The sequence below is a fragment of the Phalacrocorax carbo genome, chromosome 5 (assembly GCF_963921805.1).
Source record: "Phalacrocorax carbo chromosome 5, bPhaCar2.1, whole genome shotgun sequence".
In the NCBI taxonomy this organism is placed as follows: Eukaryota; Metazoa; Chordata; class Aves; order Suliformes; family Phalacrocoracidae; genus Phalacrocorax; species Phalacrocorax carbo.
The window spans coordinates 58,124,733-58,232,077 of NC_087517.1; the positions used below are offsets into that span (position 1 = coordinate 58,124,733).

The following is a 107,345-nucleotide window of genomic DNA, read 5'->3' on the forward strand; positions in this document are numbered from 1 at the left end:
CTACCTACCAGTTCAGTGAGAAGAAGGCAAGCAAAGAGTTATTCTACACCCTGCTAACATATTCATATAAAATTCATCCAATTTTGTTAAGACCTTTTGTGGAGAATCAAAAGTTAGCGAAGATTGTATTGTAATTCCTCTTCCTGACCTGAAAGTCACACAGCTGGATTCAAGTAGGCCAGAAATGTGTGCTTTATAGAAACATCTTGTGGTTAGGTGGTTTTTTTGAAGCTGTGAAAGTTTGTACCACTGACCCTGCCCTCCGTACCAACAACTGAGTGTCTAGTAGGAACTCATGGCAGAAGACAATTTGTCGCAACTGTCAAATAGTCGGTGGAAGGAAAAATCCACCTTGTTTTATCAATGTCAGCCTCTACATTTTCCTTGTAATGGGGCAAAAGTTATGTCCTGCTCATTAGACCTGAAATATTCTAGTTTTGTGGGACACAATCAAAATTTAAATACCCTGGAGGAAAATAATTTGCTGCTTGATCCAACAGCACCTTTTGAAGTCAGTGTAAAAATGTTCATTAGCATCAATGAGATTCAGATTAGATCCATGTTTCATAGTCAGTGGTAATATAACATAATTGGCTGGTCAACATCATCTTTTGCAAGTCATAGGAATTCATAGAAAACCATGTCAACAGCAATCTCATTTATTGTAACAGCAGCAGCAGCATCCCAATGCTCTTTACAGCCTTATGAGCATGCATGTTATATCATTTGCATCCCTCCTAGATGGTGCTAAACTCTGTCCCATACTGCACAGGAACATGTCACAAACCACCTACCACAAATTTCACTGATGGGTGCTGGTAGAAGGGATTGTGGCATTTGTGATAATGAAGATAACTAAGATAGAGAAGGAAATGCAGGTATTGCATAATAACATTTTATCTATCAGTTACTTTTAATTCTCAGTGTTAACAACAATGATGAAGTAACTGGTAATGGTATTTTGCATTACCTACGTGGTAAAAGCATCAGGAAGTTGATGTGCGGGTTGTGGAGAATCTCCCCATTATGCCTTTCAATTTATTGCGTAGACTTTATGACAAAACACATAAATAAGGTGTTTAAATAATAACTTTTCAAATACAACGTTCCACATATTAAACTGTGCACTGGATGAGTAGGACAGGTCAACACTAAGAGATAATCAAAGAGGAGCTCAGGTCCTATGACTGATACCCGTCATGTTAGGAAAAAGAAAAATCATACTGGTTTCTGACTAAGCAGTGCTCCAACCAGCCTCGTGAAGTCCATCATATGACTCTGCACTGGTGGGTAAGAAAACAGCCAAGCAGGGCTTGAAAACTGCAAGTCAGTAGAGCCACCATGTTTTATATACACTCAGGATTTAATTCAGCACTTTTATGAAATGCTGCCATTTAATGCAAGCAATGCCACCACAGGTGTCACATGTTAATTCCGTACATGTGAACAACAATGAGCTAATACTGCAGCCTGTTTCAGTGCCATAGCTAAACAGGCCAGGTACGTGTGGAGTGTGAGGCATCAGGACTAGCAAAAAGAGCGCAGCAGGTTTCTGTCACACATGAGAAACAGCTGAGTATCGGGTAAAACATTTCTCATGCACATACTTGACAGCATGCAAGGCACAGACCATAAAACTCCAACCAGATCCTGTAGGAGCCCTTCCCCCAAAAATTATGGCACTGGAAGCAAACTAGAAGAATATGACTGATAGGGTGTTGGTAGTCATCCGTTATCACCAGGGTAATTTTCAGAAGTGAAGCCCTACACTTTTGAAGGCACGTGCACCTCCCACACAAGCTCAAGTGCAGCTTACTCTGGCGTGAGATTCAAATGCCAGTCTTCTCGTGCAAGAACTGCATGGACAGCCCAATTCCATGCAGCACATATATCCCTCTGCAGCGCCAGGTAGGACTAGTCACCAGAAGACAGGCAAATCAAAGAGCAAAATATTAATCAAGGTCACAGGTGACTTGGTATTTCTGGGGCAGTTACTTCCTTTGCATGTGTCTTTACTTAAGACATTCAACTTCTCTGTACCTTTTTTTTTTTGTCTGGTTAGGCTCCTCCAGTTGCTACCAGTACTTCAGCCATTCTATATGGTTAGAGCTTGGTTGAGGTCTCTGGGCACAACAGTATTGCTACTGCTGATAGATGATTCCCACAAATGAGAAAAGGAAGAATGACATGAGTATGTCTTTCTGTAGAAAGTGCCACTCTCAGACACTGCAAGAGGAGGAGACAGCCTCAAAGAGAGGCACTGCAGCTGCAACAGCATAGGGATGAAGGAAGAATCAAGGGCTTGACAAAAAGGGTAGAAACGATAGCTTATTATTTTCAATGGGCTGATAAGACATTCAAGTTTAAATAATCTTTGGATGTGCAGCTGGAGGGAGAGTTAATACGGAGTTCCCATTAAAAATCTCTCAGGAGATCTTGTAAGATTAAGTAAAATTAGCCCAAAGGCCCGAATTCTACCTGCAGATCAGGCATCATCCTCTGAAATTAAAAAGCCCCTGAAGAGCGCAAGATCAGACCAGCCGCGTGGTCTGGCAGTCACGCTGTGCTTGTCTTCCCCATGGAGCCTCCCCCCTCAACGCCTCCTGCCTGTCCTATCCACTCTGTTCAGCTCTGGTCCCAGCCACCGTGACAGCTGACGCTCAAGCTTGTGGTTCTGCTCACGTACGCAGTAATGCTTTGAAAAATGCACAGAGAAAAGGCAGTTAGCTGATCCCACGAAGACCAAGGCTTGCATTAGCATGGCATGAATGTGCCTTATATGACTGCTCTTGAAAACCTGAAAAGGCTGGGCACCTACCTTTCAGCTAGGTATGGCTGTGAGGGCTGGGATTGTAGGCTCACACATCAGTGGCAAATAACTGCAGTACGTACATCTTGTGTTTCCTAACTTCTTACGACTAAAAATTGATGTAGCTAGAGAAATCAGTGCTCTCAATTTTACAGTAAGTGATTAAAAAAAAAAAAAAAAGAAAGCAGAGAAAAACAAAAAAAAAGAAGAAAATAGAAAGAAAAAGAAAAGGGTAAAAACCCCAAAGGGTTATTAATGAGTATGAGCTGATGTTGCAGGTTTTCCTTACTTTCCCCAGTCACCCCCGTTACGTCCTTAGGCTGTGCAGCAGACCATTGCGTTGTGCAGCAGCCTGCTTCTCAGGGTGTTACAACTACAGCGATGAGGCGCTTCTCCTGATTGCAGACAGATAACTGATGGAACCGCTGCCGAACTGGGGGCAGGAGATCTGCGAGCCATGCCTCTGCGGCATGCCCAGTTTGTCTAACACACTGGCCAAACTCTTTATGCCAGTCATTACCGCCTGCATTTGGCAAGCCCCGGGCACTGCCAAGTACCTGCACCTGCGAGTAATTCCCTGGCATTTGCTGGCGTTGCTGGTGCGGCTTGGAGCTCAGCAGCCTCGCTGCTGGTCCATTAACTCCGAGGGATGTTTATTGTGAAGCTAAAATTTATTCAACCAAATCTCACAACAAATAGAAAGTGTAAGATAAATATTAGGGCTACACTTGGTGGAAACAGTACAGGATATGCTGTTTACCAGGGTAGGTATGAATGCTGTTTAATTTGTGACAGAAGTAGTTGCAGGGGGAGACCTCACTGCATTGCTGCAAAGCACAGCTTTAAGCTGACTTTTGCTCTTTGATTATTGAGCATATTTCAATGCAGAATTTACATTTTTTTTCCTTTTTTTTTTTGCTTAGAAGGACTAAAATTTAGTACCTTTTCCTTTTAGTAACAGATTAGTCCCCTGATTATCTATAGGGCAGATGAGCAGTTGAAAATACTCATGTACTTTCAGACAGTAACTTGAGCCAGTCCTTAAGTGCCGATCCTTAAAGTTAGATAATGTCCAACTCACGATAAAGAATTACACCAGTGGGAGTTGCTCACCTGTGCTGCAGTCATTGGAAATGCTATAACTAGTTAAAGGCGGGTGCCACAACGCCTTGAGGACCAAAGCCTTAAGGTCAAATTTGAAACGCCATTGATGTGCCTAGCTAATTTACAGAACACCCCAGGGCAGTCCCATGATGGCTTTTTAAGACCAGCTCGGTGGGGCCGTACCACTCGGGACATCAGCAGGACATGGACATTGCTCCACATCTCCCTGTTTCGGGAGTGTGTCCCCATGTTTTTGGCCACAGGCACTGGCAGTGACCAGATGTGCCAGCACTCACAAAGCTGCGGTGATCTAAGGATGAAGACGGGGCTCTTAAATCTTATTAAAAATGAATGGGATTTAGGGTAAGGAAAGTTGTGTATTTGAAGACATTCAGGTGCCTCTGTCTGGCTGAGCAGCTGGTTGGGGCTCGGGACAGAGTGCCTGTGCATGGATCCATCCTTCTGCACTGGCAGATAGTCTAGGACATGGTGTAGCTTCTCCAGGGGTGAATCTATACATATCCATCATCAGTAAGGGACAGTTTATAGATTGAAATAGAGGATAATGGGAGGACAGTAATTTAAATCAGAGTACTTAATTGGACGTAAGAATTTCTAACATCCTCTTACTTTCCTAATTGCTAATATACTTAACACTGATTTTATCAATAGTCTATAATACATAAAATTACTTCATATCAGCTCATTAGTTAATTAATTAGGAGGGGGAAGGGGGGAAAAACAACAAAGCCAAGAGTAGGTTTAGGACCCAACCGTCTCCTTGACTGAAAGGAGCAGCTCTTCCTCCACTGCAGTGGTGCTAATTCCCCCTGGGCTGCATGTTTTTCAAGTTATGCATTTACAGCAATGCAGCTTTGCAAAGTACAGGTAAGGAGAAGATGAGGCCACCATGTCAGGACGAGCCCTTCCTTTCAGCTTTTTGAGACTTTATCTTTAGGGGCAAAGAAGTTCCCAGGTGAACCGCAGCTCAGAACTGCAGCCAGCAGAACTGTGGCTGAATTAGAGAAACTACAGACTTAAAAATAATATATATACTTGGTTTTTAAAAACCCTCTAAATAGCTGAATGAGTATACTAAGAAATGAGATGTAAAGTTAGTTTTTCTATGGGAATTGATGTTTTGGCTAAACCAGAGGAGACAAATACTAGTTATAACCACGCAGACAAGCACTCTAAGCTGTGTTTAGTGAATGCCTTCTGTATGACTGTTGTTGGTGAGAATGAAATACTATCTATTTTTCCTACATTATGCAAGAATTGGATGAAGTGAATGTTTCTGATTACTGAACCCAACAACATAAAGGCATTTCAAGCCGCCACATTTTGCTTCTAAAATAAGCTTAGAAAGGGACACAAGGCTGTTAAATGCAACTCAACTGATGTGCAGTGACCATCTAAAGTGATGGTCACTTTACAACTTCACATACCTAGAGGTCATCTCATTTATTTACAAGTAAGGTTAGGTAGGATTGGTCCCTAGTTTGGTCTTTTTTTGTTTGGGTTTTTTATTGTTTGGGAGTTGTTTTGTTTTCCTTTTTTCCCCCCTTTTTTGCTGGTCAAATTGGAGAAGGAAATGGAAGAAAGCTCCTGCTCCAATCAAGTGTTTTCATCCCACACTGATCTTCCCTTCTACTCTTCACTGAGCCAAAATTTGATCTATTCTCTGTTACTAACATAATCTACGGAATGAAATGATTGCACTTTCTTCCCAACACTGGCAAATGGATGGTTTCATTTTCCTCAGCTAGGATGTCCCCATATGTGCCTTTTACTGGGATGGAGACCTCTCTTCCAGCCCATTCTTGGTCTTTTGTCCTTCAGCTTCTGTGTGTGACATATAGAAAAGGATCTCTACCATGAAAAAAAATTTAGATTTGCAGCCTTTCAATTTATTATCTGCAGAGAAACCCAGACTCCATTTTTTGCTGATTATCATTCTGGGGATATAAAAAAAGCATCAGTTTTGCTTTTACCCTCATTTCCCCATTGCATCTGTGCAGGCAGTCTATAGACACTGTAGCACTGTAGACACAGGACTCCTGCAGAAGACAGAAGTGAGTATTTTTTGCAGCCACAAACTGTTATGACTGCCACTGTTTGTCCCATTTCTCCCCCCAGCCTACACTTACCCCTCTGGTTTCATGTGACGATTTATTGCTAAGGAGCATATTTTCCATTAGAGATGAAGAAGGGGGGGAGTACCAAACAAACTCCAGTGGCTGTATTCAAAGTGTAATGCTTCTTATCACAAATAATTTAAAAAATGCAAGAACCCCAATTTGCAGCTAGGAGGCCCACTTGAGGGATCAGTTAAAATTTACTCCTTTATACGCATGCCAACTTTGACTTCAAAAAGACTTTATTCCCAAGGATAAACAACCCAATATTTGTGTAATATAATTAAGTGAAGGCATCTTTAAATGTCATACCAGCTTGTGCCATGCTTTAAATTGTTATGCATCAACAGAATTTAACGAGATGGCCAAGGATCCTGCTTCCTGCGTGAATGCGATAAGCCACAAATACTGTATAGCTCTTTAATAGATTGCCAAAATAAAGCATTTTGTATGCAAATTATTCATGGAGTGGCAAAGCTAATATAGTGCCAAAATTACGCCCACTGGTCCTCTGCAATTAGTAGTTAAGTTGAAGTATCTTCAAACTGCAGAATTTCTTTCAGTGTCTCCCAATACTTGAAACATCTTTTCATTTATGAAAATAGGAAATAGCAGCTTTTATTTTCCTTTTAAGGTTTAGGGTATGTGCGCACTATAGCAGAGAGGTGGTGAACGGGATCTAATCAGAGTAATTGCACATAGGCTACCCTGGAAATAAATATAAAAGTCCAGTGACTTGCAAGAAAGTTGGAGGAGAAAGAAAAAAAATTTATTTCCCCCTCCCCAACCCATGCCCCTAAAATAAAGTATGTAAGCCCTGTGAAGTTGGGCTGAAAAAGCTAACTGGAAAAACCACCGTGAAGACTGAAGGGAAAATACAGGCATCTGGCCTGGAAGGGCTGACAGTGTCCCACACGTACAGCACCTTCTCGTCTCCTCCAGAAATCTCCCTGTCTAAGAAACACCCACGTCCTCCTAAGAGCTTCTGGAGAACACTTCCTCAGGGTGCACCAGGCAGAGGAGCCACCACCACAAAAGGCCAGCACCTGCAAATCATTTAACCTATAGCTTCACTGGCAAGAAATCACCTGAAATATTCTTTTCCAGCAGATTCAGGGATAAACCATCCAGAATCAGAAGTCTCTAATTTCAGGTTAAGTAGACAACTAACCGACACCTGGGAAATACTTGCAAAATTCTGAAGTTTTTTTTTTTAAGTAGTTATATTTTCCCCTGAATATCAGCAACAGAGACCCTTTGTAAGAAAAGGAAATGGAGAAGGAAGGAAAGAAAGAAAGAAAAAGGATTTCCCAGTTTCCAAATTTCCAGTGAAAAACCCCTTTTCCTCTTCAGCCCTCCAAGATCATCTCCCAGACAAACCTAGGGCTGGCGAAGGAGCTGTGCAAAGGCGGGGAAATAATTGCTCCTTGATGGAGAAGTTTTTGGAGGAACTTTTAACAGCTGAATTAGGCAACTGCAAAGTATTCAGGCAACTTTTACCCTCTCTGGTGTCACTTGCAGTAGCTCATGGAGATGAAGCTCAGTGAAGAAGTGGCGGGGCAGGTAGGTCCTGTAGATCATGTCCCCATTCTGTAGAGTTAACGCCAACTGTATTTCTCATTTACAACATAGTCATCAGAAGAGTATGGTAGACATCAGAGACCTGGGACACTGATTTAAGGAGTCTGTGTCAAACCGCTTGGACCTAGATGGCCTCCCTAAGCTAACCTGGAGGATTTACTGCTAGCTAAACACCAAATTTAATTTTGGGCACAAACTGTTTTATGAAATGCTGTGGAATACCATAAACAATGGTATTCAGTCCAGTGAACTCCAAAAGCTGCAATCTGCAGCTTTCTCTTAATGTGGAGGGCAGTGGGGGAACACAAACCCAACAACCCCCTCTCCATACTTTGATATCAAGGGAAGAAACAGATAGCAGGTCTTGGAGCACAAAACAGCAGTCCCTTGGATAGACAAATAAAAGCAGCTACCACCATTGATAACATAGATCTTGCATTTTGTCCTTTCTATAGCGATGCCAGTTTAAATGTGTCCTTTTTATAGTGACGCGGGTTTAAATGTCTGCCCCACAGAGGCGAGCATTACTGCAGTGCCTCTGCCGGACAAGATCCAGCAGAAGGCACGGGGAGCACGGTGCCCCGGCACCTCCGCCTCTGCCCAGCCATGGCCAACGGCAGCCCTTGTGCCATGGGGAGGACTTGCCGGATGCTATTGGTCCGGGTCCCGCACTGACAACTTGTCATCAATTTTGTTAAAAAAAATAAAAAATGGCAGCCAATGAAAATCAATCTTCTGATGCTCTGCTGCTTTAAATACCAGTAGAGCAAACAAACAGCCCTAAACAATACAGCAGAACCCATATATCAATTACCCTAAATGCTCAAGCATTTTTACTTCACAGCCTGCAACATCCGACTGTGGTACCCGCACGCACTGCGCCGAGATGATAATGGTGCGGCATTGTTCCTGGGCGCCTGGCGGCCAGATAAGGGCTGCCTGCGCTTAGATGATAATGAAAGTGGGCAGACTTAACATTGTGATTGGAAAATTTCTTGGGTCTCAGAAAAAGGTTCTATTAAGCCCACTGACCCCAATTGAATATTAATTAGCTAATTAACAGATTTATTGTTCCACGCAATTTCTGGAGAGGCAATTTTTTTCAAGTGCCATTATTTTTTTAAATTATTTTTTGCATTGTGTATAATTGAATCTTTGCAGCTGCCAGCATCTTCTGCATGATTTGGCAAAAAAAAGAAAGAAAAAGCACTTATAGTTTTCCCTTTATTTTTTCAGACCCAAATGTTTCCAATCGCTTTAGCGAGTGCTTGAGGGTGGGGGGGGTAGGGAGGGGGAAAGAGGCAGCTGATTTATGTCACAATGTAGAGTTTTATTTATTCTTAAAAGCTTAACTTAAAAATGTCCACACTTTTTTTTTTTTTTTCTATTATGACTCACTGGTCTATCTTTTCGCCTGAGGTTACTATGTAGTGCACAATTATTCCCAGGAAAGACACTGAGGTCTGTGCCCTGCCTCTCTTTACATCCTTTTAAGCATTGCACATCTTTCCTCTCATCTTACCTGTTTGCTCCTGCTCTTTTCTGCCATGCAACTACTTTCTGCCCAGCTGGGGAGGGCGGGGGACTTGGGCGAGCCAGTTTCTGCCCTTCCTTCAGGAGGGTCCCATGCATGGAACAACAGAGCTCACATTTTTTTGCCAAGTATTTTTCTAAATACTACATTTTTGGTCGAGAGAGGCAAGATGATATTTTACCATATGGATGATTTCTGACCATTTCAAAGAAATTTATTTGGCACAGAGTGCTCTGTGAGCTTCACACTTAAATGAGCAAGGGCCTGCGGTGGTCTGTTGCATGATGCTATTCTCAGGGCAGGGGGTTCATTGCAGATTTCTTACAAATCATTTACTGCATCATATCTTTTCCTAAAGAAGCAGATTGCCTCTTAAATAAACCGTGGTATTTTTGCGAGTGCTGTCCAAAGACACTAATGTAAGCACTTTTTAAAGTTCCAGAATTAAAAATCAAGATAATCTTATAATGTTACAAGCTGTAGTGGAGAATGTCAACAGAGCACATCATTATCCCATTAAAACTAGAAAAGACAGAAATAATCTTGCATTAGAGAACAGAAAGCATGCAATTTATATGGTGCAAGAGAGTGCGCAGATCTCTTAAGTCCATACACCTGGGCTTAGGGATACTTCTTGTGTCCAGATCCAGGATTTGCATAATCTGCTGTAGCAAATGTGCCTCAAAACAGACCTGAATCTTTTAACAATGTCTTCTTTTAGGGCATATATCTTCCTTCTCTGACCACGGTGTAAATGCACCAAGACAACTATATATGAAAAGTATGGTTAAAAATTACAAAAAGAGACCTGCAGAGGCCTGTGAAAAATTCTTTGGCACCTACAGAAGTGAAACGGCATTTGCCTCATCCCCCATGGACAGAAGAGACTACAAGAGGGACAGAAGCCCCTGTACCTGCCACAGCTACATGTCAGTTCAAGGTCAGTAAATGCTCACAGATAGTGCCTCCTCCTCGGTTTTCTCCTCAGACTGATGATTTTTTTTGTTATTTTTCTTTTTTTTTTTTTTTAGTAAAACTGCCGGTGTTGAATGAAGTAATTAATTTGTAGCTTCTAAACAATTCCTATTTCTACAGCTTGCATTTGTGTTTGGAAATCTGTGAAACAGGTCCTCAATGACTCAAGACACTTTGTGGATCCACAGAAAGCCTGTGCTGCCAACTTAAATGAGTCAAATGCATCCATCAAGTATCTCTTCCAACTGTTACAGGAGACACTGGTTCAGATTATGGACTATACTGCATAGTGACATAAAAAAACCAGCTTGTAACTCCGAGGAGTAGACAGACACTTTCACTCAACGTTCAGAACTAAGTTGTATGACCCAGAAGAAGACAAGCCACCAGAGGCAGCTCTGGACCGTGGCTGAATTTAGATCCAACCAACAGTTTTACCAGTCATGGGGAGCAGAAGTGTTGGTATCTGGATGCTTTTAGCCATCACAGAGATATCACTGAACTGAAATATTAAAATCTGGATACAGGGCCCATGTTCACAATGTTTTGCCCAGGACCTACCTGAGGTCCCGTGTAATGTTATTCATGAGATTGGCCTAGGTGAATCAAGACATTTTAATGAACTGCTGTTGTCATAAACTTGCTTTTATTTAGATTTCTATATCTTTTCTACAGCTATATCCTACCCTGAAATACACCAGTCAGGGAGATAGTATTTAAACCACATGATCTTTTGCTTAAAAATATTAGATGAAATACTACTGGGGCTCCAAATGAGAACTAATAAAACCAGCAAGAAATGTGATTTCTATTTAAGTATAAAAACATAAGGAATAGGGAAGGAGAAATACAAAGCTTGCACTAGGATTATAGAGATATGTGAATTGTGTCAGTAAAGAGCCCGGACAAGTCTCATCAAAAGGTTGGTGGATATTATTTCATATTGACTTTGACCTTCTACTCTAATGTAATTACTAGGAACAATTTAAATAACTTCTTTTTTTTTTTTCAGAAAAAAAGAAAGCATTTTCCATTGCTTAAAACTGGAAAACAAAATGTTTGATTGAGGTCATCTTGACATCCATTAGTGTGATAAATGAAGTGGAATTCAAGGCTGCTCCATTATCAAGGTTCATTTTCGTTGTTCAGATCTGGTTCCCCCCTCTCTCCCTCTCCCTTCTTTTTTTTTTTAAAACAACATGGCCTCAGACTCAAGGCTGATTACAATAATTACATTTTCTACCCATAATAGTACAAATGATTCAAAGAGTTATTCAGAATGTTTCAATGTCAGCACTTAGATAAATGCTCCTTCTTTCCTAGGGATTGCATTTTTTATGCAGAAGGTTAGTTAGCAGCGGCAATAACGGTATAACTGTCAGAAAGCTGTGAATTTACATGCCCAGTAACTACATTCACAATTGTTTGGTACTCGGCGTGGCAACAAGACTGAATGGGATACCAGATAATTTATAACTGCTCCCCAATACAAGAAGAACAGTTATATTGTGTGCAGTATAAAATGGCTATTATTTAGCTCAATTTTTTAAAATTATTTGAAGAAAATGCCTATCCTTTGCAGGGCTATTTTCTTCTTGGGTCTAATTAGATACCCGAGGAATACAGGATGTATAAATTTTAGCCAGCAAATATATTTATGGAATTTTAATTTGCTTCATGTATACCTCTGCCATAAAACTTGTAAGCCTTCTTTGGGAGGTTTTTAATCTTAAAGAAAAAAAAAAAAGTGAAAGAAAGCAATAGTCATACAAAAGGTAGCTGCCATTTTTCTGATCAGCAGCAAGACCCTGGCTGTACGTCTCTCCTCTTGTACCATAAAATTACTGCTGCGTGCTTTATGAGAACAAGTTTGTTTCTGCAGACTTGACAGATTGCATTGCCTTGTAGGGAAGGGCAGGGCCGACGCTGGGCAGAGCTTCAGAGGGGTCTCGAGCAGGCCAGGGTCCATGGGACCCTCCAGTGCTTGGGCTGAAGACTCAATCCCCAGCCTCCATCCCCTGCCCCAAGCCTCCCCTTCTGAAATGAGCAGGTCACATTGCTGTGGAGGAAATCTTTCTATCAAAATCCTCCACGTAGGAACTGTAGCATCTTACAGAAAACAAACCTCAAGACAGTTCATGACCTTATGACTGACTGACTGCCTTTGGGGGTGACGGAGGCAGAGAAGCTTCGCAGCGCACACCACACCTGGCTGCAGCTTTGGTAGTGTGCAGTTCTGTGTGAAACAGGGAAATTTCAGTCTAGAACGCAAAATTTATTTCATTCCTCATTTTCTTCCAAAGTATTTCAGGGATCAACAGAGTGTATAACCAAGTATGAATCAGAGGAGAGTCAGCTTTCACCAGTTTCTGTATAATTGGCACCTAAACAGGAGTTCAGCTAGAGAAGGGACAGAGAGACAGACAGATGCAGACTTGTTAGTAGCTGGGCCCAGTTTAAGACATTGTCAAAACTTAAATTTTGCCAATTCTGAAAGGAAATTAGCCATGCTATTACCAGGACAGGCTTTCAATCAAAGTCTAAAATTAGGCTCTCTTCTCTTGAATGAGACCTTAAAATAGCTAACATATATTAATCTAATCCAGCTGTCTAGGAGTTGGTATCTCCCATCACCGTATAGCCAAGTCACAAAACATTGCATTAACCCTTGCCTTGGGAAAGAGGTCTTTTATGGGATTGCGTCTGCATCCATCTAACTAAAGCAACTCCAGTCACGTCTCTTCTAATGGAAAAAAAATTATCTAGGGTAGACAGGGGAGGCAGCAGGCAGGGGAACGGCTGCGGTGGTGTCCTGCCAGCATTTCAGCAAGGCTGTGCCGCAGCAGCTCCCACCTGCCCTTTCCTTCAGAGAGTCCAAGGGTACGATGCAGGAGAGAGCTGGGATGAGAGGCTGTGCTGAGTGCAATTAATTTATATCTCCATTTAAATAAAATCCTCTCATAGTCATAGCTTGGGAGGAGACAGCGCCACTTGGCAAACAAAATTGTATTAAGTGCACTCCACTAGAAATGTTTATACTTTGTCCCTGAGAAATGTTTATGCTGGAGTACAGTATTTAACTTATCAATTTGAAAATGAATGACGAGGAGAGGAGTACAGAGGTTTTCTTATTTCAGAAACATTTGTTAAGTGCCTTTCATTTGCGACAGCTCCAAAGTCAGGGTAAGTTGTCTTCATCTAGAGGAGTCTGCAGTGACCACAGCAATCCTGAGTGTGGTGGTAGGGACCCTCCAGCAAACGAATACCCCAAAAATGAATGAAAGTTTGGGGAAGTTTCTTCATTTCTGATTGAATTCCTTTCTTTTCACCCTCTCCTGGTGTTGACTTGGCCTCAGGAGCCTAAAATTACATTAGAGCAGCTGGACCAGGGCTCTGAAACGTATGAGACTCTATCTGTGAGCATGAATTTCCAAAAGAGTGTCTCAATTAATATCTCCAGGTTAAACTCCAAATTCCCAAAGGCCGATGCACCCCCTCGCATCCTTCCCCTGCATTTCTAGTACAGGGTGCAATCACACTCGGTCATCCATCTGCAGGTATGCAGGAACAACATATGCCTGTGTCCAGCACGTGCATTGCAGACATTTTTCTTGCCAAGGGTGGCTGGACTTCAGACCTGAAAAGCTGCTGTATGTGGACCCCAGCTGCGCCTCTCCCTGTACTGGCATGTGGGTGCTGGGGCTGCCCTGCAGCCGGGCTTCCAGAACAACCCATGGATGGCCATAACCACCAACAGCTCTACCAGCACTTTAATTCCCCCATCACACCACAACAAAGACATGAAGGACCCTGCTACCAGTGTCCCAGTTGCTTTTGCTTGGTAAAGTGAGGATGGGGAAAAGATCCACTGGAGGGGGGAAAACAAAATTAAAACCGAAGAAGGAACAAGAGCAGGAAGGGAAGAAGCATTGCTCATTCTAACCATCATCTGTAACATCATATTTGATCTTTACATGAGGCTCCCAGAGAGACAAAGAGAGATGGTGTAGGTATGAATCCAGGAATAACAATGTGCACTTAAGAGTTCTCATTGTGTGATGAAGTATGACACTGACATTTTACCAATGTATCTTCAAAGGGTGTTAACGAGGGAAAACCTGCCTGAAGCCTACAGCTCAGAACATACCAAATGAGAAATTATTGTTTTCATGAGGAGAAGAGACCCAAAGGAGGGAAAGAAGAGGCACAGAACAAAACCCCTTGTACAACTGTGTGATGTTTCAGCACCCAATGATGAAGAGTGAAGGAAGGGTAACCCAGTGCCAGAGGGCAGGCAACGGGAGGCATTCAGCAGCTCATAGGGGAGGGGCAGGAGGAGGAGAAAGAGAAGAGCTACACCTCCTCATGGCAGCCTCAGCACTGGGCATAGCATCAAGCAGGCTCTTCATTGTGTGTCTACTGTATCCATCCCTGATGATTTTTCTCTCCTCAAAAGCTTTGCTTTAAAATATACATGACCTGAGTGCATGAAGCAGCTCAGGAGCAGCAACATTGTGAGTGAAATAATAATAAAAAAAGCATGCATGCAGAGTGTGAGAAGTGTGCCCAACCTCTGAGAAATCCAGAAAACTCTGCACTCTTGTGTATGAGCATTAAATGAGGTTTAAAAGCTTGTCACCCTCTCCAGCATGCGTGTCAAGAGCAGAGGTGGTGTAAGATTGAAGGAGAATAATTTGCGAAGGAGGGGTGTAATTTATCAAATTCTGGGAAACTCATCGCTTCGTGTTGGACAGGAACTTGCAGCAAAAATAGCCAGTGGTGATGTGCGCACTTTAAAAGAGGCAGCTACTCAAACAGTGCCCTGTATTACGCAGAAATAGAAAATATTTTTAATTTAAAATAATTTTGCTTTCCCCATCATTCATTTGGTCTCAACCCGCTAAATGAACTAGACAAAAAAAAAAAAGCTCTTTGAGAAAAGCAACATGCCTTGGCCCACTATTTACATACAGAATCATATAAATTCATGTAATTGTAATACCAGGAGCTTCAGCCTTCAGTCTTATCCTCCACCTGTAGTTTCCATCACATCAAATCGTAATGCTGCAAACACCAAGTAACTGGGGAGAGAGAGGGACAGCGAACCACGCTCCTGCGCAGACACGAGTCTTTCCATAGTTAGCACTAACCTGAAGGGAAAGGCTGCATGCTTCATTGAGAAAAGAAGGATATTTAAAAAAATAATTTTTTAAAAGTTGTGCCAGATTTGAGATGGCTCACTTGAAGTAGTTTAGAAACGTTAAATAATTAGTTATTTCATAATGAAAACAGGACAGAAAAAAGGATTCATTAAGTAAAATGTGGGAAACTGCTGTTTTGACATCAGACAGCAACAAAATAGGAAGTAGTGATGCCAGACAGCATTAACCCTGTCTGAGCTGCCCCAGTTCATAGCAGCGTAAGCCAGCCTGTCCTTACGAAGTTTATAGCCAAGTGATAAATGCGTGAGCTCTCATTTGCGGGACAGGTGTGTGGGCTGCTGCACACCCATGTCACCCTACTGAGGCCAACACAGCTGCCACCTTTGGGAGAGCTTGATCCAAAGGTTGCATTTTTTTCTTGATTTATTTTAGGAAAATTATACACCATTGTTAAGAGTAACATTCCTCACTGATGCTTAAAAGCACAGTTGTTAGCCTTGAACTACAGGAAAAGTTGTGTTCTGCTAATGGCACAAGCTGCCAGGGATGAGACCTCATGATCATGGCCAATCTCAAAAGATCATGTGCCTCCTCTGGCAATTATTTCTGACTCTGACACACGGTGAACTATGGACCTGGCATAAAACCTATTTTTGACGTATCAGGGCGGGGGTTAACTGGCTGTCCTCACAGTTCTCCAAAGCAGTGAATCCCCCATGCACCTTAGGGGGCATCCGAGGGAGACCCCTGTTCCTAGCTGTGGCTGTTTGCTGCTGCTTGTGACATGATCTCACCTGGCCTAGTCCAGCCTAGTTATTTATTTCAGGCCATCTCCACCGAAAGAGCAAGACAGCGAGTGCCCAAAGCAGGCAGCGTGCTGCCGAGGCCAGGGCGCGTGGGGCTTACCCTGACTGGTTCCCAGCCACTTGGAAACTAGCCTTGCGTCAGCAACCACAGGGCTGAACAAAACCACCACCACCCATGCAAAAAGCCCCAATCCCCAAAGACAGACCATCCTCAAAGAGACCACCACACCTCCCAACGCACAGGGGCAAGATGCAGCTCGGCAGCAAGGACAGCTTCATGCCCATGGGGTCCCCAGGGAGCACCAGCACCGCTGCCTCCCCACACCGGCTGCTCTGCTGCAGGTGCAGAGAGGCATGGTCAAGAGAAATATAGGGCGCTCCCTGGCCTGCCCCCAAGCAGAAGAAACTCATCCTTTATAAACACCGCCTGCTCCCGAGCTTGGAAACCACACAGTCCCTCCCATTACCCAGAGCTGAGATTTATACAGCCGGAGGCAGGGGAGCATGAGCACATGGGCTTGAGCAACTGGATACCCTTGGATTTATACTCCATTTGGGATGATAATGAGGTGGTTAATATAGAAATACAAGACAGTAATAAACTACTGACTTTTATAGATCTCGGTGTGAATCTGAATCCTCATTTGGCGACCAGTAGATGGGTGATATACAGCAGCCTGTCCCGCTCCTGCTCCTCTTGCAGCTTCGTGGGAGAGCAGCAGCACAAGGGACCCTGTGAGCGCCAATGCCGATAAATCCTGCCCGGCTGCGTGGGGATGGTGTCCACAGGACAGGATTTGTTAACGGAATTTGGATCAAGTAATCTCAATTAAAAGCATGTTCTTTTTACATAGAGATCCCTTTTCCTTCATGCAAGCTGTGCTCATTTTTAAACCCCTTAATTATATTGGAAATCCACCCTGGTAGCTGAACGCAGATTTTGCTGCTAGCTTTAATAAAAGAACTAGAAAGGACATGCTTTCTGATGGGTGAGAAGGAACATTAACTACCATTACATGATCTACTTTCAGCTCACATAAAGTCAGCTAAACTTGCATTAATGTGCTTATAACTGAAAAAAATCACAAAACCATGGAATAAGTGTTGCAGATGCCTGAAAGTTCATATAAGTTAAAAACACAGGCAACTGGACAAATTCATGGCAGAAAAGGTCCCTCAAGGGCTACAATAAAGCTCTCCCTTACAGCTGCTCCTGAAGCACAGACACTGGAGCCTGGAAAAACATTGTGGGGAGCTGCACAGCCCTGGGTGCTTGTCTGGCATTGCTGCAGGGCTGCCACAGACCCGCTCCACCTCTCAAGTCCCACAGTCCTGCTTTGAGTGAGCCAAGAGTCTGTCGTGGTCAGGGACAACCAGCAAACTTCATGTAAATATCTTCCAAAGTGAAATAGCGACTTTAGGGTGTCCTGCTTTAACAGAAAGCCTGACTGCTGAGAGCAGGCACCGTCAGCAGCTGCCAGCAGCAGAGGTGCCTGCGAGCTGCTGCCAGCTGGGCTGCACCAGCAGCAAGGCAATAAAATCACAAGCAGCTTCCAGAAGTATTTCTCTTTGTGCCTGTGTGTATTTTTCTGTGCGAGAGACTTAGGAGCTGAAGTGATATTTCATTAAGGTAGCTGGAGCTAATCCTTCCCATCCCTATTCTTCTCGGAGGCGGTGCGGGCTGGGGCGGCAGGCTCCTGCTGCCTCCAGATCCCAAACCTGCCGGTTCCTCCGGGAGCGGAATATATGAGGATTTATATGATGGAAGAAAAAAGATAAAATGTTAGAGGAAGTGGTCCAGAAATGCTGAAATAGAAATGAAGGACTGAAATAATCTACCCATACTTTATGCAGTGGCATAGATCTTAAAAATACTCTTTTTTTTTTTTTTATTGAGAACCCTTTTTCTTCCCAAGAACAGTGTTTATGCAGAATCTCCTGAGAAGCTTCATTTTTTATTTATATATCCATATATATGAGTGGTGGCAATTTGAAGTCCTCCAAACAATCACCTGTAAATTACAGTCTTTCTAAGCAGCAATATATATCCACAAATCAGTCCCAGGACACTGAAGCTATGTGTGAAAAGGTCTATTTATGTCACTCGAGGCAGAGAAAAAAAATTTGCTGGGTTTTATATAAAAGAAAATTTCTTATTAACATGTATAGTTAATTGGATAATAAAAAAAAAGAAGAGCCCTTGAAAAGACCTGGGATGACTAGAAAGTTAATCTGCTGAACTCCTGGGCAGCAATACCCATGCTGCTCCCTGCTCTGCAGGTACAGATTTATCTGCTGCGCAGCGCTGAGCACAACCCCCGGGCACTGCTCCTGCGCCGCACACACGCGTTGGGAGAGCTGCCGCGGCTCTGGGGAGTGAGCAGCCGCGCTGCTGAGTGCCGGGCTACAACAGAGAAGTCACCAGAAGCGACTCTGCAAAAAAGCCCTGCAAAACTCAGGGCAGAGGTGACATGAGGGGAGGCAGGCTTGGAGCAGGACGCTGAGGGGACGAGACCCCTAATCACAAATCCCCTGCTCTCAGCAGCTGCAGCAGGCGGGCGGCCCTGGGCACGTTGCTGTGCCAGCCCACCACCAGCCACGGCAAAGATGGGTTGGTTTAAGCAATTGCTGATGAGGATAAAATCTCAGCTTATTTTACTTGCCTGGTGTAGTCAGCCATCACAGAAGTAGGTGTTGCCCATCACACCTTCCTCCTGAATAAGCATCTGCCCAAGTTACCTCCCTGGGACCCTATGTGGGACGGGGTGGGTGTTGATGGGCAGAACTAACTTTGGCCAGATGAGCACTGTCAGTGATGTGTATGCGAGCAAAGGCAACAGCAGCTCAAAGCACAGCAGTTTTGTACCTGCAGCTTTCTCATAGCATTCATCTTACCCATAGCCCATATTGCCTGCTGTAAATGCAACATTTTGGGGGTGTGACAGAGGCAGGTTTCAGGAGGACTGCTAGATCACGTTACCAGCAACAAGGCAGGTGAGTTTCCAGGACCCTGAGACTCATCACTTGTCATACATACGCATTTTTTAAAATATGCTTTTCCTCGGAGCAAGCTTTTGGAAGAAGCTGCTCACAAAACCAGCAGATGACATCAACCAAAAGTGCCATTTAACAAGTGGGCGCTTAAGTGGCAAGAGTACTTTATAGAGGACAAAACGTCTGATTGCTGCAGCTTCTTCTTCCATAGATTATATTCTTGGCTTCCCTCTTCTCCTCCTCCCACCTGGTTGAGTGCCACTGAAGTTGTTAAAGAAAACTACCAGTTTTAGTGGGTCAAATGCATGGAGTTAAAAATTTCTGGGCAAATTTACCCAGGGAATTCTCTCAAGCACTCAGGTGAGTTTAAACATGAGCTTGCAGCAGCCCTGCTCCTATGGCTTTTGTCTTTGTCTTCCATCAACGATCAAGGTTTGCCTGCCCTGTCTTTTGTGTGAATTCAGGTGAATATTAAGCCTCTCCACGCAAGTCCTTGCATTTGCCACTTTTTTGGGGAAATCGAATGTTTCTAGGGCCTTTGCTATAGCTGGGCAGAGGGAGAGTGCCAGGGTACTCTGACAATATACCAGAGTGAACAACTGGTGTAAGCCATCACAGTTCTCCAGAGCAACCTGAGCACGGCCAGCATGCTCTCTGCCATCCCAAAGCAAAAGGAAAAAAAGCAAAATCCATTAATTCTGGGCACCAACAGATTCGGGAGAAGCACAGCCCCTTCACAGACATTCAGAAATAGGAGCTGTGTTTGTTGAAGAAATTATTCACTGTGAATTATTTGCTCTACTAATAAGCTCTTTGCCCTCCATGTCTTGCGCTCACCTTTTCTCCCATATATGTGGGTATCAAGGAGGCCTCGCTCCACTGAAATTACCAGAGTCACCCAAAATTTACAGCAGTGCTGGAGTAAGGAGGTATTACTGGCACACAGGGGCTGAGGGAAAGAGCCCCCAGACTTTAATGCAAGTGGAGAACCTCTGCTGCAGCCCCAGGCTTGGTGTCAGGGGGCTGTCACGGCTCAGGGATGTTCTCCTGGAGCAACGCCGGAGCCACCTGGTGCTGCAGTCTGTCTGCGGCGTTTAATAGCGGGAAAGCAAAGGGAGCATATGCCGGGGGACGTGAGGGGATGGGGAAGCGGGGCGCTGGTGCTCAGAGCAGATGGTGGTGCCCAGAAATAACCATAAAGCTGACTTTACAGCCAGTGCGCTTCTTCCCATGGAGTTCCCAAGCTAGGGGTTCCGATCGGATCGTGAATCATTCCCTGTGGCACCGCCACTGCCAGGCTGGGACTGCAGGGCAGCCCCTGCAAGGCGGAGCTGCCCCAGGAGCCCTGTTGTGCATTGCGAGTCAGTGCAGAGGTGGGTCGTGCACTCGCTATGCTATCTCCCCAAAACTGCCCAGTGAAAGTCTGCTTGAGCTTCAGCCTCGATTCTGCAATCCTTCTCCCACACGGCTGGCCAAAATCAGCATGGGGCCCAACATGTTCCAATCTTGGGGAAATTATGCCCAAACCAGGGCTCTCCCTGCCATACTGCAGGGAACAGTAAACTCCATTGGGGTTGAAAGGCTTCAATAATTCAAAGGGTTTTGATCTTGCAATAATCCCTTTGCACTGTGCAACTTAAAGCAGACTTTGATTAAGGGATATCTTCTTAACTGATATTTAGAAGATGGTTTTTTGTTGGTGGTTTTTCTGTTTGTTTTTTGTTGTTGTTGTGGTGGTGGTTTGGGTTTTTTTTAGTTTTTGCTTTTTTTAAGAAGGATTTGATGCTTGTGCTGTCCCCATACCCTCCTGAGCGCTGTGACACAACCGGGCATCGCAGCAGCCTGGCAATGTCAATGTCCTCCAGCTCTTCCCCCCCTTCCAGCTCCAGACATTGATGAATTTTAAGCTAAAAGGCCAGCCGAATTTATTGTCTTCCATTAGTCTAATACAACACAATTTATTTTTAAACAGCTACTTTCATGCAAAAGCCTCCCAAAATGATTCACAGCAGATGACAGACTCTGCATGCAAATCCGGGCAGTTTATACCCTCCTGTGCGATGCGGTGTGGATTGTCCCGCTGGCTGGACTGCACCCAGGCAAATTTAATTATCCACAAAAATGGCATCATTGTGCTTTGTCCTGGAGAATGTGCAATCAAAATGATGAAAATACAGGCAACAACAGATATAGGCAGAGTCAGGGAAGAGACCAACGTGGATTAAAACAAAATGAAGGTTGAGCAAATCACACTGCAAATAAAGATGCTGAAGAACTTGGGAGGAGAGGGAGAAATACAAGGAGCGAGCAAGGCGGTGGGTGGAGATCGGCAGCACAGAAAGCAGGAGCTCCTGTGGAGGAGCAGAGAGCCAACCCAGGACTCAGATGGTGAGAGTGATACAGCGACTTGACATGAGATGAGTCAATTTGTATCAGTTCAGGATCTATCCTGGTGTTTTTCCACAAGCAATTTCCCCAAAATCACTCATAAAAGTTTGTCAGCTGAGCCTATCAACTGAGTTGTGGTCAGGAGAGGCTTATTTAAGTAATGGGGAACATCCGCCCACTCCCCCACCAGCAAAAAAGCACAGCTGAGTGTGTGCCTCTCTCCTGCAGCCCATGCCCCTGTCGGGGGGCGGGGGGGATACGACACACATAACATTTTTGTGTGAGTCCTGGGACCAGATAGGGGTGTTGCTCTTTCCTGCAGGGCTGCACAGTGCAGGGCAGGTGAGGAGGGCTCACCCCAGCTCGCAGGAGCCACGGGGAGCGGGGAGGCTTGGCACGGCAGCGAGCATGGCCGAGAGGGTCCGGCACCAGTGTCTTCCGCTGACCACAATATAAAGTGATAAAAATGATAGACTGGCTAGCAATTCAGGGAAGGAGAGCTATAATATATCAAAGGACAAATCTTTGTTGAGGGGATTTGACTTAACCTGTGATTTGGCATTTCTTTCCTCACACACCATTGCAGCCTTTAGCAAGAAGTCGGAATTACATGGCACCTCCACATGCCCATCACCTCCCTCCCCATGAGGCTCACCCTACTCCCTGGACGCACTGCAGACACCTCTTGCACTTTCTTCAGCCTGGATAAAAGCCCAAAACATCCCCCTGCCATACCTGTTCCCAGCAGGTCCTCCCAGCATCACTCCTTAGGCCAGGTCTCCTGCTGCCTGCAGAAGCTGTAGCCCAGAGCATCTTGCTGCAAACAACCCGCAGCTGTTCCAGCACAACCCCTTGGGACAATTAAAGAGGCAGCATAACAACCTGTGGGAAACAGCATGTCAGAAACCTGCCTTACCCCTCTACAGTGAGGAAGATTTCTGTTTAATTTCCTTGGACTGCCTGCCCCTCTATAGGTAAGTGAATAAATACAGTTTAGGGATCATTGGGGTGAGCTGTGCCACTGATAACTCATGTTTATAAAACCTCATCAACAAGACCCACCAGGGACCAGGAGCACATGGGCTGTCACACCAGTAGAGCTGGTCACCTGCTGGAAGTAAAACCAAAGTGATGGTTGGGCCATGTGGCAAGTTGCACCACAGAGTGCTGCCCATGGCTGCGCTGGCCAGGAGACCATCCCTGCAGCATCTTGTCTTTGTGCTGTGGCATGTGGTCCCTGAGCGCACCCCAGCGAGGGTCAAGCACACACCCGCACGTGCTGGGAAGCTTTCCACCCTTACCAGTGTTTCGGTGAGGCATTTGGAGGGGTAGCCAGGGTTTTGGTCAAGCTTGAGGTAGATGCGAGCTGGAGGTACATGGGGTCAAGGAGCAACAAGGTTCCCCCAGAGCATCATTGCCTCTAGCCCTGTGCCTGGGACTCAGTGACTTGTTGGAGCCTTATTTACTGTGGAGGTTATAAAACATGCACCTGCACCAAACCTGAGCCCAGAGAGCAGGTGTGGTAGACACATTGGTTTGGACCAGTGTTGCTGCTCAGCGGCACATGATGGCCTGAGTTCACCTTCTGGGTTCATCATGTGAAAAATTCCACAAAACCCACCTCCTCCATGTTTTCCCTTCCATTTTGAGAAGTATAAGAACACCCAGACACAGCAAATACCCACCTCCCTGACCCCTGGGAATGAAAGTGCCTGTGGAGTGGGGCAAGGTTGTTCCCCCTATTCCCACTCACAAGTCCTAGAAGTTTTTCAGGATTTCATACTTCATAATTTTATCCAGCGATTTCATAATTGTGGTGCTTCCGCTGTTTCTGAAAAGGACAGTAGCTCTGCAAGAAGAGGACTTACTAGAAAGCTCATTCTTCATTGACAAGCCAGAATAAAGTTCTTCGTGGAGAAATCAATTCATGGAAGTAAAGAGCTATGACAGGACAAAAGTGTGGGGTTAAGCAGTATGTGGCTTGGAGCTTGGCTTTCCCGGCTCCTGGCTAAACTCACCAAAGCAGAGCCTCCAGAAAGCAAGGGCAGTGACGCAGGCAAGCGGCATCACCCAATACCAGTGTAAAGCATCTGTAAAAGCAAAAGAAATCATCGTTTGTGCATGAACACATACTATAGTAACAATACAGCAACTGGGGAGCCTGTATGACCCATCAGGTCGTGGTAAAGCAGCATTATACCACTACAAGCCAAAATAACACCCTACCCATGGTGGGTCTCCTTCCCTGTTGTGCCTTGCCTGGCCGCCAGCCCCGGCTGAGCGGGGGCAGAGCCTTCTGCCTGCCCGGCACACCAGTGCCACCAGCTCCACACCTGAGCCCTTTGCGAAACCGGGGCTGTTCTCAAGCCTGGCTGTAGGTTTGGAGGCACCACTTGGCACACGCTCATGGGTTTCACATGTTTTATCTGGAAAACGACCCCCTAGGAGTTATTTCAAGTCAGACGCCCCAAAAATCAAAGCATCCCACGTGATTTATTGCATCCCACATGATTAATCATGTCCAACATGATTAATAGCATGAAAGCTGTCTTGAATGCCTTGATTATTTCTTTCTTTCTCCAAAAAGAAACAGACAGCTCATGCCATGTGAGAAATAAATTTTTCTTTCTGAGTTTCTCCTTGTCTGTAGAACATTTAAAAAGTGGAAAAGCCAGCGGCAAAGTATGTCAGAATTGTCTTTTAAGGGGTTAACATTTGTAAGATGAATGCTGCAAGAACTCTTCTTTTTTTAATTAAAAAATATATTTCTGGAGCAAAAACACAAGCAATAAAGACTGTTTGTCTGTTGGGAGGCTTGTTTTGTAATGCGGTATGAATAACCAGCTGACAATCCGGTTTTTTGTTTTCTCGTCGTATGGGCAATGGCCACGAGCCAGCCAACTTTATTGTCCTTGAAATGTCATGATTTTGAGTATGCACAGAATTCTTAACTGCCCAAATTACTGCATAACATCCCTTTTTATTATATGGCAACAATGTGATCCTGGGCTCAAAGACTTACTAGTTAAGAAGATTATGTGTTTTCCTTTTTCTGTTTTGTTAAAGTGCCAAGTCTTGCATTTTTGGCATCTTCTAAAGAATAAAATGTCTTCTGAAATATTCTCTCTGAGCACAGAAGTTACCTCAGAGGAGCTTGGCGATGCAGGGCTTTTCAGTACTTTCTCGTGTGCTCAGAAGTTCAGACGCATTTCTTTTCCTCAAAAGCTTCCAATTTTTGCCTCTTTGTGTGTATTGACAGCAAAAAAAATTGTCCTTCATAAGTTTGTGTTGCTTTACTTTACTGATAATTTCTTTCTCTTTTTTTTCCCCCCCTTCCCAAGTGTTGAACATTTGAGCTAGTGAGCATGAGCCGGCAGACGGCGGGCAGGCAGCAGGCAGGCAGCGGGCAAGCGGTCCCACTTCGCCCTGCCTGCACCCTTGGCTGCATCCCTGCAACCACGCTGCAGCAACCCTGTCCTGCAAAGTGCTGCCGCCCCGTAGCCTGTGCTGGGGGTGCAAACCACCCCCAGCCCACTCCACTGGCATCCCCACACTCGGCCGCGTGGATAACACAAGCGTGCCAGGAGAACCGGCACAGTTCTGGCCAAATTTAGCCCTAGCACAAGTGCAAAGCCCTCCATCAGTGGGAGATGGTCCTGTTGACAGCAGGATGGTGCTGGCTCCCACAGGCCTGGTCCCCGGCAAGTGGGGGGGTGCGGGGTCTGTCACCCCAGCCCTGGGCTTCAGCGTGGCAAGAAACGGTGTGACTTTTCAGAGCTGCCTTTTCAGCCTGTCTCCTCTGGTGGCTTGTGCTTCCCCAGGAAGGCAGCCTTTTAAATGTGTTCTCACCAGCTGACATTTAAGTATGAATAAACAACTATTATGTATGCACTAAATACTCATGTTTTACAACATTGCCATTACACTGAGGAATTATTTATGAGGCTGCTGCTCCCCACTGGGGTGAGGGGACGCAGCGTGGCGTGGCCGGCAGCAGCCCCTCAGCTGCCGATGCGGCCACGGCTGAGCAGTAATGTTGATATTCCTTTCTTGCCAAAGGCTGGGGCTTCCCAGACCCTCTTCTGGGATGCAGAGGCAAGACGCCCTGCCCTGGAGGGTGTTGTGCCCTGACTGTTTGTGTTCCCGGTGGGACCTGACTTTGGGACACCTTTCCCCTTCCTCTGTGGCAGGCAGAAGAGACGGCATCGCCTCAGCCCCCCAGGGCCCCTGTTACTCCACCGTGTGTGCTACTGAGGCAAGATGCTTCATTGCATCTCTGGGATCTGTTTGGCAAGAGTTTAAGAAATAATAATTTTTAAAATTATGACAATATATGCTCTTTTCAGGAAACCAAACTGCAAACATAAATCCCCCCTTCTGAACCTAAGCATTGAACATTAGAGGGGTTACTTAGGTTAAAAAATAGACTTACTGAAAAGCCATTCTTAAAGACTGGTGGTAAAGGCGGCATGGTGTCTGTGACTGGCACTGTTTGCACGTGCGCCCAAATGCACCGCGGTGCTGCAGCACGGCCATACGCCTGTCCTTGGCCCCAGCAGCCTGCTGCGGGCAGGGTCAGTCCTCCCCTTCCTACAGCTGCTGCCAGAGGCTGGTGACAGGGGTGCCCCTGTTGGTGTTTTGGTCGCTCATTGCCCTTGAGCCACCCACTGGAGGCCACAGCTGGAGGAGTCACAGCAGCGATGGGACCCAAAGCCAGGGGGAGGAGAGTGTTGGGGTTGTGCTTCCCTGGGTCAGCTGTCACGGTGGATGCCCCCCACAGACTGTCCTGGGAGGGTGGCAGAACCTGTCTGAGCACCATTGATGACTGTCCTGTTACCACCAACACTACGTATCACTCCACTAGGATAGACATGGATGGCAAAGTGCATAGGGAAGCATTTTGAGGGTGAAAAAAAGCCAGGTGCGCTGCAGAGGGAGCAGCAGACTGGAGGGAATCGGCGCTTTCCCTGCTTCGGCGCTCCTGCCGCATGCGGGCATCCGCTGCTGGGATGCATACTGGGCTGCCGAATAATCCCCAGAGTTCAAAAACACTGTTTTTGAACAACAAGATTTTCATTAAATAAAACCACTATTTTCTGTAGTTTCTACAGGGATGTCAAGACCTTGAAGTAAATACCTCATAATATTTAATAATAGAGCTATTCCCAAGGTCATTTTCTTAGTAAAATCGCCCATAAAAGCTCGGGTTGCATTAGCAACATCTCTTTCCATGAGTATTACCAGTGAGGGCTAAAACAGCAGCAAGTCCCACCTGCCCGCCTGTAGGCAGCCGGTGGGCAGCGCCTGCCCCCCCAGCGCTGGTCTGGCTAGCCTGCATGGGGAGAATTGATTTGCCTGGCTGGTCTTGATTCAGCACAGCTTAGCAATAAGAAAAGGTGCAAACTACACGTATTTTGCAGTGGAAAGAAACAAAAGGAGAGACCCAACAACTTCTTGCTCTTCTCAGAATAAATTTCTTTTAGTTAGTGAAATGTTCATGCCAGGAAGCTCCTGGACTTCGGCTTCACGCGGCCAGTCAGTGGTGGAGCCTAAATGTGTATTTCTGCATTGCCACTGGGCAAGGTGACCATGGCCCTGCTGCAGCCCACGGGCGTGCTGCCGCACGGCGCCCGCCGGCTGGCATCCGGCACAGGCCGCACTGGGGGCCTGCCCGCGCGCCGCACCACGGCTCCGGCTGCCAGCCGCCGACCGGGGTGAAAGGCAACGTTTTTGGTGGGTCTCACACCTGGTGTCTCCAGGCAGGCTCTCCAGGGCCTGAGGGATGGTCAGTGCTGTCCTGGGCAGCAGGGACATCACCTAGCAGACGGCAGCAGAAGAGACGGGGTGATGGCAACACGTGCCCCAGTCTCGCTGCAGATGTGCAGGCAGCTCGCTGCCTGTGCGCAAGGTGGTTGTTCAGGGCCGGCATGCTGCGCTTCTGAGATGTTTCAGAGCGCTTTTGTGGTAAAATTGATCTCCGTTTTTGGCATTTGTCCTCCAGTTGCTCACAATAATCCACCAATACTGGGTACTTTCATTCACGGCTGATCTCCCACTTTGATCCACCTCTCTGGCTCCTGCTGCTTCTCCAGGACCAAAGCTTGCTCCCAGTGGCTGCTCCTCCTCCAGCCCTGCTTTCTCCCAGACCTTCACTAAAAACCTTCTTCAGCATCATGAAGCAGCCACCCCGCCAGGTGTCTCAGCCTGGCCAGAGCCGTCCTTGGCATCCTTCAGCCTTTTGCTATTAAAATCAGAGCAAGACGGAAAGACGGCGTAATTTTGTTCCTGTAAGCAGTGGTACCTAAATCGAGCTGTGCAAACTGAGGCTCCCCGCCGAGCAGGTGCCTCCGGCAGGAGCTCAGCCCTACCTCAGAAGGCATCGCAGGGGATACCTCACCCTGGGGGCTGGTTCTCACTGCCTACGGAGAGCACAGAGGGGGTGCGCCCCGACTTCCCCTCGCTGGGTCAATTCAAATGCAGCTCGACCAGTGAGATGAGTGCCAGCAGAGGAGAAGCTGGAACAACCTAACAACCTGAAGAGCTGGGGCACAGTGGGTCTGGCGGCTGGGGACCAGCCCCACATCTGAATGGCCTCCCTTAACAAAATGTTTGCAACCTCCCTCTCTGCTCAAAAGGCCATTTTTTTGCGAGAAGCTGATGCCTGGAATGTGGGGACACGGTGGGGCGGGGGGACAGGGTGAGTAGCATCACCCCACTGCTGTCCCTTCCCTTTTGGAAATAGTATTACAAACTCAGTGCAGGCAACACCACTGCTCGCTGGCGGGACAGCAGAAGGTGGCAATAGCTAGAGCAGGTAGAAAGCCAGCGCCCCATAACTCAGGACAGGGTTTAGCAATGTGGCACATAGTGACCTAATTAAGAATTAAGCCAGAAACTAACACTTGCAAAAGCCATTTCCATCTCCAGCAACACCACATCCCCTAAGCTAGGGGGGACCAGCCCCAGGCACCGTCACTGATGTCACCTACTGCCACTGCGGGGCACCCGCAGCCCTGTCTCGCCACCCCTCCCAGCCCCATAGCCAACAGGACTCTGTGCAGCCACTGGAGAAAAGCCTTCCCGTCTGAGAGCTGCCGAGGGCCAGGAGCTGGGGCATTAGGGGAACTGGCTTTTGAGCAACTGCTTAGAGGGCTTTGCTCGCTGTCCATCCCCCCCCCCGTGCCGCCACCCAGCAATTTAGGAGCGAGACACGGGGCTCCCCCCGTGCTGGCGGACAGACCTTGGCACGTCCCTGGTGTGCAGCAGAGGCTGGCACGGGAGCACCCCCTAAAAGCTTGAGGAACCTGTTGGTGTTGCGAACGTCTGCTGCTGTGCCCATATGTCTGCTGATTTCCATACTAAAGACATTTACTGTATATGTTTGCCACCAGGGAAAACTACTGTCTACGACTCAGCTATATTACTGGAAGAGCAGCAGCAGTATTTCTGCTATTCTGAATATTGCATTTCCAGGACCTGCTCTAGGGCTTTCAAAATCCTCCTCCCAACTCCCCATGTCCCCCCCCAGCCAATTAGTGAAAATGCCTGGTTGGGGTGATGGCCCCCTCCTCCGCGTCGCAGCGCCACTCCGAGAGACTCTTGCAAAACGGTGTGAGCCATCCCTTCTTGGCATTGGGAAGCACGGTTCACAAGCCAATGACAGAGGGATGAAATGCAAATATAGCATTTCTTGTAAAGTAAATTAAGCTAACAACGAGGTAACAAACCGCTGTTAGTATTAGATTAACTTGTTTGGCAAGATATGAAATTGGGCGAGCTGGATTGTTGATATCGGAGTCCTCAATAGCGCTAATGCTGCTCAGGGAAGTATAACATCCCTCTGAAAGACAGAGGCATGCACCAAAAAAAAAAAAAATTGAGACTGGAGGAAGAGCCAGAATCTGTGCAGCAATTACACCAGCATTAAAGATGAATGGAGAAGCAGCCTGAGATTTTGATTGCATTTAAATACTGGCTTGTTTTTAATCTCAAAATCAGGCAGTGCTGTGATCAGTCATTAGCCCCAACTACAAAAAGAAAAAAAAAAAGATAAAAGATCATAGATTTTAATGTTCATAGTATGACCTTAAAATACCCCTTTGATCTAAGATAAGGAGGCAAATGACAGATAATTCAGAAGTTAAAGCCAGTTGCGTGCGGTCGGCAGCGGCTGGGCCGACTTTGGGAACGGTGAAGACTTCGGCAGAGGGGGCACCAGCAGCCGTGTCCTCCTCAACGCGGGGACCAAGGCATAAGCTTAAGTGTCATACTGTATGCCAGTGGCCACTAAACTGATTAAACAGTGGTTATCTTTAGCAGTAAAAAGGCTATCTGCTAATACTAAATGATTAGAGTCTAAAATGCCATTTACTCTGCTCTGATTCCTTGAATGAATATGTATGCCAAGTGATGACTATAACACCATCAAAAGGTTTCTGTGCTCTGCTCCGTAGAGTGGAAGTGATTATTCAACAGCAGGTCTGCACTCCAGCACTTGTTTCTATTAAGCAAATTTGCAGCGTTCAGACAAAAATTCATGATTGCATTGTCCTCCTGGGATTTTTTTCTTTAAAGAAATCCCACTTCCAACGCTGTCCAGGGCATGGGCTGTGGCATGTAGGCCTTGTCCGCTGCGCTGACACAAAAAAGGGGCGGATGCAGATGCTGCACAATTTCTCACTTTTTTTTTTTAAATATAAGACAACTGGACATTTGCTGCACCCCATTCAACAGCAAGAAACTGTGCACTCTCCCAGACTTTTCTCCCATCCACCAGCCGGGGCTTTTGCAGGAAACGGCATCATAAAATTCCTTGTTAGGCACAAGAAACCAGATCTACAGCTGCAGTGACAAATCAAGAGGGCTACCCATCAGAAATGAAGCCCCTGCACCCCGGCAGGGGCGTGCTGCCTGCATTTCACAACAAGGGCAAGTGCAGGGAGGCAACAAGATGCCTGGAGTGCCATTGCATGCGCGTCATGGCCCAGGTGTAACTAACCCACCCCCCACCACCCCACCCCCCCCAGACAGAAGGGTGTTTTGACAAAGTGTGAGCGGGTCCAAGCTGCCGTAGCAGTAGTGATGGAGGGCTCCAGAGCAGCCCACGTCAGGGACCACTGAGCAAACTGAAGAGATGTTGGCATCCAAGCAGTACGCTGATGGACCTTGTATTTAGTGTGCATGACTGGAAGGGAAGTTGTGCCTTCACAGTGCTGGCCGGTACGGGCTCAGCCTCCCCCAGCTCTCCTGGTGCAGCAGCTGGGGTGTGCAGGGCTCAGTTCCTGCCTTGCCCTAGAGGCAGGGGTGCTCTCCATGGCGATTCACTCTCTCATAATGCACCACCCTGACGTTTACCCACCCAGGAAAATGATGTTGGTCTGGTAACATCCCCTGTGACCACTGGAGTGCTGTGCGCTCCCTGCTCCCACGTTGCTAACCAGGTTTCATCCTTCACTCCAGGCTTCCTCTACACCATATCTCCATGCTGCCAGTACCATACAGATGGCAGCCACTGAGACCAGACCTTACTGTTGCCGTTTCAACTTACCGGTTATTTGGTAACATTTATCAGCCCACAACCCATTTTTGGGGGGCTGTCTTCTGCTGGGTTTGCTGACTCAGCCTGTTGCACTGCCACATATCAAAAAACCCACACCAAACCACCCCATCCCCAGATGCATCCAGACATGCCCAGCTAATTCGCCTCCCCTGCAGAGCCAGTGTGGGGCTCGCGTATGCGGCAAGACTTGGCTCACACCAACCAAGTGCCATTCAAGTGCCATCTTTATCCATCCAACAGCAGAGTGGGATTTCCTGCACAAGCGACCGTCTCCTCCAGCATGCTCCTGCTCCTGGGTGGCATTTCTGTAGCTTTGCCAGCAGTGTATGAGAGCTCTGGTAGCTGCAGAGCCATTAGCTGGCATTAGCCAAGCAGCTCTGTAAAGTTATACTTTCTTCTGAAGCAAGGAGACCACCTAAGCCAAGGAAAAAAATGCTGTCTCGAAGGTTTAAGTACCACACTGAAGTATTTTTCTGGTGTTTAAACCGGTGCCAAAACTTGCCTTAAGCATCTGAACTAAATCTGATTAACCCCCCACCCCCAGCTTGTTTGGTGAGGGGTTTTGTTTTGGTTTTACTGCTCTCATCCTCATTATGGGACAACACCAACACACTGCCATCGTGTGTTGAACTACAGCAGACCCCACGGGCAGGTGGGTACCTGTCACTCTGGAGCACAGGCAGAGGCAGCGACTCTCTGGCAGCCCATTTCAAAGCAAGGAAACAAAATGTTTGGGCAACAAGCTGCTCCTTCAGTAGCCCCAGTGTGGCTGCCTGCAATAGCCTCTACAAAAAAAGCATCAACTCTACAGTTTCTCAAAATACAACTCCCCTCTCCCCAACCCCAAAAACCAGTAAAATGGAAAGCAATTATAACACCACAGGTGGCTATAGGTGGCTTTTAAATTGCTATTCCATTTGGATGGAAATAAAAGGGGATGGGGCCACACATTTTATAATAGGGCTCCCAACCCAAAACGTCTGTTTGTGAAGAAAAATCACTCAATCAGTCCATGTGTCTGAGGCAGCTTCAGATGACAGGCAATATTTTGAAGCATACTAAGTGTTTGGTAGTGTTTTGCTTCTGTTTAGCCATTATTCAACATAGAGGTACATAAAAGCATTTAATGCAATAGGCAGAGCAGTACCAAGCTGCACTGCATGTGGCATTTGCAATTCAGAGACTGCACATGCGATCCAGGACCAGTAACTGATTAAGTCACATCAGAAAAAAAAGTACTTGGTGTCTATTTATTAGAGGAAAGTGGGGTAAATCTAAGAAAGAGCAAGAAGACAAAATAAATAGAATTGCAGCCATCCTTTACAGCTACTGGTGCACTGCATTAAAGTGACACTCACCATACAAAGAAATATGTTTTGTACAGTCCAGTGGGTTACACATGAATTGCATAACCTTGAAAATCATTGCACAAAGCATTGCAGCGGGAACACAGTTCAGAGCTTTTCTATGAGAAATGCTTCAAATCTGATCTCTTTCGTTATGTGGGAGGTCAAAGCAGCTAGCACAGAGTAAGCAAAAAGGGCTGCAGAAAGGGCTGCTGCGTCAGCGCCCGGTCACGTTCGAACCCTGACATCACCTCAGACCTGGACAAGCAGTGCCCCACAGGAAAACCTCATTGCCTATCAAAGCCTTGAAATTAATATTCTGATCAATGCCTGAGCACCTCTTGGTAGGGCTGAAGGGAGCCTGTTCCTCGCAGCCCCGACACGAGACACCATATCAGCCGGTCAGCAAGCATGCCTGGGCAGAGAAACACTCTGTCTAAACTCGTAGATGAAAGCAAGGCGACTCTCAGCAGCAACTCAGCATTGCACGGCAGCCTTGGTGAGACCTGGCCAGTGGCACCGACAGTTCCCAGCCCTCACCCGCCCGCAGCTCATTCCCTCCCATTGTACAGCACAGCAGGTTTTTGGACACAAGTCTTTGGACACACGGTTCAAGTGGAGAGGTCTAACTCTGCAGCAGCATTTCTTCCCCCCAGTTGTGTGCGTGAAGTCCTGCCTCTGCTTTTATTCATGCAGTTTCCAGGGATCTCTCTATATATTTCTAGTAGCCTGCTCAACATCAAGCACAGGAAATACAGGCTTTCACCTCATGGGGAACAAACCACAGCTAAGATGACCAGGAAACATTCATAATTTTTAATTCACACCAGTAATAAAATTGCATTACATTTTTCATAAAATAAATGTTCCAGTTTATATACAGAAAACAGACTGTACAGAGCCCTCCCCCAGACCCCAAAAACTCACAAACATACAGGCAATGCAGTGCTCAGCTAAGCAGGCACAACTGTACATCTAAAATTGTAACTGCTTTGTGTTGGGGGGGAAAAGTACTACAATGTATATAGTCCTCTCTGGACCAAGAATTAAAAAAATATTGCAGGCAAGCTGACAGGCGCCCTCGCTGCTTGCGCGGCCAGGCGCCCATCCCACAGTGCTTCAGCGAAGCAGGGTTTGTTATTGAACCTGGGACTCGAAGCTTCCATTCAGCTGCCCTTCCTCATAGTCCATCTGACATAAGATCATGTTGTTCTTCAGAAAAAATTTGTCTCCCACGCAGAATCTGGAAGATTAAAAGAATTAATGGGTGTAAGTATGAACAGAGGTTAGAACAGGGGGAGTCTGAGGCAGTCTGGGTCTGAAGGCGACTCCAGGGAGCAGAATGTGATTTCCATCGCTCTGCCAGTGGTGTGGGAACCCGGGAAGCCCGCATGCTTTGCACCCCGCTCCCCTTCCCCACGCACGCCCTGGGGTCTTGCCATCCCTTTTCCAGGCACGGTGGTGCTCAGCTCCCAGGCCATAGTCGTAAGCAGCAGCTCGGGGAGCCGGTCCTGGTCTCTGCCAGGTCCCATGCTAGCGGCCACAGGAGGCCGGGAGCAGTTAAGGGGTTTGGCCCTGCAGACAAGTGGTGTCAGCTCTGCAGCCAGGAAATCAAACGAGCAATATTACACGGAGACTATTTGAAGTTTTTGCTGGTATCCACATTTCCACAGTTCCCTCGGGTGAGGCAGTATTTACACTAATTTCCAGGCAAGGACTGGCTATTAAGTCTTTCCTCACCCCCTTGTGTACAGTGTGGAACAATAAATAGAAATTTCCTGGTGGCTGGACTCCTAACCTTTATCTTCATTGAGCGAAGGGCACTGCTCTCTATATACCATGTAAATTGTTCTGTTTGTATTGAAGTTGACAGAGAGGCTTGTGATATTTAACAATTTTATTTGACCATTAAGGTCAAAAAAGTTCCACATACAAAATCTGAGAGGTGTGACTTGACAGCCAATAGCTTTTTTGCCCTGCCTGCTTGCTCAAGAATCGGAAGCTAATCTTTACTTCTCAAGATAACAAATAATGCTCTTTGCACCCAGTTCAGGGGCTGGGTTTTGTCCATCACACCAACAGGGCCATGACAGCAGAGTGCATGGCTGCACCTCCCTGCCTCAAGTGCTGAGTCCTAAATCAGCCCCAGGTCCCTAAAGCAGAGTCACCCAGCCCCTGTGCTGAAAAGCAGCTCTGAAGCCACAGGAAAGGGTAGGTACCATCCTCTGGCAAGGCCAAATATTTACTGGGCTTTGAAGGAAGATTAGTGGCAATGATCCCATCCTCAGGAGACTTAGCAGACCTCAAACACCCATTTCCTCTGCTGCCAGGCAGAGCTTTGGCAGGGACATTGCCTACTCCTTGTCTAAAATGTTTTCTAGATTTGTAACCCAGGCAGCTTCAGGCGGAGCATCTCCATAAAGCCTAATATTTTGTGCTACAAGAACAGGAGTCACCATTTTAGAGTTCCTTTATAGGTCTGACATGGGCACAAGTTTTCTCCAACTGACGCCTGCAAATAAACTGATTTGCCAAGTTGGTACAGAGAGAACTGGGCTTTGATTCTCAATTTATATGATTTCACTGGAGACCTTCCATCATCTTCCCTCTGCAGCTTGTCTGTTAGTAGTTCGGACATTCACCCATATTTTACATTAAAAAGCTAAAAATTAATCTTGATTTAAACTAATAGCTTTTATGCTAACAGCTGTACTGCACACACTCTCCTGAAAACCACCTTGCCCACCAGTAGGTTTACTCACAATAAATAACACACATAGCCGCTTGCTTTCTGCTACTCATCCCTACCTTAAGTACAGTATCTCTCTCTCAGAAGAGAAATGCGAAAATTACTCTTGCCAACAGCATTGCCAACAGCTGTCTCTTGCCAAATCTGGTTTGGGTCTAGAGCAGCCAAAGGAGGAGTTGAGGAACTTGGGAGTTGGGGGGGAGATGTGTGTATGAGCACATGGGAACTAAAATGCACAGCAGGGATACCGTGACACCCTGTGAAGTTTTGGGAGAGGGCTTTGCTTCACTGCAAAGGTGACTCTTTCCATCTACCTGCCAGTCCTGCAAACCCAGCAGTAAACTGGGATCTCTTCAGCTGATGCATCACAACTAGAGACAGAGGATCTAACAGGGCAACTTCAGATGCAGTTTCACGTGCCCCAACCCACAGCTCTCTCTTCAGGGTGAGACATGGGACTGCACTGGCAGCCCCCATGCTCGGAACAGGTCTGTCGCAGAGCCCGTCTGGCTGACAGCATTCCAGCCAGCAGCAGTGAGAAACAGGCACTGAATCTGCCCTGCCATTTCTACAGAGTGATTTTCTTCTGAGCAAAACCACATTTTAGATAATGGCAACACAAGCAGCTGGATTTCCTGCAACCCTTGTAGTACTGACCTATCAGCCAGTTACAGCGGTGACCAACATTTAGTCAGTATTGTGAAAAGCAATGTTGACCTTATAACAGTTTAAAGCATGGCAGGCTGAGTAGCATTGAGGACTTGCTGCAAACCTGATGTTTTGGAGAATGAAGCGAATGAAAATACTGCACACTCAGTAAAAATATTAGAGATTTTGCTCTGATGGATTTAACACTCTACGCAGCCAGAGGCTAGCTATAGAAGGGCACGTAAACTGGAAGAGAACTAGAGAAAGGTATTCATAATCCAATCTTTTCATAGCTGAAGAATGAGATGGAGTTTCCAATTCAGAACTAGTTTTGACATCCACCTCTGCAATTTTGACTTCAGGGTTACTTGAACTCACTGTTCTCAGTTCAGCTTCCAATGTTGTCTGTTACAGGAGCACTGCCATTCAGCCCTTTCGGGCCAAAATCTCTAGAGGATAACTCACAAAGGTTTGTAGCCTTCTGATATCAGCCAAAACCAACAATCTACACATACCTCTACACTGTCTAACTCAGCCCATCTTTCAGAAAAACTCAGTTCCTCCCAAACTGGGCAAACCCCTCATGCATCAAAGCATGATTCTGCCAGAACAGGGGGATTACCTGCGCTTTCCTGCCAGGCAGTGAGAGTGCATGGACGTTATTTTAAGGGCAGACTAAGACTGTACTTTGCACGGAGTGCACTAACAGTGTTAGCAATCACAGAGGGAAGAGAGGGAGAAAGGTGCTGTGAAGCCTTTGTAATAAAGGATGAAATTTAGAAGAAATTCCTGAAAATGAAAACTAGGCAGTACTAGGCTTTTCCATGAGAGAAACTAGGGTAAAGTAGGGGTTTGATGACAAATGCTCATCCTACAGACTCCAACGCCAACCCAGCACTCCCGCCTGTGCAGCCCAGAGCCATGACTTGCCTCTGCCAGAAGGGACATTTGAGATACTCTAGCCCCAGTATCAGCACGGAGTTTGGAAGCACCCCTCTCCTGCCTGGCCTTCATCGGCAGGCTGAAGGAAGCTGAGCCTGGCAGCATTCCACAACACTTGGAGTCTGGAGACAAACCCCCTGAACAACCAGCTATTTCAGCTGTGTGAAGGGAGACCATCTCAGGGAGGGACCATATTAGCTCTGCAAACAGTCACAGGCTGCTGATGGGGATTCACGGCTTTTGCAGAGCATGCTTGAGAGTGGCAAAACAAGACTGGGCAACTGAAAGATATAGCGTGCCTTCGGGAAAGGAGCCCAAGGCCAGGAGCCACTAGATGTCACTGCCGCCTTGGCGCTGCCACCGCGCCTGTGGATGCCGCCAGTATTAATAGGAGAGTTTTCTACCTCGAACAAACACTGCCCCTGCCTTCAATAACGTGACTGAGTAAAGCCACCTGAGCTACTGCTCACCCGATTCTTCTTTTCCATGCTCTGGCACCACCCAGCTGCAAGCCCATTCATCCCCATGAACTGAACTACTGTCAGTGGGCACGGAAGGAGAATCTGGCTCCAGTTTTCACGGTCTCCTAAGTTTAGAGGAAAAGGTGGCAGGGGTTTGCATCCACACACACACTGAGTATGGTTACTTCATTAGAGATCCCACTGTGAATTTTATTTTAGGGCAAGAGAGTGATGAATTTTTAAGTCAGGCTTTTAACTTGACCTTTACAGAATTAGGTTCTACATCCTCCCATGAGTTTTGTCATCTTTCTCCCACCACTGTCTCTCTCACACCTTCACACAAGCTGAAGTCTTGTCCCCTTGTTTCATCTTTAGGAAGCACAACTGCATGTCCAGAACACACACCTCAGCACAGCCCTCATGCCCTGGGCAGTCACTATAGCCTCACTAAAGCAGTAAAAACAACAAGCACTTTCAGGGCTATCTTTGACAAGGACGGATGGATGCATCAAAAGGTGACCCTGTATCATGTCGGGCTCTGTGGGCTTCCATTCTGCCTACGATCACCAACAAACAGGGCCCCGGAAAGATTTTTTCACAGCCATCCCAAATGCGGCTAGCTGCAGGTAGCCCAAGGGAAAACTTTGTGCATGACCCTTTATTATACTCCTTGACGAGCATTTTTCACTGGGTAAAACCCAGCAAAGTACACAAGTCCCACTCAAAATTACACCACCAAGATCCCTATTAATTACACAACAACTAAAGGGATTGCTTTCTAGTGTTAGAAAGGGCTTATCTAGAGTATTTTTCTCCTTCCTGTCCCTTCTCTTTCGCCTTCTCTTTTGTTGTCCCCAGTTTTGAGCCTGTCAGAAACCTGATTTAAGCAAAATAACATCAGTTTGCCAGAGAAGGTCCAGTCTCCATCGTCTGTGTTCTGCAAAGAGGGTAGATCCTGAAAGGACGCTGAAGCAGTTTGTTTTATTCAGCAGCAGCTGTGCTGTGTATAACCCTGCCCAGATCTGCAGGCTGTGTGCCCCCCCTCAGCCCCCCCAACTCCCACCAGCTACAAGGGGATTTGCACTAAAGGGGCTACAGGTACTTACGTGCATCACCCAGGTCAGCCTAATAAACCAGCCCAAGTCACGCCAGCAGGCTGTGAGCCCCAGATAGGTAGCATGGATCAAACATTTCCCCTATTTTGCAGGCAAAGGTATAAATTAGTTTGTGTTTGTGTGTATAATAACTGTGTCCTCACCGCTGGTTGCAGAGCTGACAGGCAAAGCAGTCCAAATGGTAAACATTATCTCTGGCCCTCATCACCATCTCAAAGGCAGGGATCAGTTTACTGCAGGCAGCACAATTCCCGGTGGTACCAAAGAGCCTGCCAAAGAAGCACAATCATTAGAAGCCATTTTAATTAAATGGTGGAAGGACTAATTAAGTGTAATTAGCAGTATCAAATACTGTATTGCACCAATAAATAGAAGTTGCAGTCTCCATTTCGCTGACCAACCAGTGTGCGGGAACTTGGGATAAAACTGCCTGGTGAGCAGGCTCCGACTGTCGAGATGAAACTCCATTTGGTTTGCGAGCCTAGGGCTAATTTGCTGTCTAATGGAGAAAAGCATTAAACACTTAGAGCACTATTTTGGGGCTCACAAAATTTCAGTCAAAAACTATCTCCTTCTCTGCAGTGGTGGGGTAGGTGCTCAAAGCTGCCCGTCCTCCTCTGCATGTGCTTGCCCTGTCTGCGCTTGGCCACAACCTAATGGAGGGACAGGCTGGCAGCCTCTCGCAGCAAGACACAGAAGACCTGCAAACTTTGCCAATCCTGGCAGGCAACGCTATAATATAGCTCAGGAAGAACCCCACTTACCTGCTGTTTAAAACGAAAAAGCACCTTTCCTCTTGTGATGAGTACAACAGCATTTTGCAAGGCATCTCAGAGAGCAAGCCCTCCTCCCTGGCTGTGCCCCTCTCCTCCGGCCTCCAGGTCCCTCCCGGGAGCCAGCTAAGCCCTTCCACCGCGGCCGAACAGCATGCTCAGCCATTCCACTTCAGCTCCCCGGTCCTCGAGGACAGCCCTTCAGCACTGGAAGCTTTGCCATTTTCATCTTGGCTTTCACTATCTGTCTCCCCAGATGTCTGCTGCTGTTACAGCTCCTGCCGGGGGACCCAAACAAGACTGCAGAATCCCTCCCCCGGCCCACTTCTCCAAGATGTCCCTGCAGACCCCTGCGCGTGCCAGGGGCAGCATGCCACCGCGGCGACGATAAAGCCTCACGAACCAGCGGGGCATGAATCAACAGGCCGACAAAACCAAATTTCAGCCGAGACCGTGGTCAATATATATGTGGTTAGTTACTTTGCTTAGGAGACGATAAAAATCATATTCTTGGAGCGATGAGCCTCAAGACGTACGTTTCCTGCTGACCATTAGCTCTGCGTGTGCAACGCGTCGCTGCCTGCAGACAGATTTGGGCTCATGGTTTGTTTCAAGCCATTGGTTCTGGCTGATTCCACAACAGGCAGACGAGAAGCATCAGGAAAATCTATAACCAATTTCTAAACCTGCAATTTGCCAAGCTAATCAATACTAATTATTACTGGCCAGTAATTGTGAATTAAAACACCCAGCAATGTTACAGAAACCTCCACACAACTCTCCGACCCTCACACAGCGCTGTGCTAACAAAGTCAGCTTGCTCTTCAGCTATAAAAAAGGGCTACCCTTATTTTTCATTAGAAGTGGTATCCGTGGCCTTTCATTACGCCTGGCTGGAAAACCCCAAGACTTCCCATGAAGAAACAGCACTACATTTTCCCTGAAAGTAAAACAATACAAACCAAACAGAAACACTTGTGCTATAGTGGGGCAAGACAGAAAACTTGCAACGGGAGTACCAAAATTTCTTCCCCTAAGATCCATCATATCAGGGCTGAAAGGCAGAGTAAAACCCCAGCTATGTAGTTTGCACTTGCAAACTCAGACCGTGTATTCGGTAACGGGGCAGCCCCTTTCTCTCTGCAAGCTGACTCCAGCTTGCTCCTGCTCCCGCACGCAGGCAGGGGAGGCAGCTGAGCGTGGTGTTTGGCTGCCTAACGCCAGCAGACAGGACTGAAAAAGTGTGGCACCGAAAAGCATTCAGGTCTCCACCCTGAAACACCCTGGCTCTCATTCAGCCCCCGCTCGCAAATCAAGCCATTAATACAGACATCCCTCCCTCCCCCAACATAGCTGTCCCCTTCTATGGTACCTCACTTGGACTCAGCAAAACCTGACAGCTTTTGCCGGGGTTTTGCCATTTTCCGTAAAACCGGGCATCTGCTTTTAGAGTACCCAAGTCACAGCAAACTCAAAAAAAAAGAGTCCAATACGTGTTAGGCAGTGAAACTGGGAGGTTAATCCTAGATTTGCTCTGTGCCCAGCACTGCTACATGCACAAGTATAAAATATCCATTATTCATTAGCATCACAGTTGTGTGGAGCTCAATCTAGATTAAACAAAATAAAGGGGCCCCAGACAGCACCATTTGCATTGTTAAGCAGGCGCTTTTCTTCAGCCTTCAAATAGGAGACTTTTCTAAATGGAAATGATGGGGAAATTTGGACAGATGTTCACTTAACTATTTAAACAGTTAGCTTAAGAAACATGAAAAATGTATTTGGCATCGTATTCACCTGTCTCCTTTCAGCGGTTTTGGGGGTAAACCAATTGTTAAACAGCTTTGACTGTTTGCATAAGATCTGAAGCTTATGTTCTGTCCAGCTGAAATCGTGTTGCCTTCTAATGTCTACATGAACGTAGCATCCAGCTAGTCAGCATGCTAATCTTTTTCTCTTCTATCAAGTGTCGCAGTCCTCCATACCCTCCCTTTCCCAACAGATGAACATTTCACACTTATTCTAGCACTTCCTAATTTTAATCTGCTTTTCAGAGAGTGATTTAGAGCCCTGTATATTCACCGTGCTTCTAAAAATACGCTGTAACTTGTAGCTCAGTGAACATTATTTTTTTTCTTTTAATCTGCTGGAAGAAAAAGCAAAATGAACACAGACTTTGGCCTTTTTTGTTTGGTTATAAAAACCTGCCACCTCTGATACCTACTTACCCAGAAGCTACTTGAGCTGAAACTGTCTAGGTGGGGAGCTTAACATTATTGGAGGAGGGGAGGAAAACAAGGAGCAGGAAGAAGATCTTCCACCCCAAGCCCCATCTGTGGTTAAATTTAAAATAACCCCACATGAACAAACTGATCTGCATTTTGTCCCCCAGACACCTTCATAACAGATGCAATACTCTCTCACACATTCACGCACACAAAGTTGAAGCACATTGAGGGGGGGGAGGGAAATCTATCAGAAGATGCTCAGCATCTATTTACCAGCTTGGAGCTATTGGCATAAAAGAAGCTGGAAATACAGAAAGGTTTCCGAATGGAGTTGTTTTGCTGCTTCTAAAAAACCCCATTTTTTCTTCATCTCCCTTTGAAGTTAAAAGGCAACAATTTTAAGTACAGATTTATCCCCCCTTATGTAACAGGAAGACCTAGCCAGCTTGTAAATAAGCATAGACTATGCAGATTTCAAATTTAGCACAATTAAACTTTTACCCTGTGGTAGTAATTATGTTTAATGGCTCTTAGCCTGAACTTAACCATGTCTATTGTTGTCAGCCAGTCTAAAAGCAGGAGTTTGTCCAAGGACAATTTTCTGTAGTTTATAGGCACACTAAAAACCCCGCTACGCGCTGTTCTCATTGGCCATTGATGTCAGTGTGTATAGTAAAAATTAAAGCTAATTGGCATACAGGAGCAGCAGTGAATGCAAATGAATTAATGGGAAAAGAAGGGACTGCTCTTGGAAGCAGTAGGCAACTGTTGAAGGATGCTTTTTATGTAGTCTTCTCTGGCCTGAAGAGTAGTCTTCTGCATGATGAACCAGACCTCACCAGCTCCATGAATACACCTGAAGTAAAGTCAACTGCCCCAAAAACTGCAGGGTGCTAAAAGAACGGTAAAGGATCCTTACTGTAGGGAAAACAGGAAGAAACGTCTCATATGAACACATTAAGTTTAGCACCTTTTAACAGGTTTTTCCTTCTCCGACCAAAACGTGCAGGGTGGCTAAACTGAGAACCTGATTGCCTGTTTCTGTCACCACTAGAAACAATCTGTTTTAGTCATTGCCTACAAGGAGAGAGTCCCCATTTCTTCTCATCTCTCTAGCGCTAGCAGCTTGCAATCAAGAAAAAGGGAGAAAATCTTCTCTCCACAGAAAGAGTGAAAATTTTGGAGCTGTTGACTTCACAGGAGACAAAAAAGAAGAGGAACCAGGACAGGCAAATGTAAATAATGAGTGGTACAGAAAGGATAGGCTGGGAGTGTCTATCGGATTTTTTTTAAACACTACAAGAACAAGACAAGTTCAAAATTCAATGGCTCAGTTGAGACTGACAATTCCCCAAAACAAGAGGCTTTGTCAACACTGAAAGATAAGAATTATGAGTTGAAAGAGGACTAAACACTTACCTGCAGATAAATATCTACATTTGTAGATACTGTGTACAGCTATGTAATTCTCTATATATTTGTATATCCAGGTTATCTGGATAAGTTTTTGAAGAGCTACCGAACCCCACGCTCATGCTTTTAGGAGACATGGTAGTATTAGGTTGACAGTTGGACTTGATGACTCTGGAGGTCTTTTCCAACCTTAATGATTCTATGATTCTAGATGCTCTCCAGCTAGTAGGTGAAATAGGTTTTCCCATACACCTTCCCTATATGCCTGCTGCCATTTATGTCCTAGCTCCATCAGGACCTGCTGTAGAACAAGACTAACCTTATGTACCTGAAACTCATCATTGTGAAAAGGTTTTGCCCCTACCATTTGAAACAAACCAACAACTAGTCTTCCAGTGAGCATGGTTCTTAACAGCTTGCAATAAGTATTTTTCCCATCTGTGGATATTAGAAATATGCGGAGCTACAGCTCTGATTTGACCAAAGTACTGAATATGCCAATAATTGCAAGGAAAGCCTGAACATCACTTAAAAGCAAGTAACTTCAGACTTGAGGTTCCCAACTTCCCTGTAATCAGCCTTTGCGTAATATTCAGAGAAAGCCTTAGCAATAGGCATTTTGGCATGGTAAACACATGTTAGCTGGTGCACCCTCCTTTCCAGGACACCATTGTCAGTGCTGAAGTTGGAATTCACATCAGCTGAAGGAAAGAAATTGCATTTTGATACTCATCAAGTTGGTCAAGCTGTCCTCTCATGAAGCCCTCAGGTTCCATCCCAGAGAATTTATATCTGGCATGCCAAAGGGTCTGACATTCATGGATAGCGTAACAGGAAGAGCTGAACCAGTGAGGTACAAAAAAGCCCTCTGGTCGGGTGATCGCACTAGTTCAGAGATTATTAGGCATAAACTTCAAGGCTGCTGAAGGGCATCTGCTTTCAGTTGAAGAATGCATCTAAATGTTCACTTATTTTTACTCCTTTGGTCTCTCCCTCCATATTTTCAATAAATATTTATGGTGGGGTTGGAACCCTTAGCAGGTAGAAGTCCAAGTCCTCCTCCTCTGCCCCAGCCTTCCTTACGGTATAACTGAAGCTGCCAACCTTAAAATCCATCTTGGTTGTCTCTGGCACTCAACACACATGCAACAATGTCCTCTTAGGAGAGTTTAAAAACAGCAGTCAGAAAACTGCAAGGTTGAAAGTGCTAGAGGCATGCCAGTATACCAGAGCCTGGAAGAATTACTTGCCATGTGCTTTCCTCCTGACTGGCAGGTGTGGAGAAGGGGAAAGAAAAAAAAAAAAAGGGGGATGGGGGAAGCAAACAAACCAAGCATTGATTGTTTTTCCTGAAAAGCATGAGCTGTGAGAAACCCCTGGACCAGATACTATGGACAAAAAAAAAATAATCTGTGCTTTAACATCACAAAGCACAGCGACATTGTCAAGACACATTGTATTTTGAGCCTAATTAATCCACCTTAATCCGTACAGATACCAAGCGTAGAAGGGAGGGTATCCTACATAGCAAGCAAGAGGTTCCCTGTTGCGATGCAGGAACAGCACTTCAATTTTGCAACATTTTTAGGCTCTGAGCAGGTATAATTTGTTCAGCCAGACTTCATTTATACCTCTCCTCCCCACGCTCGATGTGTCCCTTGAAAAGGAGGCAGGGCACACTCTCGGTGCATACACGTATGCTACGCTCTGCTGGTAGAAAAAATACTAAAGACTCTCCTTGCTGCTTCAAAGGTGTTGGAGCTTCTGCAGGCTGAAGCCACATTCAGAGTATTAGTGATGTCTTGATGTCTCTGGTAGATTAACTTAAATTCTGCTAGTTGTGGCATGCACTTCTCAGTTCCTGAAGACTTGTGCTGACATGTCCAACTGTGGCTTAATTGTTTGGCTTAGGGCCTTCATTACCGACCTGGGGAAGCCCACCAGGAGGAGGGTATTTGCCTGCATTCTCCTGTGCCAGAGAGCAGGGCACCCGTGTTTGTGCAAGATGGCTTTTCATCTCTCACAACAAAGTTAAACACTGCACATTTGCCAGATACAGAACACTTCGTCTAAAGGGGTCCCAAAGCAATTCACCAACAGAGTGAACCCACTGCGGCATTCAGAGCAAAGCAAAAACCAGTATCCAATGACTGGAAACCCCAGTACCGGGCAGCTGACTCGTTTGGACTAGGAGTTGCCCAGGGGGGACGCTGAGCCTCTGTGATACAGACAGTGCTGAGGTGCACCAGTGCCAGGGGATGGCAGTCCTGCCAGGACGCCTCTATCCCCCAGACGGAATGTGTAGGGCTGCTCCGCCTGCCAGAGGCACCAATGCCACGCTCAGGTCGCAGCACCGATGCCGTGACTGAGGTTGCGGCAGCAATCAAAACATGTGGGAAGTTGGGTGGAAAGAATTTCCATGAAATCAACTGAGAACAGCATCAGGGCTTCCTGAAACGCCCTTTTCTCTTACTGATTTGCCATCATTTTTTAATGCAGGTTTTGAGCTTTCTTTGGAGTCTAATTAAGGCCCTAATCAGTTTAAATGATGAAAAACTTTCCCAACACCAGTATATCAAACACACAGGAGCAACAGTTCTGCTCCTGTCAAAGCGAGCCTGACTTGCCTTTGCTCATGTGAGGGCACCCCGCTGAGTAAAAAGGAAAAATCACGTTCTTCATCAGCACTTCACAGTGAAATTTAAGTTGTCAGTTCCTCCCGGGAAATCCTGATGCAAGACCCAAACCGTCCCTGTGAACTGAAGCTTGGTGAATGTTTAATTACACCTAGGAACAAACACACATTGCTGCATGGGGCTGCGAGGAGCCATCTGAGCTGCATGCTAAGCTTCTCTGTCCCAGAAGCAGTTTCTTCAATAGCATTTGCTTATCAAAAATAATTAGAGGTAGGAATGCTGGAACTGTGATTATGAAACAAATGGTAAATCTATTTGCTCAGACAAAATGTATCGAAAGATACATCTAGACACAGCTGGAGACTGAGGTGATACTGCAAGGATAACAACTCGAGATCCAATTTCATCTTTCATGATTAAAAAATGAGCAAGAAAGTGTTTTATGAAATGTGAAGGTTAACAAATGTTCCTTCACAAGCAATGACGACAGTTTATCTTTTGAAACAAATGATCAGGCTATGGGCTGCTCACAGCTCCTGGAATACAGTTGAAAGATTTCTCCTAAAAATGCACAGAGGACCAGTGCATGCGGCCGGCAGCCCACCATGCTGCCAGCATCTCGGACAAAGCCTACACCAAAGCAACACCGATGCAGCAGGGTGGGAGCCAGTCGCGCTCCTGCCCCAGCGCTCTGCCCCATGCCGATGGCAAGAGCCCAGAAATTCGTCCCCGTCCCCGATCCCTGCAGCAGCCACAGCTGCTCCAGTATGGCAGAGCCGCTCTTTGCCGACAACTGCGGCGTGGGAGCTCTTGGCCCGACAACACCTAGCTGCAGGAGGGGTGGCGCACGCAGGGGCCCAGACCTGCAAACTGCTGAATTTTTAAGCTGCCCAAAATATTCTGGGAGTCCTTTATAGGTAAGCACCTATACACTGCTGCCTCCAAAGTGATGAGGCAAGTGGGAGCCTGATGCTGGGTGGTAATGGCTGGGTCCTTGCACCCCTGGGAAGGAACAAGCCTGCTGCATGCTCGTAGATGGAGACTGTGTAAGGGGAGGGGAAAGCACGTCTCACCCGGTAACAAAGCACATATTCCCAAACTACACACTCAGCTCACAGGCAAATTCAAAGAAAAGTTGGTCTATAAAGAGATTATGAAACACCAATTTTTTTTTCTCCTGGTCATTACACAGCAATATTCCTTTTGGACTTCAGATATAAAAGAGATATATATATATTTATGGGTGCAAAATCAGTCTAGCTTTTAATTTTTCACATGATGGTTGACCTACTAAATATCAGTGCAATATTCACCCTGTTCTTATTCAAAGGCATATAGAGAAAGTGTCCAACAATAAATTCCCTTGACTGTCTTCCAGATAAAGTACTCCCTTTTTGGTGAGAGTACAGTATGAAGTATAAAAACTTATTTTTAGGAATGAATTCTGCTGAAGCGTGACTAGTAGTACAAATACCATGAGTTGTTGAACAAGGGAAAAAAGACATGGATAGAAGCTCTAGAACTATTAAAGGGAAGGAATTATATAATGATGGGAATGGGTAATTCTCCAGGAAGAAAAATTCAAATTACCAGGAGTGAACTGACAGTAGAGAAGATGGTGATGGCAACTGTAGTTCTTTCTATTAATAGAATTAATAGTTAAAACTGAGAAAGAAATATTATGTGTAGAAGGCAATAAAGTATGTTTTAAAGTTAAAAAAAAATGCTTTAACTTCTATAAAATACAAGACTCTCTAGCAATGCCCTTATTCCTATCCTAGGACCCTGAAATTGTTCCGTAGCATCAGGAGAAAAGAACCCAAGAGTGCGGCAGAACCCCCCCAATAATAGTATAAATCTAAATTTACTTACTAGCAAGAATAAAACATCACAGCTGTAAAGCTGGCTAAATTTCCTGGGATATGACAATTACATTGTTCTTCCCAATAAAAACAAGTAAGAAATATTTCTAGTGGTCAAAGCCACTGTAACAGACTAAATTCAGATAGGGGAAAAATATTTAAGAGTAGGAAGTAGTAATCCCCCGCCCCAAAATTAGCTAGTAGCATAATGTATGTATACATAGCCATCATCCGAGGAGGCCAAGACTAGCCAAAGACCTAGAGCAGAGTGTGCAGCCAGTTGAAGTGTCGGTACCCTGCTGCAATATGGGCAGATGCCCCCCATTTTCACTCACAATATCTACAATTTCTTTAGCATGGAGAATGACTGGCCCTGTTTTGCTGGGCCACATAAGCCTTCTCTCCACAACTTAACCATGCTGCACAAATAGCAACAGACTCCCCCCTTGGTGGACCTGGGATTATTCTAACCCAACAAATGGAGGCAGAGGGACTATGAGACCCCTTTCAGGTACAGAAAAAGTTTGCTTCAGAGAAGGCCACGCTTAACAGCTGCTGTGGCAGAAGTTTCATGGACATGGTCAAACACTAGCCCCAGTGGTTGCCGTCCACAGTTCACCTCATGAACTGCTCTCTCTCTTCTTGAAGGCAGGATGTGGGCTGTTTCCTGGGATCTGCGGCTCCTGGCTTCTTTCCCATCTCTAGCACAGACCTCTGGTGTGCCCCAGAAAGTCGCGCCATCTGGGGGCCAGTGAGAAGATCACAGATTAAGCTTTTCTACCTCAAAGAAGCATTCTCGGGATAAACCAAGGAAAGAAAAAAATGCTCTACAACTGCGGTGATCAAAAGGTTCTTCTAAGTTAAACAGCATCGATATAGCTCTCCTTCGGCACTTTAACGTGTCTGATTTGATGCCGCATGTTATTTTTGTTATGAAACTAGAACAAACCAAAATCAATACAGTGCTCATTAAATGGACACTACATGGGGTAGCTGTAGGTCTCAAAAAGCAAATGTAAATGGGAATCGCTGCCCAGCTAAGTATTTCCAGTAGGGTTCTGCAATGTGTAGAATAACACTGAATACCTATCTTTCAGGTCAGATTAAAACAAAACAAAACAAAAACCCCAAACCTACACCCCCCCCCCCACTGTTTATCAAGCGCACAAATGACAAAGTCTAGAGAACTGATAAATAATGAAGAGGAGGATGACGGATGTAGAGACCTGGACTGCAAGCTGGGTGCAAACAAGGTATGAGTTTTAATACAACCAAGTATAAAAAACACTCCAGAAACTAATGCAACCTATGCTTTCTGGAAGGAAGACTATTCTGGAAGAAGCTCTCCTGAAAGGTTTTGGGGGTCCTTGTGATTAGCAGCTAGCATGACCCAACTGTGATACTATGATGAAAAGAAATTATGCAATCCTTGACAAGGGAAGATCAAGAGCTGTTATATTCTTCACTGACACATCAGAATTACATCCACAACACAGAAGGAGTACAGCTGCACTGAAGGAATGTCAGTGAAGAATGAAAATGCTAATCTGGGGTTAGAAATCTGTGTGTTAGAGAACCTTCTGGAGCTCAGTTTCTTCAGATCAGCAGAGACAGGGTTAAGGATACTTCCAGAGCAAGTGACTTGTGGCATTAGTAAATACTTAGAATTAAGACAAGGTACAAAAATTATTTCACAATACTGAAGACAGTTAACTCCTCATCGCACCCTTTCCACCTTTCCAACGGCTGCTTACCCTGTCTTTCCCCCTTCAGATGTGTTCCACCCTTACCCAAGCTCCTCCTCACGTTTTGGGGACGCATCCCATCTAACCTGGTATGGACCTGCGACTGCTGCCCAAGTGCCAGAATTTCAGCCGAGACCTTTCATGTGTGCCCTGGAGAGTTTCAGCTCAAGCAGAAGCAAAAATCCTATGGGGGCAGGATGCTCTTGCATACTGCCTGGCTGAAAGGCAAGGTGGCAGCTCCCATATGGCAGCTAATAGGCATTTCTTCTATTTGGCTCAGTGCTTAAGCTCTCATCTTTAGAGGGAGAAACTTGTTTGTCCAAGTTTACTAAGAAAATATTTACTAAAGATTTTCAAGAATATGTTTTACATTGAAACACGTGACACATCTGATCATTGAGACTAATTTAGCCAGCCTCTGGACACCACAAGGTTAGACGGCATTTTACCTCCCTATTTTAAAATGGCATGTTGTTTTTGCTTTGCTTCAGATGTGTTTGCTGGTTGCATAGGAAATGCTAATAAAGGAAGTGCTTTAGGAAAAAAAAAAAAGAGAACACACACATTAGCCATTAGCTGGGGATCAAGTACACTCTTCCAAAGGAAAAACAAAGCAAAACTTGGAGTGTTTTGCAGTGTGACCCTCATAACAGTATTTGCATTAGGCTTGCTGTCTTATTAAAATTAATTTGTGTTTATATAAAGTATTTTGCACAAAACCCCCATACACACCAGGCAAAAAAATCCCATGTGTTGTTATGTATTGCAAACACAACTGACAGGGTAGTTCTAACTCAGAGTTAGGGATGGTCTCTGCAGAGTTCCTCATGAAGAAAAATTTTTTGAAGTTGATCTGTAATTCTGGAGTGTTTTGCTCTGTTTACTTAGGAAAGAGACAAGAGCCCCTCGGGAGGAACCTTACTCAGTATAAGCACTAGAAGTCTATCTAAAAGCTATCACTGAAAAAGAAAAGGTAACGGTTTGGTCAGATCTTAGTCAATGTGCAGGAGTATAACATCAAATATGCAAGAACAATTAACAGTCTTCTAATTTTCTCAGCAAGCACTGTTTGTTCTTGCTGCCTCATAATAATAAAGAGTTAAGTCATGCCCTCCTCCTTCTACCTTGACTTAAACATAGGATGCCACCTCCCTGACTACAAAATACATTAAGTGCAAATAAAAATCCATGCTTAAACAGAGGAGGAAACTCCAACCTCCTCTGGGCAGGGCTGACCGTCCACAAATACATGTTTTCATAGTAGAGGTTTAGAAAGCCAAACAGCTGGCAGCACACTGAGAGGCTTTGGGAAGAGCCCACAGTATGTTCCTCTATTTACCTCAGGTAATCTCTGCGGCAAAGAATGAGATTTGCTTTTGTGTAAAGAGTTGATCCAACCTCTCCAAGACGACAGTCACAGCAGGCACACTTTAGACAGTCTTCATGCCAATACTTATCCAGCGCCTTCAGCAGGTACCGGTCCTTGATCTTCCGGTTGCAGCCAGCACAGCCCTTCTGCTTCCCTTTTGGTTGTACAGATAGCATCGGCACACCTGCAACACAAACAAAGCGTTTAGTTTAAAAGATATCAGGCAGCTTGAGTAGATTTCCTGCGTTTGGGGTAGCACTGTGAGCTATAGGTAGATCTGTGAGAAAATACTGCTGCGGGTTACAAGGAATTCACAGAAATTAAGTGCATGAAGCTGATGGTCAAAGGAACTTAAACTTCATTTGCTGTCACAGGGTAAGTAGGAGTGTGACACTTGCAGGAACGCAGCCCTTTTTTCCTGACACAAAGCACCAGACTTTTTTTCAATTAACAACTTGCAGTAGAATAAACTGGCTGCCACGTCAACATTTCCTTTTTCCCCTCATTACCAGTATCCCTGGGTTGTTAGTTACCTGCCACAGGCAAATACGAAGACTAGAAGGGCCACCACTGTACACACCCCCAGTCCAACATCTTGGCTGGATGAAGCTTGATGGGGAAAGGAGAGGAGTGAGTATAAAAAGATGTAGCGCGCCACTGTTTTTCCTCTTTTGTGAGCCCTACTGGTCACGGAGGCCTCAGTGAAAGCCAGAGCAGCCCAGGGGCTGCTCTAAAATAAATGTTATTCAAAAGCTCGCAAGGACTGCTGAGAATAACCCAACCACTGCCCCTCTAGACTAGTGAAGCCATGCTCCTTGAGCAAAGCAGAGCTTTCCCTCTCCTCTTGTACTGCTGGAGAAAGTAATAAAAAACCAGGAGTTTTTTCCTCCCTGGAAACCCCTGCTGGGACTGCAAAGCAAGCATGAGCTAGCTGGGAATGAGGTGGAGACAGGACACTCGAGGCACTAGACTGGTAGAGATGACTGTGGCCACCTTCCTCACGCTGCTGTCTCCAGCTTTTTCCTCTCCTCCAAGCATTAGTGCCTCCCATGGTGAGCACGGACATGGGTGTGAGACCTGCCGCCCTTCTCAGTTTAAGAAGGAGGCAGGGGACGATTTTATGGAATCAACAGGCAAGGTGGAAAAATAAACAAGGATTGTACTGTGGGGGAAGAAGGGAACAGGAAATGTTGAAAGAAGAAATGAACTCACTGGGACACCAGAATCCCATTTTCTCTAGAGCCTTGATTTTGCGTTGTTATTACTAGTGTCAGTTGCTAAAAAATGGAAATGCTGGGCCTGGAACAAGAATGCTGTGGGCTTAACCAACGCAGAGAAGACAACAGGGGAAACTCTGGCTAGAGTAGTGGGTGTTGCTGGTTATATACTCTTACACAAAGTTAAGCCACCATTTCTATAGGAAGCGTTGGATGTCCCAGAAAGTAGCAGCTTCATAATGGAATTATTAACAGTCCCTTAACCGGAGAGGACCTCGACAGTGCTGCTGTAGTAAGTGACGTTTGCTGCTTTCCTTAAAAGCCAGGGTGACCTGACGGTGGCTAGTGCTCAGCACATGTAAAACCCACCACTCCTACAGTAATAATTGCTTTGTCAGAGCTGCAAGCAGACGACAATAGCACTTAAGACACCTCTACACAAACAGGGAGGTATTGATCCATTTGTTATCAAAGTAGTCTCAGCAGCATGGAGACAGGTCAAGTAACATTCAAAAACCCTCAAGGCTTAAAGAGCCCTCCTGCTCTTTGCTGCGGCACACTTGAAATCTGCTCACAAGTCGATACAAGCAAACTTTTCATGCCAGTGACAAATATGAAATAATAAGTGAAAACTTAAATCCACGTTTGCCTGCCACATACGCAACCTGTAATGCTCCTGAGAGAAATGCTACATACACAGCCAGAGAGAAATAACTGCATGTTTGGAAAGAGAGGGAAGTGTCAGAAGTGCAATACACTGTGGGTGCTGGAGGTCAAACTGCAGAAGTCTTGTGTTCCTGGTGAGAGTTTCTTGTAAGAATGACAGAAGTGGCCCCTAGGTTCTGAACACAGCACTTTTTTTTTTTTTCCCTTTATGCAGAGTACATTTCAGGAGCAAAGAGAAGCTTCACTTTTTGAGTAATTTATTTTTCAGAAAACTTAAAGCCTTCTTACCATGCTCTCTCCGACTCCATGCAAGGCAAACAGCACATCGTGAGAGGAGTTTGCCTTATTTGGAGGCAGAGGAGGGCACATACATGAATTTGCATTTGCAAACTGTGTAAGATCAGTACCAGTGATGAAAGAAAGTAGTTCGCACCTATGAAAACTAAAACCTAGATGTGCAAATTGTATTTTAAGATAGGAGTCCTGGACACCAGTGAGTCATTACCCACCCCCCCAAACAGGCTCTCTAAATGTGAGCTGTGTACCCTTAGCGGCAGAAGAGGATTTCTTACGAAGTGGGGGGGTGCCATCATACAATTCTTTTGCAAGGTTCATCTAGGTAACTCGAGGATTCTGCATCTGGGGGTGCTGCAGATTTCAGAATGCAGATTCTAGATCACCAGAGCCCCTTAAACCCCCTCACAAGAGAACTGCTGCATGGGTGGGGTTTGAGGTCATCTCTGCGATTCAGAAATGCAAGATCTTCAGCCAGACGGGACTTCCCAAGGCCCTTGAGTGCTTTTGAAACCAGTGCCCTTTCAGAGTTACAGCTCTCCTCACCCAGAGCAAGGGGCCACTGAAACAGCAGCAGTGATGAAACTCTGCCTGGACCATTAGGTGAGGTTGATTTGACCGGTAAGGGCAGGTTAGCAGGGGTGGAGGGTCTCCTGAGGTGGCAAGTAGGTCTGGACAGCTGTGGGCTGGCTGTAGTGGCGGTTCTTGTTCCATCTGTGGCCCTGGCAGCCCTCACTCACTGCCACCATCTCGGTTCCCTACTACTGCAAGCACACCATTGTCTTAAGAGGCTTCTGCGAATAAGGGGAACACAAGACTTTGATATTCTTCTAATAACTAGCTAAGGAACAGATACATATATGTATTTTTAAACAGTACCTTAAGCGAGGAATAAAGCTATGTATTTGGTCAGTGTTCAGCAGGGGGCTTTCTAATGAAAAAAGGTACCATTTCAGAGATCATATGATGTTCAAAGCTGCTATTCCCACTCAGATAATAACGAGCAAGGTCAGCCTCTGCTGGTCAGGTTCAGTGTTTTGAAATTACATTTTGGTCTGTGAGGCTTCCCTCCGACATCCCAACCAACCGGTCTGCACGGAGCACACACACCACTACAGAAAGTTGCAGCTGCAATTAGCTGGTGAGCTGACACAGCAGGCAAGGCGTGAAACAAAATTTCAAAAACTGCCAAACTTGATCAGCAAGGGTTCCTCACATGCTTGCCATGTCAAGAAACAAGAGAGCAGCATCTCAGAATCTTAACCCCTTTCACTGTCGGAGGCTTGCAGAGAGAGGACGCAGCCAACACCAAAGCCCGCTTTCCTCCGCCTGCCTCCCTTCCAGCAAACCCCAAGCAGCCTGGGCTTTGCAGGCAGAAACCACCTGGAGAGCTGGTCTTTCTTTTTGGAAATTTCCTCACTGCAAATCTGCGATACTGCTTCATTTTTCTATGTAGATTTTCCCCCAGTACTTACCAAAAAAATGCCAAGATACTTAGTTCAATTTAATCAGGGGCATGTGGTGTCTAACTGGGGCTGTCAAGAACCAAAGGGCTCACCTTCAACAAATTCCACGTGCGCTCTGCGGGCAAGGATTAGAAAATGAGAAGTCATGTTGCAGGCATTGGAAAATTAACAACTGCTCACTCACCCATGAAAATACATGATCACAAAGGGAATACCGACTGATTACCGAATTCTGAAAGTTGCTCTCCTCTCCTGTTGCTAGCCATCCATTGCTATCTTTTCTTAGAAACAGTAGATGAAGCCTGTCTGGTTTTGGCTACCTACGCTCCCTTCTTTGCCCTTTACAACTTAATAGACTTGCTGCTGGTAAATACAAAACAAAACCTGTTCTGAGTGCTCGGAGCTCCAATGCACATTAAAAAATTATAGACACCACCTCTGGACATGCTGAAATTTATGGTTGTGTCTAAAGAGGCTGTTTTTGCAGTGAGTAATCTAAACTTTACCTCTATTCACAGTCGGACAAACTGACTTTAATCAGCCTGTATCTTCTCAGTGGGGGTCATGCTGTAAAATTATTCAGCTGGCTTTATAACACAAGTGTCCACTAAGTACACCTCTAAATTTTTCTAAGCCATTTTACTGATATTTCTGTTCACATGGCAATCAGCTGCAGTTCCTTTAAGGGCACTGTTCATAAAGCCTCGTTTCCAAGAGAGCCTGGGAACTTTTTATAAATGGTAGACCTTTTAAATAACAGTTATCTGCAATGGTCCTATGGCGTACGGCTCCACAGTGCTCAGGTCTGCAAGAGAGCTACTGGTCCCCTCTGAAAGCATTGAAGTTCACCACCTAATTTCTTTAATGCAACTCTAAAGGTTAATTGGTCTGAAAGAGTAATGCGGGACTGCTGGCTAATGATATATGCCTCGAGGCTTTGCAGCTTGCCTGTATTTTATACAGTCAAGTCCAGAGCATAGAACACAGGTGATATCACCAGGGCTTTTCAGACCCCCCTCCGACTTCCCACAGCACCCCTCGGGCTTCCCCTCTCCCACCCGAGCCCTCTGCTACACCCACATGTGCTGAGTGAAAGCGGCGGGAGCTGACGGCAGTTCTCCACCTGCATTTCATGCCTTGTTAGAGGGGGCTCCGAGAAGTGCCGCCACTGCACTCCTCATTACCACTGCAGAGAACTAAAAACAACCCTAATGAGGAGAGTGAGAGCGTACAGTATGGGCTGGGAGGAGGGACGTCCTCCCACACTCCCCAAGGAATCTGGCCAAAATCTTCAATTTGCCGTTTATGACAGCTAATTAGTTATTCTATTCAAAATCTTTGCTTTAAATAAAAGAACTAATTATACACAAAGGTCAGTCCCCCACCTCCTGTGAAGCACACATAATTGGCTTATTTCCCCAACATAGTGTGTGTGTTTTACACAAGGCTTTCAGGCAGATGGCTTTAACTCTTTCCCTCTGCAAGTTTTTGGGGTTTCTTTGGGTTTGATTTTTTTTTTGTTTGGCTTTTTTTGTTTTGTTTTGGGTTTTTTGTTGGTTTTGGGTTTTTTTTCAAAACCCACTTTCCCACAGATTATCTACTTTTACCATAAAAGCTTGCTCGATGACAAAGCAGATAACTACACGCACACACAAAGTGTATCCACTCCCAGAAAGGTTTGTGACAGCCACTCCAGCGCAGTGCTTCCTATACAGTCGTATAGCACCTTGCACAACAGAGTACTGGAATTACGTATTTATTCTCCACCACAAATTCTTGCTTGTGCAGTGCTTTTCAGATAGTTACCACATTTATGAACAACCCTTCTGCCAAAGACCACAGTTATTACAAGTTTATGGTACACTTCTTTTTTTCTTTTCCTTTTTTGTTTTTAATTTACATAAGTGATTATTATAGGGATGCAGCATTCCAGTGCTGAAAGCAATTCTGGTTTAAAGACTGGAGTTTTGGCAGTTAGGCAGCTAAGCCTAGGTTTCAGAGTTCCACTTGAGGGGAAAAAACGTTTATTTCTAGCATCAACACTCTTTAAATGAGCTGACCTCCTTTTGCCTGCTAACAAAAACCCCAGCATTTGGCTGCAAAAGATGAAAAAGTAACTGAAGAGTAGGAGTAATCTTATTAACTCCTGTCTCATCACAATAAATAAGCTGCAGTCTTATGTCTTTTATCAGGGGATCTGATATCGTTTAAAAGCATTAGAGCCCTGCATCACCCATTTAAGTAAATGCAGACAGTCATTGCCAAAAAGATGCAGTGAATTTCATTCCCTTAAAAAGGAACTCACTTTGTGTTCCCAGTATTGTATTACTCACCTTCTATGAATATTACACCCTGTGAAACAAGCTAAACCATGCACTTCCACTGAACTGAGAGTACGCTGTCTCAGGCATCTTCACCAAGAATTTCATTTGAAGAATTATGGACAGCAAGGTGAAACTCATCATGTCATTTGTATATCCAATTAAAACATTACATTTGGAACACTGAGTACCTGCAACTAAATGCTTATGAACAAGCCATAGACCATTCATCAAAATTATTCAATGAGTAACCACAATCTTTTTTTGTTTCCAGTTTCATGCTGCAATATACAGCACGTGATTTTTACAGTGGCTTTAGCAATTCATTTGTGGTATTCTTTCTTCTGAATCATTACTGAACGTATTTCCCATGCATGGCAAAAAAGTAGTTGGAGAGGGCAGTTAATAGGGGAAACAACATTTTGATCAGTGCTTCTATTTTATCTGTGCTATAGTCCTCCTCCCAGTACCACAGCAATTGTTTTGGCCCTACAGTTCAGAACAAGCTGTAGAGAAACATAATTTAGACTCTAGTGTTCCCTGGCAGTTTCAGCTGCCTAAATGTGACCCAAAGCTTCATGAGTGGCTTAACTCCTCCTCCAGTCTCCCATATAGAGATCCTGTTTTCAAACCATTTGCTCAGATACACCCAGATACCCAAAATAATCAATCACGGTCTTTGAATCTGTATCAAGGTAGGTCCTGATTCAGGACACAAGGTTTAGGTTTAGAATCTAAATTTTCATTTTCCCCAAAAGTTTTGAGTCTTCCAGTACCTGATTTAAGCCTCTCTCTATTAGAGAGTTCCTCTGTCCAGACGACAACCTGTAGCTATAAAGGAACACATGGCAGCAGGACAGAATGCAAAACATAATAATTGATGCTGCAAAACAGTTTCTATAAATCATTCCAGTAAGCAACATTTTCCCTGTGCTCATAAAATATGCTTGTTTGAGCTTTAATTTTTCATAATTGGCATATGTCCAAAGCTTATTCTTAGCACATGTAGTGTTTCAGTAAAATCCATTTTTACTGTTGGAAGCCCTGGGAACAGTAAAGAGACATGCAGATTTCTTCCACCTTCAACCTATCCTGAGAACATTCTGATCAAGTTTTCTCAATTAATCACAATTTAGTGGCCTACAGTCTGGCAAAGGTCCTGATTTTTGGTGGCCAGTTCCCTCCTTCAGTGTCTGCAGTAGAAAAAAGTCTGGCAATGGAGAGACTACCCTCAAGCCACCTTTCCAGCAGTATAACACCACCACAGATGAGAAAATGATTATAAGGGATGACTAGCCTGGAATTCTTTCCATATTCCTCAATATTCCACTGACTTGCAGGTGACCACTGGAAAGACACTAAACTTCAGAGTTTTCTGTTCGGGGGGGTTTGGGTGTCACAGAATGGCAGGGGTTGGAAGGGACCTCTGGAGATCATCTTGTCCAACCCCCCCTGCTTGAGGAGGCACACCCAGAGCAGGGGGCACAGGAACGCGTCCAGGCGGGGTTTGAATATCTCCAGGGAAGGAGACTGTGTCAAAGCAAACCAATGGAAGACGAGTCTCTGAGTCAGATGATCACAAGGGTGAGACCTCATCCCTCATTTTTCAGCTCATTTAAGAATAACCTATGTACCAATGTTAAATACAGGGAGTTTTTTGCCCTCCCCCAAAGGGAAAGAAAATAAAATAGAAAAAACATATATCAAGTTAAAAATCCCAAAGACTGTGAGAAGTAAAAACTTAAGTCAATTATTTACAGACACATGTGTAATACTACACAATTCTCATCTTCCAGTTAAAATGCACTGTTCAACGTATTACTACTGAGGTTTCAAGACATATGCAAAGATGTGCAATGTAGCAGAGCTCAGATTTAGCAGCGAAACATTACCATCACCCTGACAGATTTGGTATGCTATATATGTGAATATTTTAAGGAGAAGAGAACTATATCATTGCACGATCATCATCACCATCATCTTTTCTTCTGCCTCTTTGCAGACATATACAATGTCAACCTAAGCTTTCGGCAACCTTAATAGAATTTCAGTGCCCACTGCCAAATGGCCATTTGATGTTCTGCTCTGTGTACACTGATGAAGCAATCTGTCACAGGCCTTAATGCAGGCAATGATCACTATCCAATCTAAAGCTTTCACAGGCTTATAGAAATTCCTCAAGACTTTTGGAGCCTGTAATAATTTGTGCAATACCACAAAAGAATTTGGAATCCTGGTGCTCTGTATTTAATGAAATATGAATTGCAAGTTATTGTAGTATGAAAATAACAGCCCTCCTGCCCCTGTCCAAACTTAACTGCAAAGCCAAGCTTTGATGCTCATGCCTGCACAATATTAGTAAAGTAAATATACAAGGACTAAAATGTATTTGCATTTTTTTTTTGTTTCCGGGAGACGAGTAAAGATTCACCTATAGAGAATGCAGAGGGAGTCTATCTACTTAATGTAATCCATGTAAGAGATACAATTGCTCCTGACCTTCTAGAAGTTGAGGTACACCTCCCTAGTCATTCAGAAAGATGCATTTATTCCCCAATCCTAGCCTGTCTCCCTTTCCTAGGAAAACCAGACCAACCCACCTGCTACTAAAAGTTGAAAGAAGAAGGGCAAGGAGAGCTATTTCCTTCTTTTCTTGTTGAAAGGAAAAAACACAACAGACAGCCCTCTGCAGGACCATTTGCATGCTGAGTTGTCAGACCATGCACTTTCCATTAAAGAGATAGCATCCCTTTTCATAAGTCCATTTGGGATCCATTTTAGTGTTATCTAAAAATCAAATCTACATGGTAATCCTTTTAATGTACTCTTGACTTTTAAAACCAGCTTTATGTTCCTTCAGGAAATGTTTTAAGCCATTACTCAGTAATTACTACTCACCCATGAAAACACTGATCTTTTACAATATATAATCAGTTTGCTGACTTAAAAAATAAAGCAGACTGGAATTCTGTCTCATGAAAGTAGCAAAGTAAAACCAAGGTTAAGAGAGCCTCCTATCCTTCCACCCCCCCACCCCCCACCCCACCCCCCATTATTTCAAAGTGGTATCTTTTTCTTGTTGTATAAGAAAGGGACCAAGGTTGTCACAGTTCCAAGTTTCTTTGTTAAGTGTCTGGGTGTGGACAGATAGGAGACTCTCAATCTCAGTTTTGCATTGGTGATCACTGCACAAGTAACCAATAAATAATTACTGATTTAGGAAGTGGAATTTGTATAATCCTGGATAGAAACAATACCCTAACCTTTTGCAAGCCCTGAAGTTTTCAGTGACACTATACAACCTCCTGAAAGGTTGGAAACATAGGAAAGCCATGGAATTTGTGGAGGTGCTTTGGTAAGCTTCAGCTGCACATGAATAAGTCTCAGAAAAGGTGCCAAAATGGTTCACATCTAGTGCAACTTTACTGGATTTATCTAGACCACACCTGCAGTCAACACAGGAATGCCTAGCCAAACTTCAGGGACCGGAAATTACCTTGAAATTTCTACTACCAGCTCCTGGATGTTTTGCCTTGCTCCCTTCCACACTCCTCTGCCCAGCTGGAGGTGGTTGAGAGGCAGAGGAGAGCGTAAGCCAGCACTGGCTTGCCCTTTCTAGCAGGAGCCAGAAAGGGAACAAGAGTACCTTGTGCCCAGTTACAGCTCCTGTCTGAGGATGACCAGACAAAAGACTGTGACTTCTGTAATGCAGATGCTCAGACTACAGGAGGTCCCTGGATACCCCGGCCTTGCATGCAGTTTAACAAAGGCCCTAGATGTTTATACAAAGTATACCCACCAACAATTGGAATGATCCTTCCCATCCCACCACTGATCTCAGAGAGCACAGCGGCCTTCTCACTTGACTGCTCTGGCAAAAGCAGTTTAATATTTCAAGATTAGAAAAAGGGCAGGGTGAAGTTTGTCAGAAAGAACTTGCTGTACCTTGCAAATAATATCAACTACAGTTGTTCTCCTAATTCCACGAAGATAGAGAAGACAGAGAAAGCAGAGGCTAAATGCTTTCGTTGCTTCTGTTCTTCTGTTTACTGAGGTCTAGCCTGTCTTTCTTAGCCACAGTTTGCTTCCACAGACAAGTTTTACTCTACCCTATTTTGCTACTACAATTAGGACAGAGAAAGTCCTGCTCTTGACCATTTCCCCTTTCATTCACAGGGAAAGGTATGCAGATCCCAGTGGAATACTGTTCATTCATTAAACATTTGTTATAGTTGCAGCTGGCTAGTAACTATATGCCGCAAATTAATTTTTGTTATTCACAACTGATTAAGCAGGGCTCGCAAGCCACAGCTGGCTGTTAATGCTACCCGTCTTTACAAGAAATTATGCTGATAAGAATTAAAAGTGGTTTCTTGGCATTAGCTGTTTTATAGTCATTCTATAATGAGTTTCTTTGAGGTGACATATAGAGACAGGATTTGAGCTCTATTACCCTGGACAACAGGAAAGACCCAAATAAAACTGCAAGACTCTCTTTTTTTCCCTTTTGTTTCTTTTTTGTGAAATGCTCTAGAAAAGCTTTAAAAACTGTGCTGCAATTCACCATATATTCCAGAATAAAGTGAGCACTAAGGTTTTGGGGCAAGTTAGCATGACATTTAGTTTTCATTAAAGCATTTTAGAAGTCATATGAAATATACTGTAACGGAGCATATTCTACTCTATTAAGCGTTCAGGAGCATTGCTGTATTCAGAGTATGGGTGAGAAGTCGGAATTGCACGAGAGATTCCTCTTACGGTTGACCACTGAGTTGAATTCAAGCTGATCCTAAGGGAGCTGTTTTCATTAGCCTACAGGAGCTCTCTAATCCTATTCCTTGAATTTCAGACCACCACCACTACAAGAATTTATGACCTGCTGCCTGCACTTTGGATGGTACTCACACTTTACTCTTCTCTTCAATGCATCCTGCTCCTCTGGATCATTACCACTGCTTTGTGCAACAACCGATTCCTTTAAAGTGGAAGTCTGCTCTTCAACTTAGTTATTTATGCTCCATTTGATTCTCACCAACATACGTGAAGATGCCGGTGGTTACACTTGGTTAAAAACAATTTTTTAAAAAAAGGCATATAACCTAGCCCAGTGCAAAGAACTGAAAGCCTCCTAAAATGTACCTCCTGACGTCTGGCCCGGGTATGTATCTACTAATGCTTTGCCTGAAACCTCAGACTAAAAAGAAATTCTAAACCACTACCCTTTAGCTCCAAAAATGCTACACTTCCAGGCCAAAACACTTCCTGAGCAAAAAACTTTGTCTGCTCCATTTCTACGGGAGTCTCTACTGCTTGATTTACTCAGTTTTTGTCTACCTCATCATGAGATTCCTGACTGCTGAAAAGAACTCCTTCACTGAACTAATGAAATAAGGAGTCTTAAGTGCCTTGCAATCCTTTTTAGAAAAGTCTGTATCTCCAGATGAGTCTCAATTTCACAGCATCAGGGAACTGTGTGCCAATGCACTGAACCGGAACGCCAGGGCTAGCAGGAGTTGCAGACAACAATGCTAACATCAGGGTTATTTTAGATTAGAGTACTTCCAAATCAATTTTGGATTCAAACTTTTAAATGCACTCTCCAGAAGGAATCCGCACTGACTGAGTATTTTCAAGGCTAATTTTCTAAAAACATGAGTGAAACTAATTCTTATCTAAGCAAAACACGCAACTAACCTTTGTCACAAAGGCTGGGTCATAGCTAGAAAATTAGGCAGACAGTCCTAAAAATGAATAAACGGCCTATGAAAACACCTGTAAAACTGCAAACAGAAACCACTACGGATGCTGTTGGGAACCGATTTTCACTGAGGCCAGAAGTCATCACAATGTTTGGGATGCAAGGCACCCCTCCTATAGCTGAGGTATCCCATCTTCCACAAGTAGTCCATTCTAGCAGAGGTAAGGGCATGCTCTGGGCGACCCAGGGCAGCAGGGCTGCGCTCCAGGAATTTGCATCATGCTGCACTGGGATAAAGAAGGAACTGAACATCCACAGTCTGATGGCAGAATTTTGCTGGGCTAAAAATTCTGCAGAGTTAAGACAGATCCTACAGCACTCTACAGAAGGAAAGTGGTTGTGATGAGAGAAGGGAATGTGTAAGACATGGGAGAGTTAAGGTTAAAGTTCAGAGCAGAAGTAATTAAGACAGGTAAGAGTGCTCTACAACTTGACACAGGTTTGCTTTGTATTCAGAACTTTTCACTAGCATTAAGCATCTTAACTTGTGTATAGAGAGATTATAATTAAAACCTGACAAGTTTAAATTAGCCATTTAGAAAAGGTTCTCTAGAAAGCTTTTTAAGTAGACTACACATATCTATTAAAATAGAAGAAGAAAAAAAAATTCATCAGAGCCATTTTCAGTTTCAATAGTTTTCCCTACCTAGATATCTCAAGAGATTAGACAAATTTAAAATCAAAGTTCTGCAACTGTCCAAACTCACTTAAAAGGGAGGAGAGGGAGGAAGTGTGGCAATTAGAAAAACCTTTAAAAACCCCTCTATTTAATAGCCCACAGTCCTTTAGATGAACAGAAGCACTCCAGAAACCCCATTAAAAAAAAAAAAAAAAAAAGAGATCCTGATTTCCCTTCAGGATTTTGAGCACTTCAGGGAATGCTCTATTATGGTTCCCCAGGGATGGGGGAATTATGTCAATCTGCCACAAGGCTGGGCAGTTAGTGAGGGAGGCAGCCTGAGAGCTGGCTTTCACCAGGCCACGCCAATTAGAGCGGAGGGAGTGTCTTCACCTCACACTGGCTATTCAGATTAATTCCTAGCGTTTCAATGCTATACAATTTTCCTATAAGTTCAAGAAACTGAATCTAAAGAAAATTTGCTCTTTATTAGAGAAGGAAATATATCCACAGTGTCAAATGACACCTGGTAATTTATTTCCCCTCAAAAGAAAAAAAGAAAATAGCTACAAATATTTTTATATTTTAAGAAAAAGTTCACCGACTATAAATATCTGGAAACCAGGTTTGTAAGAATAAAAGTCATTAAGGACAGGGCTGCTGCGAAGTCCACCTTATTACTTCCAAGTTGTATTAGATTCCTTCTTTCCCTGCCTTGCCTTTTCATAAAGTGAATGCAATACTTGAGAAATATGGTTGGACATCTAGCTGGGACACAAGAAACACATTTTGGTTTCCCAGTGCACATCTCCAGCCCTGCCATGTCCTCCTCTCCTCTGCTGCGCATATCAAGGGAACAATCCCAGCTTGCTCTCAAGTACACCTTTCAGCGAGGGAACAGCTACGAACACTTGCTTATTAACCTAAAGAGCTGCTGAACAACCCTACATCATTCCTAGCTCTGATTGCTCCCAACACCACAGCAGCCTCTCTGCAACCCTCATTTTTAAAGCTCTGGAACAGATGCTTTTATATGCATGAAACACATGGTATGTGTATTTTCATAGGCCATAGGGTGGCCCTTGTCATAACCTGTTGCAGCAGCCTGTTGCCACTGCTGAAGACTTGGAAGTTAGATGATCGCAGCGTGCTACTTTTGGGTGAGAAAGGGAGGCAGATAGGAAGTGGAAGAAGAGAAGTCAGCACAAATGCTATATGAAATGCGGTGCAGACACAAGTACAGTAGTTCTTCAAAGGAAGAAGAGAGCCAGCACCTGCCCCTGAGAAAAATAATCAAGCTGTAGCAGCAATGATCACTCTAAACCCGTGTCGTTTATCTACAGCCTACATTCATTGCTTCCACATGCAAAATGTAATCCTTTTCTCAAATCTACCTCAACTCTACTGCACTCCATGTGGTACCTCTTTTCAGAGGAGTGTCTAAATTACCTAAGCGCAATAAAAAAGAATGCTACTTTAAAGCGAGCCATGGTCTGCCACAGCAAAGCGTAAGATGAGTAATTCGTTACTTCAAGTGCTAGATGGTCTTTTTTTCTTTTTGAGACACAACAGTATTTGAAATGGTAATGTGCATATAAAAATCTTAATTTATTTCGCTTCATCTTTATATACCACTAGTGTACTTATTCCCAATTCACAGTGAACCAAAAATCTGATAAGGAAAAACAACGTCTGCTCTGGATCCAAACCTAATAGAAGCATGTGAATGAGTATTTGCAAAACCCAAGATCCATTTGAGTCATTAACTGAACTGCTTCAAACAGGAATTGGGTGAAAAAGAACAGATATCTGCATTTCAGGCACCCCAAAGTTCAAGTAGAAAATCTATCCCATTTTTGGTTAGCCATAGCAGCAATTTCACAGCAACTGCTGGGTGTGTGATTGCCACCCTGCTTTTGGAGAATTAAACAGCAGAATACTTCTCCAGAGGCTTCTCACTTTTTATGCGGGTTCAGCCTTATTTTCACTTCATTCCCCAAACTACTGCAGCTGAAATCCGGCGCCAGTTCCAAACAGGCCCATCAGGCAACACCAGAGGAGTGGCAGAGCTGCGCTGAAAGCCAACGCAGCACAGGAAGCTGACAGCCAGTTTCTCCTCCCAGCATTGTAGCGGGACCGTCACTGCATCATCCACTGCCCATACCCACCCTGCCTCTGCTCAACCCTGTCCACAGCTGCCTGCGGCAGGGGTTATTTTCCCATGGAAATGCCTGGCATGAAATCCTCTCACAGGTGAGAACCTCTGCTCCCCTCTGAGAAGAGTTTGGCTCAGTCGTCTCTGAACTGCAAAGCAGTGACATCTCCCCGCTGCCATCTCTCCAGGCTGGAAAACCCAATTCGCTCAGCCTCCTCCTGTATCTACTGCCACTGAGATGGTGCTGGGTTGACATCAGACTTGCTAGGCCCTCTCCGGTATGTCAATAGGACAGCTGGCCAACTTCAAGTGATGGCCATTTATCTTGTGTTCAAAGGCCTACCGCTGATTTCACAATTGACATGCTGACCTCTGGGAACCAAAACTTATAGCATGTTTTTTTTTAAATAAGCTACACCACAAACAATTCCTAGAGCCTGAGTAAACAGAAAATATTTTTTAAAAAATATGGTTCCAGTGCTGACACTGCATGTCTTCTGCCTAGAGACCCCCATACTGCATCCACAAACAACTAGAGGGACGAAACATGGCCATCTTCAGAGAGGAGTGAAGCCAACAGACAGCACTGTTTAAATGGCCAAGAAGATAAGGGGAAAACCTTCCTACGCATTAGTGCTCCGAGACATCCTGTATCTATGCAGAACAGGCACCACTTCCATGTTTAAGATTCGCCCATCCCTCTCTCTGAGAGCAACCCTCAGCAATAACAACAGTTCATCTCCTGCTACGAAGGTCAAGGGCTCCGCCGGCCCTCTGGAGATTTGAGCTACTGGTTCCACAGAGTCTGCCAGTATCAAACCTGACACTTAGATTAGTAGTTACTCCCCAGACATATCTAGTTTCCCATTTCTTCAGTTTCTAGTGTCAAAATGCACTTGCAGTACAATATGCAAACCTCCACAGACAATATCCTCTGCTCTTCAGCTGTGGTGGGAGAAATGCCTATTTTTGCAGAGAAAAAGGTGTACTTTATGTTAATGTATTATCATACTAATATACCCCTGAGCTTGTATCTTTGTTGTAGAGCATAGAAAATGGTAAAGCTGCATCCCACAGTTAGCATCACATTATCAGCGCACAGAGGAATATTTTGGAAGTTAACATTTAAGACAGATGCTCTGCATTATAAACAGCAGGGAACGATCAGTCTTTAATATGCAGTTTATGGATGGCTTCATCACAGTTCCATTTGGTGGTTTTACTTGAACCAATACACTGCAACACTGTCTGTCACCCTGTTAAGGTCTGAATCAGTATGGGTACCTGCACATTACCCTCCCCTGAGGGTAGTGAAGAGTTAAACCAAGGGAACACTACTGCCCATTCCACACAAATTGGAGCAATCCTGCACCCCCGCATCTTACACAGCCTTCATTTAAAAATCATTACTCACTTTTACTCGTCATGAAGAGAGTTTACCTCAGTTTCATGGTAAAATTTGAAGTGGCAATTTCCTCTGGTGCTTCCGCAGTCCAGACCACTCTTGCACACCCAAGACAAGCTCCTGCCACATCACACAAAAGCCACTGATCCCCCGTTTCAGAATGCCAACATTTTAAAAGCCTTACAAGAAGAAGGGCCAATCTGGGTAATTTGTTGCTCAGCTTCAAGGAATTTTTAACAAGGAAGGAGACAAAATGCAAATTAACAGGGAGTATTAAATCTTACCAGTCTGCTACATGCCAAAGATATTTAAAAAGTCTGAAATTACAACAGAGCTCTACTTAAAAACCTACTGACCTGGTTCTCCAAGGTTATGTATTTAAGTATCTTGCAGATAGTGTCCTGGTTTCAGCTGGGATAGAGTTAAATTTCTTCATAGTAGCTAGTATGGGGCTATGTTTTGGATTTTTGCTGGAAACTGTGGTGATAATGTGGAGATGATGTAGCTGTTGCTAAGTAGCGCTTACACTGGTCAAGGACTTTTTCAGCTCCCCATGCTCTGCTGGGTGCACAAGGAGCTGGGAGGGGACACAGCCAGGACAGCTGACCCCAACTGACCAACGGGATATCCCACACCATATGACTCCATGCTCAGCATATAAAGCTGGGGGCAGAAGCAGGAAGGGGGGACATTTGGAGTGATGGCATTTGTTTTCCCAAGTCACCGTTACATGTGATGGAGCCCTGCTCTCCTGGAGACAGCTGAATACCTGCCTGCTGGTGGGAAGTAGTGAATGAATTCCCTGTTTTACTTTGCTTCCATGTGCAGCTTTTGCTTTACCTGTTAAACTGTCTTTATCTCAACCCATGAGTTGCCTCGCTTTTACTCTTCCGATTCTCTCCCCATCCCACCAGGGGGGAGTGAGCGAGCGGCTGCGTGGTGCTTGGTTGCTGGCTGGGGCTAAACCACAACAGATGCTTTAATGCTTTTACACAAGTCCAAAACTGCATGAGTAGACTGGACACAAAAGTTGTTCTTACACAGCAAGAGGTGGCAGTGGACAACTTGTCCTCATCAGTTCCGCCGGGGTAAATGGGCACCAACTTTGTTCCCACTAACTACGCATATCACATGGCTGCGTTGGTCTCTTTCTCTCTCCTTCAGTTTGCCAAAAGACAAGCCAGTTCTGAATCCTGGGACTTTCTGTAAAACTGCCACGGGTCATTTTTCAGTTCTGTTAATTCACGGACATGTCTGCAGAGAAGGTCCAATGTCTGGATACGGCACACCTTGCGAAGTGTTGAGAGAAGAAAAATAAGCCATGGCAATGCAGAGCTCAGGCCACAGGAACAGCAAGAGGATATCATATGCCACTTTAAGTGCTGATATATTTGTGCTTTGAAGGAAAAATGCCTTCAGGAATCACAGCAGGAGTCACCTCTATATAAAGACTTTGCATATAAAGGGACATTTATTATTCTCAATTAATGGCATTCTGAGAGACACGTTTACATTTCTAAGCGTCAGAACCAGCAGAATATGAAATGACTGAAAGCCTCTTATTTCACTCTGAAAATGGCCATAAAAGGATCTAAAGATGACAAAAAAAAATCCACATTTTCTAGAAGACACAAGACATTCTTTGATTCCTTACAATTCTGAAGCCTGGTTAGTACAGCAAGGCTATCCAAATACAGGTTTAAATGCCTGCAAACAGCAAAGCAAATTGCCACTACAGCTCCTTCACAGAATTCAGTGGCGTCCACGTCGAGAGGCAGTAATAGATCTTGATCACATCCTCCCATGGATTATTAGGGAAACCTAATGTGGCAGAACACTGTATAGTAGTTTTCTGGAAAAATGAATAACTAGAAGTCTCAGAAAAATTCACACTTTGAAAGCAAAATATGTATAATGTTACTAGATTTTAAACCAACACATCAGAAATATTGTCTAAAAGGAGACAGAGAGTAAGTATCTTGATCTTGTAAGAAAAAACTACTTGGGGGAAAACCTAGAAATAGAAAGCAACTTCAGTGACATTTATGTAACTGCAGGACCAATAAATTCTTCACACATACACACACGTGCCCACAGGTTGCTGGTGGCACGGCATGCATATGGCTGAGACTGATTCACAAGCATTTGTCACTTTTGAACCTCCCTAAGGCTAAAAAGAAAAAATAACATTAACTCAACCTTGAGTAGCTAAGGACCATGTTAAAAAAAAACAAACCAGTAAAAATAAAAGTCCAGATACTTAAGGCCCAAAGCTATTCCAGTGCCTAACTTCCCAAGGCAACAGGAGGTCTTTCTCACAAACATGCGCACACGCACCAGCCATCAAAACCTTCAAACACTCTTAGCCACGGGAACGCTGACATGGATTGTCAAGCACTCAATACACCTCCACCAAGCGCTGGAGATGGCTCACACACGGTCCGACTGAACACTTAAATGGGAAGGGTGGGAGCACACATGCAGCCCGAGTAAGGTTTTGCAGGAGAAACAAGCTGAAATGCCAGTGGCAGTTCAGCACAGTGGTTTGCAGCTTCTACAGCAAGTGATTTTGGAAAGCTCCTGTGTGAAGGCACAAGCAGTCCTTGCTTCTTGTTCCAGCTTAATCCTGTCTCCGCTCCTCTCCTGGTGCCACTGCGTTCTTCAGATGCTTCTCATGGACTCCACACGCATCCTCCCACTCTCCTTGTCCAAATAATATATATACTAAAAAGAACAATTTTATTTATATTGACTGTCCTTTCTCTGCTGGAAAGAGCTGCAGACTGTTTGCTCTACCAGAAATTGGAACACTGGTTAGTTTTGTAGGTTGGTCATTGGGTTTTTTTTACTTGGTTGTTTGCATTTTTTTTAAATTAAGAATATTCCATAGAAAATGAAAACTCCCCATCAAGTTGCAACGTAGTTCACAGTTTTGAGGACTTCAAATAGAAAATGCTTAACCATCTATTCAACTATATAAATCTACACGTTGCAGGTATTCCTGCCTGGTGGCCTGATGCTAGAACTGTAAATAAATAATTCAGTACTGAAATAATAGCATCTAAATTTGAAAAGCACCCACAAAACCTACTAGCATTAACTGGAGCTTTCAATAGTCAGATTTGGTTTCTTGGGCAGGGTGGGAAATGCAATTTACTACCATAGGGAAAGTACGGGTGTTGAAAACTAATTCAGCGACACCTTCAAATATGAAAGCTGTTCCTTAGCCTCAGCCAGTGGGCTGCAAATCCCCACGGACTGCGGTTCCCTACGCTCTCACACACGGCTCCATGGCCACCTCCAGACTCACAGGAAAAGCCCACCTTAAAAACCTTTGTTCCCGCTAACTGGGATGACAGCAGCTCCCCAGCCTGGATTAAGAACTGCACCATGAACCAGAAAATCTCAGATTACAATTGCGGTTCTGCTACCGATTTTCCGCATGAAAAATCTCTGCATCAGTGTCTTCACTGGGGACAGGGAAACAGCAACGCCCATTATCCCCAAGAGACTTCAAGTTCTCTGCAGCACTCTCAAAGCACCAAGTTTCTTTGTAAGTGTGCTGCCAGATGGAAAAGATTTAATGCAACAGGCTACGCTTACCTTGTCCTAAGATCCTTTAGCAAAGGCCAGGTAGATTAAACTTTCCACTGGATTATTTTAAAACTTCCATAAAGTCCCCACAACTAGTTCCTCTGAAAACACGAGTTTACATTTTGTTCTCAGCAAAAAAACACTGGAAGCTGTGAGGCTTTCTGACATATACGACATAGATATCTATTACCAGCAAAAAGGCAGTTTTCCCTCCTTTTAAACGATGGAAAGTCAATTTGCATCATAATTACAACCAAGGCCCCGTCACGTTACTTTTAGTTAAAACAGTAAACTACTATAATAAAAGTGTACCTGGGGAATATTTAGAGAAAGCTCTAATGATTTCTTCCCTAGTGGTTAATAAATTCACTTCCAGATCAATTTGTTCATGATAGAAACTTGAGAGCATAAACAGTTACACAAGCACATTAGAGTGTGTCTTTCTCAGTATAAATGATTTATTACAATGATTAGCAGCACATAAACAATTTAAAATACAACTCTAATTAGCTTTTTGGAAGAAAAGGAGAAAAACCTTCCTGACTCCTTCTACACATTATGTTTTACTTTTCTAAGTGTGTACTTTTTAATTAAATCCAAATGTCACAATAAATTTAAAATGTTTTATTACCACCCTGGCTAACTAAGCCATTCATGCAAACACCCATTATATTAAACCAGATGCAGGACTGAAAGTGGTTGAGGAGAAGGGAAAAAGAAAGGGGGGAAAAGGCAATTATTTCTATATTTGACAAGAGATTTGTACAAATGTTTAAAGACAAGAAGATCTTTGGCAAGCTTTCTCCGTTTTATCCAGAGAGGCTGGCCAGCTAATTGCTCTTCAATACCTGTTTCCAAGTTCGAAAACCGTCGCACCCTGTTAAACTTTCCCCATCGAAAGCAAAAAGCGGAGGAGAGAAAGGTAAGAAAACCTTTCTGCATGAAATCTAGCACAGTTTACCACCAACAGTCAAAGCAAGCTGCCTCTCTACCTGTACACACATGTATGCTTTTTTATGTCTGGGGAGAGCAGAGGGGTAAAAAAAGCATCCTTTCTAAAAACATTGAGAGCTCTCCCACAAGAAGGCTGACAGTGAGCCCTTGCCTTTCATGATGAAGCCTGGCCATCTCTCTTCCAAGGGATGAAGTGCCACCTCCCCTCGAAACCTCGGCTCGAAGGACACAGCAGTCTGTAAGGCAGGGAGGTGCTCACCCTGCTGATGTTACCGGCTGTCCCAAAAAGCTCTCCCACGGCTCGCACGCACTCGTGGGGCAATCAGCGTAACGAGGGGCCCTGGCCACTGCCAGCAGCAACGGGCATGTGTCTATTACTTACAGGGAAAAGTGGAGGGAAAGGCTTTCAAACAAGGTCGGTGGGGTGCAAGCACAGCTAAACTGATGGTGGGATGCTGAAGATACAGCCCAGGGTGGCCACTGAGCCCCACAGACCCATGGCGTGTCTCTGGGTGCTTTGCAGAGGTGCAGGTTAGGGGACCTGTGGGGCTGGGTGTGCTGTGAGCTGTGCTGGGAGGGAGCAAGGGAGGGAAACCCGGCCCCAGAACATCCCCGACCCAGGCCTCTGGGCTGCTCCGCAGCACTTTGTTTTACTGCTACATCAGCAGCCTGGTCTAAACACGACAGATTTAACATAGTTCAGACAAAAGCTACCCATTAAAGAAAGCAGCTACGATTATTAAAATAGGTTAAAGAAAATGGGCACAGCACAGATAAAGCTTTTGACCTTAGCGCGCAGCTCTCTCAAGAACATTTTAGCATAATTTATCTAAATTAAAAACCAAACACCAAATTTTAAAATGGCACAAAAAGATCATTTAAAAAATGCGATTAGAAAAGCAGGTCAAGGGTTGGAAATTAGTAATTACTACTACAATTAACCAAAATCAGACAGAGACACATAAATTGTGCACATTACTTGCAGTTCACGTCAGGAAGGCAAATGTGAGCAGAGCACAGAAGAAAAAGCCTGCAAGTTGCAGAACCACTCGTATAATTAACCTCTGCCACAGCAGAAGACCCACTCTTTTAAGTTTGCATCATTTGTTTCTGGAGAGAAGTGCCTCTAGTTACTATGCCCAGCTATTAGACCATGCTCTTCACCAGTTACTCAATTCTTTGGAAACCAATATTTTTATTTTCTTCCAGTCTAAGATCTTAGTGCTTCTTCACCCTATTAGTAATACATTTGCCCTTCACCTTCTATTTTAATAGTTCTGAAAAAGATGAGGAAGGCCGACTTCTGAATGTCTTGGTATTGAGACGAGGTCATTTGCCAAAGATGCCACCTGCTAGAGTCCGTATTGTTTGAGTGCAAAAGCCTATTGAGAACTGCAAAGAACAAAACATAAAGGCTACTTAACACTGGATGGAGACAGGAATACTCTGTATGCAACTAACATCCTTCAGATTATTTTCCTTAGGTTTTGGGGGGCAAAAGATAATTTAACAATTAGCGCTTCATTCCCACTTCAGTCTCAGAGGGCTCTTTGTGAGCTTCCTTGGAGCAACTCTGAAAGAGCACAGTGGAGAAGAACAGACTGACTACTGTTTTGAAGTATAACCAAAATGAACTATTCTCTAGGTCCTCCCTTGAAGCTATCATCTACTTTAGGTTAGATGAGGAAAATCTAGGTTCAAATCTTATTCAGGCTCCAGTTTAATTTTGAGAGCTCAGAAGGCTCCACAAATCATTTTAAGTTAAAGTAATGAAAATAGGTGAACTTGAGAAGGTGGACAGGCACGAATGATCTCTTCCAAAACAGGGAAGAATCCATCTGTTCCCTTTTAAAGTGCATAAAAGTCTTTGTAGCAGTAATGAAAATTCAGGGATGTAAGTCATGGACATCATAGCGGTCTATTAGAGAGAGGAGTGGGGCTGTATTACAGAATACTGTGAGCAGTGGTGATTATATAAAAGGGATGCTGCAAAGGCAGCATAGCAGAGGGCAAGTCAAATGATTCAAGGACTCAGGAATCTCAGTTCTTCAAAAATGGAGGGGAAAATGAAGATTTCTGTCTTTTGAAGAGACAGGATGAGTACAGAGCCACACGGATGTCTGAAAGAAGTCAGGAAGATGGAGGTATAAAGCAGGACATGCTCCTCAGATGAAGAGGGCAAATGGCTGCAGCCCCAGGTGAAGGACAGGCAGTGGGTTTGCACCACAGCCGGCACAGGGGCAAACAGGAGGAGGGCTCTGCCACAGTGCTTGGAAAGGTCTCTGCTCTTCCTCTCTTCATTCCACAATTCAAACCATACCTTTCAGCCATGCACTCTCAAGGAGGAGCAAGGCACGTCCTCCATGCCAAGCACCTCAGGTGAGGTAGAGCTGGTCAGGGTATAAGACACCCTGGCCCTGGCTGGGGGCTGCCCAGCAGCTCACATGGTGGATCTTCAGCTGCCCGTGGCTTGCAGCTGGGGCTCCTGTCTCCCAGCTCTGTCCCAGCATGCACCACCAGCTTCCCTCCAAGGTGTGTCCTGCAGGATGGCCACCAAGGGCTGAAGGTGCTGACTGCTTGCAAGCAGCCTGTTATTCTGTGGCAGAGGTGGCCATGAAATGGCCCTTCTGAGCCTTCTGCACAGGACTGTGGCACAAAGAGGAGCAATGCTATGCTCACCACCTCCCACATCTCTCTTTGGATTCAGTTCCCATGAGGCACCCTATGCCAAACCAGCCAAAACCACGTAACACCCAGGAGAGGACTAAATACTTGTTGATCAGTAGTCATGTAAAATAAAGACTAAATGTTGACAAAGCCTTAGCTAGTTAGAAAGAGTTTTCTGTTTACATTTTATAAATGGCAGGTTCCATACAACTTCTGTTTACCTCTGTATCAGTTGTTCTGACTTAGAGCCAGTAATACCTGGAACACGCAAAACTCCCCAGCATGTCCTGCTTGCAATCCATGCATGCCCTCTTCTCCTCTTCCCCTACTCGGTGGCTGCACTTACCTCCTCTCCCATACATGAAGACCCAGTTTAACATTTCTAAAGATAATTCTGTGCTTTATTGCCTATCTCCTTGCTAATATTTTTAAAACATCATTGTCAACCAATCTTCCAGTAGAGCATGTGTTTCATTTGGTTTGCGCATTGTTCCCAAATTGTTTCTCTCTATTTCAGAGGAAAAACACTTTGCCATAATACCTATTATACAGTACAATAAATCCAGCAAGGCGGAAGGTGAGGATGACATTAAATTGCATAAGCAATACAGAAAACCTTAGCCAGATTACCTTTTGACACAGTATAATGCAATCTTACTCTTAAAGTAAACTGGAAACAGACTGACAGCCAGCACCCCTGTGGATCTGCCCTTGGGTATGGTACTGAAGCCAGAATCACATGAACTTACATGTGTTTTTGCAATTCAGCATATAGTGTTCAGGCCTGAGATCTGGAAACCGGAATTTCATCCCACCACAGACCACCAAAATGCTCCTATTTTGGGAAAGTTACTTTACTTTCATTGCCCTTCTCAACCATTTTTTGGATGCTTAATTCAAACATTCTAACTTAGAGATTATTTCTTGTTATTCTGTATGCATATACTGCCTTACATAGTATAGTACCAATCAAACATAAACACAAGGAGGGCCAAGTCCTGTTGCATTTTTTTTTTCCCCTACATGATGTCTTAGTGATTTCTTCCAAGACATAAAAAAACCTCTTCAGCATTTATTTCATGGAAATACTGCCATTCAGCATCCACAGAACATGTAAGAGCTTTCCTTCACTGGGTAGGCATCTCTGCTAAACTCAAGGGTAAACACGTAAGTGGAAGGAGTACTCTGAGAGCTTGCAGGGAAATGCTGAGTAAACACAGCCCTGCTATCAACACAACTCCTTTAATGACAAACTCATTCAGATGTTAAAGTTGCCTCAAGCACTTGATCATGATATGGAGCGTGAGGAAAGTTCAAAATCAACTCCTCCTCCTGCATTCTCATACAACTTCTAACAGTAATACGCACTTACCTGGCTTGCTTTACAGATCTTGCTTTGATAAGCAAAATTTTAACTAGGTTAATACCATTTGAAGAGTATTCATTTAACTGAAACAAAATGAGACTTGTCACACTGTTTGCAGCTGGTACTGTAGTAACAACTCACATGCCACTCTCTTGTAGCAGAAACCAGCATAATAACCTTCACAACTGGCTTGCTCTGTAGATCTAATGGAAACTTAAGCCAAGACCTAGAAATATTTGCTTTCTTTGATTAAACATCACCAAGGAGTGTTCTTTGGAGAGTCAGTACTGTAGGCTTACAAGCTAAATGAGAACAGTACACATTGAGAAACCCTAAGTACAGATCAGGATTTGGCAAGGGTTTTGTTGAGCTCAAATTTTTATCTGGTTTCTTGGGATGGGAGGGGGGTGGGAAACAAGTCATCATTTGAGACTTAAACACATGGAGCTTGCTCAGTGATGAGGAAGGAGCCAACCATCCCAAGCAGAAAGAAGACAGGTTGAAAAGAAGCAAAAGCAAACACTGAATATCCATCAAGTGTAGCGCACAGGCTACTGCAACATATCCACAGCTTCTTAGTTCAATGCACTGTTTAGTTTGATTAAAAGTTTATAATGGCCAAAGACAGTCAAAATATTTGTCCCAAGCTTTGTTTACTGTACAGAAAATGGATCCAGTTGTGTTTAGTGAAACATGTCATGACTAAACTACAGTGACCAGAAGGGAGCAGCTCCTCCAGCCTGGGAGGGAAGGTAGGGGGAGGAAGGACTAGGTGTCATTTTCCAAGTCTTGCAGATAGGAAACTGTCTGACTTTGTGGTTGGTCACCTACAGGAGACGTCAGTCTCCTTTCCTCTGCCTTGGCTGGTGCAGTTGCTATCGCCTTGAGCTTGCTCAGGATCCTGCCAGGACACATTTTTCTTCTAAGAGTGACCGCTGGCAAATTGCAACTCTGGATGCAAGTGTGGCCACCATGCAGGAGCACTGCACAGTAACTGCCCACAGGGAACACAGAAATAGCGCCAGGCACAATTAAAGCTGAGCAATACATTACTGCAGCATGGCCCCTCTGGTTGCTCTAACTCAGAACCTGTCAGCATTTCCAGCATCTCATCCTCCTGGACTTATTTCAACAGTTCCAAGACAAGAAGCGCAAGAAAAAGCAAAAAAAAAAAAACACACCAAGGCTTTAGGTTAGCCTAAGATCTTGGCCTCACTCCAAGACAACGCTAGGAAGAATGCCCAAGAAACTGCCCAGGGAAATGTGAACCTTTTAACACAGATGCACCGAACCCTTGAGATTGTTTGCTCATGGACAGCACTGATGCATCTATGAAACCCCAAGAAGGGCCTAGGAACTGTGACTGTATCACTAGAAAGGCCTTTAGCTTACCAGACATTACAGGAGGCAAGAAATCAGGAATCCCCACCTTTGCTTTGAAGCAGCAAGCTGCTCGCTGACTTACACCAGCTGGCCCCTGTGTTCTGGCTGAAGGTTTAATGCTGGTGTGGCACCTTCCCTTGTTGCTCTATCAGCTAAAGGCAACTGCTAGCTTGGTGGAGAGGCTGGCAGGCAGAAGCAGGTGCTCAGGAGCACACCTCAGCTCAGCCCATTTTCTTTGCATAATGTGCTTAGCAGAATTCCACATGACAGGCTCAGCTGCAGCAGGAGCAGTAGCATGTCCTGCTTTGGTGCATGCACTGACAGCACTAAAATACATCAGTTTGCAGCCTGGCATTGCTTCCCACAGAGCACATCATTATGTCAGGTGGTTGCATTCAGCAGGGTCTTTTTAAAAGCTACCCTAACACTAGCAGCTGTAAGTGTGGCATCACGAACGCCACAGCCTTGTGCAAATCAACACCAGCTGTTTCTCACATTAATGCACAATGCCTTTGAGCATCAATGCTCACGTGAAACCAGGTTAAAAATCTTAGTGCTACTACCAATTCCTGAAAAAGGGGCAGTGATAATGATGCACCGAACTAATTTAATTGGGTCTTGTTTTTTTTCCCCATTCAGAAGAGCACTCTGCTGCCATTTCCACTACAAGCAATCCTATCCCATTAAGTTCAAGCCTACAAGACGGACCATGTGTAGGGGAAGAGAAGAAAAGATTATGCAAAACTTAGGAGCTGCACTTGGTGTAGAACAGCTGCAGCATTCAGTATCCCAAGTATGTTATATGAGAATTATGTTTCTCTCCCACCCTCCCCAAAGTATTTAATTCAGGTCATAAGGGGTAGAATGCGTTCACCTTTGAGCTCCCATGCTGCAAACAACCATATTCATTCAGCTTTCCTATTTAACTAAATGGAGTTCACACATGCTACAGTATAAAGTTACCTCTTGCCATCTGAAAGCAGTCCAATCAATGCTATACACAGAGAGTAGCATTTGAATCAGCCTTAAGTTAATTCTTAGTCGTCGAAACTGTGACAGCATGCTGACCCTTTCAAGTCAACTGGGAGCAGGCAATCTTTGCAGAAGATCCTCAGGCCTTTAATCAGATTCTCAGTGGGTTTTAGAGAGATACTACAGCATCAGTTTGTAAACATCTCTCTAGTGAAAATAAAGATTACTTCTGACCTAGCCAATTACTCAGTCCCAGAGATATATCCTAGAGTTATAATTGAATGAACCATAGGGAAAGAAAATATATTTTAGGTAGGGGGTAGCAAACCCAAATCCCAACTTAGGATGCAGGCAGCACTGTATCCTGTGGAAAGATCAGATACAGAGAGAAATGCTTTGAAAAAAAAGTCTGTTAAATCATCTAGTCCTTTCTCCTACCAGGACAAGATTGCTCTCTTGAGCACAGAGCCCTACTAAGATGATTGCAAATTATCAGCTGAAGCTCTTCCTGAAAAGCAGGTGCGATAGGGAAAGACCAAAGCATTATTTTGAGGAGACCCATAGTATCAGGTACTTGTTTGCCATATCACAGGGAATCTGCGGTGAGATGTCAGCTCCTGGTAGCATGGATATGCTGTAATATGAGTAACCAATGAGAAAGAAAATGATGGAGAAAGAAGGCAGAGGACTTAAACTCAGCACCGAGACTGTCAGAGACATTAAACAGTCTGTTGTTGCATTACTTTAAAACTGTGTTTTAGCATGTGGAGTCATTGCACTCCATTGTGGAGAGATATAATTACTGACTTTAAAAAAAAATCAAGTTATTTATTCTGGAGCTATTACCGACTAATGTGTAACAGACATCACCCAATGGGCTGTAAAGGCTCTAAGGGCCATTACAGCCTCACAGGTCAAGACCTATTTGAAGACTTTAAAGTCTGTGGATCACTGCTCTTAAGCTGAACAGCACAGGCAACACCTGCACGCCAACACACATGCAGAAAAGCTAGGGGAAACTTCTGGGAACAGCAGCTCCTTATGCATTTTCACACTTGGATCAAACCAAATCAGATCACTGAAAAGAAGTTTGGAACCTGCAGTCATAGCAGTTGCCATTCCCATCTAGGAGTTCACGCATAAGCTTGTAGCTTGTTGACACTATACCCTCCATGCTTCCTCATCGGGGCCCCCCTTCTACTTTACTTTCACAAAGAACTAAAAATCCCAGCCAAGTGACGGGTTTATAAAATTTTAATAGGAAAGAAAAAGGTATCCTCAGGCAGGATCTTATGTGCAGACTTTCACCATAAATGAATGTTCATGAAAATATGGGTTTTATATGGAAACACTGACAGAGCTTCATGCACTGTGACATAAATGCCTCAGCATGGACTAATGACTGAGAGGGACCAGCAAGTCCCACCTCCTGCAGTCAGAGGCTATCATACCATCTCTTTCTCTAACCCAAACAATTCAGCTTCGTGCCTCTACTATTCTCTGGGGAAGGCTGATCTAGAGATCAACTCTTTTGAAGCCCAGAAGCTTTCAAGTTGCTAGCCTAGATATATTCAAGCCGTTTCCAACTACTTGTTCTAATGACAATAAAATATTTTGGGGCAAAAAGCCTGTTTTCTGTCCTCCCTGGTGTTTCCCCTCCCAGTGTCCTCATACAGGGCAGACCAGTCAGCCTTTATTTTGCAAAGGTAGACAAGTTGAAGCATGGACACCTCTGTCTTCAAGAGCATCCTCTCTGCCCTATTTCCACATGGATTTACTGTCCCTGGGAATGAGTGATCTGCGGTTTACCCACGACAGACAAGGTCTATCAGTGCCCCTCTCCAGGATAATTAACAGTGATCATTACTAGCAGTTTCTTGTTCAATCCAGTCTAGGATTGCATTTGCCTTTTCCAGCTACCTCATACCTCAGGCCTTTTGAGGTCAACCACCACATGTTCATACCGCCCTTCCCCTTGTCTTCTGCCATTTCCAACTGACGGTAATTCCTGCTTGAAGCTGGTCCAGCAATCCCAGCAGAGATCACCTGGGGCTCCTGGAGTCCTGTTCTTACCGTTGTGAGCTTCACACAGGAATGAAACCAAAGGGCAACAGAACAATACTTCAGTTCCCCTCCCATCAGCTACTTGCACCACAAAACCTTTCAGTGACATTTTCATGAGATCAGGAAATTTGTACTTAGTGCTCACAGAATAGCATTCCCACCCTCTATATTAACAGGTAAGCTGAACAACAACTGTCTGAAAGCAGAATTCATGGCTTTGGCTTCAGGATCTAAACTACCACTTCTGAAAACAGTGATGCTTGAGGTTCATTCCCCCTCATCTCTCATGTTCGGAATAGAAGCATTATTTCTCATTCACAAAAAGAAAAAAAAAAAAAAGATGCCACAAGGAACAGTCTCATCGTGTTTAGACTTATTTCTTAAAGCAGCAGTAATCTAAGAACACTGCTCCATAGCTAAGGTATAACAAACCTGTACAGAGCTAAAGCAGCTTGTTATTTTTTGTCAGTCACTGGGTATGTACATGCACTTCTGCAAGTCAAAGTTTTGTTTTCAGAAAACTTGAAGCTTCTTAACTGCACAAGAAAGATGGGTAACCAGGGAGGGTACCTGCACAATGGACAAAACCAGTGGTTCGCTCAAGTGAGACGGAAACCTAAAGTGGCCAAGAGCCAGCTCCACCCAAAAACTCCTCATCTCTTCAGTATTTAATTGTCCGGCTCTTTAGCATACACAGACAAGGCAGATTAAAAAAAAACAAAACAAAGAAACGGTGTGCAGGGTGGAAACACCATTACACAGTATTAAAATGTCAGAGGTTTAAGCTCTGTGTTGGTTTAGTCATAAGTTACCAACAACCACTGATGGCAGACATAAAGCTTCCCTTAAATTATTAAGCATAAAACAGCAGACTGTAATATTTTGCTAAACCAAAGTACAGACACAGACAAAGATGTCATTTCAATATTTGAAACCAGCAAGTTTAATTTAAAATAAGAGCAAACCAATAAGCTCAGAAAATAGCAATGTGTGAGAGGAAAATTACACTGCTAGAGAAAAAAGTGGAAGGACTTAAGAAATTTATAAAAGTAATCTCCAAGTGGAAATTAGAAATCAACCCCTAGAAACAGAATAACACAAAAGAAATATTACTGTCCACTTTCTAAATCAATATAACACTGCTACACGACAGAATTACCATGGTAACTCAAGTAAAAAGAATAAAGCAATTCTTATTATTTCAAAATAAAATCACAGCCTGAAGCCCAGCTTTTATTACAACTGCTGATAGATCGCTGGCTTGTATTTATCTGAAATATTGCTTTTCAATCAGCTATTTTATGAATGTACAAATTTCACTGAGCAGCCCACTTAGACTGAATGCTTAAAAACCCCCAAAAAGACTAGTCAATGAATCGATTATACATATGCATACTTTTTTTTTTTAAGGGAGACTTTTTTTTTATTTTTTAACTCTACCTAAATTAAAGAAAGATAAGGGAACGAGCTAGAGTAAGTTAAAACCTTGTTTAGTCTGACCTCTCTAAATTCCAACTTAAATTCCCTGGAAAAAAAAAAAAAGTAATAAGAAAGAACAAAGAGGAATAACAACCTACCCTAAATACTGCAGTCCCTGCACAAGGACAGCGAATGTGTGTGCATCAGGGGGTGTGTGCAAACACACACATAAGAGACACATCTGTTCCCTCCTGATCAAAGGAAAAGAGAAAACGCTGTCTAAACACAAAGTTGCTCAAGGACGTTTTGACTTGCCCTGCTGGGTACTTCAGATATTTAAAGCATTGTTTTTACAGCTTGGAAAGTGCATCAAGCACAGGATACTTGTCTGCGTTGAAGCCACGCTAAAGGCAGAGCTCAGTCAAGTTCCCCCACGCCTCCACTGCTGGTGCCATCTTTTAAACACATTAGTGGAAGGAGAAAACCAGCAGGTTACCTTCTGCTCCCTCCCTCTGGATGTGCAAAAGAGCATCGATCAGGAACTGAAAGCAACAGCCCTCCTAAAATATCAGCTTCTCTGCCCCCACCCCTCCAGTCCCTCCTTCCTCTGGCCACAGCAAACACCCCTGGACCAGCTGAATACCGAGACAGTCACTAGATGTGGGGCAGAGCTTGATGGGACCTTGGAGCAATCGCATGGAGAACCAACACACCAGTGGCCTAAGAAGTTAAGGCACCACCTACCAAAAAAGGGTCACTAAGTAAGTGCCTGTAGACTGCCAGGATGTTTTGCAGCACAGTCTTAGCTCATTCTTCTGCCGCATGCATGAAATGGCAGAGGGGAACGCGACCGACACTTATATTCATGGCAGGAATTGGAGGGGATGTGACCGATGCTCATAATTATGGCGGGAAGATATTGGGAGGGGATCAACACAACTGCCCCAACAACAGTCAAGGAGAACAACTGTTGCAATAGTGCTCTGTGCTTCCCAGGAATCCAGAAGTCGTTTCTCCCTTCTACGGAGCTCTGACCTCCAAACCTAGCATGAGGGAGCAAGTGAGGTGGGAAACAGGCCCAGCGCTGTGCTACAAGAGACGGCGTTGCAGATCCCACCTTCCCCTTCTGCTGGGCAGGGCAGCAAGGGCTGTGCAGAGAGAAAGCAGAGCTGAACAAATCTGGGACAACTTGCACAGAAGCCCACCCATGCCTTGGGGTGTCAGGCACGTCCCCCCAGAGAGCATTCCCTGGAACTAAGGCCAGAGGTACTTGGGGTGCACAAATTCCTCAATACTGGCAAAATGCTTTGAGAGTTAAAAGCAGCAGCAATATGCCAAGTATCATAGCTGGAAGTAGAGACAAATGCTGCAACAAGAGCAATAAGCCACCTGCCAGCTGTCTTTTATATTAAAATATTTCAGTGTTCTTAGAGCTCCTTAATTTCCCATCTCGCTCCAAGTCCAGAGGAACTTTGTGGGTTGCTAGTTTTGCCATGCAGCAGTGACATTGCTCATTATTTTAAAAACAGATTTAGAAACTGTGATCACACTCAGCTCAATCTAAAAGTATGCGCTGTCTTTTAGTGTAATGTGGTCCTTTGCCATCTACTGCAAATGGGTTTTAAAAGCAATGGTGGAAACAATGTGTGCTTAATCTGAACGTGGACTGCAGAGAGGTCACACACTCAAATATCCTGTTTTATGTGGTATCTGGTTGTATTTTAAAACACTCTTTCTAGAGACTTCAAGCCAGCTGAGGTCACAAACAATCATATACAGATTAGAAAAGGGAAGGAGCTGGGGGGAACAAAGGGGAACCTTGTCTGACACACTGAAATAGGACACTTTAAATTGCACTTAGTATTTCCTTAAAAGAAAAAAATGGCTAAAGTAGTAAGCTTCAGTGAAACAGTAAATACAGGGGTGGTTAAAGAGTTTTTATTCAAATAAAGTCTTGCCCCAGGAGATGGAAGGAGATTCTTGAAATACGGAGATAGGATTTTACATGTGCTAAAAGCATCAGTGTGACACTTCTTGGAAAAAAAAAAGAGGGGTAAAATACCTTCGTTGTTATACATGACAAAATAGCAACTAAATGTTTGCTTTGATCCCAGCGCATAAAGGGTGAAGCTTTTAGGCAAGGAGCGGCAGGTGATCTCAGCTCTTCTGCAAGTCCTAATGCTCCTAAAAGCCACTCTTCCAGTTTCTGTAATTGGGCATCAGTAGTTAATGTAGTATTGACTGCATTACATGCTCCTGTGCATCCTCTCACTAATGCCAATTGCATCACCTTGTACATTTACCATATTGCTTAGCCAATAGCTGTTAAAAGCAATCCAAATCATGAATCATATAGGAAACTTTTAGCAAGACACGACATCCAAAGGAGACAATTTACAGTTGAGTTAATCTGGGTACATTAGCGAGACATGGATTCAGGAAGACAGACCAATTTATGTTACTTTAGTTTTACCCTTTATTGCTTTGTATAGGCAAATGAATGGAAGGGCATGGAGTAAAAACAGATATAAAGGAGTCCTTTTCAAAACAGATCTCCATTCTGTGCAGACAGGTCAAAGGGTTTGAGACTGATGCTTGGTTCGGGCTTTCATAACCGTAACAGGGTACTTACAGAAATCATTTTCCACAAAGGAGTATAAAGATAAATATATAATGATTCTGAATAATGTTCAATACCCACCCCCTCTGCGAGTACATTAGGCAGAAATCAGGCTGCTCAACAGTACCTAAGGCATGGCCTATCCACGAGTCACCTGCCATCAACAGTGCCAGGAAGAGGCTTTACACAAAGTCCTAACACGTCTGCTCATCAGCTCTTTCAGGTGGGAACCCAAGGCAGGAGTGTTCTACAAAACACACCAAGGCTCATGGGCTCAGGCCGGTCCTCCACCCGTAGATCTCTACCGTGTCACTTGTCAATAATACAGAAAGTACAACCCTCCCCTACGTACTCCACTCAAAGGGGTTGCACCTTTCTGAACGGTATACTCATCTCTCTGGAACAGAAGGAAACGATACAAGCAATAAAGAGGTATTGGTTAACTCACATCAGCTGCAAGGTAGAGCCAACCAGGGAACAAATTAGTAGCAAGCTCCCTCTGAGAAAGAACATTTTACAGAACAATTTCACACCGGATGCTTGACCAAAAGATGCATAGCAAATTGACATAGCACCTTTCTGCTTTTCTGATCAAGCTCGGTAGCGCTGGGAAAAATAGAGGAGACTGGGGAAAAAAACGACAGCTAGGAAGCGTGCTTGTTGCCTCATCTCTTCTGGGTAGCGAGTAATTTGCAATATTCTTGGAGGGGGAAGAAAAAAGGAAAAAAAAAAAAAAAAAAAAAAGAGTGGGAAAGGAAATTTAGGGGAAGCAATGGCTCAACAGCCAAAAACTTTACAAAAGAAAAACTGAACTGCATCCTTAAATATTGGATTCCAAAATACTGGAAACTCTGGTGTTCTAAGCCTCGTTTAAAAAAGGATCATGATTCCCCTTTGAAAAGCTTCCAGAAGTCCCTTCGAAAGAGTTGCACATGGAGGGGAAAATGCCAAAATAAAACATTTTCACTAGCTGATCAATTTAAACAGCTGTGGTAAAGCTGCAGCCACTGGCACCATCATTAACAATTTAAAGCATGGCTGCTTTTGTCTTCCTTCCCAGTTACATTCTCATTATGCCTTTTTATTTATTAGAAACACAGTCCTCCAGAATACATTTCTATATCTCAGATCCATAATCAACTGAGTAGGAACATCTCTGGCTTCCACTCAAATGAATGTTTACATTGGTGAGAGGGTTAATTGTTCAATTCTGGTCCAAGTTCTCTGTAGTTCAGTCATGAATATGTAACAATCATCCACTTTTTCTTTAAGAAAAAACTTGAACTGTTGAAATCCATAGTTTAAAAATAAGGCAAATATTACTTTCACTGCCCAAATCACCCTTTCAGAGTTTGATTAGCACACAAGGAACTCTGAACACTGGCGTAAAGAATTCAGAAATGCTTGATGAAATTAAAGAACCCTCTAGATTTGGGCAACAGCATCCATTATCTGCTTTCATGTGCAATGTATGAAGAAACTCGTTTGCAAGAACATTCCCTGGAAAGGAGTGTTGAGCATCTGTTTGCACAGATAGCACCCAACATCACGCTTGAAAACTTGGGCTCGGGAGTCACCCTGTTGGAGGACAGAGAAAACACGCACACACACTCACACACTGAGAATTAAAAAAGAGTAGCTGCAGTGAATTGTTCCGAGACCATCCATAGGTTTAATTATGTTAATCTAATAGTGAACAACTTTCATTTTAAATCACCCTTCCCTCCGCCCCCAAGTCTTCAGTGAATAGGAGCTACATTCACTGAATAAATCATTCCCTGGCAACAGTTACGCACATTATTGGAGTTGGGGGCAGTGATTTCTATACGGTTTAAAACAGTGTCTATGTATTCCAAATGACGACAGTTCTGTCCAATTTTAAAAAGATATGGACCCATTAGAGTTTTATAGTTCAGCGTTTAGCAGCATCTGCAGTGCCTTTTTTATTCTTACACTGCAACACTTAATGCTTGATACCGTTCTTCTGATTTTGAACTGATTTAAAGTAAAATACCTTATTTGCCATAAACTTTCATATTCTTTACCTAAGTAAGACTCCTCACAGATGCAATCAGCCATAATGCTAAAAGAACAGTTTGCCTTTAGCAGAAATGTAATAGTTCATGCTAATGACAGCGAAGCAAAACTTTGAGCAGCAAGCACATTTGCAGAGAATAAAACCATCTCTAAACACAAAGCCCAAAAACCTTAAGAAAGCCTCCAAATGAAATCAATTAATCCTCCAACCATGATAAATTTCTTAACCATTTAAGAAACGTATTTCAGACTCTGCTGTGACCCTTTATCACCAGACCTAATGGATTACTTTATTAATAATGCACTGCTCTTAAAAGGAATTTTTTCGAAGATTCTACCATAAGAGAGCATTTTCCGAATGGCTATGACAAACAGGCTGACATGTTCACATCGTATCTATTAAAGATAATAAAATTTAACACTAACTCCAAAGAAGACAAATTATGTTCCGCTGCCAGGGTGTCAAGCGTCCTTTCTACTATATTAAACCAAAATTAGAGTAAACTGATTTCCAAGAACCAGCTGCTTCTTTTGCCCTATTACCCAAGCTGAAAAATGTTCCTGCACTGTTTTAATGCTTGTTATGTCAACCAGACAACTATCACATCTCACCGGCATCTGGGAACGAAGAACGATGACACCCTACACAGATGCCTACCCAGATCCTTCAGCTATCTAGTCTAAGCAAACACTACGAACTATTTGATTGCCTGGCAGGAATACACCTATATGAAGTAGTTTGCTCCTATTAGGCCTGCTAACTCCTTTCACCCCTTCTTCCCATAAAATGAGTTTGCATTAAATAGAGAACTAGGTTATCGGTGCCACAGTAGCTTCTATTTCTTGAAAAGCTTTAGGCAATTACTTTACTATCTCACAGTACTCTCATGCCTCTCTATTTGTCATTTCCAGGAACAGGGACACCTCTAGGAAGACTACCTCTAGCTCCGCACTTGGTCAGCTTTGGAGAAACATTCCAATTTTTTTTTTTTTTTTGCCTTTCTGACCGAACCAAGTCTCATGGTTTATTCTGCTGCCAAATGTGCTCTGGCCTTATTCAGATTCCTGCTTTTACAGCCTTCTGCCTCCTCTTCATAAATACATTAATCCACTGCTGTACCTGAGTCACAAAAGGACAGTGTGTCATGAACTAAAGTCAGACCAAACCTCTGAAATTACACCAAGACCATGGGTGTCAAGATCAAGCCCTCAAAAAACCAACAGGCAACCCAAGTATATACAGGGTCTTTCGTGAACTGAACCAAACATTCTTTGAATAAGCTGATGTCTGGGAAGATGTGCAATGTTTCTTTACAACTGTGAAGTTAGACAATGATGGACCACAGAGAAGGTCCAAGGTAGAGGAGCATAGGAGACAAAAATAAAAACAAAAAAAAAAAGGAGAAAAAAATGAGGCAGCTGCAGGAATATTAGGCGTCAGAAAAATTCGGGTCATGTCATGTGAGGAAAATGCCACCCCACCACTTCCCCTCCTCCATCTTTGCATGACTCGTCAACAGCTGTATCTGAGAAAGGTATGTTAAAAAGAAAACAAAAGACATCAGCAGCACATAGAACAGCTCTTCTTCCTATATGGCACTATTCCATATTAGGCTTCTGTACAACCTGGACGTGCCTTATTGTGTGTATAATGATTTTTATCAACAGAAGCAGATTGCGAGGATCTATCTTGCTGGAGGTAGATCTCTCTCCATATCCGTAGACCTACCTATAGGTACGTCTGTATGTCAGCTGGCATACTCATTTGTGAAGTCAGCCCACAGCTCTGCTGTCCTGGCTAGGGCATGGTGGCACCATTCCTGTAAATGCCATTATACAATCAATTTCACTGCTTTTCTAATTCCAAATGCTGCTTTTCTTTCCTTCTGTGCAGGGTAAGATGGGCTCTTACACAACAGGGAACCCAACTGCTGCTATTAATCCAGTTTCAGATTACCTAATATTCATTGGCCTAAATACCTCCCATCCACCTAAGACCAATTCTCCAACCCCAGTGCACACAACCACTGAGTATCTGTATTTTTCATTTTTGAAGAAACTATGGATTATTTTTTTTAAATAAAACCCAATGTTTGTATACAGATACATGTTTAATGGAGTCCTCCAATACATTATTTACTTGGCCTACGCTTGCAATCTATTTAATCAGAGTTCTGCTTGAAAACACAAAGGATCCATGATTTGGGGTGCTACTGTCTGTGCAAACATTGGGATGAACACACAGCTGATACGTGTTTTTACAAGTGCACACACACTCAATAATGCGGTTGAGGGATACTATGTCTAGTTAACACAGTACAAGTTAGCTAAAAGGAAACTTTCACCCCACACGCACATAACAAAGAGCCATGATTTCTATTAGTGCATTTCATACCATACGTGCTGATTACCAGGCTGTGCTTCATTGTTAGCAGAGATTACAGCTGGGATAAGCTGCAGCTTTTTCCTAATTGCTATTATGATGATTGAATTTTTGTTTTGTGTCAAGCTTTATTCACACATTATACTCCAAAATTTGATCCCTCCATGATGCATTATTGATTCCATGCAGGCAATCATCCTGCCGCCAATGTGAAGAATTAATTTGGGCTATTCTACTTGATTTGCATTGCTCCATCATAGCAGAACATAGTTCTATAGGGAAACAAAATGAAACTGAAGATTTAACAAAATATGGAAAATGCTGCTGTCCTTTAAAAGAGATGCGTCCTACAGAGGGGGAAAAAAAAACCAAACAAAAAAACCCCAAATGCAGCACAACACGTGTGGTCCAGAAAGAAATAAGGTCAATCAGCCAAATTCATCTTAGTCAGAGGAAGCTTACAAGACTAGCCTTATGCCTCTAATAAAGTAAACTAGCTTGCTTCGACTTATATTGCCAAAGAAAACAACTGAACACCTCTGAGCGCGACACTGCTTCAAAGCCTTTGAAATTCTGTTAGCTTCATTTGTTTTCCCAGCATAAGCAATACTCAACCACTTAGCGTGTCTTTTATCCACAGTCCAGTCAACTGCAAAGCTGATCTAGAAGATGTGTAACAGATGCTTCACATCTACTCCTTTTTTTCAAAGTTCTACTGTGTTAACAAAGAAACTTATGAGATCTCAACAGAAATAAATCCCAATGTTTTATTTTTCTTTCATTTAACAAGATTATGTCACAGTTTTAGGATACCAACTTATTTAGCACAGAATAATTTCAGAAGGGCAAGGCAAATTATACAGAGGCACTGACCCCACATTGGTCAACTCTCAGTCAAAATTTGATCAAATCTGCATACAATAGGGCACTGATAGTGACACATTTCTGTGTGGTCTCATACGTTAAAGGTGCAAAATCTTTGTGGAAAGTCTGTTCACATTTTTTCATTGTCCCAAGTGCTTCATATCAGAATGAAACAAAACCTCACATCCCATCCCAGAAACCAGATTACAATTCTATGTACATGAGTAGACCAGACTGATAATTTTAGAAATCAAACTTATAATGAGATAAAGACCTCAAAATGCTAGATGTAAAATACTGGGTAGGATTCCTCCCTCCCTTTTTTGGCAGATGAGGAGGGGAAAGAGAGAAGAGAAACTTCAGCAGAATACCTTTGGTTAAAAGTGAGCATCATCCATTATTTACAATAGTCAAGCGTTCTTTCCTAATGATTCTCCAGTACAGTATTAATTCAGTTTTAAAATACCAGAAGACAGACATGGGTTTGGGAACAAAAATCATATCACTCCAACTTATTAGCATTGGGCAGCTTTCAGTATAATTCACAATACATGATTAGCACCAATCTGACACAGGAAAGCAACTGACTTGGAATTACAAGTTATTATTCTCATAAATATTTTAAAAAGCAATACATATATTCAAGTAAAATCAATGCTACTGCCAAAATGCTCAACTTCCAATTTCTCCAAGTTCATTGACTCCCTGTGAAAAGCTGTTTCCTGTCTACACCCTTGCAAATATTCAGTAATTTCTTCTATTTCCAAATGACAACCTCCTATGACTTTTTTAACGCTTGAAGAGGTTTCTGAAAAAAAATTGGAAAGATCAGAGAATCCAGCAACACACCCATTACACGGCACACTACATCCATTTATAAAGGTGAAATGAAACAATGAGATACTAGCTACAACTGCGCGTTAAAAGTTAAGGTGTAGTTCCCACTTTCAATACACAAAGTGCCGCCAAGGCGGAGGTCTTTGGCAAGAGGCAGCGCCATCGACAGAAGTCCATCTGGATGGCTACAGGCGCGTTCTGCTCTGCCTCAGTTTTCATCTTTGCTCTCAGTGTACAAGCTACAAGGGAAGACCTCAGCAACAAAACAACCTTAGAAAAATCTCATTAAAAAGTTGTGATTAAACTTACCACATTCATCCTAGAAACTATTGGTGACTGAGAAGTTAAGTTGCATGCCCTGGTAGGCAACGTGCAAAAGAAGGCATCAAGTCATTCAAACTACTAGCTAACACTGTCTTGTTATTCTTTACATTAATTTGTACCTCTCAGTCATCCTTGACAAGGACTAGTCAGCTTTAAAAAAATAAGTATATGTGAAGTCCTAAAGTAAGTGAAGCTCCCTTTCAGCTTCATTCATTAAATTACTTCCCAAATGAACCTCCACTTTTGCCATTTAGAGAAGGGAGTAAATTCTTAGGATAAGCCAATGCTTTTTTGCTAGAGCAGCTTATTAGCTTGTTGTCATTATGTTTATAGCTATGAAGAAAAGCTGCGAGAAATAGATATTAAAGGCGCACATTAGAGACCCAAATGACATGCAATGGAAAGGAAAGAAAATCTCAAAATTAGATTCACAATAAAAGCTGTTAAAATAAACAGGCTAAAATGGATATATTAGAGTAACCTGTAGAAGGAAAAAATCTAAATAGATATAAAAAAAAAACAAAATCAAGCTTTAACTGCTATGTCCTTCAGCAAATAGAGCCTGGGGTAAACCCTTCTTGACTGGTTCGATCATGCCAGAGAAGAGATTAAAAAAATAAAAAATAAAAAGCAAGCATGCTTTTACCAACACAAGAGGAAAATATCAGAAGCTGAAAGCAGAGCACTCTGATACGCACAGCGCGCATCTGTGTCAAAACTATTTATTTCTACGTTAGCAGTACACAGAAGACACCAAGCACAGGTTTACACAATCTCAGCCCACCTACCGTCCTCCTTGTCCAGCACCATCATCTCCGCAATCAAGACAAGTCCGGGGACAGATGCTTCTTCTCCAGCAGCCTCCGCTCAGGGGAGAAGAGAGCAAGTCTCTGGGAACACAAATGAGCTACGGTACAGCTGATCGTCCTTTAGCAGCAAGTGAGCTCTAATTACCCAGTTGTCCAGCTTTTAACCTAGATTGCACTCAGTTAGAATTACACTCAGAAATAAAGCACTTTGCAGATACAAAAGCAGTCTCACCTACTTTTGTGCCTCAGAATTGCAAGGAACTAAAACTGCAATTTAGCAAGAAGGGGGATCAGAGCTGTTTCTTTGGTTCTCACCTTCTAAATGGCTCAATTTACACAGTATAATCTATTTTAATGTAATTGCATTTGATAGCTCATAACCCTGGCTGTCGCAACTACACAGCTTTCAACCTTATAAAGTGTTTTCCCTTTGGATTTAAGCTGAATCTAAATCTAAAATTATACTCGGAGAGGGTAGAATACCTAAGCCGGGCTACTGCTGCCTCTGTCTCTCAATTTGCGAGCTTTGCACACTTGCTATTGAATAAATGCACATATTTCCCAGGGACCCCTCTCATTCTCCTGTCGGGGTTTCCTGGCAAACCGCAGCCTTCCCAGCTCAGCAGCACCACCTGCAGCCCGGCCCCGGCCCCTCGCCGCGCAGGTACCGCCAGCCCCGGCTGCTCCTTGCCGGGGACCGGGCACGGGAAAGCCCAGGAGCGCAGCTTCACCGGCTGCGTCTCAAACCAGCGCTGTTCTCGCTCGGTTTAAAAAGGCGTTGGTCCAAAGCAGGGGTGTTATTGCAGATTTGCTCCCCTAAGAGCAGGGAATTTGTTCGAAACCAGCCAGTAGCTTCTGGCAGGTCAGAGAGTCAGAACTCCCCACAGCGGATGCCAGCGACCCGGGCTGCGTTACACCAGCCTGGCTGCTCACAGCTAGATTTCACACATCTGCTGTGACCTATAACTTGATACTAATTTTCTCTACAAACATTTTGGGTTTGTTTTCACATGTATGTATTACTTCCAGGGAATACTCTGGAGAATATAGCTCCATTTTCACTAGGTCGACATTAAAATGAATTTAACAAATCAAATGCGGTTACAAACCCTTACAGGTTTGCTCCGCCTTTCAGAGATGTCATCAATGCCCAAATATAAAGTGACAAGTTTGGGGCCCACATCTTTTATCCTTCCTCTTGCAACTCACAATCCTTATTCAGAGAAGTCATCTGTTGTCTCCGATGGCGCTCGTAAGGACTGCGGGATCGGACGCTTCGCTACCAAGATCAACAGCACCAGTTCACTCATCTCAGTCTTTTAATCCGGGACAACATTTCATTCCTGCTGTAATGATGCTTCTTCCTCCCCTTTACAACTGATACAACGGTACTCTAAAAAGCATGATAGCGGGCTCAAGTTATATAGCCTTAATACCAATTTTTAATTAGATTCCTTATCCCCAGCTGAAGTGGCTTTTCCTTCCCCCTTCATTCAGAATACTTAATCCTAACAGTCCTTGAGTATATTTGATGTTAAATGTATCATTTTACATTGGCCCTTTTTCTTCTAGTACTTCAAACAACTCCTGTTTCCTAGTGATACTAGTTTGCAACTGTTGAGTATCTATTTTAGCGTAAGAGTGCGGCCACTGTAAATAATCATTTTAAGAAGTATCACAAGCTAAAAAGGAGGACTTTATCCCAAAGATTAAAGTCTAATACTTAAAAGTGTCAGTGCAAAAAGTAACAAAAACACAGGCTTTATAATTTGAGGTATTTTAATACTTCTAATATACTATTGGCCTCCATTAGAAAATGGTGAACTCCAAAAATGCTCCGTCTTTTTGTTTGCGTACTTTTTAATCCTACCACCTTCTAAAAGGACACACCCCAAAATATATGATATATTTAAGCTTACACTATTTGGTAATTACAAGAAAGGCAGGATTCTGATAAAAATGAAGTTAGCCATTGTCTATCACAGCTGACTTCTGTGGCAGAGCAAACTAGCAGACATAATGCCCTTGAAAAAAATACGCAGTACCGGATCAATGTACGTTTTATTCCTTTACTGCTTCAGCATGTCACAGAGGCTGGATTACTCCCTTCGCAAACGGGTATTTTTAAACGCTTTATCTGCTTACTCATTTCACACACCAACAATTAAAAAAGTTTTCTAACCCCCAACACATTCGTACAGCAATTAAAATCAACTACAGTTAACACAATCTGTTGGAATTAATCATGATACCTGATGTCAGTTTACTTTTTAAGCAGAAATCTGGCCTTTGTGATCAAAACATTTATGTATTTGAGAAGTATCTTAACTCTCATTATCTTGAAATTTATAAATGCGCTGCATGGTGTGTAGGTTGGCTTGCCCACAGCAAATTCAGCAGTGATTTACACAGTAGAACTGACTAAAATGCAAGCCTTGAAGTTTCTCACTCCCAACCTTTCTCTCTTTTCCCCGTCTCTCTTCTCTCACTTCCTAACATTTGTTTCAGAAAAATACTTGCCAAGTTCCACCGTAAAACGGTATTTTCTAATATCAAGTCATGTTGCATCAGTCAAGTTATATTATGTCACTTCAAACACACAAAATTATGTTACCTCCCTGACATAACTTGACGTGATGCCATAACACATCAAGTCAAAAACCATTATTATTGTTGTTATTTTTTCAGTCTGCCCCTTCATCCTCAATGATATCTGTAAAGACCACAGAAAAGTATTATTGCATCTCTGTTACTTCTCTCAGCACCATGGGGCGTGTTTGCCAAGGAAGCTTTTCACTCAAAGCCATATAGCAGTTATTAGACTTCACGGGTGATACTGGTTTCACACTAGGGCTAGCACATGCCCCTAAGGCACCGCTACAGCCCCAGCCCGGGGGCTGGAAGTGTGCGCGGCTGCCTCTCATGCCATGGGCCAGCTTGCCAAGTAGCCTTCAGGGATGCAAAAGCACATTGCAACCTCTACCTACTAGGCGATGCACCAGGACTGCTGGGGGGGCGGGGAAGGAGCACGACGGTTCTGAAATCCTGTCTTCTCCACACAGTAATATCTAGGAACACCCCCACTGCTGGCCGAGGCCTGAAAAGAAGAAAACTCCTCAAAAAAAGCTCTGAAAAAAACCCCAAAACCAACCAAACAACAACAACAACAACAAAAACACACAAAAAACCCAAACACCCCACATGGCAAAGCCTCTTAAAATCCAGGGGAGAACTGGGTACTAGCCAGAATGCTAGGATTTTTAGATGGTAGAAATCAGACTGGCCTCTGGGGGTGGGTGGGGGGAAGAAGAGAAAGGAAAAAAAAAAAAAAGAGCCATTTACAGGAGTAAAACAGACCCATTTTTATAAACAACCTCATTCAAGCCTGATTTCAAAAGGAATTGGTTTAGTTAGCAAAAGCTTCCATTTGTAACCTATGCAGGTCCACCATCCCCTTTTAACATTCACAGATGAGCGGGCAAGTGGAGCCCATTGGAATCAGGCAGAAAGAAACGTACAAAGGTAAAATAACCTCTTCATAAAGAGAGTTTCTTGTCTCAATCTCACCTCGTCCCCAATTTCTCCTGCACACTTTTAAAAGTGAGTATAATTTCTCCTCAAGCATAACTACTCCATCAACAGCACAGGAGATTCCCAGGCATTACCGCAGTTTGTTCCTCTGATCTCCACATCCCTCTCATCAGGGGTTTGTTTCCTACTTTACTCCTTTCTAAATGCACCCTGCACTAATTTCCTCTTTACCTCTACCATTGCCACCATTATTCCCTTTTATACAGCCACTCATGAGATCTCCTGGAAGGAGACTGTTGAGAACTGTCTGGATAATCAATGGTTCTAGTTTCATTTCCTTACACCACCATCACGCCGGCCTGAGCTCCTCGTGTTTAATGAGTACGTCTGTGGCACTTGAAAGAACCCAAATACCCCTATTAGGAAACCCTCTTCAGATCTCAGTTTTTCTTCCCAGCTCACCTGTGCCTCTCGGTTCTGCGACAGAGGCAGCATCCTGCTGTTAGCCTGTCAATCACGTTGAAACAGATACAGGTTGGCAGGCACCCTCTGACAGAGAGTCACTGGGATTAAGACATCACCCAGTTACTGTTGTTATTAAAGGGTATTAATGGAGATGTTAAAAGCCTTTCCTCCCTTTTCCTCCAACAGCGGAGCAAAATTCAGGGGAATCTCGCAATGCACGTCAGCCCCGAAAGTGAGGTCAGAAACACAAACCTTGCTCCACAGATGTGCCCCAGTAAGAAATCACCCTTGCTTAGTTCCTGTCATTGCTTAGCCCTTTTACCTTTGTGCGCAGAGGGTGAGGGTCGAGAAAAGTCTACTGTTATCTAACTGGCCAGCGAGAGATAAGTTCATTCCCTCTTCTCCAACACAAGCGCTTTTGACTGGAGCATTAGAGACCCCATTAATAACACCACCTCAGTTTACTTCAGGGGGCTTCAAGAAACTGGAGGAAGAAAAGACGCTGGGAGAGGGATTCTCGGCCCAGAGGCATGTGACGAGCTCGCAGCAAGCTCCCTCCCCACGCACCTCGCCGGGGCAGGGAGCACGTAACCTTCCAGCTGCCAGCGCTCCGGCCCCCTCCCACACGGCCCGGTGGCACCAGCCAGCCCGCCATCTCTCTTCGTGCCCCGCCTGGCTCTGCGGTGGCGGGGCAGGCACCCTCTTACCTTTCGGAAGCAGGAACTCCAGATCAAAAGAAAAGGGGGGGGGGGGGGGGGGAGGGAAAAGAGGTAGAGTAATAGGAGAAAAGCCAGCAAAGGAAAGCGTCTCCCACTTGCCTCTGTAGCCTGGTATCCACTTTTCCGAGTTACAGCCCCCCGCCAGCCCGACAGAGAGACATTTTATGGCAATTTACGCAATCCCGTAAGGCAGCGCCGACCGCAATGGGAGCGCGGGCGGCTTTTCGGCACGCCACAGCCTCGGATGCCGCCGGAGTTGCCCCGGTGGTGACAGGCGCGAAGGCCACCGGAGCCGATGGCGGGCCCGGTGACAGGGCTGCGGGCGGCAGGCGCTTCCCCGCTGGCCGCAGCACTCGCCGGGGCGAGCCGCCGCCGGTGGCCCCAGCGCGGTCGCCGCCGGCTCGGTACGCCCGGGCGGAGAGACCCCGCACCGCCCGGCCTTGAAGCCGCGGCGGCGGCCCTTGGAGGGGGGGCGGCCCCGGTGTGGGGGGGGTGGGGGGGGGCACTGTCCCGGGCGCGCTGGCCGGGCCCCGGGACCCCTTTGTGAGGCGGCGGGTGGGAGGCTCGGCTACCCGCGGCACCGGCGCGGCGATGCGGGACAGGCCGGGCAGCAGCGCCCCCGGCGCGGGGCAGCTCCCTCCCTCCGTCCCTCCACCGGTCTGTCCGTCCGTCCCTCCCCGCCCGCCGCCTCCCGCGGCCGGGCCGCCCGGGCAGAGCTGGCGGCGGGGCCCCGCGCCCCCGCTCTCACCTACCGTCCTCCTTGTCCAGCACCATTGTCCCGGGCGCCGAGGGCGGCCGCCGCCGCCGCTCCGGCTCCTTGGGGCGCTCCCCCTCCAGCCGCCGCCGCCGCGGCTCCGGGGGAGGCGAGGCGAGGCGCGGGGCCGGGCGCGGGGCGCTGCCGAGGCGGGGGGCAGCGGCGCGGCCGCCCCGGGACGCGACTTCGGAGCGGGGCTGCAGAGGGCTACGGTCGCGCCGGGCGCCGGAGAGCTGGAGCCGGGCTGGTGCACCAGCCGCCTCGCCCCCGGCCCCGCCGCCGCAGCGCGGGTGCCAGTTTAGATATTAAAAAAGGTGGGGGGGAAGAGGAAAAAAAAGATAAGGGAGGAACGGTATCGGGGGCTGGTTCCCCAGCGCCGTCCTTTCCCGACCCGCACTGTCAAAAACTGTCTTAATGTAATCGCGTGTGATAGCTCGCAACCTCTCCCCCCTTTGCTGTTGCTACTGCAAGAGCTTTCCAGGCTTCTAAAGTGCTTTTCTCTTGATTTCACTCTAAATCTAAAATTATATTCAAAGGAAGGGGGGGTGGGAGGGAGGAAAGATGTGAACCTATCACTGAAAGCAAAAGCACTTGCCGCCTGCCTCTCTCACTCGCTCTCCCTCTCAATTTATGTGCTTTGCACTCTCTCCTGCTGCTGAATAAATGCACACATTTCCCAGGGACCCTCAGATTCCCCTGTTAATTAAATCAATTCATTATGCTCAGATCTGATTAGCAGCCCCTTCCCCCCCTCTTTGAATCAATTATTCAATACACAAACATAATTGCCTGTGCCAGAGGTGTCTAAGTATTAGCTTATTTAACTCCAAGGACACTAATTACCCCTAGGGCAAGGGAACTTTTCTCATTAATTCTGACAAAACACAAAAGCACAGTTAAAGTGTGTGTGTATATACGTGTGTGAGAGAGAAAATGGGGGAGCGTATAACCGTATAACACTCTTAACACACGTGTTACCGTATAAATAAACTCAATTTTCTTTCTACCTTGGCATTAGATTATTACATCTCCTCTTCGCTAAACTTGTCCCGTCCACCCCTTTTTTCTTTCAAAGTAAGGAACAGATCGGCATTGCAATGGTTGCAGTTCTGGAGCGAAACCGCTTGCAACCAAATCGAAAAAGAAAAAAAACGTTCACAGGACTGACAGAGAGCAAAGCAGAATGTGTAAATAGTTGTGTTTACCAAACCAGAAAACTCTGTGGCAGACAATCTTCTGTACTTTAAAAACCTGTGAAAGAAGTGGCCCTCAGAAGCAGCAGGTAAGATGATACATAATCTAGTATGGACTGGGAACAGTTCTGAATTGTTTACCATTTGAATTAATGTCAGTGCCCACTATTAATGTACTTGCTTCCTACATTTACCATAATGGGCTTGATTTCCATTAGCTGAAGCTGGAGCGCTAAAAAGAGCCTAGGCAAGACTGATGCAAACCGAGATCGACCATCGCTGTAGTATCTGAGAGACATGACTTCTGACTTGCGTGTTACCCAAATTTTACCTCTGTGTGAACCTCCTTTAAATAAATAAAAAAAAAGTGTAAGAAAAAAGTAGTAATTGATTCCCCCAAATTAGGTTTTTACTTTCTAAAGATCTTTTTTGTTCATGTCCTCAACGTGCGCAGAAGTATTGAAGATTTTCTTTTTGTTTCCTTAGGCAATGCATGAGCTGATCCATTAATCCATTTGGCTTTTTATATCAGGAAACTAATATTAGCTCAGCTCATCTATTACCTTTTATTTAGGTCCCCCATGTTGCCTTTTTTTTGGACTTTTGTCCAGGCTGGTTCCCCTTGAGGGGAGACAGCCAATTTTTGGTAGATTTCAGGTGAGAAAATGCTGTGCATCATCTCATGGGAACCATCCCCTCCCCAATTCCCCATCCTCATATTCACCCATGCCAAGACAGCCATGATTAAACTTGCTTGTTTGGCAACTCTACTCACTCTAAGGCACACCTTGTATTCATCGCTTAAAGCCAAAGGGGGGAAGAAACACCACAAACACCTCCTCTTCTCCCCCCCACAAAAAAAACCCAACACAACAAAACAAAAAACAAGCCCTAGATAAGCTTGCCTGGCAACAAACTTACTGAGCTGCGTTCATTTTTTGAAAGCATAAATGTGACTGGGAACAGAAAGTTGTGTTTTGTTAGTGAAGTATGTTTTTCTGTGAGTACACACATATATGGATAAAAATGCCTTCAGCTTCGTAACACAACCAACCCTGTTAATTCTCTGGTCTTTAATTTCCACTGTACACTGTATGGCACATACGGCACCCACAGGAACTTGGTCCATCTAACTTGATGAATCTTTTTTTTTTTTTTCTGAAAGAACACAGCAGCACTGGAAAAATACTGACCCTGGAGAACATCATGCATTGACTCATTTCTGAGTGTATTTTTGGTCCTTGAGAGTATTCCTTTTCTCGCTGCGGCCAAGGAGACTTTTGGGTGCAAAGCCAGAATCTCAGGGTCTTACTATGCAACTCTTGAGCCATAATTCTGAGTTTGCTGCAGAGGCGATGCAGTTTCACCTAAACACAGACTTACCGAGCAGCAGGCATTTGTCTGCATGCACTGAAGCTTGGGAGGCCAAGGGTAGAACGGGAGGAAACTGAGGAAACAGATGTTGACTTTGGTATCGTTCTTAAGAAGTGATGTTCACACTTGAGCTGAGAGAGATGTGGTCACTGGAGATGAAAAAGAAAGAGGTGGAGTGAAAAAGCAAGAGAGAAATTTGCATGTGTGTGCGCATAAGGGAGCATCACACAAGGGGAGACAAATAATGCAAAAAAGTACAAACCCCAAAACATTCCATTCCCAAACACATATCCTGCAGTTTGAACAGTCTGCTGTAATCCTACCGTTACAGTTATGGGGATTGTTAGGTTTACAGCTTTAATAAGATGAAGGGCTGAACCCCAGTGTAAAGGTCCCCACTTTAGGTAAATGACTTTTTTACAGTGTGATGAAGCACTGTTCTGCATGGTTTTCAATTATATCTGTTCAGCGAGTCATTTCAGAGAAATGAGCAAGTTTCAGTAATTTTTGAGCCTCCTTCACCCAGCAGATTGGAAATCTCATACAAAGATTTTTACCATGCTTATTTTTTAGCACCTTAACACTACAGAGGAACAGCTAGATCAGTCCTTCGGAAAGCGCTTATGTATGTATTGGGTGCCGTAACGAGTGACTGGGAAAACTTGACACAGATCAGTGGCAGAACTGGGAATAAGCCTCAGTTCACCGACCTTCCATTCTCTGGAACAAAACACTAAAGCAGCTCGCTGCCAGAGGAGGACCAGACAACACCATCGCTGAGGTGCCCGTCGATCATTAATGTGCACTGTTATTCACTCAGTTATGGTACCTTACACACGCCCTGCCTAGGCAGTACTGAGAAGTCATCATGCTCAATACTGCAGAAACTGCAGATAAAAGAGAACAGCTGTGCTTTGCCTGGGAAAGCTTCTGGTCTAATACTAATTCCCGGTACGGGAGGGAAGAGGCACACCGGGATAAGAACACCTATGTGCTGCAGTAAGGCCTAGGGCTCAGACCACTGGGTCTAACTTGAGGTCCTTGCTCAGTAGCTGCTCTAACTTTTCTTTTGCTAGTCTTGAGCACAAGCAAGAGAAAATGAAGTTTCTTGAGAATGACATGCCGTACTTATTAAATTGCAAAGGAAGTCTGCAATATACTTAAGTCAAGCCTTTAGCAGACCCGTGAGGTTTCATATTATCCTATGCTTGAATGAGGCAGATGACTGGAGCAAAAACCAGCTAATGACATAAAAGCATTCTTCTACTTTCAGTCTCTCTTAATTAAGGAGTTGGTTAATGTTTCAGTGTTGGGAATTAAAAGCTTCATCAGTGAGGTTAATATGTTTTTTTTATTTTATCTTTCAGCTGACAGGAGAAAAAAATCAAAACAAAAAAGAAAAAAGAAGGTGATTAAGTCACGTGCCAGTCAGAATCCCACAGCAAAGACAGTGTCAGGCCACACGCAAGACCACCACCGCTGAACGTGGTGAATTTAGCAGCTATTTCCAAAGTCAGATTTCTGAGCAGATGAGACTTTTGTCTGCCAGTTTAGACACATGGGTTTTATTTCTTGAATTCACACAAATAACCAAGGCAATTTGCACAGCTCTATACTAGATTAGCTACAAAAGATCTCGATGTTATTACCCATTTCAGAATCACTTGCACCTACCTTGCTAGTGTCAGAAGAGAGTGACCATGGGCCTGACCTTTTACAGCAATTCAGCAGTCCCGTAAAGGAGAAAAATCACAAGTGCTCTGAAAAGTTATGTTCACACAGAACATGGGCTGCAGTTCAAAAGACCACTTAAATACATACCTGAAATCTACAGACTGCAATTATTTCTAAACTCCTGCTTGATCTACTTAACTTCTCTGCCTATATGTTGTAAAAAATAAATCTCTCAATTCTGTGACTATGTTTTGTGTGAAATGAATGTTAAATATTTTTGTAAATATAGGCTTTTTTTTAAAAAAAGAAAGTGTGTTAAAACATAGCATTTCCTTTGATAGAAGAAAAATGGCAAAGCTTCAAAAATACTACCTCTAGAGAATGAGTTCTTTACCACTGTGATATAAGGCTGGCACTTTAAGCCATTAGGCTTTACAATCTGTAATGACTTTTTAGAGAAATTTACAGCGCATAAATTAGTTATTCAAAAGTTTTGCTGCTGCTCTCCACAACACAAAGTTAAAAAGAAAAATATTTTTTCAAAAATAAAAAGTAGCAAGACCTAAATTCTTGGTCTGCTTCTTGTTTCATAAGATGTTTTATGGGCAGATTCTACCTCCCCAGAACAGCTCAGCTGCCATTAACTCCATAAAGTTTCTTTCTACAGGAGAAACTGGCATCAGAATGGTTTTGTGACTAGGTATAAACTAGTGGAGGATCAGGCTGGGTTTGGCACACTGCAGATTCATCAGCGTCTCCTCAGTACCTAAATAGCTGGGGAGAAGGGCAGGTCTAAGGCAGAGGAATCTACGTCACAAGTGAATGGCTTTAGAGGAGGCCTAGACTAGGAGCTGGGACAGGCTGACCCACCCTGGCCTCCAGGGGAAGTGTACTTAGAGGAGATACACCTTCTCCAGGAGAAGCCTCCTTTCTCTTTCTACTTCTTGAAACTTTCCCAGGTTCAAGTGAGATGTGTTCTTCCACTCATATGGTCGATCAGTTCTCAACAGTGATGTAAAATTTCAATTCACACTGAAGCTGAGCAAAAGTTCAGGAGTGCACCTTTATCCCAACCTCTCTGAGTAACTCAACACATGGACTCGCACTCTGCCATCTCTTCACACAGCAGAGTTCCCAAGTCCCTTAAAGCAAGTAGGAAAAAATCATTAAAAAACAAAACAATACAAAACCAACCAACCAAACAGGAAAAAAAACTCCAAACCTTATGAGTAAATTCTGGTGACAGAGTTTCTATAATGTCTCTCACTTCCATCTGGACCAATAATTGACTTTTCTGTATATCCTCTGCTTCAAATTTCATTGCTACTGCAATGTTTTCCTGCAGATAGTCCTGCCTTTTATTCCTTACCTTGGTGGGTGCAGTAGGCAGACCTGAAAGACAAATCTGGCATCCACACATCTGCCTCAGTTGTTTCATGGAGGAATCCAGAGAGACAGTGTCTCGTTCTGGAGTGACACATGGAGCTCTTGGGCTTGTTGCCACATCCACTGTTCTGATCAGGGCTTATTGCTCCCAGCTTAATGTCAAGCAGAGACTAATCAAATGTGAGATGGGTGAACAGAGGCAGAGCCATGGAGCTGGCTCTTCGTAATCTGTTACTATTGATTCTTCTTTATACTACAGCAGTGTACACGGGTCCCAGTCACAGAGCCAGACCATAACATATTGTCCAAAAATCTCAATGTCTTTCTTCAATAAGATATTTTCTTTCCTCACTGTCTTGCTGCTGAAGAGACCAGGCAGAACTGACACAGAATAGCCAGCGATGGAAGTACATGAATTGAAAAGGTAAAATGCAATGTCAGGCTCACACTGCTTTGTAATGACAATATCCTAGGATGCTGCCAGTGTCCCCCGTGTTTTGTGGCTCCCACTGACTCTACTTGGCATGGGTGACTTTTGCCAGGTCTTCGTAGTGTCATTCTAACAGTATATCATCTAAAAACATTGATTCCAAAGGAAAATGGCTGCTGGCACAATAGCAGTAGGTGCATACAAAGGATATGGCATGGCTGCTGAAGACACAAGGGAGGAATTCCAGCTATTCCCATGTCATACAGCCAGCGAGGGTCTGTTGCACTGGACTATGCTTTGCACATGATTTCATCAGCATCCAGTCTGTGTGAGAGGAGAAAACACATCCACAAACCAGAGATATGAATATTTTACTTTTTTTTAATAAACCCATCCTGTCAAATTACAAGATTTCTTTCTCAATCCAAAGACAGAAACAAGTTCAATGAAAACGAAAGTTACTGAAGATCATCTGATAAAAGCAGGCAGGCAGAGGTTCTAATGAAGGCATACACTATAGTGCACATCTTGCCAATGTTTCTTAATGAATAATACGTGCACTCAGATGAGAATAATATTGATTAAGGTCTGCAGGGAAAGTTCTCTAGGAAAAAAATTTATTCTAGGAGCAGGGTTCTTTTTGGAAGATTTTGATCTTCTCCTGTTGCAACCTTTCTCCTCCCCTCTTTGTGCTACCCAAAGCAACTGACAGCCAAAAAATGAAAAGCCTGCCCTGCATCTAATGTATCTATCAGATCCAGAAATAAATTTATATACCGGTACAAAGAATGGCTGCACCATTCTCCTTAGCTGGTAGAGGGCACAGCAGTGTGTAATTAGGACTGGATTACTTTCCTCAGAACTGGAGCAGAGAGCAGATGTCATGCATTAATTTTGGCATTTGATTCCACACACTTTCTCTGCCATGTTTGCAAAAACAATTTGCCTTCCTATCTTGGATCTTGCCTTGCGTTTACCCTCAGGTTGCTGTAATGCAAACAAAAAGCTACCAGTGGCAATATGAAAGTGCATGTAGAAGGACAGACCCATACAGAGCGGGTAGAGTTTATGATTTAATTCCTAACATAAAAGATCAAGTTATTCTTCTGATTATATTGATTAGATTAATTTGGCCAGTATGTTCTACTAGACGCCAGCCCAGACACAAGAGGTCAGGACATTATAATGCATTTGTTAACGTAAGCCAACAATAAAGAAAGATACACCTTCTTCCAAATTGTTACCAGCCACTATCTGTAGTACATATGAGAGATGCCTGTCCCTTCTCAAACATAGCCAAGCTTTTCTTCACCTGTTTTTCCACAGAGAGGACTTCAGATTTGATTTTGCTCCAGTTCAACGTTTCATATACAGAATCCTTCCAGAGGGCCTACAACAAAATTTCATGCTGTTAGAAATATTGGGCCCAATTCTAAGCTGCAGCCAGCTTGCATTTGATAGCCACTTTATGGCTGCAGCTGGGTTCTGGAGGTTTCTTAGGAGTAAAAGATGATCTACTTTAATTTAGGAGCATCCAGAGGAGCACAGAATAACCATAACATACCAGGCAGCATGCAACCCAGCAGAGTGATGCCGACAAACTCTAGCATCATATATATTGATGCAACCCAAGGAGAATACCCACTGAAACTCTGCTGCAGTGGTATGTTTGGCTTCAAGACACACCATTTGCTTTACTTAGTGATGGAGGATGCACATCAGACCTAGACCTGTAACGCCTGTAATACCAGCAACACACCTGTAACACCCATTTGAAGGTGGTAACACCTGTTCATATTGTGCAGGGTGTTACCTGCACAGATGCTTTGACAAGAGCACCAAACTCCTCCATCCACACCTATGTAAACCCACCTCTAATGCCTCTCTTCTCTTGTGATGCCAGCCACTGGGGAGCATGTGTGACTGCAGTAGCAGGGTCACAGCTGAAGGACTGGAAGATTTTGTGCTTATAGACCACCAAGTCCATTCTCCACGAAAAACGGTCCCTTTTTTTTGTCTACTCCCTGTACACAACAGTGGCAATTCCCCTAGTCCTAAAGGGCTATGTGTTGGATATCTTAACAAAATGGCAAATTACCTTAGCAAATTAGGAAAAGACTACTGAAATCAGATGGGCAGGTTCACATTCTTCTGGTCCATCAGCAAATGACAGAAGTGCAAGAACTGCAATCCTAAACCAAGAAAATAACTGGAGTGAAATAGTAGTGGTTGCCACAGTTCTCTTTAAGCAGGTGAGAAACTCAGTCTGAAAGCTGTAAAGATAACGACAGAAATCATATCATTCTCTCAGTGAGAGCTAGAAAAGCTTCTCTTCTCGCAGGGAGGTCAAGAAGTGAGAGCCCAGTGGATCATTTGTTGAGTTTTAATGCTTCATGGCTCAGGGTCAGTCAGAAATCCCTATCCTAAGGTCATGGGTAGGGCAGCCTGGAAAACAATCTGGTTTCTTTTCTGTTACCAGTAAGGCCTTGCTCAGGCTCTGCTATTTTTCTTTCTCACAGCAGATTATGACAGCCCACTCCTGCTCATCATGCTATGGTTAAATTCACCCTAGGTGCTGACATTCAGCTTCTCCAGGATCGCAGTGGCCCAAAGGACCGTCTCACAGCAGTCTTCTACAGCTGTCCATAGTGTTGCAATGTGGTGCAACAAATACCCAACCAAAGCCAACCCTGGGCAGCATTCAGGGGAGTAAAATTCTGTACCGTGCCTACTGATAAGCAAGCACTAATATTTATTTTTAGCTTCATTTTTGAATAGCATCAGTGAGACAGAACGAGGAACATGGATGGTAGCAAGCTTGTCTGTTAACTAAGCAACAAGTCCTATTTCTACTGCACTAGCCCCTTGCCACCGCAGCAGTGTGGCTACACTTGACATGTGGGGAAGCATCTATCTCCTAACCTGCTTAGGAGATGGCTTGACTTAGAAGAAGCTGGGAAACACAGCTTAGAGGGCCTGCTAATGACTACATCTGTTTTAAATAGATATATTTTGACTATAGCTTCCATACCAAACAGTCAGTGGAGTTGAGTGATCACTTAAAAAGGCTGAGATACAACTCCACAGTATTTTACAATGGATTTAATAGCTAAGCCTTAAAAGAAAAAATACCGCCATCCAAACACGCAGCTGAAGCACAGGCATTTAATGAACACCACTCACTGCTTAAATGTGAATTCACACTACAATACTCTTGCAAATGATCTATAATACTTTGCATTGCCAGTATATCAAATTTGCATAAATATACCTCAAATATTTATAAATCAATAGATATAAGCATGCATTTAAAAGTGAATATAAAAAGTGCATTACACAGAGTTCTTACACACTCTCTAATTAATTCAAATAATCACATTTTGCCTTATTAAATTAAACATTATATGGATAAAATATAGCTTGCCATCAATTCTAAGCACTAAAATACTGTTAGAAAGGAACACTACTGCCAAAAAAAAACCCAAAACCACCAGGAGAGAGAGAAAATGTGCCCATAGAAGAACACTTAAGTAAAATGTATCTGTAAGATCTAATGCCATGGAATGACTAACAATAATGTATACATTACTTTTAAACGAGTGATTTTGTATAACTTTCCACTTTTTTGTCTGGTACTCCAGTTTCAGCCTAGTGAGCTATAACTGTGCAGGGAAAGTAGCAAAAGAGCATGCTAACCCTCTTGCACATTTAAAAAAGATCTCCTCAGAAGCAAGGATAATTCCTTATTTCCTGCAGCTGCTTATTTACTGGTCCTTCCCTGCCCTCGTTTAATGAGAGCTAAAAACCCAAGAGCAACAACTGTCCTGGGTAGTTTTTTAAAACTCTTTCCAGCTAAGACTCCCTTTACTTGTCAAGAGGTATGAAGAGGCACTGAGGACAGCTGTGCAGTTTGGAACAAATTTCTCAGTCAGTCCCACATTAAAGCTTTTATATACCTAAGAAATCTAGCCCTGTCTGAAAGACAGTGATTAAAGTTTTTAAAGAGTACAGCGAGTAGTATGATGCTCAGGACCAATTAAATGTCATCTTAAGTACTTAACTGAAGCATTTTTATACACTAGGAATCAGTTAAGTGGAAGGTGCCAAATTAAACTTACATTTGAATTTTGCCATTGACTTAATCCCAAGAGATTATGCATTGTATTTCAAGAATGATTTCAGAAAGCTTTCAGTAGAACAGTCTCTGTTAAGCTGGCTTCAGGAACACTGCAGAAGTCTGAAAAAAGAAAACAGACAAGGGAAATTTGACATACTCAAGAGCAAATAAGTTCAAATAACAACAACAAAAGTGTTGCAATTAAGCCCAAAATAATGCGGGTGGCATCACATGAGGGGGTCTCAGTCAAGAGAGCCTCAATCTGCACAAGGACTTTAAGTGAGTTTGTTCCGTTTTCAGGCAAGAGCAATAAAACCCAGGTATTTCTTTCTCCAACATGTGACAAGTTAATTTGCCACATGCAATAACACGATATAATGATTCATGCCCTTTCTTTGATGAATGCTTTTCTCAAGCAAATACAACTTTGACAACTTTGGGGGAGAAAGGGATATAATAAAACTTTTGGGAATGAGGCAGGAGGTCTTCCAGCTAAAGCACGAGACTGGAACTAGGGAGGCTTGGAATTTATTCCGGGTCTGGTATATGTTTTCCATACAACTTCTAGCAAGTCCCTCGGGCACCAAAGTGAAAGTCAGGTGGTTGATAATTTTTTTCATAAATGTTTAGGTGCTCTTGGCACAACCATCTATTTAGAAAAGAGAGGCTAGGTGGCTAAATAGTCATAAACTAAGAGTGTAATCCCCGGCTAACCCTGGACACCCATCCTCATGCCCTCTCTTGGAAGAGTTGTCATTTTTTGTTTATGTATCTCTTTACTTGAATTATGTCATTGCTTGGGGTTATGGAATGGTCCAATAACCAGAGCACAATGTCAAGAGCAGCCCTTAGCATTTTGAAGGGAAAGAGTAGGAGTATCTTGGGCTGGCTTTGCTGATCGCATGTGACCAATGTGGTAGCTCCTCATACCTGCGTACCCCACACTACAACCTCATTTGGAAAAGCAAACATGCATTTCACACAAAAAGTAGTAGTGGCCATCTTTCTTCAAGATACAGAAAAATATCCTGACTTCTTTTTCTTGTAACAAAATACACCAGCATGACCTCTAGGATCACTCCCCAGTGGATGGGAGAGCTGGTATAATTCTTTCACGTGCCTGAGCAGATGTCACCTGGACCAACTAACGAACCAAATAGTCTTTTCAGGC

At 44.2% G+C, this 107,345-nt stretch overlaps 1 protein-coding gene across 8 annotated transcripts; it reads right to left on the reverse strand.

Moving 5' to 3' along the window:
• Positions 1-33,189: 33,189 nt before the first annotated feature.
• Positions 33,190-98,930, reverse strand: LMO1 (LIM domain only 1). 8 transcript variants are annotated; one of them, XM_064452658.1, is made up of 7 exons: positions 95,999-96,067; positions 93,146-93,628; positions 91,741-91,924; positions 90,511-90,612; positions 50,308-50,521; positions 38,455-38,580; positions 33,190-33,639 (listed from the first exon to the last, which is right to left on the reverse strand). In XM_064452658.1, the coding sequence occupies exons 4-7, from the start codon at positions 90,533-90,535 to the stop codon at positions 33,534-33,536; spliced, it is 471 nt and encodes a 156-aa protein (XP_064308728.1). In that variant the 5' UTR covers positions 90,536-90,612; positions 91,741-91,924; positions 93,146-93,628; positions 95,999-96,067; the 3' UTR covers positions 33,190-33,533. The 8 variants fall into 8 exon arrangements, with proteins under 8 accessions (XP_064308728.1, XP_064308727.1, XP_064308726.1 ...); XM_064452657.1 differs by lacking the exon at positions 95,999-96,067 and adding an exon at positions 95,346-95,511 and having other exon boundaries at positions 93,519-93,628; XM_064452656.1 differs by lacking the exon at positions 95,999-96,067 and adding an exon at positions 95,346-95,511.
• Positions 98,931-107,345: the final 8,415 nt, after the last annotated feature.

What these genes read in the sequence shown, in the direction of transcription:
- LMO1 (XM_064452658.1), bottom strand. Translation starts at nt 90,535, where the DNA reads ATGATGGTGCTGGACAAGGAGGACG. An exon ending in GGTGCTGGACAAGGAGGACG is followed by an intron (nt 50,522 to 90,510) that starts GTAGGTGGGCTG and finishes TTTGTGTTGCAG; the next exon opens with GTGTGCCGATGCTATCTGTA. An exon ending in TGTCAGCTCTGCAACCAGCG is followed by an intron (nt 33,640 to 38,454) that starts GTGAGGACACAG and finishes TTAATCTTCCAG; the next exon opens with ATTCTGCGTGGGAGACAAAT.